This window comes from Podarcis vaucheri (genome assembly GCF_965113315.1).
Source record: "Podarcis vaucheri genome assembly, chromosome: W".
Lineage (NCBI taxonomy): Eukaryota > Metazoa > Chordata > Lepidosauria > Squamata > Lacertidae > Podarcis > Podarcis vaucheri.
The window spans coordinates 5,355,282-5,499,460 of NC_138757.1; the positions used below are offsets into that span (position 1 = coordinate 5,355,282).

Consider the following 144,179-nt stretch of genomic DNA (forward strand, 5'->3'; position numbering starts at 1 on the left):
CCGGCAGGATCCCCTGTTAAACTCCCAGCACTGTTTACGGCGTTTTGTTTCAACCTTACTAGATTTAGCAGGGTTCTGCGTTTTCTTTTCGACGTAGGGACCCACGTGCTCCATCCAGTAGTTCTGGTCCCTCAGGTCCCAGCGGGTGGTCGGCAACAAAGAGACATTTCTACGAAAGTCCTTATCATACGTTAAAGCAGCTGCCTTCCCCCGCCAATTCACGGGCCCTTCTGACATGCGCCATGTAGGCGGCCAGATGCATCCCGCGTTTGGGATAACATGCCGAAACCACTCCCTTGAAGACCTGGAACCCATTAAGCCAGTTCTCAAAGGTGCGCTCCACCCGGGGTGACCTATACCTCTTCTTCCTGTAATACTGCTTCTTCTCCCCTTTTCCTGACATTTGGGCTGGTGGTAGCAATGTAAACATATCTATGTATTCACCATTGAGTATCTTAGCCCTTTTCCTTTTTGACAGGTGGTTACCCAAGATGAAATCGGTAGACAAGTTAGTAGAGATTTTAACATCTTCCACTAGTGCACTGCCCTTCCATTCCAGGGTACCGTTAAAGGTTTTTTGGTGCGAATTGGCCCTTCTCTCGTGTATCCACAGAGGAACCCCAGCAATATCCTCCCCCTCCCCCCAGTAGCTCTCCATGGGGGTGTCGCTATCACAATCAGATGAAGAGGTACCTGATTCATCTTCTGATTCAGACGGCTCACTTCTCTTACTCTTCTTGGAAATGTGTTTCCTCTTAGCCTTTCTCTTTCCTCCCTGGGTACCGCTGCCCTTGGGAGCTGGGTCAATGGGTGCCGGTGTTGACTGCTGAGGGTGTACTTCTTCCTCTGAGGAGGACCCTGACGCACCCTCGGAAGGAATGGGCTGAGATGGTGAATCCTGAAAGACACTGGGTATATCTGTTACCTGCTGGTTAGAATTAGAGCAGCCAGGGCTTGATGATTTGCGGCCTGCCCCCGAAGCGCCAGTTTTTGTAGCGCCGGACTTCAACTTCCGAGAACGAGAAGATTGAGAACGTGTATGAGGCGGATTGCCCGACTGACCACTAGGTTGGACTGAGCTGGAAGCAGAAGTTGAAGGACCTGGGCGGGCCTGCTCACTGGGAAGGGTGTCCGGGATACACTCCTGGGAGGCCGCAACAGGTGTAGAAGTATTGGCAGCCGCTGGCCTGCATTGTAGGTAAAATGTTTCGATAGCGGAAAAGAATTGAGCTATGGCTTGTGGGTTGCAAGGCATGGCAGGAGCTTGAGAACCACCCTGTACTGCGTGGGGTGCCTGGGAATAGCCCCTGTTAGCCATGCCTATAATCGGAAGCAAAACAGATCAAGTGTGAAAGGCGAAAAGTAGTAGCCAATAATTCCACAGAAAGGCCCAGCAACCCTGGGACAAAACCGCCTGAACCTGTGTTCGAATGAGCCCACAAAAAATTAGGCACTACAAATTTAGTGGTATGTAAACCAATAAGCCTAAAGAATTACGCTCCTTAAGTCAGCCGTGTGAGTAAAATTATTGTGGAGTTCCCTTATAAACTATTCACAGTCAGCAAAAACCCCCACTGACTTATAGATCACCTTAAGAATTACTAACTATGAGGAGTCTTCACTTTAAATTAATCCACAAATGAATTATTAGGAATCTGGAATAAGCTTATGAATTCCGTAAACATTATGAATTATAAATTATGAATATACTTATGAATTTAGACTGTAAGGTAATTCCTGAATGACTTATAGCGTACCTCAAGCGCCCCCAATGAATTACGCTGAGCAGATTCTGCCCCAATGCTGTGCCCCCTGAGCCACCAGGATAACTGCTGATGCTAAATTTAAATCACTTTAATAAGTTCCAATGAATTAAAGATGAAGCCTAATGAACTTCATTCAACCCAAATGGATTTCACTGCACAGATGGTGCCCTAATGCTGCTCCCCTGAGCCACCAAGATAACAGCTGATAAATTTAAAAGTACTTTAAAAAGTTCTAATGAATTAAAGATGAAGCCTTATGAACTAGAGCACTAAAGGCAGTCGTTTTTCCCCAAAGCGGTCCCTTTTTTACAGGGCAGCAATACTAAGTAAGCCTCGCCTTATTGCGGCACAGCTAGGAAATGTTCCACAAAGTAACTTCTATTGGAAACAGAGGCTATGAGTGCAAAATGCCAGCGACAATAGAAATAGTAACACCAACGCGTACAAGGTTACCCTAGAGGCGACACAGCGGAACACAATGTAGCCATTTAGGGTAGGGAAACAATCACCAATAGACCGCAGGCAAAGAGGTGCCTCACCCAAAATGGCCGCTGTAGAGCTACCACGTGGCCCGTACAAAATGGCGTCAAGGCAACTGTAGCCGCTTAGCTCCTCCTGCAGCCCAGAGCGGTAGCCACCACTGTAAAATTTTTATAACTAATTGAAACCACCCTCAAATTCCAAATCAGTACCCGGCATGTGTGTTGGCTGGCCCTGGGCTGACGTGGCCCGGGGATTCCCAGGTGGCGCGGGGCTGAAGCCAGCCCCACGCGGATGTTGGGAGCATGAGCCCGCAACCCCCCCTCCTTATGTCGGGAGTGGCTTTGTCTGACTAGTCTAACAACCTCTGCCATTAGACCTCAACCCTTCAGTGAGCACAGGACCCTAAGAATCGGAAGGGACTCAGGGCATCATCCAGACTGCCCCCCCCCACCAACCCACAACATCATTCTGGAACTGGTGCCTTTGGCTGATGATGGGATGGCTTGGCACTGCTACTCTACTGCAAAGGACTCTAAACTGGAGCCTTTGCAAAAGGGCTTGGCCCACAACCTGCACCTGGATGTTATGCCTGGAAAGGAAGGGGGATTCAGAGCACCAAGCCCTCCTCTCCTGTAAGCCAGCCAGCTGCTCAGCATCCTTCTCTTGGAAAAGAGGTGCTGGTCTAAGAACAACCTCCTCCTCCTCTATGTCCCTGGTCTTCCCTTCTTGATCCTTTGTTTTGGCTGGAAAGTTTTCTTCTTCTGACATAGGATTGGTCCTTTATGCTTTGGCAACTCCAGATTAGCAGGACCTAAGCATACAGGCCTATGAGCCCTCTCTGTTAGACAGTGAAACAGACTACCCCCAAAGGTGGTGGACTTTCATTCATTTGAGTTTTTTTAACGAAGTTTGGGTGGACACCTGCATGGGTGTAGCCAGGATTTTTGTGGGGAGGCAGGACTTTTGTTAGGTGGGGGCAGAACCGATGTGATTGGTCAGTTAGTTAAGCATTTCTATTGCTTTATTTGATCTAGAAGGGGGGCACCTGCCCCCCCCCTGTTTATGCCCATGGCCACCTGTCAGGGATTCTTTAGCCAAGATTCCTTCACTGCAGGGGGGTTGGGCTAGATGACCCTTAGGGTACCTCTCAACTCTGCAATTCTAAGGTTCTCTGAAATCTCTTGTAAGCCCCTTTCATGGCTCTCTAAAAATGACTTCATTAGTGGGGAGAATTTTTAGGACTTTTCTTCTTCAAAACAGTGCTGAGGTGGGGCCTGAGAACAGGCTGTCCTTCCATCTCTCCCCACCCCCCATCTAACTTTGGGTGAATCCTACTCCCCCTCCCGGGCTTGGGCCCTTTCCCAAAGAGAAGGAGGGTGAGGCTTTTGTGTCCTGGCTGGGCGGGGATCTGCCAGCCCTCTTTGGGGTGGAGGTTATAAAACATAATGGCTTTTTAGCTGTCAAAACTCATAAAAAACCCACAGATTATAATTCCCTCCTACATTATTCCTCATTTCACCCCAAACGACTTAGGAACAACTTGCCATACGGACAGTTCCTACGTCTTAAAAGGAATTCCTCTCTTGATGATGATTTTCATAAGAATGCTGACCAGTTAGCTGATTCTTTATATGCTAGGGGATATCCTCTCTATGTAGTCAACAAATATAAAATTAAATCATCCGTGAAGGATCGTTCTGTACTTCTCAGCCCTTCTAATATTTCATGCACAAAAAATCGTATTACGGGTTCTTTAGAATTTACATCTTATGCGGACAGAGTTATTAGATTAATACAAAAACACTGGCATGTGCTCTGGGACATACCAGGGTGTTCTGAATTTCCGTTGATAGGCCTCAGGCAGACGAGATCCTTGAAAGATTTATTAGTTCATACTGATATAAACCCTCCCAACATGGTTACCTGCACCCTTGGTTCCCCTGCACCTACAGGGCATCACAGATGTGGCAGATGTTCTTCCTGCCCTTTCGCTTAACAAACTAAGGAAATTTACAATGAAAAAACAAATTTCAGATTTTTCATCAGGCAGTTTAACACTTGCCAGACTAAAGATGTTGTATACTTAATTCGGTGTCCCTGTAACTTGTACATCGGCTTCACCACTCATGCAGTTGAAGTAAGGATAGGGGAACATTGTTCCCGCATCCGAAATACTGTGTTGGAAGCTCCTCTGGTTGAGCATTTTATATCGCAGAATCATTCTGATAGGGATTTATTGTTCACATTACTGTGGGTGGATCAGAAAACCATCAACGAAAGACAAGATTATGAAAGATGGCTACGACAGAAAGAATCTCAATTCATTTTTATGTTTAAGACCATTCACCCTGAAGGACTTAATTCTGAATTGGATTTAAATTGTTTTATTTGATGTTTTTCTATTGCTGTTATATTGCGCTGTACCTTTAAATTGAATTACTGCAATTCAGTCTCCAAGTAATGAGTGCAACCTGGGAATGGTTACTTATGCTTCAGGTATCATGCAACTGGTAGCAGTGGTTACATATCCTCATTACCATGGCTCCATGTGCATTTTTCTAATCTATGGGGTATGTACCTTTGTTCTTCTTATGGTAGTTGTAGCATATGGGTTGTAATGTGTGAAGTTTATATAGTTTTCATGTACACTGGTCATAGTTTCATATTTGAATTCTTTTGTAGTTGTGCTGAAGAAGATTCCAGCGAAACAGTCAGATTATCTGAGATCACTGGCCTACATTGTTATTCACTTACTACTTTGGCACCATGAACGCCTAAAAAAAGTTTTACCACTTGGCCCACAGGATAGCATCTATTACTTTATTTCAACTATAGACTTATTATACTTCTACAGACTTTCAAAGATTGACAGACGTGTGTTCATTTGATTTCAAATATATTAGAGAATTTAGAAGTGGTACACATTTTGTTTCCGTTGTACTAAAGCATGTATATCATGCAATAAGAATTGCAGTGCTATCTAGTATACTGGTCTTCGTGTTGCTTGTATTGTTTGTAGTCCACAGCGGGAGGCAGCAAGGCTTCTGAATTTTAGTTGCTGGAAACTGCAGGAAGAGAGAGTGCTCTTGCGCTCCGGTCCTGCTTGCAGGCTTCCCGCAACAAGAGGCATTGGGTTGGTCACTGTGAGAACAGGGTTGCTGGTCTAGATGGGCCTCCTTTGACCTCTCCTCATGCTCTGATGTGGAGGTCTGGAGGACGGGTAACAACCAAGACAAAGCTTGCCTGCCTTAAAGGTCAACAAACGTTTGCCATCAGCCTCCATAGATTCTAGTCTGCAAACGCTGCAGTTAAGTCATTTCAGGTCTTATTGAGTGGGGTGAGGAGGGGTCTTTTAAGGTGGTTATGTGTATTACCCTATTTTCTTCAAAAATATTTTTATTACATTTATATCCCACCGTTTTTCTCCATGAACCCCAAGGTGGTGTCCATGGTTCTCCCCTTCCTTTTTGAATCCTCACAACAGCTCTGTGAGGTAGGCTAGGCTGAGAAGCAGTGACTGGCCCAGTGGGTCTGCCCTACTTTCCAAAAAGTGGTTTTCTGTCCTTACTTTTTGCATTCATGTCCCACCTTTTCCTCCAAGGAGCTCAAGACTCTCATCCACAAAACAACCCTGCGAGGTAGGTTAGGTTGAGAGGCAGAGGCTGCCCCCCTAGGTGAGCTTCATGGCAGAGCAGGGATTTGAAGCCTGGCCTCCCAGGTCCTTGTCCGACCTGCTAACTGGCTCTCGGAGCCCCTCCTGGTCCCTCTGTGGAGGGGGGCCCTGGCCCTGGATGCGATGCCTGCCCCAGATGCTGACCCACAGAAGCTGGTGTCATAATAAATTTGCCCATTAAAAAAGTTGCAACTGTTAACGGAGAAAGCCGAGGGCTCCCTTGGACAAAAAGCAAGGACACCAACCAGGACAATTGGAGCAAAACAGCAGCCAGTGGGCTTGGTCTTTATTAAGACTGTCATGACAGGACTCCAACTCACTGCAAGACGAAACAAGATGGAAGCCCCGAACAAAAGAAGACCCCCAACTTTTATTAGCTACTAATCCCCCATGCTACACCCCTAAGACTACATCATAACTACATCATGACTACATCATCGATACATCATAAAAAGGAGTGGTTGAGGGAGGAGTTGAGGTGGTAACTTGAGTGTCCTGTCACCTGTCCGGTGCCTCCTTTCCCCCTCCCCATGAGCACATTCCAGAGGACAAAGAGGAGTTCACAGTTTCCTGCTCCCAGAGGGAAGGGTTGGTCACTGTCCTTTGTTTTAGTCCATACTGAATCCACTTCCATATGCAGGTTCTTTGTTAGTGAAATGGTCCACTGTCTGGCACCATCAATGTTAGCATGCCCGCTGGGGTGGGCTCGCTGCGGACGTGTTGGTACGCGTGGGGGATTATGTACTGAGTTGAATAGGATCCAAAATGCAGCAGTCTGATTGGTCCTAGAACAATAGGATCCAAAATGCAGCAGTCTGATTGGTCCCAGAACAATAGGATTCAGAATGCAGCAGTCTGATTGGTCCGCAGGAGCCACCCAATCCAGCTCCAGGTGGAAGTGAATCCGCAACCTGATTGGCCTACAGGGGAATTCCAGGATTAGCCAATCATGTGCAGCCCATTGTGTAAATAATGTATATAAAGCAGATGTTGTGGGGAACTTTCATTTTTTTATATATATAAATATTTTATTAAGTTTTCACAATAAAAGACAAAGAAAACACAAAATCACAAAAAGACAATACAATACAAAAATACAAACGTTAAACACATCAAAAGAAAAAAGAAAAAAGAGATAAAAATACATATAATAACAACAAACAAAAATTCCCTCTTTCTTAATTTCTCATCTTCAATTAGCTTATTTTCCGGACTTCCTCACGTCTCCCGTTCTTGTATCCCTTTTTAAAAATTAATTCAGCAAATTCATATCCTATTAATTTATCTGTTGTTAATCCAATCTTACATTTTACTTTGTTGCTAAAGCCCCTGCGATTCATTTCAATGTCCTTAACATTCATAAATTTTACAGTATTTCTGCAAATAAATTTTAAATTTCTTCCAATCTTTCTCCACCGTCTCCTCTCCCTGGTCTCGGATTCTGCCAGTCATTTCCGCCATCTCCATATAGTCCATTAGTTGCAACTGCCAATCTTCCAAGGTGGGTAGATCTTGTGTTTTCCAATGCTTTGCGATGAGAATTCTTGCTGCTGCTGTAGCATACATAAAAAAAGTTCTATCCTTCTTTAACACCGATTGGTCCACTATGCCCAGGAGGAAGGCCTCTGATTTCTTCGGGAAAGTATATTTAAATACCTTTTTCAGTTCATTATGTATCATTTCCCAGAAGGCCTCGATCCTTGGGCACGTCCACCAAAGGTGAAAGAATGTACCTTCAGTCTCTCTGCATTTCCAACATTTGTTATCGGGCAAATGATATATTTTTGCAAGCTTGACTGGGGTCGTGTACCACCTATACATCATTTTCATAATATTCTCTCTTAAGGCATTACATGCCGTAAATTTAATCCCGGTGGTCCACAACCTCTCCCAGTCAGCGAACATGATGTTATGGCCTATGTCTTGTGCCCATTTTATCATTGCCAATTTTACTGTTTCTTCCTCAGTATTCCATTTCAACAGCAGATTATACATTCTCGAAAGTATCTTTACATTGGGTTCTAAGAGTTCTGTTTCCAACTTTGATTTTTCCACCTGGAAACCATTTTTTTTATCCAAGTTATAAACCTCTCTTATTTGAAAATAGTGTAACCAGTCTCGCACCTTCTCTTTGAGTTTGTCATAACTCTGCAATTTCAATTTATCACCTTCCTGTTCTAAAATTTCCCAGTATTTTGGCCAATTAGCTTCCATGTTGAGTTTTTTCAAGGCCTTCGCCTCCATAGGTGATAGCCACCTTGGAGTTTTACTCTCCAAAAAGTCTTTATACCTTATCCAGACATTTAACAATGCTTTTCTGACAATATGGTTTTTAAATGCCTTATGTGCTTTTATCTTGCCGTACCATAGATATGCATGCCACCCAAATACATTGTCATACCCTTCAAGGTCCAAAACATCAGTGTTCTCAAGAAGCAGCCATTCCTTCAGCCAGCAAAAGGCTGCTGACTCATAATAAAGTTTTAAGTCCGGCAGGGCAAACCCCCCTCTGTCTTTAGCATCAGTAAGAATTTTAAGTTTTTATCAGGGGATGATTAGCTGCTTGTGCTTAAAATAGTGCCCCTTCAGAGTTTGTGCGACCCCACAAACCTCTGTGTGTGACAGAGCTCCTCAGACATGTCTGCTCTAGTCACTTGTAGAGTCCGACAGTGGCTGTCTGCGGAAGCGCTTCCAGCAAAGAAGTTCCTTAACGGAAACGCGTCTCCTGGACTCACGACGTGACAGCTTCCGGCGAAGCATAGGTCTCCCTGCAGTTGCTTCTGACACCTCCCCGCTATTTTCGCTCGAAGTGTCTCTCACCCCTTTCTCTCCCCTGCTGCTTCCTGCCTGGGCTGCTGCGTCTCTCTCAGCATTACTGAGATCCTCCTCCAGAGACCCCGCGCTCCCCCTGCTGGTCCCTGCTTTGGCTGTTGACTCTCTCCCAGTCTCTGGGAGCCCTACCACTTCCCTTTCCTCCGATGTCAGTTCCCTGACATCCACCTCCCCTCCAGGGCCCCCCTCTCCCCCGCCCCTACTCTCTCCTCTGGGCGGTGAGGAGCTGAAACCCCTAAAAGAATCCTCTTCATCTTCCGACGTCTCGAACATTTCCCTCCATCGGTCTTCGTTCCGACTCGCTGAATCCTCCTCCACCTCGGAATCAGCGAACCCCTCCAACTCTTCTTCTTCGTCGGTGGTGGCGAAGTATTCCCTCCGGAACCTCGCCACTGGCTGGGGTTTCCGAGGGAATCTCTGATGAAAAGTTTCAATCAAAACCTCGTCATCTACATCCTCTGCCCTGACCCAGGTGTTTTCCGACTCCGGCTCCCCTTCCCACATTACCAAATACTCTACTTGCTCTCCCCTCCACCTGGAATCGAGAATCTCCGCTACATGGTAGCTGTGTTCTTTTTCCTCCATAGCTGGTCCCCTATTGACCCTCCCCTCTCTGTCCCCTATATACGGTGACAGCAATGATCTGTGGAACACTGGGTGCAACTTCATGTGGTTCGGTAACCGGAGTCTGAAAGCCACTGGGTTGACCTGTTGCGTGACTTCAAATGGGCCCAGCCTTTTGGGTCTTAACTTCTTACAACCTCCTTTAAATGGTAACCCTTGGGTGGACAACCACACCTGGTCCCCCACCCTAATGCTTTCTCCTTCCCTTCTGGTTTTGTCTGCCTGCCTCTTATATTCCTCCTTCGCCCTGTTTAAATTAAGTTGGAGCTGGCGATGGATCGCTTCCATTTCTTCAACGAACTGTTCTGCGGCTGGAACGCTCCAGTTCTCCCCCTCCCCCCCTGGGAAGGCTCGGGGATGACACCCGTGATTGGCCAAAAAAGGGCTCATTCCCGTGGACACGTTCTCCGCATTGTTATAGGCAAATTCTGCCAACGCCAGCTTCTCCACCCAATCATTCTCTCTGTCATTCACATAACACCTCAAATATTGCTGGAGGACACCATTAGCTCTTTCCGCCTGCCCGTTGGTTTCTGGATGGCGGGCAGTGGAAAAATTCACCTCTACATGCAATAAGCTCATGAGCTTCCTCCAGAACCTGGAAGTAAATTGTTTCCCTCGGTCCGAAACCACCCTCAAGGGGGCACCATGCAATCTAAACACATTTTCCACAAACAATTTAGCGGTTTCTTCTGCTGTGACCGCATGTGAGCAGGCTATAAAGTGGGCCATCTTGGTTAACAGGTCTACCACAACCATAATGGCTGTCTTCCCTTTGGACCTGGGCAGATCAGTCATAAAATCTATTGCCACTGCCTCCCATGGTCTTTCCGGCGTGGGTAGTGGTTCTAATAAACCTGCCGGTGCCCGCCTCTCCCCCTTGGCTCGTTGACATCGGTCACACCCTCTCACATACTCCCTCACATCTTCCCTGACCTTGGGCCACCAGAATTCCCTGGTAACCAGCCACATGGTTTTGTGTTGCCCAAAATGCCCTGCTGTGGGGCTATCGTGCAGTTGCTTGAGTACCTTTTCCCTCAATTCTCCTTCAGGTACGTATAACGCTCCCTTGTAGTACAACGCCCCGTTTCTCTCCTCAAAACCCCCGGGTTTGTCTCCCTCCCTCCTGAGACCCCTGAGTTTGTCCTGGGCATATTCATCCTGCACCGTTCCCTCTATCAGTTCCCTTAGCCCCACCAATGCCGCCCCACACACCCAGCGGTCCTCGGGAATGACATGGGTCACTTCGGGTGCACCCTCTCCCTCCAAATATTCAGGTTTGCGTGAGAGAGCGTCCGCCCTAACGTTCTCCGGGCCTGGTACGTAACAAATCTCAAAGTTAAATTTGGAGAACTCCTGGGCCCATCTCAACTGCCGTTGGTTGAGCACTCGCGCAGTTCTCCAATACTCTAGATTCTTATGGTCCGTGCGCACTTGCACCTTCTGTTGTGCACCAATTAGTAGGTGCCTCCATCTCCGGAAGGCCTCATAAATCGCAAGAAGTTCCCGGTCGTACACCGTGTAGTTTCTCTCAGATTTGTTCAGCTTTCGCGAAAAGAAGGCACACGGTCGCCACTCGGACCCCTCCTTCCCCGGCTGCAGAAGAAGCACCGCCCCTATGGCTCTGTCAGAAGCGTCTGTTTCGACCCTCAGCTTTTTTTGTAAATCCACATGTAGAAGTTGTTCGTCAGAGGCGAAGGCCTTTTTCAGTTCCTCAAACGCTCGCTCCGCCTCCCCCGTCCAAACAAACTTCTTTTTGCTGCTGAGACAGTCCGTGATGGGCGCCGTCAGGTGAGCGAAGTTTCGGATGAACTTACGATAAAAGTTTCCAAACCCTAGGAACCTCTGCACATCCTTCTTAGTCTTGGGTGTTTTCCATTCCAGCACCGCTTGAACCTTGCCGGGGTCCATGGCCAACCCCTTGTCTGACAAGCGGTACCCCAGGAATTCCACCTCCTTGGTATGAAACTGACACTTCTCCAGTTTCACCCACAGTCTGTTGGCTTGCAGCCTGCTCAACACTTCTCTGACGTCTCTCACATGTTGCTCCTCATTCTCCGAATACACCAACACGTCATCTAAGAAGGCCACGCAATTCTTGTAGAGCAAAGGCCCCAGTACATGGTTCATAAAGGCTTGAAAACACGCGGAGCCTGCTTGTAATCCAAAAGGCATAACGAGATATTCAAATGCCCCCAAAGGGGTGAACATGGTGGTCTTCCATTCATCCCCTTTCCTTATACGTATCAGGTTGTACGCCCCCCTTAGGTCCAGCTTTGTAAAAATCTTTCCTTTTCGCACCCTGGTCAAAATATCATCAATCCTGGGCATAGGAAAAGCCACCGGCTCTGTCACTGCATTTAGGGCCCGAAAGTCACATACCAGCCTCGGCTTGTCCGTGTTTTTTTTATCCACAAAAAACACTGGGCTACCCCCCGCTGCCTTGGACTCTCTGATGAAGCCTCTCTTCAGGTTCTTGTCAATGAACGCTCGCAACTCCTGCATCTCCCTGTCTGACATGGCATACAACCTGCCTACAGGAAGCTGTGCTCCAGGGAGTAAATTGATCTGGCAATCAAAGGGCCTATGCGGGGGTAGTTGGTCAGCTTCCTTCTCGCTGAACACGTCGCTGAGATCAGCATACTGTGATGGCACCTTCCCCTTCTCCATCACTTCCGTCCCTGCTAGGGTGGCTTGGGCCCCTGCTGACCCCTTTTCCCCCCTGCAGTGTTCTAAGCAATGTGCGGAACCGAAGGAAACCACTCTTTGATGCCAGCCCACCAGCGGATCATGTAGGGCTAGCCAGCTCATTCCCAAAATAATGGGAGCGCCTCCCAAGGTGGCCACATTAAACGCTATCAGTTCTGTGTGCCTTGCCACCCTCATTATCATTGGGATGGTCTGCAAGCTGACCCCTCCTCCCAACAGTTCTCTGCCATCGATCGTGGTCACCTGCAGGGGGTTGCTTAAGGGGATAGTCTGTATCTGGTGTTCAGCAGCAAACTCCTTGCTCATGAAATTGCAGGAGCTGCCTGAGTCCAACAGCGCCTTTATTTTTAGGGGGTGTCCATTTTGCAACTCTAGCGACACTTCAATCACTAGAGCAGGTCGAGGAGCTTCTGGCACTGGCACTTGGGGAAGGGGCACTTTCACTGCTCTTTGGCCTGGCTGCAGTGCCCTGCTGGCAACCAGGCGTTGGCTTTTACCTGCTCCGTTTCTCCCTGCTCTTCCCCCTCAACAGTTCCCACCATCCCTTGCCATTCCTTCCTCTGGGGGCAGACTCTGGCAAAGTGGCCTGGCTGTTGGCAGAGATAGCATTTCCGGGGTCCCTTTCCCTCCTTCTTCGCCCCCTCACTGGGCTTTGAAACTGCGCGCGCGCGGGCTGTTCCGATTTCCATCGGCTCTGCCGGCGGGAAAGCTGGCTCAGGAATGTCTGGAATGCGTAACTCCTTCCAACGTTCCCCTCTCCCTTCCCGCCTCTCCAAGGCTCTTGCCTCCTGGCGCGCTCCAATGGTCAGCGCAGATTTGGTCAGCTGATCCATAGACACCGCCCTGGGGCTCCTGGCCAGCTCGTCTTTCACAGCTGAAGAAAGACCTTCTTCAAATAGCATCTGAATGGGTGCTGCCGATAAATCCCACCCCAATCTGTGAATCAGCATGGTAAATTCAGTCCAGTACTCACGGACAGATCTGCTTCCCTGCTTGCAAGCCATTAGCTGTCTGCGCACTACCCCCTCCTCAATATCGCTGGAGAACATGATATCCATTGCACGAAAGAATTTCATAGTGTCCTTCAGGATATCGTTGTGCGTTGCCATCAGGGGTCGAACCCAATCTCGCGCCCCCTTCTCAAGATGCCCAATTACGAAAGCAACTCGGGATTCCTCATCAGGGAACTCATCAAACTGCACATTCAGGGCATATTGCATTTCAGTCCTAAAGGCATGGTAATCCTTGGGGTCCCCCCCAAACTTCTGCACTAATCCTGGTACCTTTCTGGGGAACTGAGTGGTTCTCCCCTTCTTGTCTGCATCTTGAGCCCTCCTCTCCTCGAGCCTCGCCGTCTGCAGCGCAAGTTGGACCTCCAATGCTCGGCATCTGTCTTCCAAGCTTGGACCAGCTCCACCCCCTGCGGCTCCGGCTCCTGCTGGGTCGCTCATGATGCCTTCTCCTGCACAGGCAGCGTACAGAGACTGTCGGACTGCTATCAGGGGATGATTAGCTGCTTGTGCTTAAAATAGTGCCCCTTCAGAGTTTGTGCGACCCCACAAACCTCTGTGTGTGACAGAGCTCCTCAGACATGTCTGCTCTAGTCACTTGTAGAGTCCGACAGTGGCTGTCTGCGGAAGCGCTTCCAGCAAAGAAGTTCCTTAACGGAAACGCGTCTCCTGGACTCACGACGTGACAGCTTCCGGCGAAGCATAGGTCTCCCTGCAGTTGCTTCTGACACCTCCCCGCTATTTTCGCTCGAAGTGTCTCTCACCCCTTTCTCTCCCCTGCTGCTTCCTGCCTGGGCTGCTGCGTCTCTCTCAGCATTACTGAGATCCTCCTCCAGAGACCCCGCGCTCCCCCTGCTGGTCCCTGCTTTGGCTGTTGACTCTCTCCCAGTCTCTGGGAGCCCTACCACTTCCCTTTCCTCCGATGTCAGTTCCCTGACAGTTTTATTCTGGGCTTTTTGCCCTGCCAGACAAATCTAGATATGTCTCTTTGCCACTTCTTGAAACAGTCCATCTTATCAATAATTTGCAATGATTGGAATAGAAATAACATCCTCGGCAATACATTCATCTTAATAACAGCAATTCGACCCAGCAAGGAAAGCTTCAAGTTCGTCCAAATTTCTAAATCTTTTTTCACCTCTGACCAGCATTTCTCATAGTTGTCTTTAAAAAGATTTACATTCTTAGATGTCATATTCACCCGCAGGTATTTTACCTTCTTTACTATTGTTAGCTCTGTCTCATTCTGAAACCTCTCTCTTTCTATCGGTGACAAATTTTTCTCCAAAACCTTAGTTTTTAACTAATTTAATTTTAAACCTGCCACTTGTCCAAATTCCTGGATTACTTCTAAAGCCCTCTTTGTACTAGGTATTGGCTCCTGTAATGTCATAACAAGATCATCTGCGAAGGCTTTAAGTTTGTATTATTTCTTCATAAAGCTCCAAGAAATATTATCAAAGGCTTTCTCCGCATCCACAAAGATCAAAACTGCTTTTGAATTGATGTTCACCTGCAACTTTTCTAGAATATTAATAATATTCCTCGTGTTGTCCGATAGATGTCTTCCAGGGAGAAAGCCTGCCTGATCTTTATGTATTATTCCTGCCAAAACTTTTTTCAATCTTCTAGCCAAAATATCAGCAAAAATTTTGTAATCCACATTGAGTAGGGATATGGGGCGATAGTTCTTAAGTTGTGTCTTTTCAGACTCAGTTTTCGGTATGAGTGTGATATAAACTTCTTTCCACGTCTCAGGTGCCTTTTCCCCTTCCATAATTTCATTACAAACCTCCTTCAGTGGTTGAATTAAACAGTCTTTCAAAGTTCTATAATACTTGGAGGTTAGTCCATCAGGTCCTGGAGATTTACCTAGTTGCATATTTTGAATTGCGCCTTCCACTTCTTGTTCAGATATTTTATAGTTCAGTAAATCTTTATTTTCTTGAGAAATTTTTTGTAATCCATTGGTATTCAGAAATTTGTCAATTTTCGACTCCATCTGCGGCCCTTGTGTGTAAAGTTCTTTAAAGTATCTCTGGAAGCAGCTTATGATCTCCTGTGGCTTCTGAATGTTTTTTCCATCCATTTCAAGATTGGTAACTGTGTTTAGTTTTTGTCTCTTCTTCAACTGCCATGCTAGCAATTTTCCACATTTGTTAGCTGATTCGAAGGTTTTTTGTCTCATCTGTTTGACTTTCCATTCAATGTCCTGATTTATCATTTTCATGTATTGTACTTGATGTAACTTAATTTCTCTCAAGATCTCTTCGGATTTTGGTTTAACTCTAAGTTTTTTCTCTCCTTCTCTTATTTTCTCCAAAATCTTCTCCTTTTTTCATTTTGGATTTTCCTCTTTATTGCATTTTGTTGTATCAAAAACCCTCTCATCACGGCTTTGCCTGCATCCCAGATTGTTCTTTTTTCCACTGTAGTCTTCAAATTTATCTCAAAAAAGTCCTTTATGGTTTTTTGGGCCTTCTTGATGATTTCTGAATCTCTAAACAAGGCGTCATTCATCCTCCATCTGAAGGATCCAGTCACTGTTGGTTTCATTTCCATCTTTACAGGGTTATGTTTTTGGACAGGTTTCCGTTCTGCGGATCTTAGGAGCTATTCCTCTAGTTATCCAGATTTGGTCAATCCTTGTCCAGGTCTTTTGGGCTTCAGAAAAGAAAGTCCCTTCTTTTCCAAGGGGATTCTTGGTTCTCCATATATCAATTAAATCCATATTGTCTGTCATTTCAAAAAAGGTTTTCGGTAGTCTTCCATCTTTTGTCACCACTTGTCTTTCTGACTTATCCATATTTGTCGATACCACTCCGTTCATGTCTCCAAGCATGATAATGTTTGAGTCTATATAGTCCAACAATGTCTCATGCAGTTTCTTATAAAATTCTGATTTCCCCTCATTTGGTGCATAAATTCCTAATATCAAAAATTTCTCACCTTGAAATTGTATTTCAATAGCTACGTATCTTCCTTGGTCATCTTTAAATACAAATTTAGGTGATAGACTTTCCTTTGCATAAATCACCACTCCTCTCTTTTTAACTTTATCTGATGAAATAAATTCTTGTCCTAATCTTTTGTTAATTAACACTTTTCTATGTGTTCTGGTCACATGGGTTTCTTGCAAACATATCAAGTCCATTTTTTCCTTTCTCAACAAATGAAAGATTTTTTTCCTCTTGTCCGGGGAATTTAGGCCTCTAATATTCCAAGTCAACACTTGCAGAGACATTGTGAAGTTATTCTGCTTCTCCTCCAACTGCTCCCAGTGTTTGTTCTTGATCTGTGGGTGGTATCACTTTTGTTTTATCCTCCAATGTTGGTTTTGTTAGATCCAAAATTCCTGGCTTCGGCCTTGATTCTCTATTATCCACTTCTTTGTATAAGTCTTCCTCGTGAACTTTCAAAAACTTCTCTTTGTCCTCTTCCGATTTTATCTTGACCTTTTTCCCTTTGTAAGTGAATGACAACCCCTGAGGAAATTCCCACCAGAAGAGGATGTTGTTTCTTCTTAGCAGGGTCACCAGGTCTCCGTATTTCACTCTAAGGTCCAATAAATGTTTCGGGATATCTTTGTAGATCTCTATCCTGGATCCCTCTATTTCCAAAGGTTTCTGATAGTGTAGGCCCAATATTTTGTCTCTCTCTTCTTTAGATCCAAGTGTAATCAGGCAATCTCTTACCTTGTTCTTCCTTCCCTCCTTGTTCCCTCTGCCAAGTCTGAAGGCTGTCACTATCTTGAAATCTTTCTCTGGGTCCAGGTCCCAATAGTCCCCTAGTTCCTGCGTAAGAAATTCAGTCAAGTTGCCTTCTTCCGATTCCGGTACAGCTCTGATCCTCAAGTTAGCTTGTTTATCTTTCAATTCCAATAAGGACAGTTGTGCCTTGTGTTCTTCTATTTCCTTGTTGATTGGTTGCAATTTCCCTTCTACCACCAGCACCTTTTCTCTAGCTTCCTCAGCAATTTTCTTTGTCAATTTAGATTCCTGCACCAGCCTGTCAATAGCCTGCGTATTGGAGCTAATGGTCGTGGTATTCAAATCAATTTTAGCTGACAGTTTCTCCAAAGCTCCAAATATTTTGTCTAATGATGCACTTAGATTTTCCTCCGCACCTGTGCTTTTTGCAGCAATTTGTCCAGTATCTTCTTTTTCAACAACAGGCGGTGCTACTACTGATAATCTTCTTTGTTGTATTTGTTGTAGTTTAGTTTTACTTCTTGTTGACTGTAGCTGGGGCTTATCCTGATCCATTGCTTTGTTATTTCAACAATTCAAGGTCACTTGCGCAGTTCAAATTCCTTTCCGATGGGAAGAATTTCCAGACCTTGTAATGGAAAGTCCCCAGCTATATTCCAAACCTCCTCTAGGGGAGTACTTCTGCAACAATGTTACTTTCAAAGCAATTTTCCAAAGGCAGTCCTGTCCTACTTTCACTTTTCAATTAAAGGCAACAATTACAAAGAGTAATGCCTCCTCGCATCCTCAGGTGGTCAATTTTCCTTGCCAGCTACCAGTATGCACTGATTCACCGCCCTCGGAAGGCGATGGGCCACACGGACGCCCTCAGCAGGCTACCACTACCGGAAATAGGCCCTGACCCAGCTCCCGCGCAAGAGGTTATGAGCCTGGAGCTGCTTCCCGACCGCCCCACTCAGGCACAAGAAGTTGCACACCATTCCAAGAAAGATAGGGTCGTCTCCCGGGTCCTGGACTGGGTGTGGAGGGGATGGCCCAGCAGCAGCCCCGGGCCAGAATTCGCCAGCTACACAACCCGCAAACATGAACTGTCGGCCCACAAGGGGTGCCTGTTATGGGGAAGCAGGGTTGTTGTGCTAGGATACTTCCGTTCCACCTTAAAAGGGAGCAGGCTTTGTGATTCACAGAGTCTGCGCATTTCCTGTTCACAGGATGTTTATGTTTCCTATTGCTTTCGTTTCTCTCTGTGTCTGGAGACACTGATGCAGGCCGTCATGTTTTTCTTTGTTCTGACCAACGCTGAATAAACTTGTAAATATGCTCTCCTGCGTGCAACTTCTGCTGTGAATTATCTGCTGATAGAGTGTGCACCAGCTCTGGAATGTCACAAGCTATTTTCTGGAGCTCGTGTCGCTAATTGCTGATACTGTATCTACGGGAGATCGATGGATCGTCCGGAGACGACGTGGGGGCCATGATGGGCTTTATCTCCCTGGCAGTATCCCAACAACAGGTTACGGGCCCAGATTCACGGCACTTATAGGAGAGTAAGACTGCGACGGACTGCTGAGAGGTATGTGGAGGGAAAGCGAAAGTGAGGCTTTTCGTTGCCGCGGCAAAATCTCTTTGATGTCCGGCTGGCCTAATTGGTCTGGGAGCTGCGCCAAGCAAGCTTCGTGATTTATGGGTGCCAAGATAAGAAGTTTCTGAAGTGAATAAGACTCACGGCTCAAGTAAAAAGCTGGAATGGAGTTTTTCCAAGCCTCTGAAGGCACTGAGTGCCCAAAGTTAAATCGGCACAATTATAAGACCTGGGCTGTGTGGTGTGAAAGTTTGCTGCGTCAGTTTGGAGTGTGGCATACTGTGCCTGAAGCCCCTCCAGTTCCTCTGACAGATAGATGGAGGGCCGAAAATTCGAGGGCCATGGACGTAATAGTCTTGTCCGTCTCTCTGGAGGAGATTAAAACGCTTGCTGGCAACACGACTGCACGTAAGATGTGGAATGCTTTGAAAGTAGCCCATCTGCCAGTCATCCCAGCCCAGAGTTTGACTAAATCGGAGGTCCTGGCTGTTTCCCAGAATGTGAGTGAATGCAGGGATGCTGAGGGCACCGGTTGCAAGCTGCAGGGGGAGCTGACTGTGATGTCATCCCAGGCAGCATTCCAGCCTCCAGGGGGAGCCAAGGAGTCGGCAGCTGAGAACTCTGTTTCTCGTGAGAACCAAGGTCATCGCCTTTGCAGAGGCCGGAAGGCTAGAAGTAAACAGAGACAGATGCCTGCAGATGGCCAGAAGCAGAGGGAGGGTGAAGAGCCAACGCCAGTGGAAAACAAGGCTTTGTTTGCTGGCACAGCTTCACCAAAGGCTAAATGCAAGTCTGATGGCCAGGAGCAGGGGGGCAAGCTGCAAAAGCCCACGCCGGTGGAAAACAAGGTTTTGCTTGCTGCAAAAGCTACTCCAAAGGCCAAGGCCAGGTTTATTATTGATTCGGGCTGCACCCGCCATGTGGCAAAAGACCGCCATCTCTTTATCTCCTTCAAACCTCAAGAAGGTGAGATCCACCTGGCTGACGGAAAGACGTTGCGAATTGCAGGAGAAGGGACTGTGAAACTGGCAAGTCCGCACACTACCATCAAAGGTGTACTTTATGTTCCAGGTGCTGCAGACAATTTGCTCAGTGTCCCACAGCTGACTGGGCGTGGTTTTGAGATTTCCTTCAAGAGGAGCGTCTGTGTCATCAGGAAAGGCAAAGAGGACATTTTGCATGCAAAGTTTATAGATGGTTTGTTCAGTATAACTTATGATGACAATGGTGCTGTTGCTGTGTCTAATGCTGATTCTTGTTGTGTTGCACAAACTAACAAAGTTCTTCATGCAGGATGCAATCACGATGCACACAGAAGGTTTTGTCACCTCTCTTGGAAGGCACTGGCCAAGATGCCAGAGATGGTTGAGGGTTTGAACATCAAACCCTGTAAGTTTCACATGAAATGTGTATCTTGTGCAGAGAACAAGGTGAAGGTTGCTCCAAAAGGCAAGGAGTCTAGCAGGCAGGCTTCCAAACCCTACCAGCTAGTCCACGCAGACCTGGTTGGTCCACTTGCCCCCTCTTTGGGAGGAGCAAGGTACTTCGTGGTTCTAATTGATTCTTTTTCCAGGTACATTCATGTGTTTATGCTCGAGCAGAAATCACAAGCGTTTCCTAGGTTCAAGGCATTCTGTGCTTGGTTGGAGAATGTGCACGGTAAACGTATTTCCTGTTTGTTTACTGATCGGGGCGGGGAGTTCACTTCTCAGCAGTTTGAAGCTTTCCTGACTGAGAAGGGAATCCAGCATGACTTGTCAACGCCTAGATCGCCATGGATGAATGGGCTTGCGGAGTGAGCAAATCAAACGTTGCTGCAAGGACTGAAAACCTTGTTGCATGATGCCAATCTCCCTGATAAGTATTGGGGGGGAGGCTCTGTCGAATTTTGTTTACACTTATAATCGCAGATTATCATCACCTATTGGTTGTACTCCCTATGAGAAGATGTTTGGTAAGAAACCTTGCATCAAGCACATGAGAATCTTTGGTTCTGACATGTGGGTACACACCCCACAGAGCAACAAGCTTGGGAAGCGTGGGGCACATGGTTCGTTCATGGGGTACGAAAAAGGTGCTTACAGGGTATGGATGACTAACTCTAAGTCCATTAAGTTCAAAAAGAGTGTTGAGTGCAATCCTAAGTGGGGGGAAAATGTGGGAATTTTCCAGAGTTACCCAGAGGAAGATGAAGGTGATGTGAAAAAGGCAGATGATGTTGAGGAAGCTGAGGATGATGATGATGATCAGAGTTCGGATGCCAGCTCAGTGGGCGGCGCTGCTGCTGATGTCAGTGACAGTGATGACACAGCAGACTACAAAAGCGCAAAGGCCTCAGTCAGACCATCTGATGCGTCTGACAATGAACTGGAAGAACCACTGTTCACCATTGGTCACTTTTCTCCTAAGAAAGAGGAGATGAGTCCAGAAGACTTGCATCTAGTATGCAGATCTGAGAGGACCACGAAGGGCAGACCTCCAAAGAGATTTGCTGATGAGTTTGCTAAGACAGCAACTGCTGTTCTTAGTAGCTCAGAGAAGGTGTGGGAACCTTCAAGCTTCAAAGAGGTTCAGGAGTTAACCTCTAAAGATGCTGAGCCTTGGCTTAATGCCATGAAGGCTGAAGTTGATTCCTTGAATAGGAACCAAACTGGTACCGGTAGTCCCAGGGATGAGACTGGTTGGCAGCAAATGGGTCTTCGAGGCCAAGACAGACCAGAATGGCAAGGTTGTCAGACACAAAGCCAGACTGGTTGCCAGAGGTTTTTCACAGGTACCAGGACAGGATTACCACGAGACCTACTCACCCACCGTCAAATATGAGAGCATTCGACTGGTGCTCAAGATTGCTGCGGAGGAGAAACTGCATGTTTCCCATCATGACATTAATACAGCTTTTTTGTACGGGATTTTGAGGGAGGAGCTGTATATGCTTCCACCTGATGGAATGCAGATACAGAAGGGAATGGTCTGTAAACTGCGGAAATCCTTATATGGTCTCAAGCAGAGTGCCAGGTGTTGGAACACAAAACTCACTGAGACATTGCTTTCTCTAGGTTTTCACCAGGGCAAAGCTGATCCATGTGTGTTTGTCAAAGAGGAGGGGCAAAACAAACTGTATTGTTTATGTTTTGTTGATGATCTTCTGATGTTTTGGAAGAATCAGGCTTTGTACCAAAGCACCCTAGCTCAGCTGAAGGAGCACTTTGACATGAAGGATCTTGGTGAGGCATCCAACTATCTTTCTCTGCAGGTGGAGAGGGACCAAGCAGGTAATTTTCTGGTACACCAAACACAGAAAATTGCTGATGTATTAACCAGGTTGAATTTGGTTGATGCAAACCCAGCAGACACACCGATGGTGACAGGTTACCAGATAGACAGTACTGCTGAAGCGTTTTCTGACACAACGCTGTATAGATGCATTCTAGGCAAGCTGAATTTCATTGCTAGATGTTCAAGACCTGACATAGCTGTAAGCTGTAACCTGCTTAGCAGACATGCCAACAATCCTACTGTTCAGGATTGGAAAGCTCTGAAGCGCATAGCCCGCTATTTGAAAGGGACTATGCACTACAGGCTGAGGTTCACCAGTCAGAAGAATGGAGGTCTTGAAATCTTTGCTTTTGCAAGTTTTGGAAGTGACACCACGGATGGTACAGGCACTTCTGGAGTATGCTACATGTACAACCACTGCCTGTTTGACTGGTTGTGCAAGAAGCAGACGACAGTGAGCCTAAGTTCCTGTGAAGCAGAACTCAATGCTCTGTCATTTTCACTCATGGATTGTGAATGGTTGATGCAACTGTTTAAGGACATCAGAGTTTCTGTGAAATGTCCTATACAAATGTATCAAGACAATAGATCCTGTTTGGCTTTGCTGAACTCGGAGAGTTGCAAGCAAAGAACCAAGTACTTGCAGATTAAGCTACATGGTGCAAGAGAATGTATTCAGAAAGGACTCATTCAGTTGTCCTACATGGCAGGATATGAAATTCCTGCTGATCTGTTGTCTCAGGTTGTTAACAGAGAACAACTTAAGGTTTACGTACGAAGGTTGCAATTGGGTTGAACCACAGGTACTACAGGTTACACGGAAAGGGGGAGGATGTTAGGATACTTCCGTTCCACCTTAAAAGGGAGCAGGCTTTGTGAGTCACAGAGTCTGCGCATTTCCTGTTCACAGGATGTTTGTTTCCTATTGCTTTCGTTTCTCTCTGTGTCTGGAGACACTGATGCACGCAGTCATGTTTTTCTTTGTTCTGACCAACACTGACTAAACTTGTAAATATGCTCTCCTGCGTGCAACTTCTGCTGTGAATTATCTGCTGATAGAGTGTGCACCAGCTCTGGAATGTCACAAGCTATTTTCTGGCTTTATCTCCCTGGCAGTATCCCAACATGTTGTTCCCCAGCCCCTCCGCAAAAGAGTCCTCACAGCCCTACACGAAACACACCCAGGGGTAGTGAGAATGAAGGCCCTTGCCAGGAGTTATGTGTGGTGGCCGGGGATCGACGGAGAGATAGAGGCCTGGGTCAAACACTGCCAGGCCTGCCAAGAATCCCGCCCAGATCCCCCAAGGGCCCCAATCCATTCCTGGAAGTCTGCCCGAGCACCATGGTCACGCCTGCACGTGGACTTTGCTGGCCCCTTTCAGGGGAAAACGTTCTTCATAGTGATGGATTCCTACACCAAATGGCTGGAAGTCGCACTGGTACCGTCCACTTCTACGTCCGCAGCCATCCGGGTACTACGCAGGCTGTTTGCAACCCACGGGCTCCCTGACACTCTCATCTCAGACAACGGAACCACATTTACGTCAGGAGAATTCCAGACCTTCACAGCGCAGAATGCCGTCCGCCACATCTGCTGGGCGCCCTTCCACCCTGCCACCAATGGCCAAGCAGAACGCATGGTGCAGACCACCAAGGACACCCTCCGCTGCATGACGCAAGGGGATTGGGAGTACCGCATTGCCACATTCCTTCTAGCACAGCACCCCCAGCTCAACGACTGGCCGGAGCCCTGCTGAACTACTGATGGGCCGGCGCCTTGCAATCAGATTGGACCACCTTCACCCCGATAGAGCTCAGGATGAGGTAGTGGTGGGGGGAGGCAGGAACCCCCAGACCTTCATGGCTCAGGACCCAGTGTACGCAAAGAATTTTGGGGCAGGCCCGGCATGGGTATCCGCCACAGTCACCAGGGTCACTGGCCCCGTGTCGTACGAGGTGCTAACGGGGGGGGGGGAATGCTGGCGCCGCCACTGCGACCAGCTATGGTGACGATTCCCGGCCGAAAACCAGGAGGAGGACAGGTCAGAGGAGTCCCAAGGGAACAGTGGGGCAGCGAGGCCTGTAGAGCAGGAGGGGCCAGCAGGAGAGGCAGAATCAGTAAATACAGAGAGGACCCGCGAGGCCGAAAGGACACCGGAACCAGAGCCACGACTGAGCGAGCCGGTTGCGCCAGACCAAATGGCCCCATCACAGCCAGCATCCTTGGAACACGAGCCAGAACCTGAACCCTGGACCAGGGAACACCCCAGGCCGCAACGCACACGTAGGCCGCCGGCATACCTTGAGGACTATGAATGCGACCTCCCGGGCAGGACTGAAACTTAGAGGGGAGGGGTGTTATGTACTGAGTTGAATAGGATCCAAAAGGCAGCAGTGAGGCGTTCACAAAGTAAAGGAAGGATTGAACTCTGATTAATAAGAATACACACAGAGGCTTGAACCAAGAAGACTCTGGGAAGGGTGCGTATAATCGTGTCTCTCTTTGCTTGTCTGTGTGCAGCCCCTGGCCCAGGTAGTTTTATTCACAAAATAACTTTTTACAGAGTGTTTGTAAGAACCAATCAGATTTCTTCTGAGCATTTCAACAAACCCACGTGGGGACAAGTTAAACCACCAAAACTAATTAACAGAACTACAAAGGAGTCCATTTGGCAACCCCGGAGGTGATAAACAAGCAATACACATGATAAGATCACCTTCATGTGAGATCTGTTTCCTGGCCCTAAGATTAGCATCCTAAGATTACCATATCAGAAAGCTACATCAAAGAAGCTTGCCCACTACCTTTGATGACCCAGGACACCTGCCTGTCTAAGCAACTGTGCTGTGTACGTGACTTGTGAAGAGAGAGAGATGGAACAGGGATGCAGAGGTGTAGATTGATCAAGAATCATATCAAAATAGTTTAAACCCAGTCAACGCAATGCTTTCATTGCTGACACAGATGACTTACTCTATATTTGTTATAATTCCTCATAGCAATCCCACCTGATCACTATACAGCAGTCTGATTGGTCCTAGAACAATGCAGCAGTATGATTGGTCTGCAGGAGCCACCTAATCCAGTTCCAGGTGGAAGTGAATCCGCAACCTGATGAGCTGAATAAAGAGCATGAAATCCACACTCGACTCCGAGTATATTTCAGCTGCCCTATGTCAAGCCTCCCCCCTTTGATAGTCCTTCTCCCAAGGTGCAGAACAAAAGTGGAACAGTACAGATCCGATGTATGGCTGATTTTCTATGAATTTATAACAGAAACACTACAGAGGTAAAAACACTTTCACTCAAAAGGAAACACTTGGATACATTTTGATTGGATCAGTCACGGTCAATTAAACCCGGATACATTGTTTTAGCAGCTGTCAACAGTCATTGAGAGGTAGATATTGGCCCTGTAGTACCTGCTTGGTCACCACAAGGGGCGCTGTTCAGTTACGCTCATTGGCTGGAGCACAGCAGTTTATTTGCATGGGGAAATTGGTCTACCTGCACTGAAAATAATGAACGGGGTTCCGTGGGGATAGACTTACGATTAAAGTGTTTCCTTATTTACGGAAGGCTTTTCAATAGTTTATTGAAGGAAGCATATGTCATGTGTGTGTCATGCTTGTGCAAACTGAATGGGGGGGGGTTCCTGCGACACAACAAGGGACTGTTTTTGCCACAGCAGATAAAGCCATAAATCTTTTGACGGTTTATCAACCTGTGTCCCCAAGTGCTGTTCAGCCCTGCGGATTGGAGAGCCCTGGCTCTGTCCTGTTCACACAAGCACTTAGCTGAGTGAGGCACTTGCAGGATGTCCTGTGTTCAATTTCCAGAATCATACAAGTCTAGAAGGCGGCTGGCAAAGTTGTGACTTGGAGGAACAATCTGAAAGTCTTGTGGAACCTTAAAGGCCAAGAAATTTATTGCTGCGGACTTCCGGAGGCGGCGCCATCGGCAATGGCGGTCTCCTTCTAGTTCGGAGGGAGAAGCTCCGTGGAAAACCGGGTCTTGCCGCTACGGCGAAGCGGGGACCCTATTGAAATCACAGGCGGATGAAGCCTGTGACCGTGGGACTCGGCGGGCACCAAAAGCGCCCCCCCAACTTGCAAGGGAACCCCGTGAGGGGGTCTGGAGCGGAACGGGGGATGGCGCGGTGCTGAGAGTCGATCGCTACTTCCGTGGAGTGAAGCCGTGCAACTGTTGCCGGAGAGCACTGACCTTTTTTCTTCTGACAATTCGGCTGATAAACAACAACCCGTGAGTAGGTCAAGTTTAAAGACTGAAAACGAAAAGGAAAATAAGGAATAATTTGGCACTGAAGCGGGAAGGTGTAAAGAGGAAGTCCACCTTCCGGTTTGCATAAAGATCAAAGCAAAGACTGTTCAAGCTAAATACTGAGAAAGTAGTGCTAAAAAGACTTAAATTCCAAACGTCAAACCAGAGGAATTCCTCCCCTGAGTTGAAGGAGAGGGAGGGAAGAAGAGAAAGTATTTTCTGCTTATATTAAAAATTTGAAAGGAAAAGGAAAGAGACTTAAGACCACCATTTAATTCCTGGGAACGGACTGTCAAGATTAAATTGAACTGTTGCATTGAGAATTTGCACTTTTTAAAGACAATGTAACTTGTTGCTAGATAACTCTGCAAGTGAGATACTCTGAAACAGCTGAAACTGCTATTTATTTTCCTGAAGGGGGGCTTTTGAAAAGATGACAAGACATTTTGTTGCATTATTATTGACTGTTACTGTGTCCCCCTAGAGGCCTACTGAAATTGCTACAATTGGTTGGGGAATTTTCCATTTACAAACAACCTGTGAAAGTCTTACAGAAAAACAAGTTTGACTGTGGGAGTGACCTTGACTTAGAGATAAAGTGCCATGAATGAGAAGGTAACAAAAGTGGATGAAAAGACAACAAGATCAGGCAAGGTTAGACTCCAACAGACTCGTGCAATACTGCAGCAATGCAGGGCATCTGCATCTGCCCCCCCTGTACCACAAGGGGAAGATTCAACACAAGCCGGGGCAAAGGGGATGACATCAGAAGAAGGATTTACTTCAGTTCTTAGCAAGATTTACGAAACTTTGGATAAATTAAGTAGACAAGTTACTGAAGCAAAAAATAAAATTGACCAGAACACTACAAGTATTAATAATTTGAGCCAGAAGGTGAACTCGAACACAGAATCAATTGAAAAGTTACTGCAGGAATCAGCATCAAATCAAAAGATAGCTCAAGAAGCAAAAGAAAAAGCAGTGGCAGTAGAAGAAAAGATAATTCCGATAAATAAACAGCTTGGGGACCATCAGTCGCAGCTTGGGGCCCACCAGGCACTTTTGTCTATGATTGAATTGAAGGAGAAGCAGACCAACTTAAGGGTCAGGGCGGTACCTGAGCTTGAGAAAGAGAATTTAAGTGACTTTTTGACACAGGAATTTGCAGGATTCTGGAAATTGGATGATAAGCAAGATTTCAAGATACTAAAGGCTTTCAGACTTGGAAGAGAAGGGAGAAAGAACAGGGTGAGAGACTGTTTGATCACCCTTCGATCAAAAGAGGAGAGAGACAAAATATTGAACCTGCATTACCAGAACACCTTGATAATTCAGGACTCAAGAGTGGAGATATTTAAGGATATCCCAAAACAACTTTTGGACCTCAGGTCCAATTATACAGATCTGGTGTCATTGCTGAAAGGAAACAGAACCATTTTTAGGTGGGAATTCCCTCAAGGCCTATCTTTTACCTTTAAAGGTAAAAAGTTTAAAATAAGATCAGTGGAGGAGAAAGAAAAATTTCTGAGAGACCACGAAGAAGACTTGCAAAAAGGAGTGGAAGGAGAGCCAGGAGCCTCACGACTAGCAGCATTAGACAAAGTATTACCACCTTTGGGACTGGACAAACTACAGAAAGTGATACCACCGTCAGAACAAGAGGAGTTATTGGGAGCAGTTGGAGGGAAATAACTTAAATACATCATGTCTCTGCAACTATTAAGCTGGAATATTCATGGACTGAATTCCCCGGAGAAAAGGAAAAAAAAGTCTTTCATTTGTTGAAAAAGGAACATTTGGACCTAATTTGCTTACAGGAAACACATGTGATAAGGCTACACAGGAAAATATTGATCAACAAGAGACTGAGTCAAGAATTTATTTCATCAGATAAAGTTAAAAAGCGAGGAGTAGTTATCTATGCAAAAGAGAGCCTTTCACCGAAATTTGTTTTTAAAGACGACCAAGGCAGATTTGTTGCAATTGAAATTCAAACTCAAGGAGAAGAATTTTTAATAATTGGAGTATATGCACCGAATGAGGGGAAATCTGAATTTTATAAAAAGTTGCATGAGACTTTGTTGGACTATATGGACTACATCATTATTTTGATGGGAGACATGAATGGAGTGGTATCCACAAATATGGACAAGTCGCAGAGACAGGTAGTTACGAAAGATGGTAGACTACCAAAAACTTTTTTCGAAATGACTGACAATATGGATTTGACTGACATTTGGAGAATTAGGAATCCCTTGGCAAGAGAGGGAACCTTCTTTTCTGAAGCCCAAAAGACATGGACAAGAATTGACCAAATCTGGATCACTAGAGGACTAGCATCGAAGACTAGAAAAGTTGAAATCTGCCCTAAAACGTGCTCTGACCATAATGCCGTGAAAATGGAGATGAAATTAACACCAACTGGTTCCTTCAGATGGAAGATGAAAGACACCTTGTTTAGCGATCAAGAGGTAACTAAGAAGGCCCAAAAAACCTTGAGAGATTATTTTGAGATAAATCTGAAAACTAATGTGGAAAAAAGAGTAATCTGGGATGCAAGTAAAGCTGTTATGAGGGGGTTTCTGATCCAACAGAATTCATTAAAGAAGAGAGCCCAAAATGAGAAAAAAGAAAAAAAAATTGGAGAAAAAATAAAAGAGGGCGAGAAGAAATTGAGAGTGAAACCTAATTCACAAGAGATTCTGAGAAAAATAAAGTTACATCAAATCCCAAATGCAATATATGAAAATGATAAATCAGGAAATTGAATGGAAAATTAAACAAATGAAACAAAGGACTTTTGAATCGGCAAATAAATGTGGGAAATTGCTAGCTTGGCAGATGAAGAAAAGACAAAAACTTAATACTATTACTAACTTGGAAGTGGAGGGGAAAAATATTCAGAATCCAGTGGAAATTAGAAAATGCTTCCAGAGTTACTTCAAACAATTATATACTCAAGGACCCCAGAAAGAGTTTGATATAGACCAGTTTTTGAAAACAAATGGACTACAAAAAATCTCTCAAGAAAATAAGATAATGTTGAACCACAAAATTACGGAACAGGAGGTAGAAGGTGCCATCCAGAGTATGCAGTTGGGAAAATCTCCAGGGCCAGATGGATTAACCTCAAAATACTATAGAACTTTGAAAGACTGGGTAATTCAACCATTAAAGGAGGTTTGCAATGAAATTTTGGAGGGGGAAAAGGCGCCAGAGTCGTGGAAAGAAGCATTTATTACACTTATACCGAAAATTAAGTCTGAAAAGACACAACTTAAGAACTACCGACCCATATCCCTGCTAAATGTGGATTATAAAATATTTGCTGATATTTTGGCTAAAAGGCTAAAAAAAGTATTAGGGGAAGTGATTCATAAAGACCAAGCTGGCTTTCTCCCAGGTAGACATTTGTCTGACAATACGAGGAATATAATTAATATTTTGGAGAAATTGCAGGAAGACATTACTACTAAAGGAGTTTTAATTTTTGTGGACGCTGAGAAAGCCTTTGACAATATTTCTTGGAGTTTTATGAAGAAAAATCTTCAGGAGATGGGGGTTGGTCAAGAGTTCGAAAATGGTGTAAGTGCAATTTACTCAGAACAAAAAGCTAAACTAATAGTGAATAACGTGGTGACAGAGGAATTTAAGATAGAGAAAGGGACACGACAAGGCTGCCCAATTTCCCCATTACTTTTTATTTCGGTCCTGGAGGTTCTGTTAAATATGATTAGAAGGGACCGCTTGATTAAAGGCATAACGGTCGGAGCTAAACAATACAAATTGAAAGCCTTTGCAGATGATCTAGTACTGACATTACAGGAGCCAGGGTCTAGTACTAAAAGGGTATTAGAACTGATTCAGGAATTTGGTCATGTGGCAGGATTTAAGCTGAATAAGTCAAAAACTAAAGTCCTTGAGAAAAATTTAACAATGATTGAGAAAGAGAGCTTTCAGATTGAGACAGGTTTAACAGTGGTCAAGAAGGTTAAATATTTGGGGATCAACATGACAGCTAAAAATGGGAACTTGTTTAAAGACAATTATGAAAAATGTTGGACGGAGGTTAAAAAAGATTTAGAAATATGGTCAAACTTGAAGCTTTCCTTGTTGAGTCGAATTGCGGTTATAAAGATGAATGTATTGCCAAGAATGTTATTTTTGTTTCAATCATTACAAATTTTAGACAAGATGGATTGTTTCAAGAGGTGGCAGAGAGACATCTCTAGATTCGTCTGGCAGGGCAAAAAGCCCAGAATAAAATTTAAAATATTAACTGATGTAAAAGAAAGAGGGGGGTTTGCCCTGCCAGACTTTAAACTTTACTATGAATCAGCAGCTTTCTGCTGGTTGAAGGATTAGCTATTTCTTGAGAACACTGACATTTTTGACTTCCGGGGTGGCGCCTCCGATGATGGCGGACTCCCTCTGAACAGGAGGGACAAGCTCCGCATGAAACGGGTCTTTACTGCTGCGGCGTAGCGGGGACCCTTCTGGAAATCACAGGCGGATGAAGCCTGTGACTGTGGGACTCAGCGGGCACCTTTAGCGCCCCCCAACCCACTAAGGAACCCAGGAACGGGCTCCAAAGTGAAGAGGGGGAAGTGGCGCTGTGCTGTGAGTCGATTGCTTTTTCTGCGGAGCGAAGCTGCATAGCTGTCATCGGAGAGCGCTGCCTTCTTCCTGGGACAATTTGGCACTAAAATAAGCAACCGTGAGTACTGGAACGTTAAATATCTGGATTTTAAACAAGAATTGGCGAAGTTAAAGGAATCTGGGCTTTAAAATTTACTCCAATTTGGTACTGAAACGGAAAGAGCTAAACAGGAAGTCGCCTTTCCGTTCCCTTGTGTTATAACAAAGCAAAGACAATGCAAACTAGAGCCTTAAAAATCTCTCTTAAAAGATCGTCCTTCGCCATTTAAAACAGTGGAACCCCCCTTCGGAAGCAGGAGAAGAAGGGGGTCTTTTTATTGACTTGTTAAAACCTGCGGAAATAAAGTGAAAGTAAAGTAAATTTCCACCGTCCTGCCCCTGGAGCGGGGGGTCAGATTTGACGTTTGAAGCTCATTGACCAGAAATAAATACTTTGACAGATAGTTAAAAGGAGGGAAACATTGTGACTCCATTGTTTCTTTTCGCTTTCAAAAAAAAAAGAAAATGGACAGAATATTTTGAGGAAGATACTTTGTTCCTTAGGTAATCGAGGTAAAGAACAATCGGAAGTTTCTCCCCCTAGAGGGGAGCCATGAAACTGTAACCTGGGAACTGCAATTCTTTACTGATTTCGATCGTGGGAAGAGTTCTGTGACCTTGTAAGACAATGACTTCAGAAGCACTGCTGGGTGCTCTCTGCAACATAAGCGCCCTATTGGACCAATTAAGTCAGAAGATGGACTTTATGACAAAAGCTGCCAGTGCTCTTGATCAGGCAGTGGAAAATCATAAGGAGCCCATTCAGGAATTAAAACAGGAGTGTGCTAAGACAGAACAATGAAAAGAAGAGGACTTTGTTGAATCTTGGGAGCCAGAGATGGAGGGACTTTTGGCCCAGCAGGAAAATGAGCCTTTGGATTTGAAAGATAAAGTCTTGATTGGACTAGAAATGGGGGGTTGGACTGAACCCCCCATGTTGGGATGTTTGGACTTTCAGAGCTCGGAAATGGGCCGTCAGAGATTTGGAGTGGTTGGGCTTTTTAAGTTTGGAGGGAATCTGAAACATGCTGTAAAACATTACACGGAGCTTAGTCTGGACTATGTGAAAGGGGCTGATTTGTCGAAAAGGGTCAAAAATATTACAAGGCTGGAGTTCCTGTGACTGAAAGGAACAAAGCGAAAGGGACATGGAAGAGATTTGAGGGCCTCGGATATAAGGGCACCAGGTTAATGCGCTAGACTAATGGGGAAAAAAGACTGCCAACCCCGGGACCAGGGGGAGGGGACGCTGGAAGAAGATTGAATCGAACTTTCTTATAATATTATAACTATTATTAGAAAACTTTTATGAACGTTGGGAAAATGCTGAAATGAAATTAATTGGCTCTGGCTAAAATATTTAAAGAATCTGGTAAAAGGTTTGATTCTGAGAAACTCTTGGGGGAAAAAAATTGAGTTTTAAACTTTAAGTTTGTTTTTAAAAGATAAAATGAGATTAGAGTAAGAAAACATAATGATAAAATATTATGAACTATGGAAAGGATTTGCTGGTACAATTACTAATCAAGAAACAAGAGATGGGAAGGGGAGGAGGTCAGGGAAAGAAGGTAATGAAATTTGGAGAATTTGGAAAAAATGGTTTTATTGTTTCTTATTCCCTTTGTGTTTCTATTTTTCTTTTTCTTTCCTTTTTTGTAACTTTGTCTTTTTTGTGTATTTTTTTAAAAAAATTCCTGTGTTTCAATAAATAAATAAATAAATAAATAAATAAAAATAAAAAGAGAACACTGACATTTTGGATCTGGAAGGTTTTAATAATGTTTTTGGGTGGCATGCATACTTGTGGTACGGCAAGGTTAAAGCGCATAAAGCATTCAAAATAACGAACTGAAAAAGGTATTTAAATATACCTTCCTGAAGAAACCAGAGGCCTTTCTCCTGGGCATGGTCGGCCAATTGGTGCCAAAGAAGGATAGAACTTTCTTTAACAAGAATATGTGAACATGGATTGATAATGGTGGAAAATATATATTTACTATAGGTTAAGATGTTGAGTAAGGATAAATGATAGAGGGTAAGGATTTGCTGAACTAAATATCTGAACTGGAATACAAAAAGGGAGGTGTGAGGAGGTCAAGAAATTAGTGAATGAAGTATAAGATATGAAAATACTAATCTTTTTTCTGTTTTGTTTTTTGGTGTTTTTTTCTTCTTTTTTCTATTCTGTTAACTGTTCTTTATTGTGTATTTCTATGTGTTTTGTTTTGTATTTTCTCATTTTTGCAGTTTTTCTTGGTTTTTGTATTTTATGTTTAAATTTTGAAGCTTTTGATTGTTTATGAAACTTTAATAAATTTAATAAAGGTTGGTGATAATTGACCAAGAAGCCACTGAAGGACACTTTGCTCAGAGGCACTTTATTCAAAGCATTTCCTTCAGCACTTTTATTGCCCATATTGATGAGGGCTAATCTCCTACCCATCCCAAAAAAGGTAGTGCACTGTAATGGTTAGAGTCTTGTACTATCACCTGGGAGACCAAGGTTTGAATCCCCCTGCTCTGCCATGCAGCTCACTTGGGGACCTTGGGCCAGTCACTGCCTCTCAGTCTAACCTCCCTCACAGGGTTGTTGTGGAGATGAACTGAGGAGTGTTGGGTAATATACATTACCTTGAGCTCCTTGGAGGAAAAAGTGGTACAAACATGCAGTAAGTAAGTAAGTAAGTGAATGAATGAATGAATTGCCACTGCTATTCACCCATTCCTTTGCCATGCAGTTTGCTGGCTGATGACTGAGAGGATGGGGAAAAGTCTCCACAAATGTCTCTTTTGCAAGGGGGAGGGGGTGGTACTGATCTTACCTGGGAGAGGCGTGCTCCAAAAAACAGCAGCTGAGTTTCCTTCACAGGTTGGCATTCTCCCGAGAAGCACACTAGCGTTTGCCATACCGGCTGAAAACCGTACTGCAAGGGGTGAGTATCCTGAGTTGTGCTTCTGTGCGTTTATTTGCAGAAGTCAGCATCCAAGTTCCTCACTGGGGCAAGGCAATCTGAGCACGTGACACCAATTCTGGCCCAACCTACCAGTTAGTTTCCAGGGCCCAATTCAAAGGGCTGGGCTTGACCTGTAGGACCAGCTCAGGACCACAATACCTCAAGGGCTGCCTCTCCCCATATGAGCTGACCCAGACCTTGGGATGGACACCTGAGGCCTTTCTCCAGGTGCCACCTCCACGGGAGCTCTGGAGGGTGGCAACAGGAGAACAGGGCCTTTTTGGTGGTGGCTCCCTGTTGGTGGAATGCTCTTCCTTTTTTTTAATGATATTTATTAAGGTTTCAAAAAAGGTTACAAAAATAAGAGAAAGAAAAGAAAAAAAAAGAAAAAATACAAAATACAGAAAAATAAAAACACTTAAAAACAAATCAATCTTTCCATATCTTGTCTTTCATTTACTTGTTTCCCTGACCTCCTCACACCTCCCTTTTTTGTATTCCAGTTCAATTAGTTAATTCAGCAAATCCTTTCCCTCTTTGTTTTTATCCTAATCCTTTAACTTAATATATTGTAATTATGGATTCTCACCTGTTAACAAACCATTTTTACATACTCCTTTGTAACATTGCTGCTAAAACCACTTAACTTCATTCTGACATCATTCTAACATTCATTAATTTTGCAGTATTTCTGTAAATAGTCTTTAAATTTCTTCCAGTCTTCTTCCACCGACTCTTCCCCCTGGTCTCGGATTCTGCCAGTCATTTCCGCCAGTTCCATGTAGTCCATCACCTTCATCTGCCATTCTTCCAGGGTGGGTAGATCTTGTGTCTTCCAGTACTTTGCAATAAGTATTCTTGCTGCTGTTGTAGCATACATAAAGAAAGTTCTATCCTTCTTTGGCACCAATTGGCCAACAATGCCCAGGAGAAAGGCCTCTGGTTTCTTCAGAAAGGTATATTTAAATACCTTTTTCATTTCGTTATAGATCATCTCCCAGAAAGCCTTAATCCTTGGGCACGTCCACCAAAGGTGAAAGAATGTGCCTTCAGTTTCTTTACATTTCCAACATTTATTATCGGGCAAATAATAGGTTTTTGCAAGCTTGACTGGTGTCATGTACCACCTGTAAATCATTTTCATAATATTCTCTCTTAAGGCATTACATGCCGTAAACTTCATACCTGTGGTCCATAACTGTTCCCAGTCAGGCATCATTATGTTATGTCCAACATCTTGTGCCCATTTAATCATAGCGGATTTCACCGTTTCATCCTGAGTATTCCATTTCAACAGCAAGTTATACATCTTTGACAAAATCTTGGTTTTGGGTTCTAACAATTCTGTTTCCAACTTTGATTTTTCCACCTGGAAGCCAATTTTTTATCCAAATTATATACCTCTCTTATTTGGTAATAATGAAGCCAATCTCGCGCTTTATTTTTTAGTTTTTCAAAACTCTGCAATTTCAATCTGTCTCCCTCTTGTTCCAAAATTTCCCAATATTTCAGCCATTTGGCCTCCATATTGAGCTTTTTCTGCGCCTTCGCTTCCATTGGTGACAACCACCTTGGGGTTTTATTTTCAAGTAGGTCCTTGTATCTTATCCAGACATTAAACAATGCTTTCCTGACAATATGATTTTTAAATGCTTTATGTGCTTTGACCTTATCATACCATAAATATGCATGCCATCCAAATACATTATTAAAGCCTTCTAAATCCAAAATGTCTGTGTTTTCAAGAAGCAGCCATTCTTTCAGCCAGCAAAAAGCTGCTGATTCATAATAAAGTTTAAGGTCTGGCCTGGGCAAATCCACCTCTTTCCTTTGCATCCGTTAGTATTTTAAATTTTATTCTAGGCTTCTTGCCCTGCCAGACAAATCTAGAAATATCTCTCTGCCACTTCTTGAAGCAATCCATTTTATCCAAAATTTGCAATGTTTGAAACAGAAATAACATTCTAGGCAATGCATTCATTTTTATCTCAGCAATACGGCCTAGCAGTGAGAGCTTCAAATTTGACCAGATTTCTAGATCTTTTTTCACTTCTGTCCAGCATTTTTCATAATTGTCTTTAAATAAATTCCCATTTTTAGCTGTCATATTAATCCCCAGGTATTTCACTTTCTTAACCACTGTTAAACCTTTCTCATTCTGAAACCTCTCTCTCTCAATCTCTGTTAAATTTTTCTCTAAGACCTTTGTTTTTAACTTATTTAGTTTAAATCCTGCAACCTGACCAAATTCTTGAATCAGTTCCAAAACTCTTTTGGTACTAGATTCTGGCTCCTGTAACGTCAATACTAAGTCATCTGCAAATGCTCTCAATTTGTACTGTTTAGCTCCGACTTGTATACCTTTAACCAATTGGTCCCTTCTAATCATATTCTAATCATATTCAACAGGACCTCCAGGACCGATATAAAAAGCAGTGGGGAGATTGGGCAACCTTGTCGTGTCCCTTTTTCTATCTTAAATTCCTCCGTCACCACGTTATTCACAATTAATTTAGCCTTTTGTTCTGAATAAATTGCACTTATACCATTTCCAAAGCCTTGACCTACCCCCATCCCCTGTAAATTCTTCTTCATAAAACTCCAAGAAATGTTGTCAAAAGCTTTCTCCGCGTCCACAAATATCAAAACTGCCTTGGTATTAATATTCACTTATAATTTTCCTAAAATATTGATTATGTTTCTCATATTATCAGACAAGTGTCTACCCGGGAGAAAGCCTGCTTGATCTTTATGAATCTCTTCCATTAACACTTTTTTTAGTCTTTTAGCCAGAATGTCTGCAAAGATTTTATAATCCACATTAAGCAGTGATATGGGGCGGTAGTTCTTAAACTGCGTCTTTTCAATCTCTGTTTTTGGTATAAGTGTAATATATGCTTCTTTCCACGACTCTGGTGCCCTTTTCCCATCCATTATTTCATTACAGACTTCCTTTAAAGGTTGTACTAACCATTCTCTTAAAGATCTGTAGTATCTAGAAGTCAATCCATCCGGTACTGGAGATTTACCTAATTGCATATTCTGAATGGCACCTTCTACCTCCTGTTCAGTTATTTTATAGTTCAGCATTAATTTACTTTCTTGAGAGATTTTTTGTAATCCATTTATTTTCAAAAATCAGTCTACATCAGTTTCTTTCTGTGGCCCTTGTGTATATAGTTATTTAAAATACCTTTGGAAACAGTTTCTAATCTCAGCTGGGTTCTGTATGTTCTTTCCTTCCACTTCTAAATTTATAATAGTATTTAGTTTCTGTCTTTTTTTCATTTGCCAAGCCAACAATTTCCCACATTTATTAGCCGACTCAAATGTCTTTTGTCTCATTTAATTTTCCATTCTATCTCCTGATTCATCATTTTCATGTATTGTACTTGATATAACTTTATTTCTCTCAAGATCTCTTGCGACTTTGGTTTTGCTCTCAATTTCTTTTCACTTTCCTTTATTTTCTCCAATATTTTATCCTTCTTCTCATTTTGAATTCTCTTCTTTATTGCATTCTGTTGTATCAAGAACCCTCTCATAACAGCTTTGCTTGCGTCCCAGATTACTCTTTTTTCAACATTAGTGTTCATATTTATCTCGAAATAGTCTCTCAAGGTTTTTTGGGCCTTCTTGGTCACTTCTTCATCTCTAAATAAGGTGTCATTCATCCTCCATCTGAAGGAGCCAGTTGGTGTTAGTTTCATCTCCATCTTCACAGCATTATGGTCGGAGCAGGTTTTTGGGCAAATTTCCACTTTTCTTGTCTTTGGTGCCATTCCTCTAGTTACCCATATTTGGTCAATTCTTGTCCATGTCATTTTGGCTTCAGAGAAGAAGGTTTCCTCTCTAGCCAAGGGATTCTTTGTTCTCCAAATATCAACTAAGTGGGACTTCCGGAGGCGGCGCAAAACGGCAATGGCGGTCCTCTTCAGTTGCTGAAGAGGGGCTCCGCGGAAAAGGGTCGTGCACTGCGGCACAGCGACGACCCACTCAGAAAAACCACGGGTAGAGTGAGCCCGTGGCCGTGGGGTTCGGCGGGCACCAGGAGCGACCTCGGAAACGAAGAAGGGACCCCGTAAGGGGCTCCGGAACGTGGAGGGGGTAGCGGTGCTGTGAATCCATCGCTCTTTCCGCGGAAGTGAAGCCGCGCGGCTGCTGCTGATGAGCGCTGACCTTTCTTCTTTGAACATCTGATTTGAAACAACATACTCGTGAGTAAGAAATTCGAGACTTTATTGGAACCTAAATTTGTGAATTTCGGCTGAAAGCGGGAGACGCTAAAAAGGAAGTCAGTCTTCCGGCTCTGTTTAAAGTATTGAGCAAAGACTTATTAAAGCGGAAGCGCTGAAAGGAATTTAAAAGAAGTTGAAATATACCCTGCAAATTCGGATTTGACTGTTTAAAAGTTAAAGAAAAGTTAAAAACTGTATTAAAAGCGGACAGAGACTGTGATTTCTCTTTCTACCCTTTGTGGATTACAAAGTTACGAAACCCAGCTCTCGGGCTGTCTGGATATAAAGTAACATCAGACTGCGGCAACTGTATATAAAAGCATAAAGTCACATCGGGCTACTCTGTAAGTTACAAAAAGGGAACTGTTGCATGCACCTTTATTCTCTGCAGTTAAAAAGTGAATTTAGAGGGTCCCCCCCCCTGCCTTGGACTTTGACTAACTTTTTCTTTGGGAACTTAATGGTGGAAATTTTTCATCCTTCTCCCTAATTTCTGGGGAGCTCCCCCTGCTGGATTGTGGAATTATTAGTCTCTGAGAACTGCTGGTTGTTTTGGAATTTTTATGTTTGGATGTTTATTTTTTGGATTGCCTTTCCCATGGGATTTACAATTTGACCTTGACACTTGGACAGCTGTGGAATGAGTGGTGCAGCAAAAACAAGGGCTGCCAAGAAAGCAAAACAAACTGAACTGTTGCAATCAACTTTGCCTGTGCAGCTACGTAGATCATCTGTTCCAATTGTGACAGGTCTGCAAGAAGGACAACCCAAACAGCCAGCTCTTGGGGATATGGCTGCAGGAGGGCTAGACCCTGTCTCTAAAGAAATATTGGACCAGCTGGCAGCACTAAATAAGAAAGCTGATGAACAAGCGGCTAAATTTGATGAACAAGCAGCTAAATTTGACCAGGTGACAGCTACAATTAATAGACTGACAGACCAAGTCACTCAAAACACACAGGCAATAGGTAACATTGAAAAGACTACAACAGAAAATCGAAAACTATCCGAGAAAGCAAATACAAAAGCAGATGAAAATAAAAAGAGGATAGAGGAACTAAGAGGGGAAGTAAGACCACTGAGCAGACAGGTTACTGAACAGCAAGCGTACCTGTCCATGGCGGAATTGAAAAACAGGGAAAGTAATCTCAGGCTTAGAAATATCCCAGAACTAGAAAAAGAAGATTTGATTGGCTTTCTGACTACAGAAATATCCAAGTTCTGGGGCCTAGCAGAAGAGAAGGATTTTAAAATTGTCACCGCCTTTAGATTGGGAAGAGTGGCCAAGAAAGATAAACCAAGAGACTGCTTGATCATTTTGAGATCCAAGCAAGAAAAAGATAATATACTCGGCCTGCATTTTAAAAATTAATTGGTGATTCAGGGAAAGACAGCAGAAATCTTCAGAGATATACCAAAACAGTTGTTGGATTTAAGAACTACATATAAAGACCTGGCAAGCTTATTGAGAAACAACACAATCCCTTACAGGTGGGAATTTCCTCAAGGACTATCTTTTACTCTGAAAGGGAAGAAGGTAAGAATCAGAACAGCAGAGGAGCAAGAAAAGTTCCTAAACGACTACGGGGAGGACCTTCGGAAAGGAGTAGCAGGTACCTGGCCACCTCCTACGCCTGGTGCAAAACCAGATCCACTTCCAGGCATAGACGACAAGGGAGACAACCCTATTGCTTAACAAATTGGTCCAGGATGTCTCTGCAGCTTTTTAGTTGGAACATTCATGGCGCAAATTCCCCCGAAAAAAGGAAAAGGATTTTTCATATATTGAGAAAGGAACAATTAGACGTCATTTGCCTTCAAGAAACACATGTGACTAGGCTCCACAGGAGAGTCTTAATCAACAAGAGACTAGGCCAAGAGTTTATTTCATCAGACAAGGTCAAAAAAAGAGGAGTAGTGATATATGCAAAGGAGAGAGAGCCTAGCACCAAAGTTTGTGTTTAAGGATGAACAAGGAAGAATCTTGGCGATCGAAATACAATCACAAGGAGAAAAATTTTTGATAGTAGGAATCTATGCACCAAACGAGGGGAAATCGGAATTTTATAAGAAACTGCATGAGATAATGCTGGACCATATTGACTATACTAACATCATTTTGATGGGAGATATGAACGGGGTTGTCTCCACATACATGGATAAGTCACAAAATCAAAACTTGACCTAGGATGGCAGACTACCAAAGACTTTTTTTGAACTTACAGACAATATGGATTTGATTGATATTTGGAGGACAAAGAACCCTCTAGGTAAAGAGGGAACATTCTTTTCTGAGGCCCACCTATCCTGGACAAGAATCGACCAAATCTGGATGTCTAGAGGACTGGCACCTAAGACTAAAAAAATAGAGATCTGCCCTAAAACCTGCTCCGACCATAATGCTTTGAAAATAGATCTGAGACTTACACCAGCTGGATCCTTCAGATGGAGAATGAATGACTATTTGTTTAGAGATCAGGAGATTGTGAAGAAGGCCCAAAAAACGCTAAAAGATTACTTTGAAATAAATTTGAATACTTCGGTGGAAAAGAAAATAATCTGGGACGCGAGTAAAGCTGTTATGAGAGGGTTCCTGATACAGCAGAATACTATTAAGAAAAAACTCTGGAGTGGTAAAAAGGACAAGATTTTGGAAAAGATAAGAGACGGAGAGAAAAAGTTGAGACTAAATCCAAAATCAAAAGAAGTTTTAAGAGAAATAAAATTCCATCAAGCACAATATGCGAAATTGATAAATCAAGAAGTTGAATGGAAAATTAAGCAGATGAAACAAAGATCATTCGAATCGGCAAATAAATGTGGGAAGCTGCTGGCATGGCAGCTAAAGAAGAGACAAAAATTGAACTTTGTTACCAATCTGGAGGTTGAAGGAGAATGTATTCAGAAACCAGAAGAAATTAGAAAGTGTTTCCAGAGATACTTCAAAAAATTGTATACTCAAGGACCCCAAGTAGAGACCGAGATAAACAAATTTTTAAAAAGCCATGGCCTGCAAAAACTAACACAAGATAAACAAACAGCCCTGAATTACAAAATAACACAACAGGAAATTGAAAGTGCCATTCAGAATATGCAATTAGGCAAATCCCCAGGCCCAGATGGACTTACCTCCAAATATTATAAGACATTGAAGGAATATTTGACCCAGCCACTAATGGAGGTATGTAACCAAATTATGGAAGGGAAGGGGGCACCAGAATCATGGAAAGAGGCATTCATCACTTTGATACCAAAATTGGAATCTGAAAAGACTCAACTCAAGAACTACCGTCCCATCTCACTCCTAAACGTGGATTACAAAATTTTTGCTGATATTTTGGCAAATAGACTGAAAAAAGTTTTAAACGAAGTAATTCATAAGGACCAAGCAGGCTTTCTCCCAGGTAGGCATTTGTCTGACAACACCAGGAATATTGTTGATGTTTTGGAGTTACTACAGACAAATTTGAACACGAAAGCAGTTTTGATTTTTATAGACGCTGAGAAGGCTTTTGATAATATATCCTGGAAATTTATGAAGAAAAACTTGGAAGGGATGGGAGTGGGAAGGGCGTTCCAAAATGGTATTGAAGCAATCTATTCAGAACAAAAAGCCAAATTGATAGTAAACAATGTGGTGACAGAGGAGTTCAAAATTGAAAAAGGGACACGACAGGGGTGCCCCCTATCACCCTTGTTATTTATTTCTGTCCTGGAGGTGTTGCTGAACTTGATTAGGAAGGATCAGCAGGTGGAAGGAATACAGGTCGGAGAAAAACAATACAAACTGAAGGCTTTTGCAGATGATTTGGTTTTGACACTACAGGAGCCAGAGTCCAGTACAAAAAGAGCTTTAGAACTAATCTCGGAGTTTGGTCGGGTGGCGGGATTCAAGTTGAACAAACAAAAAACTAAGGTCTTGGCAAAAAACTTGACACTTTCAGAAATAGATGGGTTTCAGAAGGAAACAGAATTAAATGTGGCTACAAAAGTGAAATACCTGGGGGTTAACTTGACTGGGAAAAAATTGAATTTGTTTAAAGATAATTATGAAAAATGTTGGTCCGAAATTAAAAAGGACTTAGAAATCTGGTCAAGATTGAAACTTTCCTTGTTGGGAAGAATTGCAGCAGTTAAGATGAATGTATTGCCAAGAATGTTGTTTCTGTTTCAAACCCTTCAGATCGTGGATAGAGTGGAGTGTTTTGGAAAGTGGCAGAGGGACATTATGAAGTTTGTCTGGCAGGGCAAAAAGCCCCGAATAAAATTCAAAATACTAACAGACGCAAAGGAAAGAGGGGGATTTGCCCTGCCGGACTTAAGGTTGTACTATGAAGCTGCATCCTTCTGCTGGATGAAGGATTGGTTTTTGTTAGAAAACACTGATGTCCTAGATCTGGAAGGGTTTAACAATGCTTTTGGGTGGCATGCATATTTGTGGTACGACAAGGTAAAGTTTCACAAATTGTTCAAAAACCATATTGTCAGGAAAGCTTTATTTGCTGTCTGGACCAAATATAAGGACTTACTTGAAAACAAGACCCCGAGGTGGTTATCACCGACGGAGGCTAAGGCCATAAAACTACGTAACATGGAGAGTGGCTGGGTAAAATATTGTGAGATAATAGAAAGAGTTGGTGATACTTGGAGGCTGCAGAGTTTTGAAAAATTGAAAGGAAAGGTGCGAGACTGGTTTCACTATGCCCAAATTCTAGAGATCTTTAAAAAGGATAAAAAAATTGGTTTCCAGGTGGAAAAATCAAAATTAGAGTCAGAACTACTTGAACCTAAGACGAAAGTGCTTTCAAGAATGTATAACTTGTTGCTTAAATGGAACACTCAAGATGAGACAGTTAAATCAGCCATGATAAAATGGGCACAAGACATTGGGTACAACATTATGTTTGAAGACTGGGAAAGGTTATGGACCACCGGTATGAAATTTACGGCATGTAGTGCCTTAAAAGAAAACATTATGAAAATGATGTACAGGTGGTACATGACCCCAGTCAAACTTGCAAAGATATACCATCTGTCTGATAATAAATGTTGGAAATGTAAGGAGGCTGAAGGAACATTCTTTCACCTCTGGTGGACATGCCCGAGGGTGAAGGCTTTTTGGGAAATGATTTATAACGAGTTGAAAAAGGTATTTAAGTATACCTTTCATAAGAAACCAGAGGCCTTCCTCCTGGGCATTGTAGGCCAGAGAGTGTTAAAGAAAGATAGAACTTTCTTTTTATATGCAACTACAGCAGCAAGAATCCTTATAGCCAAATACTGGAAGGCACAGGAGCTACCCACGCTGGCAGAGTGGCATACGCAACTGATGGACTACATGGAATTAGCCGAAATGACTGGCAGAATCCGGGACCTGGGAGAGGAGGCAGTGGAAGAGGATTGGAAAAAATTTAAGGACTATCTACAAAAACATTATAAGTTATATGAATGTTGAGAATTTGCTAAGTTTTGGGAAAAACATGCTTCAGTATTGAAATCTGAAAATGATGGAAATTAAGTTATGATTGTGAAAAGTTTAAATTTTAGAGTATATAATTAGATGAAAGTACAAAAACACATGAAACAAGGTATCAATTTGCTGTTTATTTTTTATTGTAAAGAAAGCAGGGGATGGAAGATGTGGGGAAGTCCAGTTGACTATGAAAAAAGATTCGGAAAAGTGAATTTTTTTTATTTAATTTCTTCTTTCTTTTTGTAAAATCGCTTTTGCTGTGTCATTGAAGATGTATTCTGACCTTGGAAAAAAAGCAATAAAAAATATTATTAAAAAACAACAACAAATATCAACTAAGTCCAAGTTGTCTGTCATCTCAAAAAAGGTTTTCGGTAGTCTACCATCCTTAGTGACTACCTGTCTTTGTGCCTTGTCCATATATGTAGATCACATGTGTTCCCTGTAGACAAATCAAGTCCAATTGTTCCTTTTTTAATAAATGAAACACACTTTTCCTTTTCTGGGGGGAGTTGAGACCATTACAATTCCAGCTTAATAGTTGCAGAGCCATGATGTAGTTACTTTACTTTTCCTCCAACTGCACCAAGTGCCTGTTCCTGCTCTGTCGGTGGTATCACCTTCTCTGGGCAGTCTTTTAATCCAAAAGGTAGTTTTGCTATGTCTAATATTCCTCTTTCTAGTGCTCTTAACTCTTCTCCTGATTCTTTCTGCAGGTCTTCTCCGTGGTCTTTCAAAAATCTTTCTTTGTCGTCCACTGATCTTATTTTTATCTTTCTTCCTTTGAAGCTAAAAGATAGGCCTTGGGGAAATTCCCACCTAAAGATGATTCTGTTACTTCTCAACAGGGCAACTAAATCTCCATAATTGGACCTAAGGTCCAAAAGATATTTCGGAACGTCTTTAAATATCTCCACTTTTGACTGGTGTATTTCCAAAGTCTTCTGGAAGTGCAGACTCAAGATTTTGTCTCTCTCCTCTTTTGTTCGGAGGGTGATCAAACAGTCTCTCACCCTGTTCTTCTTCCCTCCTCTTCCCAGCCTGAAAGCACTCACTATCTTAAAGTCTTCCTTCTCCAAATCTGGGTTCCAAAAGTCTGCAAATTCCTGCATAAGAAAGCCAGTCAGATTGTCTTTCTCAAGTTCAGGTACAGCCCTGATCCTCAAATTCGTTTGTTTCTCCTTCAATTCAATCATAGACAATATCGACCTGTGGTCTTCAAGTTGCTTATGTATCGGTGGTATCTTCTCTTCTACAGAAACTGCTATTTCCTTTGCTTCTTCAGCTGTCTTTCAGGTCAAAGTAGATTCCTGTAGCAGTTTCTCAATAGTTTCTGTATTAGTATTTACCTTCTGTCCCAAATTGTTGATACTTGTAGTATTTTGATCAATTTTTTATTGATGCTTCAGCTACTTGTTTACTTAGTTTTTCCAGAGATTCATTAATTTTGCCTAATGCTTGAGCTAGAACATCTTCGGATGTCATTTCTTTAGGTTTAGGTTGTACAAATGCAGCCCCTGATGATGCAGAGGGGCCAGATGTTGAAGTTCTTCGCTGCAGCCCAGCATCTGGGCGAAAAGATCTACCAGACCTCATTGTTTTTTCCTGAGGCAAATCTGTCTTTTCTTTTCCATCTGCCATAACACTCTAGTTAAAGCCCAAGGTCAGTCCCACGGCCAGAATTTGTTTTGAAGTGGAAAATTCCCCTGGCCCAGTTGTTATTGTAACAATTTCAAACTTCCTCTAGGGGGACACAGTAGCAGTCAAAAGTTGTTGCCTTAAAATAAATAACCTTTCTTTAGTCCCCCAATTCACAAAATAGACAACAGTTTCAATTTCAATTATTTTCTAGTTACTTTAAAACCAGGAGAAGCCAGCCAGAAACATTGTATCTCACTTGCAGAGTTAGCTGTCAAAAAGTACTCTATTCACTAACAGCACATTTCACAGTACGGCATTCTTGTTGTCCAATGGCAGCCCGTTCCCAGGTTTTAAGCGGTGGATTTTAGCTTCCTTTTCTCTCTTTTTGCAGGGAAATACAGTTCACACCTTTCCCCCCTCCTCTCCTGCAGCAAAGGGGGGAGATCGCTTGTTTTGATGTTAGAATTATAGTCCTTTTCAGGCGTCTTTCAAGGTTTTCGCTTACAAGTTCATTGCTTTGCTCTATTTACAAAGAACGGAAGGCAGACTTCCTGTTTATGCCTCCCTGCTTCGGTATCAAATTACGTCTTTGTTCTCCTTTATTTCCAAAATTAACCTACTCACGGGTAGTTGTTTTTGTAGCCAGACTGTCACAGGAAAAAGGTAGCGCTCTCCGGTAACGGCTGTGCGGCTTCGCTCCACGGAAGAAGCAGTTGACTCTCAGCACCGCGCCGCTTCCCCGCTTCACTCCGGAGCCCGTAATTGGGCTCCTGTGCAGATTGTGGGGGCGCAAAAGGTGCCCGCCGAGTCCCACGGTCACAGGCTTCACCCGCCTGTGATTTTTTCAAGGGTCCCCTCTTCGCCGTAGCGGAACAGACCCGATTCCCGTAGAGCCAGTCCCTCCGGATCAGAGGGAGTCCGCCATTACCGATGGCGCCACCCCGGAAGTTCGGGGGAATGCTCTTCCTGGGGGAGCTCACCTGGTGCCTTCATTTCATATATTTGGTGCCGGACAAAAACACTATCTATGAACATTTAGAATGGGTGGGATGTTTTAATGTATCTCTCACTCTCAGTTTTTATGTACGTAGGTAGGTATTTTTTTCTGGTAAATCACTTCAAATTGCTATGGCAAAAAGATGACTATTGCATTTAAATTTATATATATAAAATTTTGGCCTGGAATCCCCATTGCCTATGCACTGCAGGAAAGTCAGATATTCCTTTTGCCACAAATAATAGACGCATAGTTGTTAATCTGTAAGGGACCCAAAGGGTCACCTACTCTGGCTCCCTGCAATGCCAGCTGCAGGACAGGGCAGAGGAGAAACATCCTCCCTGAGCTGGGTTGTGCCATCAATGAGAGGCAAAACCAAGTCCGGGTTCAAGGCAGTCACCTGCCATTTAATCTCCCACGAATCCTGAGGTACCCTTCGGGTGTTTTGGGGACTGCAGCTTCCATCAGCCCCAGCCAGCATGGCCCCAGGGCATTGTGGGGGATATAAATGCAGCTTCCCAGACCCAGTCACCTGAGTGTAGCAGACCACAGGTTGCCCTCAGTGGGGTTCCCCTCCAGGATTCTGGCATGGGTGCTGGGTGCAGACTTCAGCCCCACTAAACAAGGAGGGTACAGCATTGTAAACTGGAGATGAGCAAGTGGAGCATTTTACTCTGTCCCCCTCAAGGAGTTGGTGGGCTTCATGCCTCTCCCCATCGTAGGCCATCTTGTATGCCATGTAAAACTCACTTCCAGGTTATTTCTCAGGGGCTACCAAAGCCCGCTTTGGTTTGTTTTTAACTGTGAGAAGTCCATTTCCATCCAAGTGGGTCCTTATATTACATTAAGAATTTGGAGTTTGAGTTTTCATCACCCCTTCTCACCCTTTTTTCCTTTTGTGTCACATACATCCGAGGGCAGGGGCTGTACTGTGTTTTTTTCTCTTGATTTGTTGGCCACTCTGGAAGTGTTTTCAGCTGAACAGCAGGGTAAAAGCACTTTGGATAAAATGAATGATAAAATGATGCCAGCCAAGGGACTTCTTGGCAGAGGAAGTTGAACTCACTTCCATCCCAGAATCATAGAATCAGAAGGGACCTGGAGGGTCATTTAGTCCAACCCCTTGCAATGCAGGAATCACAGCAGCTACTTTATCTTTCCCTCCATGTGGTTCCCCTACAGATCCTGGCTCCGTCCCCCTGATCATAGAGATGCTGGGAGACATGTATGAATACGTGCCCATCCTCCAGGACTGGTGGCATGCAGACGGGTACTGCCAGCAGCGCTTCGCTCGGTTGCCATCTGAGCTGGCATCTCTTGGGGAAAAGCTGCAGTCCTACCAAGTCCAGAGCGCAGTCTGGATGGATGACGGAGAGGTGTTCCTGCAGAAGCCGAAGCAGAGGCGTGAGTAGAGATATGCTGCACTATTGAACCTAAGATAAGCCTGCTAGATCAGGTCAATGGCCCACCTGGTCCAGCAACTGGCTCTCACAGTACCATGTGCACCTAGACGCCTGTGGGAAACCAGGGAGCAGAACATGAGACCAGAGCCCTCTCCCTCCCCCCCTGTGGTTTCCAGGAACTGGTATTTAGAAGCATGGCTGCCCCCAAGCGTGGAGGGCAGAGCAAAGCCATACTGGCTAGTAGCCATTGACAGCCCTCTCCTCCTCTTCCTCCTCCTCCTCCTCCTCCTCCTCCGTCTCCTCCGTCTCCTCCTCCTCCTCCAGGAATTGGTCCAATCCTCTTTTAAAGGCATCCATGTTGGTGGCCATCAGAGTTCCATAGCTTAATTCTCTACACTGCAAGAAGAAGGGCTTTCCTTTTATCTGTCCTGAATATTCTATCATTCAGCTTCACTGGATGACCACAAGTTCCAGTGTGATGAGAGGAGATAAAAATTTTTCTCTCACTTTCTCTCAATTTTTATAAAAATCCTATCATGTAACCCTTCCTTGCTTTTTCTCTAAAACTAAAAAGTCCCAAATATGGCAACCTTTATTCATACAGAAATCACTCCATCCCATAGAACACCTGGGTTGCCCTTTTCTGAACTTTTCCCAACTCTACAACGTGCTTTTTGATGTGAGGCAACCAGAACTGTTTTAAATGTTGTGTCCTTGGTCACATCCCCATCTCTCTCCCCCACCCCCAGGAAACATCTCCGCACCAATCCTGGTCTTCAAGAACAAAACAGACACAAAGTTTGTGAAGGTCTTAGCCGACTTCCTAGAGATGCCCGCTGTGAGTGCCTGCGCCCACGTCCAGTGGGACCCTGAGGCTGTGGAGATCTCCACTGTCTTCTCCTACGCGGTCCCGGCTTTCATCAATGAGTTCAAGTTGTGTGGCTTCATCAACGAGGATGGCTTCATCAGTTTTGCCATCATCCTCCATGGGCACCACTCCCCGTGCCTGCCAGTTTTTCATGCCGATGGGCAGTGGCACCACTTCTGTGTCACATGGCAGCATCAGAATCGGGCATGGGCCATCCATGCTGACGGGAAGGAGAAGGCCTCAGCCACAGGGCTTTCAGCCTCCCATGCCGTGGATGGCCACGGGACGTTCATTATTGGGCAAGACCAGGATTCCCTGGGTGGGGCCTTCAAGGAGAAAGAGTCCTTCAGCGGGAACCTCACTGGTTTGCATGTTTGGCAGAGGGTCCTCAGCAGGGAGCAGATGGAGAAAGTGCGCTCCTGCATCCCTATTCAAGAGAGCCTCGTGTTTGCCTGGAGCAGCGACATCCTCGAGGTGGAAGTGAGCATCCAGTAGGCCACAGTGTAGCTAACCTGCCCAGGTAAAGCACTCTCGGGTTGTGACTGCACCAGCTGTCTGAATCTGGTCTGTGATGAGCTGGTTGATTTGCATGTCCCTGTTTTCAGTTGGTGTGGACTGGTTATATGCCTATATTGGATGGGGGCAGGGGAGGAAGCTGCCCCAGGACAGGGGTGGGGATCCCTGTGACCTGCAGACCATGGTCAGTGATGATGGGAGTTGTAGTCCCAACTGAAGGGCCACAGGTTCTCCTTACTTGTTTAGAAGGCATCTTGGGCTGGAAAGGCTTTGAACACTCTTGGGTCTCCATTGCAAAATGGGCTTGTTGAGATAGGTAAGTAGATACCTGCCGGGGTCTTCTTTCTCCAAGGGTTGAAGATGTCCATGGCGATCAGGTTGTGTGACTCAGCTACCTGCAAGTAACACAAATGGCAGAGTGTATTTCGAATAAACTGTGTGGAGCAGGAGCAGATGGCGGGGAGGGGTGATGGCTGCGACCTGACTCCTGACGACTGAGTCAACGGCACTTACCTGGAGGCAGTGGGGGAGGGGTGGGGCGGCAGCAAGATGGGGCAAATGCATCAACGGGAAAGCTGGGTGGAAGTAAGATGCTTTATAAGGACCTAGTAGCAGTGAGTGCCTGGCACTGCCTGGGAGTTTTTAGGGAATAAAAAATTGCAATTTTAAAACTAAAAATAGCGTGATTTGTGATTTTGGACCCATGACACCAAAACTGGGTAAACTCATGCCAAAGTTGCGTTTTGGTCTGACGTCTTGATTCAAAACAGCACCTAGAATCCAAGAGTCTACCAACTCCACCCTCAGGGAACCCCCTGCCGAATTTGGTGATGATGCTTCGAGGGGTGTCCCAAACTATAGAAAACAAACAAACAAACAAACAATTTCCCAAAACATCTAGTAGACGGAGGGTGTTGTTCTTGTTCTCTCCCAGGGCCTGTGGAGGAATGCCATATGTTTCAGGTCATCCAGGGAAGCCTTGCTTATGCCCCCTGCCTGCAGCTGCTGCCTTTTGTCTGCTACTACAAAAAAGGTATGGCAGTTCTGACTGTCCTTATCTCCGGACTCAAACTGTGGCAACTGACATTTTAAGCCCAAGGTCCCCATTCCTTTGTGCCAGCAATCGGTGGGTCAGAGGGAAGTGGGTGGAGCAACAGGTGTGACTCTTATTTTGTTTGGTATGGTCCCATCTGCACAGTACATTAAAAGCATTCCCTCCCAAAAAAATAAGAATAATGGGAACTGTAGTCCACTGAGAGTTCTGAGAGTTGTTAAGAGACCCCTATTCCTCTCACAAAGCTACAATTGCCAGAGTGGTTCACCCCCTCTTCCCGTTAATTAAAACACAAGCCACTTTTTATTAATGGGAATGTTTATTTGATAATTATAATAGAATATTTATTTATTTAAATGCTCATAGTCCTCAATCTCATGCCAAAGTGCCACAAGGCTGGGAGCGAGGGATCAGATTCCACTTCCTCTGGAAGAGAGTTCCGAGGTTTTGGAGCCAGCACTGGAAAGGCCCTGTCATGCCTTGTTCAGCAAGGAAACTGTGCCTCTGAAGCAGGTCTTCATCACTGGGTTGGTTTCCAGGGGAGAAGGGTACTTCTGGTATCCCCAGTTGTTGGATCAGCCTGGATTTGTGATCAGAGTGTCAGACTGGGGCCTAGAGAGACACCTGTACAACTCTCCCCCTTGACCACAAAGTGACTTTTGGGTGACTTTGGGCCAGTTGCTCTCTTTTCACCTTGTCTACCTTGCAGGGCTGTGGAAATAATAATAATAATAATAATAATAATAATAATAATAATAATAATAATAATAATAATAATAATAATAATAATAATTTATTTATTATTATTAAAATTTATATGCCATCCTGACCTGAAGATCACAGGGCAGTTTACAACATGAAAATACAACATAAAAACACAAATTACATAGCATAATAGCAAAACAACAACACCCCTCCCCCACTATCACACTTAAAAGGCCGTAGATGGCTTAATCAGCCAAAGCCCTAGTTGAAGAGGAATGTTTTTGCCTGGCTCCATGATATGGGCAAGGTACTAACTTTGTAAACCACCTTCCACAACCTTCCATTTGCATGTCTGTTGTTTTCCCCTCAGATCTTTATTTGCAGTTGAAGAAAACACAGTCAAAACCTGTCCCACAGCTCATAGCTCAGGTTAATGCATGAGCGAATGCGACAGTGGTGAGTCTAAAGTACTGGCTTCAACCCAGACTCCTGAGGGCTTCCACCTGTGGTCCAGCATCACTGTGTTGCTGGCCAGGCCTCCTGGAGCCTTTTCTCAGTGCCCCTAAGTGTTTCCTGGGTGAGTCTGTGGGGAAATTGATTTCTGGGAGAATTTGGGGTGGTACAGGTTGCAGGGGGTTGGACTTGAAAATCCATGGGGTCCCTTCCAGCTTCACAGTTCTATAATTTCTGTAAGAAGCTGCCAGACCCCTGAGCCATCTAGCTGAGCAGGATTATTTCTGGCAGGGGCCATTCGTAGCTCTACCTGGAGCTGCCGATGGGGAGTGGGATTGAATCTGGAACCTTCCTCACTCAATGCCAGTGATCTTCCACTGAGCCACAGCTCTGGGAACACGTGACAAGTGTCTTGTCTCAGAAGACCCATGGTTGTCAAAGCTTCTTAAAGTCTGGTTGTGGGGCACAGACATCTATTGGCACATCTTCTCATCTCAGCTCTCCACATTGCCCCTCTGTCCACAGCTCTCCACATTGCCCCGGATTTATGGCTTCCCTAAACACTTTCCCCTAAAGTGCCTTCAGCTTGTGTGCTGCTCCCAACCCAAAGTTCCCATATAACAGATTTTGGAACCACTGCTACTAAAAATACTTCAAAAACGGCTTTGTGCAGATCACACACATCTGGGTGGATTTTCCCAAAAGGGGAGGCACACACTCCCTTCACCCACCCTGCCCCCATTTAGTCCCCCTTCTCTAACCTGGGGGTCTTGTTTCTGGCTACAGATTCCTGAGAGTGTCTTCCAGGCAGAAGCCCGAGGCATGGACGTTTCAGTAGTCGCTGGTTACCTAGGGGTGGTGGAGACAGTCCTGACGGACGCTGAGCCAACATCTCTGGATGCAGCTGCTCTACTGGGCATCTTGCAACTGCTGAAGAAGGTCTCAGACATGGATGCCAACAAGCTGGAGGAACTGGCAACGCTGGAGCAGCTGGGGCAGCACTATGTGGCAATTGCCGGGGCAATCCTGGAGGAGCAGAATGCTGAGGAGTGGTCTGAAATAAAGTCGGTAAAATCATGGCTTCCTAGAAATAAGGGGCGGCGGGGGGGGGGCGGGTCTGGTGAGCCCCAATGTTTGAGGCAGGAAATCCAGAAAGCTGAAGCAGTCCTGATAACCCACCATCCCTTTCCGTCCTTGAGAGTATGTGGCCAGACCAGGACCCATGGGAGACCCTAGGGCCATGAAGATGACAGAGGTGACCTTGGAAGGCAATGCAGGCCTCTTAGTCCCACTGACCTCACAGGGCGGTTGTTGGGGAATTAAACACGGAGGGGATACCTTGAGCTCCTTGGAGGTTTTTTTGGCGGGGCGGGGGGAGGTGGGACACAATAAATAAAGAAACACTAGATGGTTGTCTGGCCTCTGCTGGAAGATTTTCAGGAAGGTAGAAATATATAAGGAAATAAATATCCCTGGGTACACACCTTAATTAAATGAGTTGCATCACACCTATGCTCACAGCAGTTAGGCTTCTGGCAAAAATCTAAGTTATCAATCCCACTGTCTGCTGTGGCAGAATTTTACGCAACTAAATATGAACTTTATTACATGATTTACTACATTATTCCACAACATCCATTTCAATGCAAAGGAAACACAATTCGGTTTGGAAGGACAGTTCATAGAATCAAAGGACTGCAGAGTTGGAAGGGATCCTCAGGGTCAACCAGTCCAACCCCCTGCAATGCAGGAATCCCAATTGGTTCCATATCATTGACAGGCTGAACACAACAAAGGTGAATAACAATCATATTCATTGATTTCTGTTCCAGACATTGGGCAAATAAGCAAACTCTGCTTCCGTTTCCATCAGGATTATCTGACGTCTCATACCACCTCCCTCTGTGTGACTGGCTCCATTGTCAAACTCTCCCTACTATCAAGAAACTTCCCTAATCTTTGACCGAAATCTACCCTCCAGTAACTTAAGCAGCAGAGAAGTCATAGATTCATAGAACCTTCGAATTGTACAGTTGGAAGGGACCCCAAGGGCCATTTCGTTCCAACCCCCTGCAATGTATTAAGCAGCCTTTGCTCTCTTCAATGGGGCAGCCCCTCAGAGATGCTATTATGTGCTGCCCCCCCCCAGTCTGCAGGAGGAGGGCCAGGGAAACCCTTGGGCAACGTTGGATGATGATGATGATGATGACGATGATAAGGTTTGGGGAGCTGCTCCTGTGCTCATCAGATCCTTGATGGATCCATGACAGTTGTGGAAAACATGGACAAGATGGTTTCCAGCCTCCATCAGCTCCTGAGTACAGAGAGGCCAAAAGTCACCATCTGGTGTAAGAATGTTGGTGAGTAGCAGCAAAGCTCTGGGGTGCGAGGGGGAGGAAGAGCCTGGGGAATTGTTAAAGCAAATTTGATGCCAGAAATTCAGTAGGAAAGGAATTGAAAGTAAAACTGCAAATATCCTAATGCTGTTACACAAATCTGTGGTGCATCCCCCACAGTACTGTCTAGAGTACTCACCTCAAAAAGGATACTGCAAGGCTGGGAAAAGTTCAGAAAATGCAGCCAAAAATGATCTGGGGGATGGAGGGACTCCCCTATGAATGAAGGCTTGCAAAATTTGGGGCTTTTTAGCTTTGAGGATGTGGGAATGTTGTGGATAGTAGGATAGGATAGATTGATTAAATATTGTCCTCCCTCCTTCACACTGAGTCAGTAGCAGATTCCCCAGTACACAGCAGGAAGCTAGTTGGTAGATTCATTTGAATCTCTTTACTTAAGCAAACCAGGGTTTGATCCTGGTACATTCCCCTTTTATCCCTCTTATCATTACTTTTAAAGAAAACACAACAGTCTTCTTTAAAAGTAATGATAAGAAGTCTACTTACATTCAGTTCACAGGTTTTTAGCTTGGAGACAGGCTTTTAGCTTGGAGTTACAGAAAAGAATGTGGGGATTTGAGCCCATGTGCTGCTGGCTGAGAGGCAGCAAACAGCAAAATACATCAAGAGAACAGCATCAAGAGAAAATGGTCAAGGACTGCTGCAGAGGACAATGGCGGTGTGCTGAGTGTCATCTGCGACACGGAGCTGGCAGAAAGGCTTGGAGGGCAGCGCTAGAGCTCAGCACACCCCCCAACCCCCCCACACACAGGAGAGTGGGGACCTGAGGGCTCCAGTGGAGCGGAAAATCTCCCCCGCGCCGATCGTCTCCCGGCCGCTGTTGTGCCCGCAAGAGGGAAGGGGAAGAGGCTTGAGTTCGCTCTTGGCACCAACGCAGCCTGCTGCTGAAGCTACGATCCATCACCAGAAGCAGCAGATCTTCCAATTAGAGGTAAAAGCCAAATAAAACATTTTGAACTTTGAATTAGAGCTTAAAAATTTAATTTGGCAAAACGGAAGCAAAACAGGAAGTCAGCTTCCAATTTCTGTGGATGAGCTCTGCAAAAGGAACTTTTTTTGTGAATGGGACTCAGACACTGCCTACAGCAAAGGAGAGTTGTAACATTTAACTCTGACTTGGTGGATGGTTATATTCTAATGGATTTATACATTAACTGTATTCAGTTACCTATTGGGATACAAAGTTGAAAAGCTACTGACAGCTGGAGGAATCTGAACAGTCTTTTAAAAATTGGTGGAGCTGAAGAGGAAAAGGGGAAAGAAAAGAAGCCTGCAGGGGACTCTCAGCACATCTGGGGGTAACCCCAGAAAGTGGAAAGAGTCTGGAACAGCTTCCAAAGCATCTTTGATACTACAAAAGACTGAAAGAGCCCACCAAGAAAGATTTGTTAACTGAAACCCCTGCACGTCTGTGAACTGAATAACAAGACAAATGCCATGGGATAACAAATAAGAAATAAAATGGAAATATAACTTCTGGAACTATTGCAAGCCACCACTGTTTGAGATACTTATAAGTAGATAAGTACAAATCAAAGAACAACTCCCCCCCCCCTTTCTTTAAATAAATAAACTTGAAATTGAACTGGCCTAACATTTTTATTTTTTCCTTTCCTCTGCTTCCTGGATTTTTAAATTACTTTATGAATTCTCTTTTTTATTTTTCACCCTTTCAATTGCATATTTTATATTTTCTGATCCATTGGATGGTTTTATTTCTTTTTGCCTTTTTTCTCTTTTTGTTATATAACTGTATGATATATTGTGGTGGGGAGGGAGAAGGCAGACAAAAGGGAAAGGGAAACTAGAAATAATCTGGGAGCGGGGAGTCAGTCTCACGGTTGGATAGACTCAGAACCTGCAGGTGTGACCTTGAACAACTCATACAACACTGGAAACCAACTGATAAGAGATATCGGGCAAAGAGGGAGCAACAACTAGGAATGCAGCAGTTGCTGCTGCTGTGGCGGCTGCTAGACGGGCTAGTGTACAAATTGGGGACATTGGAGATAAAGGAGAGAGAGAGCAGACAGATCTCTTTGCATTGCAACTCTCGGAATTCAGGAAAGAAATGATCCAATCAATGCAAGAATTTACACAACAGGTTCGCAGTGACATGGAAAAATCCAATCAATCACTGATTGAACAAGTGCACAGAGACATTTAAAATTTGAATAGAGTCGTGACTTCCAGCGGAGCCGCAGACATGAAAAGAAGCGCGAGATAGCCCTTCAGGGAGTCTCGAGTGGCGCGGGGGTATTCTGTTTTGTTTTGTTTTTTGTAAATAATTTTTATTAATTTTCCAATATAAATTTATACAAGATTAAACATCCAATTATCACCAACATCTTTTTTTTTGGACTTCCATCAACATGTCTGCTAATTCTCCGTATTATCACTTTCTCCACATTTCTTAATTTAATATTGCACTATATAATTATTTGCTTTATCATATTATTTAATCAATATTTCTACCATACATTTTCACAAAGCTTCTTGAAAACTTACAAACGTTATCTGCTTATCACAAATATTTTTGATATATTCTGTAAATTTATTCCAGTCCTCAGTGAATCTCTTGTCTCGTCGGTTCCGGATCCTCCCTGTTAACTTGTCCAGTTCTGCGTAATCCATTAATTTCATTCTCCATTCTTCAATTGTAGGCACTTCTTCTTGTTTCCACTTCTGGGCCAACAAAATTCTAGCTGCTGTTACTGCGTATAAAAATACCTTCCAATCCTTCTTATTAATTTCATAACCTAATATTCCTAATAGAGATGTTTCTGGTTTTTTAACAAATGTATATTTCAACATTTTCTTTATCTCATTATATATCATTTCCCCAAAACATTTCACTTTTTTACACTCCCACCACATATGATAAAATGTTCCTTCTTTTTCTTTACATTTCCAACATTTATTGCTTACCTTATACATCTTACCTAACTTTACAGGAGTTACATACCATCTATATATCATTTTCATAACATTTTCCTTTATTGTAGTACACGCAGTAAACTTCATCCCTTCCTTCCACAATTTTATCCAATCATCAAATTGTATATTATATCCAAAATCTTTGGCCCACCGAATCATAACCGATTTAACCTCTTCATCCTTTGTATACCACTCTAATAATAATTTATACATTTTGGATAGAATTTTCACTTCATTATTCAATATTTCCTGTTGAAACCTGGATTCCTTCTCAGAAAAACCTCTGGAAATTCCCATTTAAATTCAATTTGATTTTTCTTCAGAGATTGCACCAAATGCTTATACTGTTCTCGTTTTTTCAACAGACGAAGTGGCACGTCTTTAAAAATGATTATATAGTTCCCATCAATATTCAATCTTTTCTCTCTGTTTTTTTTTGTAAAATTAAATTCCTCATCTCTCTATCTTTAAAAATAATCAAACGATCTCCTGGGAACTTCTTCGCTCTAGTTGTCCTCGTTTAAATTCGAAAAGCATTTTGTATTGTTCTAGCAACTTCTTCCACTTGCATGTCTAACCATTGAACAATTTCTGCCATCAACTTTTCTTTAATAATTTTTCCCTGAACCTCAGGCACAGATCTCAATCTCAGATTTGTCTCTCTTTCTCATAGTTCATTCATTGCAATCGCGTCCCATAACTCCTCCTGCGTCTTATTAACGTCTGATACTTCCACCTTGATTTTTTCCTCTTCCCTTTTCACTTCCTTCATTTCTAATTTTGTTCTTTTCATCCCTTCCTCCAGATTCTGGGTTCTCTTGGATATTTCTTTCATTTGTCCGTTTAATTCGTTAACTTTTAAGTCTATTTTTTATCCATCTTTTCTATTTTGGTCTCCATCTGTTCTAATTTGGTCTCTATGTTTTTCTCACTTTTTTAATTTCTGTTTTTAATTCTGCAAACATCTTTATTATATCCCCTTTCCACTCTGATTCTTGCCTTGAACTCTTTCTTTCCCCTGGTGTTGCCCCCTCACTCTTTTTCTGTGAATGCGCCACTCCTAAAGTTCCCTGTTAACTTCTTGCCTCTTGTGTGGCTAATCCAATCTGTAATCCGCAAAACTCAAAAATAAGTTTAATATAATGTTCCAATAATTTCCTTTCCACTTATTTAGTTGTTTACCATAATCCAATAATGAATTTAAAAATTATAATAAAGAGGCCCCAAACTTCCAGAATTATAAAAGTCATAGACTCCAAAAAATAATAATCAGCAAGCAAGGGTCCAACTCAGGGGAAGAAATACCAGCAGTCTTATAATCCACAGAAGAGACCATCCAAAAATCACTCCTAACATCCAAAAGTAATGCCTTCTTCCATCACCCAAATCTTAAAAACAGAAGGAATAAAACTCACAAATCCACCAAATAAAAAGAGACAAAACCAGGAACAATCTTCTTGCCACTTATATGGCTAATTCCAATAATCCATTTGCAAATTCAACAACTTCCTGCCACTTGTATAGCTATTTCCAGTCGTCCAATTGCAAGTTCAAAAAACTAAAACAAAGGAGCCCCCAATTCCATCAGATATAAAAGTCACCAAAGCAGAAAAGACAATAAGCACGAGTCCAGTCCAGAGGCAAAATCAACAAAAGAAAAAAAAACCAAAAATATCCCTCTTAATCCACAGAGAAGGAAAAAGCCCAAAAGTAACTCCTAACATCTACTTACTGATCTTCAAAGAGAAGGGAAGAAGCTCCCCCCCTCAGAGAAACAAGATGGCGTTGTTTGATCCTTTGTATCAAGTTCAAATACAAAAGAGAGAGAGGGGGGTGCGAATTTTAAAGGAGAAAAAAAACCTTCTGATTCCCATAAACCCCCTCTAAACAAAAACCAAAAGTAATGAAAAAGAACAGTATTTTCCCTTATTACTCATTCCATCTGTCCTCCACAAACAGAAAGAGGTATAACAAAGGTTTTAAAGTCACTGATTGTCTGTTGCACAAATCTTTTTTTAAAAACGAAAGTAAAAAATACAGAGATCCTCTCCCCGACGTCCCCAGCGGATTCACTGACAGGGCTGTTAGATTTTTGCTTCTAACAGTTCTCCACCCTTTTTCTGTAGTTATAATCCATTAAAAAGCAGTCAAATAAATTCGCCAAATTAATCCGTTTGAGTTAACTTACGGTTTTGTCCCGTTCTGTGAATTACTCTTGTGTGTAGTTAGAATTCCAGGCAAGGCTGACCTCCTTTTTTCCACCTTACCCACTTTGAATTAGTTCTAATCCAATATTTTAGTCCTTAGAGTTTTCCCAATTCAATTTCTTATTGTTTGAGAGCCAATCGCTTCTGTGCGCAAGCTCGGAGCTTCACTCTTGAGGGATAGAAATGGCTTCCTGCTGCCCGCTTTTCTACCCCGCCGCTCTCGTCGCCTCCAAAAGAGGTTACTTGACTGCCAGGGGAAATGCCAAACGGCCGTGCCAGGATCCTGCCTCCTGGATCTCCTTCCCAGGAGTATTGGGGGGGGGCTGCAGCGCTCTTGCAGCACCCCCTTCCCCCCCAAGAGCTGGATTCTCTCTTCGGAGAGAAATCCCGCTTGCCTTCGCTCCCGTGATCCGCCGGGGTGTGGGGGTATTCTGAGAGGTTCCGCGAAGGCTACGCGGTCCTCGAAACCTCAAGAGGCTATCTTGAGGGACTTGGCACCCTGCGGTGCCCAGAGGTGCTCTCCTGCTCTCCAGGTTTTTACAATAAATCCGGAGACGGGATCGAGCTGCAGGCACGAAGGGGGAGCAACCTTAACCCGCGCTGTGCAGTCTCAAGCTTCTCATGAAAGCAGCGAGCTTCCCAAAAAATTATAACGAATTCGGAGTTATTATTGGCAGAGTGGATCTGACCATCGGCTTAAAATTGAACGAATTAAAATTTGACAAGCTGTGGGGCGCAAAGAGGGAGTCCGTCCCAGCGGCTGGGAGAAGATGGCGTATGGTGGAAGGTTGAAGGAAGGAGAAATGAAAGAAAGTATCTGCTGAGTGAGTGTTTCCTTTTCAGACCTCGATCACAGATTACAAAGTGTTGAAGCGAAGTTACTATTGAAAATAGCTATTTGGAGAGGGAGTTGATGGTTTCTCTTTGTCTGTACTGGCCAGGACTCTGTCTGAGGCATAAAACACGCTGATTCACCACACTCCTCCATTTTAAAGGAGATACTTTTCCGCAGCGGTATTCAGCTACTAAATAAAAAGACTTGGATTATAGATTTAAAGTTAATCCTAGGAATACAAGACTATTGTGTGGAAATCTGGTGAAAGGATTTATGACAGACTCTTGTGGGGTTAAGAACAGTGCTAAAGGAGGAGAGTGGGGAACTTGATAATACTTCTTTCCCCCCCCCATGACTTTGGGAGGAAGAAGAAGCCGGAAATTACGTGCAGCATTGTCTTTGGGACTTGTGGCGTTTTTGAAAGCAATTAATGGATTGAACCGACAAGAGGCAGAAGAAAAGAAAAGAAAAGAAAAAAAGACCATAAGTGGGATTACAAATATCTGTGTCTCTTTGGTTCTCCTTTACTCCCCTTTATTGACAATTTGGGTTCCTGCCTTCCCCTCCCCCCCCCGGGTTTATTGGAAGAGTGCCAGAAGACAAGGTAAGGAAAACGAAAGCAACTGGATTGATTGACGTATAATTGGGTCTATGCCACCATCGTGTGGGCTGAAATAAAATTGCATCATAAAAATAGAAAATTGGAAATTGTGACTTCTGGAGGCCTGTAGGAACATTGCCAAGGCTTATTCTTAACAATATATGTTTATGATGGCGGGGAGAAATGGGAAAAAGGGAATTGGTACTCCAGCAGAAAGGCGCTCATCGAGGCAGAAAAATGGGAAAGAGGGTAAAGAAATTAAAGACTATGAGAGTTTATTGGGAAAGATGAGGAAAGAATTTAAACAGAATGAGCAATATATAGGGGAAAAAACTATTGGAGGTCCAAGAATTACTAGACAGGAAATTAGAGGTAGTAATGGGTGAATTGTCAAGTAAAGTAAAAGACCTGGAAGATATAGAAGAACGACAAGCTGCATCAGGAATTATGGTAGTTAAAAAGGCAAAATATTTGGGAATTTGGCTGATGTCGAAAAATATAAACCTGTTTAAAGATAATTATGAGAGTGTATGGAAAGAAATTAAGAAAGATCTAGATATATGAAGTAGATTGAAACTGTCATTCTTGGGTAGAATGTTGTTGTTTAGTCATTTAGTCATGTCCGACTCTTTGTGACCCCATGGACCAGAGCACGCCAGGCCCTCCTGTCTTTCACTGCCTCCCGCAGTTTGGTCAAACTCATGCTGGTAGCTTCGAGAACACTGTCCAACCATCTCATCCTCTGTCGTCCTCTTCTCCTTGTGCCCTCAATCTCTCCCAACATCAGGGTCTTTTCCAGGGAGTTTTCTCTTCTCATGAGGTAACCAAAGTACTGGAGCTTCAGCTTCACGATCTGTCCTTCCAGTGAGCACTCAGGGCTAATTTCCTTCAGAATGGATATGTTTGATCTTCTTGCAGTCCATGGGACTCTTAAGAGTCTCCCTCCAGCACCATAATTCAAAAGCATCAATTATTCAGCGATCAGCCTTCTTTATGGTCCAGTTCTCACTTCCATACATCACTACTGGGAAAACCATAGCTTTAGAATATCGATGATAAAAATGAATATCTTACCAAGAATGTTATTTTCATTTCAAACCATACCGGTAATTAAAGGGATAGGACAACTGAGAGATTGGAAGAAAACCTTATGAAAATTTGTCTGGCAGGGGAAGAAACCAAGGATAAAGATGAAGATATTAGTAGATAAAAAAGAAAGAGGGCGCTTTGCCTTGCTGGACTTGAACTTATATTATGAGGCTGCTTACTTGGTTTGGTTGACAGAATGGTTGATACTGGAAAACACGGATCTCTTGGACTTAGAGGGTCATGACAATAGGTACAGGTGGCACTCGTACCTATGGTACGATAAAGTGAAGGTACATAAAGGCTTCTTAAATCATGTGTTTAGGAAATCACTATATGAAGTGTGGGATAGAACTAAAAACCTCTTAGAGAGAAAGACACCTTGGTGGGTATCACCAATAGATGTATTGACAATTAAGAAAGTTAACATGGAAGGGAAGAGAGTAACATATGAGGATATGTTGCTGCTTTGTGAGTGCTGGGAAGACCGCTCCCTTTTCTGCCAACTCCATCCGGCCTAGGGGGCGGGGCCTGCACTCATCGCCACAGCATAAGAGGCCTGAGAGAGGCCTCCGGGACACGGCTGCTGCTGCTGCTCGTGTGAGTGTTGGGAAGACCGCTCCCTCTCCTGCCAACTCCATCCGGCCTAGGGGGCGGGGCCTGCACTCATCGCCACAGCATAAGAGGCCTGAGAGAGGCCTCCGGGACACGGCTGCTGTTGCTGCTTTGTTAGTGCTGGGAAGACCACTCCCTCTCCTGCCAACTCCATCCGGCCTAGGGGGCGGGGCCTGCACTCATCGCCACAGCATAAGAGGCCTGAGAGAGGCCTCCGGGACACGGCTGCTGTTGCTGCTTTGTGAGTGCTGGGAAGACTGCTCCCTTTTCTGCCAACTCCATCCGGCCTAGGGGGCGGGGCCTGCACTCACCGCCACAGCATAAGAGGCCTGAGAGAGGCCTCCGGGACACGGCTGCTGTTGCTGCTTTGTGAGTGCTGGGAAGACCGCTCCCTCTCCTGCCAACTCCATCCGGCCTGGGGGGCGGGGCCTGCACTCACTGCCACAGCTTGTGGGCCTCCATCAAGGCCTCCGGGACACGGCTGCTGCTGCTGCTGCTGCTCGCGTGAGTGTTGGGAGGACCGCTCCCTTTTCTGCCAACTCCATCTGGCCTAGGGGGCGGAGCCTGCACTACCACTACAGTTTAGAGGCCTGAGCAGCTACCGGCAGCAATGGACAAAATAGTTTTAAATGTTTTAATTGCTTTTAATTTGCAGCACCTTAAATGGGGGTTGTTGTTTTTCATTATCTGCAGCAAATGTTAAAGATGTTTATATATATTTTAAGTTGTTTTAAATGTGTTTTTATTGTTTACTTTGTTGTAACACCGTGAATGGTGGTTTTTATCTATGTATTTTGTTTGCTCCATCTTGTTTTGTTTTTGGGGTTGGACATTGAGTGGGGTGGGGATTGGTTTTGTTTGGGCATAATTGTTTTGGTTGTTTTGTTTTCTATTTTGTAAATGGAGGTTAGTATGAGGCTTGGGATTGCTACCGTGGAGGGGCGAGGGAGGTATGGTGGTGGGGGCAGATGTTATAGGCGAAGGGGATCGAGATACGGATATGCTCGTACCCCTTCCAATCTGCGCCCCATCCCGAGAGACGAGGGTAGGGTGAGCAAGGATTACTCACCTCCTTCACTGGTGTTGTGCAATGCCAGGTCTATAGGCAACAAAACCGCTACCCTGCGAGATTTCTTTACCTCGCAGGGAGTCGACCTGGCTTGTGTGACGGAGACCTGGGTGCGCGAAGGGGTAACTGTTACCTTACGAGAGATGGCGCCCCCGGGTTTCTCCGTCCTCCACCAGTCACGGACTGTGGGCCGGGGGGGAGGGGTGGCAGTATTAATCCGGGAAGATTGTTCTTTCAGGGCTCTACCATCGCCATCGATCCCCGGCATTGAATGTGTTGGCCTAGTGTGGGGCTCCGAGGAGAGCTTGGCTGTCTGGCTGGTGTACCGGCCACCTAGCGCACCAGCAGCCACCCTGTCAGGCCTGCTGGAGGCGGTGGCCGGCTGGGCCTTGGAGTTCCCTAACCTATTGGTATTGGGAGACTTCAACTTCCACGCTGATGCCACTCCCTCCTCACAGGCTCTGGACCTGGTGTCTTCCATGGCGACACTAGGGTTCTCCCAGTTTGTTTCGGGCCCCACACATCAAGCAGGCCACACGCTGGATTTGATCTTTGGCGCCGGTATAGATGTGATCATGTCTCCTTCGATGAAGGTGCCATGGTCTGATCACTACGCTCTGAAAGCCAGGATTGACTTTCCACCCCCACCCTGCTTAGGTGGCGAGCCGATTTGGGCTCGCCTGCAGAGGCTGATGGACCCGGATAGATTCTGTCAAGCCTTGTGGGACCTTGCTCCCCCTGGCGACTCATTGACTGAGTTTGTTGAGGGCTAGAATACCCAGCTCCTGGCAGCCATCGATGAGATCACACCTAAGCGCCCTCTGCGACCCCGCAGAAACCGGGCTCCCTGGTTTACCGAGGAGCTTCGGAAAATGAAGCGGGACCTCAGACGGCTAGAGCGAGTATGGCGGTGCCCGTGACGGAGCCTCAAGAACATCTTATAGGGTTTTTATGAAAACCTATGAGATGGCAGTGAAGGCCGCTAAGAAGTCTTACTTCTCGGCCTCCATTGCATCCGCTAGCTCTCGCCCGGCGCAATTATTTAGTATAATTCGGTCTTTAACGTCCCTTGAAGGACAGCCAAATTTAAATAACAATCTGACACACAGCTGTGAGGCATTTGCGAGCTTTTTTGCGGAGAAGGTCCTGTTGCTCCGCCATGACCTCCCTGCCAATTTGGATACAATAAAGGAACTGGAGGCCCCTCGACTGTCCTCGGGTCCAGTATTGGACCACTTTGACCGGATATCTCCAGCCGATGTGGACAGATTCCTCCAAGCTGGAAAGCCCACCACCTGTCCTCTTGACCCGTGCCCGTCATGGCTAATTAGAGCGTGTCCAGACGAGGTGCGGGGCCCCCTGGGGGATATCATCAATTTGTCCCTTGGCACCGGGATATTCCCAGGGGAACTGAAGGAGGCGGTGGTGCGTCCGCTCTTAAAGAAAACATCATTAGATCCCTCAGATCTATCCAATTACCGCCTGGTCTCGAATCTTCCATTCCTGGGTAAGGTGATTGAGAGAGCGGTTGCTGAACAGCTTGGTAGGTTTCTGGATGAAACATCTGCTCTGGATCCATTCCAGTCCGGCTTCCGCGCTGGTCATGGGACCGAGACGGCTCTGGTCGCCCTAACAGATGATCTCCGCAGGCAGCTGGATCGAGGCGGGTCGGGGCTGCTGATTCTTCTAGATCTGTCAGCAGCCTTTGACATGGTCGATCACGAACTCCTGGACCACCGCCTTGCCGACGTGGGGATCCAGGGCACAGTCCTTCAATGGCTGCGCTCGTTTCTCTCTAGTCGGGGACAGAGGGTGGCGCTTGGGGGGGAATTGTCATCACGCCACTCCTTGGTGTGTGGAGTGCCTCAGGGTGCAATTCTCTTCCCAATGCTTTTTAACATCTTTATGCGCCCCCTCGCCCAGCTTGTCCGGAGTTTTGGGCTGGGTTGCCATCAGTATGCTGATGACACCCATCTCTATCTGTTGATGGATGGCCATCCTGACTCGGCCCCAGACACACTGACCAGATGTCTGGAAGCTGTGGCTGGATGGTTACGTGGGAGCCGGTTGAAGTTAAATCCTTCGAAGACAGAGGTCCTCTGGCTGGGGCGGGACGATATGGGATCGAGGGGGCAACTCCCATCTCTTGCGGGGGTGCAATTAGTGCCAGCACCGTCCGTTAAGAGTTTGGGTGTAATCTTCGATACCTCCCTCTCTATGGAGGCGCAGATTACTGCTATAACAAAGGCGGCATTTTTTCATCTCCGCCAAGCTAAGCAGTTGGCCCCTTATCTCTCCCGTCCTGACCTAGCCACTGTGATCCATGCGACGGTCACCTCCAGACTGGATTATTGTAACTCGCTCTACGTGGGGCTGCCCTTGAGACTGACCCAGAAACTCCAGCGGGTGCAGAATGCCGCGGCGAGACTCCTTATGGGGTCTTCGCTGCGAGAGCACATTCATCCGGTACTATACCAGCTGCACTGGCTCCTGGTGGAGTACAGGATCAGGTTTAAGGTGCTGGTTTTAACCTTTAAAGCCCTATACGGCCTAGGACCCTCGTACCTACGGGACCGCCTCTCCTGGTATGCCCCACAGAGAAACCTACGGTCTGCAAATAATAACACCCTAAAGATCCCAGGCCTCAGAGAGGTTAGGCTGGCCTCAACTAGAGCCAGGGCCTTCTCGGCTGTGGCTCCAAACTGGTGGAATGCTCTGTCACAAGAGACTAGGGCCCTGCGGGACCTGACATCTTTCCGCAGGGCCTGCAAGACAGAGTTGTTCCGCCAGGCCTTTGGTCAGTGCGCAGCCTGACTCCCTCCTCTGGCAACCTGCACAGAATTTTGCTTAATTGGTTGCCATCAATTTGATTTAATTAATTTTTATAATGGAATATTTTTAGATTATGTGACTATTTGACTGATTATCTGATTGTTGTTAGCCGCCCTGAGCCCGGCTTCGGCTGGGGAGGGCGGGATATAAATAAATTTATTATTATTATTATTATTATTATTATTATTATTATTACCAGGAAAACGGAGAAAGGGGTAAAATTCAAACCATACGACCAAATTGAAACTGAGTTAACAGGATGGTTACAATATCATCAGATAAATAATTTATTAAATGAAGATAAAAGGAGAAATGGGTTTGAGGACAAAAAATCAAAATTCCAAGTTGAGCTAATAGAGTGCAAAAACGTTATCTAGAATACAGATAGGTAGCCGTGTTGGTCTGCCATAGTCAAAATAAAAAAATTCCTTCCAGTAGCACCTTAAAGACCAACTAAGTTAGTTCTTGGTATGAGCTTTCGTGTGCATGCACACTTCTTCAGATACACTGAAACAGAAGTTGCCAGATCCTTCTATATAGTGAGAAGGTGGGGAGGGGTATTACTCAGAAGGGTGGTGGGAATGGGAGATTGGCAGATAGCTGAGATGAGCCTGTTGACGACTCTTAACAACTGTAATAGGTCTTACAGGAAAAGGCAAGGGGTGAGAAGGTGAGAAATGGCTTAGTCATGTATAATGAGATAAGAATCCAATGTCTCTGTTCAGACCAGGTCTCTCCATGGTTTTAAGTTTGGTAATGAGTTGCAATTCAGCAGCTTCTCTTTCCAGTCTATTTCTGAAATTCCTTTGTAGTAAAACAGCTACTTTGAGATCTTGTATAGAATGTCCTGGGAGATTGAAGTGTTCTCCTACTGGTTTCTCTGTTTTGTGATTCTTGATGTCAGATTTATGTCCGTTTATTCTTTGGCGTAAGGTTTGGCCTGTTTGTCCAATATAGAGAGCTGAAGGACACTGTTGGCATTTGATGGCATACACAATGTTAGACGATGAGCAATTGAATAGTCCTGAGATGGTATGTGTGATGTTGTTGGGGCCAGTAATGGTGTTGTCCGGGTGTATGTGGCAGCAAAGTTGGCATCTGGGTTTATTGCAGGCTCTTCAATCTCCCAGGAGTCGTCAACAATCTCCCAGGAGTCATCAACAGAATGTATGATTTATTGCTTGAATGGTAAACAAAAGACGAAGAGGTTAAAGAATCAATGATAAAATGGGTGATAGACATTGGGCATAATATTGAGTTGGAAGAATGGATAAAATTATGGAATAAAGGTTTGAGATTTACTGGATGTATGGCTTTGAAGGAGAATTTATTAAAAATGATGTATAGATGGCATTTAACGCCAACAAAATTGGCTAAAATGTATAGAAAGAGAGATAGAAAATGTTGGAAATGTAAAGAAGTAGATGGGGATTATTTTCATATGTGCTGGGCCTGTGACAAGGTTAAAAGATTCTGGGAATTAATTTATAATGAACTTAAAAAGATATTCAAGTACACTTTCCCCAAAAGACCAGAAGCATTCCTGCTAGGCTTAGTGGGAAGAGAGATTAAAATAAAAGATCAGAATTTGTTTATGTATGCCACAGCCGCCGCAAGAACTCTACTGCCCCAAAAATGGAAAACACAAGACTTACCAACCATTCAGGAGTGGCAGGTGAAGATGACAGATTTTGCGGAACTTGCCAAATTGACAGGGAGGATCTGGGACCAAGAGGACCAGAGATGCAATAACAACTGGAGTAAATTTATTGAATATTTAAAGGAGAACTATAAAAGCTTAAAGACACTAGCAGGACTGGAAGAATACATTCAATGTAAAATAGTAGAGATGTGAGAATAATATACGCGATAAGAATGTGATGTATATACTAGCTGCGGGGAGGGAGGGAAGTCAAGACTTGGCAGAGTCAAAGGGATTATATTGTGATGATATGGATTGTTGGAAAAAGATTATATGAAAAAAATAATAAAAATTTATCGGGGGAGGGGAAGGAAAATTCAAATAGAGTCCTGAAAGAGCAATTTGGGATATTGGGAGATAAGGTCAATAATTTGGAAACAAAAGTAGACAAATTAGAAAAAAATAAAGATGAGGTAGGAGAACAGAGAGGAACAAAAAGGGATGATGGGAACTGTAGAAAGGGTTCAAGGGAAGCAGAATGAATTGGAAGATCAGCTTCTTCTGCTGCAACTAAGGGAAAGAGACAGGACACTACGAATCAGAGGTTTGCCAGAATCTGATTCAGAGCCAAATTTGGAGACATATGTTACACAGACAATTTCAGAATGGATGGGGGAAAGCAAACTGGCTGGATGAGCTAGCAGAGAGCTGTTTTAGAATTAGATCGCACCAAAGTCGAGAACAGAGGCAACCAGGAGATGTTTTATTAACATTAGTAACTAAAAGAGTGAAGGACACAATCCTTCAGAATAGTTTGTAAAAAGATCTTGTGGTTGCCGGGCAGAAAGTAGACATTTTTAGAGAGATCCCACTGAAATTGAGACTCAGAAGAACAAAATATAGGTTTTTAACAACAGCACTCAGGAGAGCTGACATTAGATACAAATGGGAATTTCCAGAGGGTATCTCTTTCACATACAGTGGTACCTCGGGTTAATAATAATAATAATAATAATAATAATAATAATAATAATAATAATAATTTATTCTTTGTACCCCGCCCATCTGGCTGGGTTTCCCCAGCCACTCTGGGCGGCTTCCACAGAAACCAAAAAACACTAAAATATCATACATTAAAAGCTTCCCTGAATAGGGCCGTCTTAAGGTGTCTTCTGAATTTCAGGTAGTTGTCCATCACCTTGACATCCGATGGGAGGGCATTCCACAGGGCGGGCGCCACCACCGAAAATGCCCTCTGCCTGGTTCCCTGTAGCTTTGCTTCTCGCAATGAGGGAACCGCCAGAAGGCCCTCGGCGCTGGACCTCAGTGTCCGGGCAGAATGATGGGGGTGGAGACGCTCCTTCAGGTATACTGGGCTGAAGCCGTTTAGGGCTTTAAAGGTCAACACCAGCACTTTGAATTGTGCTCGGAAACGTACTGGGAGCCAATGTAGGTCTTTCAAGACTGGTGTTATGTGGTCTCGGCGGCCGCCCCCAGTCACCAGTCTAGCTGCCGCATTCTGGATTAGCTGTAGTTTCCGAGTCACCTTCAAAGGTAGCCCCACGTAGAGCGCATTGCAGTAGTCCAAGCGGGAGATAACTAGAGCATGCACCACTCTGGCCAGACAGTCCGCGGGCAGGTAGGGTCTCAGCCTGCGTACCAGGTGGAGTTGGTAGACAGCTGCCCTGGATACAGAATTGACCTGCGCCTCCATGGACAGCTGTGAGTCCACAATGACTCCCAGGCTACGCACCTGGTCCTTCAGGGGCACAGTTACCCTATTCAGGACCAGGGAGTCCTCCACACCAGCCCGCCCCCTGTCCAGTGCTTAATTCATTCCAGAGGTCCATACTTAACCTGAAACTGTTCTTAACCTGAAGCACCACTTTAGCTAATGGGGCCTCCTGCTGCCGCTGCGCCACCAGAGCACGATTTCTGTTCTCATCCTGAAGCAAAGTTCTTAACCTGAAGCACTATTTCTGGGTTAGCGGAGTCTGTAACCTGAAGCGTATGTAACCCGAGGTACCACTGTACATGAAAAGGAGATATAGATTAACATCAGAATTCCAGGCGAGAGAGTTCCTTGAGAAAAATAGGAGAGACTTAGATCCCAAACAAGATACGAAGGATCCCCGAGCTGAACAAAAGGAAGCTTTGGAATGCAGGTTTTGGTGTCTTCGGGTGTCTTCCCGTGTAAGAGTCGGGGTGTCTGTGCGACGTTTCGACGAGGTCTCACTCGTCATCTTCAGGCTGGTGCTTTTGGCTTCTTGTTACTGGAACAGAGCAGAGTCTGGTGTTTGAGTTCCTATAAATACTGTTGAGGGGTGTGGTGTATAGCCTCCAACGTTCTGGGCAAAGAGGAAGTTCCTAGATTAGTGTGCCTTTTCTTCTTTTGTTCCTTAATTACTTGAGGGATATCTTGGGTGATTTCATGAGTGGTATTCAGAATATCACTGGGTGGGTCATTAAGTGTAGATTAGTTGCTAAAGCTTTCGTGTCTTGACCTCTTGAGCTTGTGAAGAGTTTTTCTGAGAAGATGGCTGTGCTGCATTTAGTTGTGCTCTGGCTTGGCTTCGTGTATAGGGGCGAGCTATGGTTTTGTGCCTTGTGCCAGCCAGATCTGTGTAGGGATTGCAGGGGGGTGCAGCATCCGGAGGTGCCACTATAGTTTGGTTACTGGATGGAGTCTGTAATATGTCTGTGGAGAGGGTCTGGGTTTGGGTCTGGTGTGGTTGATTGGTGACGGCGTTCTGTGTGCCTCTGGTTCTGGTGTCGGTTTTTGTGGGGAGGGCTAATTTCCAGATGTCTGGCAGGCGGGACGTGTCGTCACGCTTGTTCATGTTGTGAGGGTGTTTCTCTATCTCGATGGCTTCCATGATTATTCTCTTGTGGTGATGTTCCATGTTAAAGAGCAATTTGGAATCTGCAAAATTAATTTCATGTCCTGTTTCTTTCATGTGTTGGAAAAGAGAGGAAGTTTTTTCTTCTTTTTTGACGGCATTCTTGTGTTCTGCGATACGTGCATTTATTCGTCTGTTTGTTTGTCCAATGTACGTGGCTGGGCAGACTTTGCAGGGTATTTCATAGACCCCTTGGTTTTCCAGCTGGATTTTGTCTTTTGGGTTTCTGAGGATATTGGCTATTTTTTGGTTGGTGCAGAAGGCTGTTTTGATATTGTGTTTATGGAGGATTTTGCTGATTTTGTCTGTAGTGCCCTTGATATAAGGAAGGAGGGCCATGCCATTGTTTTCTTCTGTGTCTTGGTTTTTGGGGGGTGTTTCTTTTTGGATTAGCTTCGTAAGCCATCTTCTCAGAAAAACTCTTCACAAGCTCAAGAGGTCAAGACACGAAAGCTTTAGCAACTAATCTACACTTAATGACCCACCCAGTGATATTCTGAATACCACTCATGAAATCACCCAAGATATCCCTCAAGTAATTAAGGAACAAAAGAAGAAAAGGCACACTAATCTAGGAACTTCCTCTTTGCCCAGAACGTTGGAGGCTATACACCACACCCCTCAACAGTATTTATAGGAACTCAAACACCAGACTCTGCTCTGTTCCAGTAACAAGAAGCCGAAAGCACCAGCCTGAAGATGACGAGTGAGACCTCGTCGAAACGTCGCACAGACACCCCGACTCTTACACGGGAAGACACCCGAAGACACCAAAACCTGCATATATATATATATATATATATATATGATATTTCTTGAAAATTTTTGAATTACAGAGAAAAAACAAAGCAGAAAAAGAACAAACCACATCAAACAATACAAATTCAAAAAACAAAAATACACCACAAACAGACAAAAATAAATCCATCATTCTCAAATCCTCAACTCTCATTACCTTCTTTCTTTGACCTCCTCCTCCTCCCTTTTTTTGTATCCTGGTTAATAATTATCACAGCAAATCCTTTCCATATTTCATAGTATTCTGTCCTTACATTACCTTAATCTATTTTCATCTTATCTTATAGAAAACCTTAAAAACTTAAACCTTAAATCTTATTTTTACCGACTTCTCACAACCATAATATTCTTACCTAATTCTTTAAACATTTTTGCTAGAGCCAAGTAATTTCGTTCCAACATTTTTCTAACATTCATCAATTTTATAAAACAATCCTGGTAATAAAAAGAGAAATAAAAACAATCCAATCTTCATCCAGCGTCCCTTCCTCCTGGTCCCGGGTTTTGTCAGTCCTTTTTGTCCCATCGATCTAGCGCATTAACCTGGTAACCTAATATCCGAGGCCTTTAAATCTCTTCCATGTCCCTTCCGCAGCTCTTCTTCATATTCTCCTTTCACTCGTGGGAACTCCAGCTTGGTGATGTTTTTGACCCTTTTCAACAAATCAGCCCCTTTTTCATAGTCCAGACTCAACTCCATGTGGTATTTAAAAACATGTTTCAGAATCCCTCCAAAATTGAGAGCCCCCACAGCTCCAAACATCTCACGGCCCATTGCCAGACTCGGAAAGTCCAAACATCCCTGCATAGGGGGGTCTATCCAACCCCCCATTTCCAAACCAATCCAAACTTTATCTTTCCAAATCTGGCTTTTTCCAAGTTCATTTGTCAAATCCAAAAGCTCATGTTCCTGCAAGGCTGCAGCTCCCTCCATCTCTGGCGCCCAAGATTCAGCAACATCCTCTTCTCTCATCTGCTCTGTCAGGACACACTCCTGATCTAATTCCTGGGTGGGCTCCACATAGTTTCCCACTGCCTGTTCAAAAATTCTGGCCACATTAGTCATCAAATCCATCTTCTCACTTAACTGTTCCAGTAGGGCACTTGTTTTACAGAGAGCACACAACAGAGCCTCTGAATACATTGTCCTACAAGGTCACCAGTCCATTCCCACGATTGTAATCTGAGACAGCTGCAAGCTCCCTGGAATTAGTTACAGTTTCACAGTCTCCCTCTAGGGGGAGAACTTCTATTTGTTCTTGCAATAAAGTATCCTTTTTGAGATATTTTGTCAATATTTGTTCCTTTAAAGTGCGAAAGGAAACAGTAGAATCACTATGTTTCTCTTCCTTTAACTATCTGTCAAAAACGTTTGTCTCTGGTCAATGAGCTTCAAACGTCAGTCCTGACACCCCGCTCCAGGATCAGGACGGTGGAAAGTTACTTTATTTTAAACTCACTTCTGCAGGTTTAAACAGTCCAAAAAAGATCCCCCTTCTTCTCCTGCTGCCGAAGGGGGGTTCAACAATTATAAATGATGAAAGCCAATCCTTTAGAAGCGATTTTCTGAGCTCTAGTTTACGTTGTCTTTGCTTTATTCTGTCTACAAAGAAACGGAAGGCTGACTTCCTGTTTAGACCTTCCCGTTTCAGTACCAAATTGAAGTAAATTTTTTGGTCCAATTCCTTTCTGCTCGTAAGTCCCTATTTAAAGTCCGATTGTTCAAAGTTTAAGTACTCACGGGTGCTTATTTTAGAAGCCAAATTGTCCCAGGAAAAAGGCAGCGCTCTCCGGCAACGGCTATGCGGCTTCGCTCCACGGAAATAGCAGTTGACTCACAGCACCATGCCACTTCCCCCTCTTCACTTCGGAGCCCATTAGTGGGTTCCTTTGCGGGTTGGGGGGGCGCTAAGGGTGCCCGCCGAGTCCCATGGTCGCAGGCTTCATCCGCCTGTGATTTTTAGCAGGGTCCCCGCTTCGCCGTAGCGGAAAAGACCCGTTTCACGCAGAGCTAGTCCCTCCAGTTCAGAGGGAGTCCGCCATTGCCGATGGCGCCACCCCGGAAGTCCCCAGAAAAAAACAGATATTGTAACTGACTCTGACAATGGCCAATCTTAAAATACTGAGTTGGAATGTGAATGGTTTAAATTGTAAAGCCAAACGTTATCGGATTGAGCATGTAATAGCAAAATAGAAATTAGACATAATCTGCCTCCAAGAGACACACATTGTAAAAAAAAAACATAAAAGGGTCTTAATCAGGTATGGACTTCATCTCATCAGATAAAACAAAAAAGAGAGGAGTTGTTTTTTACATAAATCCTGCACTTGAACCCAAATTGATTCAGAAGGATGAAAAAGGTAGAATCTTAATAATACAAGTCAAAATCCAGGGAGAGAAAGTGATACTGGTTGGCATCTACGCACCTAATGAAAAAAACCAATCTTCTTCAAAAAATTAGAAACAGAACTACTTGAATTTGCAGATCAAAAAATGATCTTAATGGGAGACTTAAATGGAGTTCCATCTTTAGATAAAGATAGATCAGCCAGGAAAAAAGAGACTAAGGAAGGCAAATTACCAAACACTTTTTTTGATATGACTCAAAATCTAAATCTGATAGATATATGGAGAATAAGACATATGTTTGACAAAGAGTTCACTTATTACAGCCATGTACATGATAGCAGCTCGAGAATAGATTCTTTGTGTATTTCCAAAGAAGTGGAAATAAGAGTAAAAAAAAATTAATCCCAGAACCTTTTCTGATCATAATTCCTTGATTATAGAACTAAATAAAAAAAGTCAAATCTCTTTCAGATGGAGATTAAATGATGATTTATTAGATGATCAAAAATTTATAGATGTTGGGTTGAAATAAACGACAGACAAATGGCAAGTGTCATATGGGAGGCATCTACCGAGCATGTCTCGGGGAGTCCCTTTTATTGAATATTACAGCATTGCCACGTATGTGCTTGTTGCCGATTGGTTAACACAAATACATTGCAAGGGTTGCATATAAGACATTAATCATCAATAGATTAAACGGTGGGAAAAGGAACACAGAGTTGGACAGGCGTGAAGACCTCATAATTAAACAATTACTAATGATTGATATAGCAAGACTTAAACTATAACTAGTGATTGATATAGCAAAACTTAACAGGGCATAACTATTGTATTCCATAGATGTGGTCAACCATGCTTTAAGAACAGGTCAGGGTATGTTTCATGAACTCAATGTGAACTGAACATTCTAGGAGGGAATGTTTCAGCTCAGAGCAGTTTGCCAGACTCATGTGCAGAAGCAAATGTGCAGAAGCAAAACTTCCCATCATATAGAAAAAACAAAAAAGGTCCTGACTGATTATTTTGAAATAAACAATCAAGGACAAACAAAATTACAGACGGTCTGGGACGCAAGTAAGGCTATAATGAGAGGACTCTTTATACAACAAAACTCATTTAAAAGGAAACTGAGAGAGAAAAGGAAAAAAGAAATTTTGGAGGAAATCACTGAAAAGGAGAAACAGCTGTCAAATAAGGCAAACAAAGAAGCTGTGAAGCAGATAATAAAAACTTTACAAACCCAATATTCAATGATAATTAATGAGGAAATTAGTTGGAAAATAAAAAGAGTAAAACAAAAATACTTTGAGCATGCAAACAAACCAGGAAAATTGTTTGCCTGGCAGCTAAAAGAAAGTGAACAAAGGAACTCCATAAATAAAATTAATTTTAATGGAAAGATCACAGATAAGTTGAAGGAAATAAGAGAAGGATTTGTTAAATATTTATCAGAGTTGTATAGACAAGGGAAAGAAAAAACATTCAAGATAAAAGAGTACATCAGAAGTAGTAATATGCCATATATGGAAGAGGAACAAAGGAACATTCTTAACTCCCAAATAACAGTGCAAGAATTGTTAGAGGTAATAAAAGGCTCTAAAAATGGCAAGTCACAAGGCCCGGATGGTCTTATGGCAAAATATTATAAAAAACTAAGTGAACAGTTAGTGAACCCATTGAAAGATATCATGAATGAAATACTGAATACAAGTGAAATTACAGAAACATGGAAAGAGGCCTATATTACAGTAATTCCAAAACAAGACGCTGATTTCTGTTATTAACTATTAGTTTAGCCTTTTGTTCTGAATAAATTGCACTTATACCATTTTCAAACCCTTGACCGACCCCCATCCCCTGAAGATTTTTCTTCATAAAACTCCAAGAAATATTATCAAAGGCTTTCTCGGCATCCACAAAAATTAAAACTGCTTTAGTATTGATGTCCTCTTGCAACTTCTCCAAAATATTAATTATATTCCTCGTATTGTCAGACAAATGACTGCCTGGAAGAAAGCCTGCTTGGTCCTTGTGTATCTCTTCTTTTAATACTTTTTTTAACCTCTTGGCCAAAATGTCAGCAAAAATTTTGTAATCCACATTTAGCAGGGATCTGGGTCAGTAATTCTTCAGTTGTGTCTTTTCAGACTCAATTTTCGGTATGAGTGTAATATATGGTTCTTTCCACGACTCTGGTGCTTTCCCCCCCTCCAAAACTTCGTTGCAAACCTCCTTTAATGGTTGAATTATCCTGTCCTTCAAAGTTCTATAGTATTTTGAGGTTAAGCCATCCGGCCCTGGAGATTTTCCCAACTGCATATTCTGAATGGCACCTTCCACCTCCTGTTCTGTAATTTTATAATTCAGCATTATCTTATTTTCTTGCGAGATTTTTTGTAATCCATTTGTTTTCAAAAACTGGTCTATATCAAACTCTTTCTGAGGCCCTTGTGTATATAGTTGTTTAAAATACCTCTGAAAGCATTTTCTAATTTCCACTGGGTTCTGAATGTTTTTACCTTCAACTTCCAAATTGGTAATGGTATTAATTTTTTGTCTTTTCTTCATCTGCCAAGCTAGCAGTTTCCCACATTTATTTGCCGATTCAAAAGTCCTTTGTCTCATTTGTTTAATTTTCCATTCAATTTCCTGATTCATCATCTTCATATATTGCACTTGATATAACTTTATTTCTCTCAGAATCTCCTGTGAGTTGGGTTTCAATCTCAGTTTTTTCTCGCCCTCTTTTATTTTATCCAATTTTGTTTCTTTTTTCGCGTTTTGAGCTCTCTTCTTTAAAGAATTCTGTTGGATCAGAAACCCCCTCATAACTGCTTTACTTGCATCCCAAATTATTCTTTTTTCCACAGTGGTATTCAAATTTATCTCGAAATAGTCTCTCAGGGTTTTTTGGGCCTTCTTGGTCACCTCTTGATCTCTGAACAGGGTGTCTTTCATCCTCCATCTGAAGGAACCGGTTGGTGTTAGTCTCATCTCCATTCTCACGGCATTATGGTCGGAGCACGTCTTAGGGCAGATCTCTACCTTCCTGATCTTGGGTGCCAGTCCTCTAGTTATCCAGATTTGGTCAATTCTTGTCCATGTCTTTTGGGCTTCAGAAAAGAAGGTTCCCTCTCTACCCAAGGGATTCCTGGTTCTCCAAATGTCAATCAAGTCCATATTGTCAGTCAGTTCAAAAAAGGTTTTTGGTAGTCTACCATCTTTAGTAACTACCTGTCTCTGCAACTTGTCCATATTTGTAGATACCACCCCGTTCATATGTCCCATCAATACAATGTTATAATCCATATAGTCCAATAGAGTCTCATGCAACTTCTTATAAAATATAGATTTCCCCTCATTCGGTGCATATACACCTACTATCAGGAATTTTTCTCCTTGTGTTTGGATTTCAATTGCAATATATCTTCCTTGATCGTCTTTAAAAACGAATTTCGGAGACAGGCTCTCTTTTGCATAGATGACCACTCCTCGCTTTTTGACTTTGTCCGATAAAATAAATTCTTGGCCCAACCTCTTGTTGATCAGTATTTTCCTGTGTAGCCTTGTCACATGTGTTTCCTGTAAACAAATTAGATCCAATTGTTCCTTTTTAAGTATGTGAAAGACTTTTTTCCTTTTCTCCGGGGAATTAAATCCGTGAATATTCCAGCTTAATAGTTGCAGAGACATGATGTACTTAAATTTACTCTCCTCCAACTGCTCCCAATAGTTACTCTTCTTCTGACGGTGGTATCACATTCTTTGTCTTATCCACTCCCAAGAGTGGTGGTCCTTTGTCTGGTAATCCTGGTAATAGGGCTCCTCGTTCTCCTTCCACTCCTTTTTGCAGGTCTTCTTCGTGGTCTCTCAAAATTTTTTCCTTCTCCTCCGCTGATCTTATTTTAAATTTCCTACCTTTCAAGCTGAAAGATAGGCCTTGAGGGAATTCCCACCTGAAAATAATTCTGTTTCCTCTCAGCAAAGTCACCAGGTCTCCGTAATTGGACCTGAGTTCCAGACGATGTTTCGGGATGTCCTTAAATATTTCTACTCTTGACTCTTGTATTATCAAGGTATTCTGGTAGTGCAGACTCAATATTTTATCTCGCTCCTCTTTAGATCGAAGGGTAATCAAACAGTCTCTCACTCTGTTCTTTCTCCCTCCTTTTCCAAGTCTAAAAGCGTTTATTATTTTAAAATCTTGCTTGTCCTCCAATTTCCAAAAGTCTGCAAATTCCTGTGTCAAGAAGTCGATCAGGCTATCTTTCTCCAGTTCAGGTACCGCCCTGACCCTCAAATTGGTCTGTTTTTCCTTCAACTCAATCATAGACAAAAGTTCCTGATGGGCCCCAAGCCGTACCTGATGGTCCCCAAGCTGCTTACTTATCGGCGTTATCTTTTCTTCTACAGCAGCTACTTTTTCTTTTGCTTCCTGGGCCGTCTTTTGATTTAATTCTGACTGTTGCAATAATTTTTCGATTGAATCTGTGTTAGAATTCACCTTCTGACCCAAATTGTTAATACTTGTAGTATTCTGGTCAATTTTATTTGTTGCTACAGCAACTTGATTACTTAATTTGTCCAAAGTTTCATAAATCTTATTTAAAACAGAAGTAAATCCTTCTTCTGTCATCCCTTTTGACCCAGCTTGCACTGGGTCTTCTCCTTGTGGCACAGGAGGGCCTGAGGCGGAAGCCCTGCGCTGCTGCTGTATTGCACTGGTCTGTTGATGTCTTACTTTGCCTGATCTTGTTACCTTTTCATCCGATTTTATTTGCTTTTCATCCATGGCACTTATCTGGAAGTCAAGGTCACTCCCACAGTCAGGCTTGTTTTGCTGTGAGACTTTCCCAGGCTGGTACTAGATGGAAAATTCCCCGGCCAGTTGTAACTTTTTCACTAAACCTCTAGGGGGACACAATAACAATCAGAAATGATGCAACAAAGTGTCTTAATAAACTTTCAAAGGCCCCCTTCAGCAATTCCCTTCAGCAGGAGAGTTAACAGTTTTAACAGTTTCAAAATGTCAATTTTGCAGAGTTATTATTCAGCAAGTTACATTGTTCATAAAGAGTGCTGTTCTCAGTGTAGCCAGTCTATTCAATCTTGGCAGTCTGTTCCCAGGGATTAAGAGGTGGTTTTATGTCCCTCCTTTCTCTCTTGTATTTTAAATGAGCACAAGAAATACTGTCCCTTCTTCCCTCCCTTTCTTTCAATTCAGGGAGGGAATTCCTTAATTTGACGTTTAAGATTTAGATCCTTTTAACGCTCCTCGCCGGTACTTGGCTTAGACGGTCTTTGCTTTGATCTTTATACAAACCGGAAGGTGGACTTCCTCTTTGCACCTTCCCGCTTCAGTCCAAATTTTACTTTATTTTCCCTTAAATTTTCGGTCTTAGTACTTGACCTACTCATGGGTTGTTGTTTTGACAGCCGAATTGTCAGAGGAAAAAAGGTCAGCGCTCTCTGGCAACAGCTGCGCGGCTTCACTCCACAGAAGTAGTGATCGACTCACAGTGCCGCGCCACCCCCGTTCTGCTCCGGAACCCCTCACGGGGTCCCTTTGCCACTTGGGGGGGCACTTCTGGCACCCGCCGAGTCCCACGGCCGCAGGCTTCCCCCGCCTGCAGTTTTTGAAAGGGTCTCCGCTGCGAGGTAGCGAGCAGACCCAATTCCTGCAGAGCTTCTCCCTCCGAGTCAGAAGAAGACCGCCATTGCCATTGGCGCCGCCTCCGGAAGTTTGCATCAAACAAATTCAACCTGGTTAATACACCAGCAATTTTCTGTGTTTGGTGTACCAGAAAATTACCTGCTTGGTCCCTCTCCACCTGCAGAGAAAGATAGTTGGATACCTCACCAAGATCCTTCATGTCAAAGTGCTCCTTCAGCTGAGCTAGGGTGCTTTGGTACAAAGCCTGATTCTTCCAAAACATCAGAAGATCATCAACAAGACATAAACAATACAGTTTGTTTTGCCCCTCCTCTTTGACAAACACACATGGATCAGCTTTGCCTTGGTGAAAACCAAGAGAAAGCAATGTCTCAGTTAGTTTTGTGTTCCAACACCTGACACTCTGCTTGAGACCATATAAGGACTTCCGAAGTTTACATACCATTCCCTTCTGTATCTGCATCCCGTCAGGTGGAAGCATATACAGCTCCTCCCCCAAAACCCTGTACAAAAAAGCTGTATTAACGTCGTGATGGGAAACGTGCAGTTTCTCCTCTGCAGCAATCTTGAGCATTAGCCGAATGCTGTCATACTTGACGGTGGGTGAGTAGGTCTCATGGTAATCCTGTCCTGCTACCTGTGAAAAACCTCTGGCAACCAATCTAGCTTTGTGCCTGACAACCTTGCCATTCTGGTCTGTCTTAGCCTTGAAGACCCATTTGCTGCCAACCAGTCTCATTCCTGGGACTACCGGTACCAGCTCCCGAGTTTGGTTCCTATCCAAGGAATCAACTTAAGCCTTCATAGCATTTAGCCATGGCTCAGCATTTTTAGAGGTTAACTCCTGAACCTCTTTGAAGTTTGAAGGTTCCCACACCTTCTCTGAGGTACTAAGAACAGCAGTTGCTGTCTTAGCAAACTCATCAGCAAACTTCTTTGGAGGTTTGCCTTTTGTGGCCCTTTCAGATCTGCGTACTAGACGCAAGTCTTCTTCACTCATCTCCTCCTTCTTAGGAGAAAAGCGACCAATGGTGAACAGTGGTTCTTCCAGTTCATTGTCAGACGCATCAGATGGTCTGAATGAGGCCTTTGCGCTCTTGTAGTCTGCTGTGTCATCACTGTCACTGACACCAGCAGCAGCCCACTGAGCTGGAATCCGAACTCTGATCATCATTCTCATCATCCTTATCTTCCTCTTCTACCTCAACATCAGCTGCTTTTTTTCACATCATCTTCATCTTCCTCTGAGTGACTCTGGAAAATTCCCACACCACCACCCCCCACTTAGGATTGTACTCAACACTCTTTGTGAACCTAATGGACTTCGAGTCAGTCATCCATACCCTGTATGCACCTTTTTCGTACCCCATGAACAAACCATGTGCCCCACGCTTTCCAAGCTTGCTGCTCTGTGTGGTGTGGACCCACATGTCAGAACCAAAGATTCTCATGTGCTTGACGTAAGGTTTCTTACCAAACATCTTCTCATAGGGAGTACAACCAATAGGTGATGACAATCTGCGATTATAAGTGTAAACAAACGTGGACAGAGACTCCCCCCAAAACTTCTCAGGGAGATTGGCATCATGCAACAAGATTTTTAGGCCTTGAAGCAAAGTCTGGCTTGCTCGCTCAACAAGTCCGTTCATCCATGGAGATCTAGGCGTTTAGAGGTCGTGCTGGATTCCCTTCTCAGTCAGGAAAGCTTCAAACTGCTGAGAAGTGAATTCACCGCCTCGATCAGTAAACAGACAGCCGATACATTTACTGTGAGCATTCTCCAACCATGCACAGAACGCCTTGAACCTAGGAAATGCTTCCGACTTCTGCTGGAGCACAAACACATGAATGTACCTGGAAAAAGAATCAATTAGAACCATGAAGTACCTTGCTCCACCCAAAGAGAGCATAAGTGGACCAACCAGGTCTGCGTGGACTAGCTGGCAGGGTTTGGAAGCCTGCCTGCTAGACTCCTTGCCTTTTGGAGCAACCTTCACCTTGTTCTCTGCACAAGATACACATTTCATGTGATACTTACAGGGCTTGATGTTCAAACCCTGAACCAACCCAGGCATCTTGGCCAGTGCCTGCCAAGACATGTGACCAAATCTTTGGTGTGCCTCATGAATACATCCTGCATGAAGATCTTTGTTAGTTTGTGCAACACAACAAGATTCAACGTTAGACACAGCAACACCATTGTCATCATAAGTTATACCGAACAAGCCATCCATATTTTTTTAATATGATATTTATTGAAATTTTTTTAGAATTACAAAAGAAAACAAAGCAAAAAAAGAAAAAGAAAAAACAAGAAAAAACAAACCACATCAAACAATACAAGTTCAAAAAACAAAAATACACCACAAACACTCAAAAACAAATCCATCATTCTCAAATCCTCAACTGTCATTACCTTCTTTCTTTGACCTCCTCCTCCTCCCTTTTTTTGTATCCTGGTTATTAATTGTCGCAGCAAATCCTTTCCATATTTCATAATATTCTGTCATTACATTACCTTAATCTATTTTAATTTTATCTTACTATAAAAAACCTTAAAGCTTAAAACTTAAGTCTTATTTTTACCAACTTCTCATAACCATAATATTCTTACATAATTCTTTAAACATTTTTGCTAAAGCCAAGTAATTTCGTTCCAACATTTTTCTAACATTCATCAATTTTATAAGACAATGCTAGTAATAAAAAGAAAATAAAAACAATCCAATCTTCATCCAACGTCTCTTCCTCCTGGTCCCGGGTTTTGTCAGTCCTTTTTATCCCATCAATCTAGCACATTAACCTGGCAATCTTGTATCCGAGGCCCTTAAATCTCTTCCATGTCCCTTCCGCGGCTCTTCTTCATATTTATAGCTGTATTTTCCTTTGTCTCCTGCTCCTTTCACTCGTGGGAACTCCAGCTTAACAATGTTTTTGACCCTTCTCGACAAATCAGCCCCTTTTCCATAGTCCACACTAAACTCCACATGGTATTTAAGAACATGTTTCAAAGTCCCTCCAAAATGAAGAGCCCCCACAACCCCAAACATCTCACGGCCCATTGCCAGACTTGAAAAGTCCAAACATCCCTGGGCTGTCCAACCCCCCATTTCCAAACCAGGCCAAACTTTATCTTTCCAAATCTGGCTTTTTCCAAGTTTCAACATTAGACACAGCATCAACATTAGACACAGCAACACCATTGTCATCATAAGTTATACCGAACAAGCCATCCATAAACTTTGCATGCAAAATGTCCTCTTTGCCTTTCCTGATGACACAGACGCTCTTCTTGAAGGAAATCTCAAAGCCACGCCCAGTCAGCTGTGGGACACTGAGCAAACTGTCTGCAGAATCTGGAACATAAAGTACGTCTTTGATGGTTGTATGCAGACTTGCCAGTTTCACTGTCCCAACTGCTGTGATTTGCAGCGTCTTTCCATCAGCCTGGTGGATCCCTCCATCTTGAGGCGTGAAGGAGATAAACAGATGTTTATCCTTCAATAAATGCCTTGTGGCTCCAGAATCAACAACAAACTTTCCTTTGGCTTTTGGAGAAGCAGTGGCAGCAAACAGAACCTTGTTTTCCACTGGCTTGGGCTGCAGCTTGCCCCCCTGCTCCTGGCCATCAAATTTGCCTTTGGCCTTTAGTGAAGCAGTGCCAGCAAACAAAGCCTTGTTGTTCCCTGGCCTGGGCTTTCCACCCCCCTTCTGCTTCGGGCCATCTGCAGGCTTCTGTCTCTGTTTACTTCTGGCCTTCCGGTATCTGTGAGGATGACCTTGGCTCTCATGGGAAACAAAAGCTATATACAAAAACAGAAACTTCCTGTGAGCCGGAAGTACGCAGACTTTGTGACTCACAACAGCCTGCTCCCTTTTTAAGGAGGAACGGAAATATCCTAACAGTGCCGTGGGCCCACACCTCCATAGGCTTAGGACAAGGTCACACCCCTCGGAATCCTTTATCGGACTACCCTTTTGCTTTGGGGGAAGGTGATGGCGCTTCCTCCCCCCCTCATCTGCATAATAATAGAACAATGCCCCTACCAATGCCTAACCGCCATTCGAGCCCAGGCTCGCCGCCAATACCCTCAAGCCTGTAACCAATCCCTAATCCCTGACATAATATCTTTCAACCAACCATCGTTTCCAGCATACGAAAGATGCACACCATCATCCCTGTAGAGGGCCACCTTTGCAAACTGGATATTGGGGTGGTCGATTACCCGTCCCCCAGTGCCGCCACTCTACGCGCCACAGTACGTTGCAAAACCTTTCTGGCTCTGTTCAATGCGATAGGGCAGTGAGAATCCCTCCAGATCCGCCTTTCCAGCAGTGATGACCACAAAATGTTAAGTCTAGGATAGGAGGTAAATAGCTCATCAAAATCCCTAAACATGTTCCATTGTAAGTCTATGGCTTTACAGTAAGCTAAGTCGTTTTCCCCCAGCTGGATAATTAAGGCATCTGGTGGGCCTTCGATTGCAACTCTGGTCCTCACGACCGGCATCAACTCGGCCCAGCGCATCCCCCTCTTAGCAATCCATGTCACGTGCACATCTGAGGGTAAGTTCAGCCCTCGTCCTAAGCCAGCCGTGACAGCCCGCTTCGCTGCCCAGTGAACGATACTGTGGCCCACGATCCAAATGCGAATTCTCGCGTCTCCTGGAAGGGAAATGAAATGACAAGAAATGATCAGGAATAGCGCTTTTGGTTATTGGTTCTTTCTAACACAAGCTTTGTATGCGTCCGATTTCCGCCGCCCCATGTCCTTAATCCTTTCTGCCGAGAGGCCCATGTGTACCGCAGTGGTGGCCACCCCAATCCGGAAGGAGTGAGCAGCCAACTCTGCTGCAGGGAGGCCGTAAGCCACAATTGCTATCCGCATCACCCGTGTGAATTGGTGCCTGGACAGAAGGGAGCCATCACTATGAATTAGAAGGGGGCCGGATAGGTTAGGTCTCAAGTATAGGAAACGCCTAGTGTCTTTTACCGGGCAAGGCCCCGCCCTCTTTGTTGCTAACAATCGAATCAGGGCACCTTTTCCTTTTTGGTCGGTCTTAGAACTGCGCACATGCAAAACCAGATCGATGCGGGAAAGGGTCAGCTCATTTAGCAGAATACCCCGCTGAGCATTGTTCGGACCACCTTCTCATACCACTTCCCCGATCCGAAGTGCGGCAAAGAATGCAATGGAGTAAGCTGCTGAGAATAGGCGGGCCTCGTATTTTGACCAGCATATAGTTCTCAATTTTTTTGTGAATTTGGCAAAGAATGTCAAATGTTATAGGTTTCCTTTTGTCGTTGCTAGGGGGCTGTAGCCTACGCCATCCTTCCAGAGCCTTGCGCACAACAAAGTCTGCGCAAGGGTCTGTGGAATATGCCGCCTTGCAAAAGAAGGATATCGCGGCGGATTGGATGTTTAGGGTCTTCACAGCTCTACCTAAACCCTTCAAGTGCACTAAATATTTTAAGACTTTGGCTTTTGAGGGAGGGAATGTAACGCTAGCGTTACATGTCCTATCTCGAAACTTTAGGAAGTCTGACCACGCCTTTTTATATGATCTCAGTGTGGATGGTGCCACCGAGGCCAATACTCCCTTCATAACTTCATGTTCCCAAGGCTCCAAAGGTGCTCCGGGAAAGCTTGCGGCAATTGTTCCGCCTCTGACGCTAACGAGTGGAAGCGGTCTATCTGAAAACAAGACAGAGCATCCGCGATGGCGTTATTAACGCCCGGCACAAACTTGGCAGAAAAATAGATGTTGCGTTCAAGGCACAAGAGGACAAAGGAACGGAGGAGATTGCCAACCCTTGGGGAGCGTGATGACTGAGTTGAAAGAACAGATACCACCGCCTGATTGTCGGTCCAAAAGCACACCCTGTGCTTACAAATGCCTCACCCCATAAATGAACAGCCACCACAATGGGGAAGAATTCTAAGAAGGTAAGATCCCGCATGATGGGCTTTCCCTGCCAAGCCGGGGGCCAGTGCTGTGCGCACCACTGCCCTCTGAAATAGACCCCGAACCCTAAGGAACCTGTTGGAAACTGGCCCCCTCGGGAAAGGCTGACTCCTCTTCCCAGGCGCTGGGGCCTGTTGCCGGTGATCTTCCCTGGCTGGTCTTCGGTCAGACCAGGGAGATCTTCAATGAGCGACACCTCCCTCTTAAGAGATGCACACTTCCTTCCCCCTTGCATGCCAGCAGGAGAAAGAAAACAGTCTGAAAAGTAGTCTATTTGATGTCTACTTTATTCCTGGACTGTACACTGCATAAGAGCTTGCACAAAGCATGTCTGCTCTCTCAGAAAGCTCCGATCATCTCACAAACTCCTCCTTTGCAAGAACAACAGGAAGGTCTCATGGTGCACTGAGAACACATTCCTGAGAAGAGAGTTGAACATCCTGTCCCACGCTCAGAAACATCAGACAATTCATGTGATGTAAACAATGAGCTGCTACTTCACAGCTGCTGAGCACTCATATTACAACATCCTCCCCCATATGAGTTGAAGCGAGTTGCAAAAACAAAAGCAGCATCTAGAGAAGAAAACAAACAGTTGTTATACACATAACAATCCCCTGTTGTTTCAGTTCCACCTTTGGAACTACCTGTCACTGGTTCCACCAGTGTAAACCTCTGGTTGCCTGTTTTCCAAGGAATTAGAGCTTCTGCTCTACCTTGGCTAGGGGGAATTGCGTTGCTTCTTGCAACTTTCAGGAGTGACTTTGTCTCTGTCTTGGGCAAACCTTGAACCTGGTTTGAGTTGTTAACTACAGCAACACATGCAACAGCTGAGTTAGCAAACTCCTGAGAGTACCTTTTGGGTGGTATTCCCTTTGTGACTCTCTCAGATCTGTGAATGTGGTGCAGATCCTCCTTGCTGACTGGTTCATCCTTGGGACTTTTGGGAGCAGCACGCCCAACAGTAAACAGTGGTTCTGTCAATTCCCGTTCAGCCTTAACCTGTGAAGGCCTAGACATTGTGTATGAACCCTTCTCAATGACTGTGTCAGCAGAACTCTCTGAGCTCTCTGTGTCACTCTCCGTATCAGAATACTCATCTGTGTTGACATCTGTGGGAAATGTGTGGAGAACCTCTCTCTCCTGTCTTGCAGTGCTCGCTACAAACTTTGTGAGAATCACTTGATCAGACACAGGCAATACTACTCTGTAGAAACCCTTTTCATAACCCACAAAAATGCCCTTGGCACCCTTAATTCCCTGTGGTGTATCCACACGCACATGAGATCCGAAGACCCTAAAGTGTTTAACTGAAGGTTTTCTGTGGAACAGCCTCTCAAATGGAGAACTTTCCATATCTGCTGAAACCTGTCTTACCCACGTGTAAGAATATGCGCTCAGCAATTCGGCCCAGAACTCTTGGGGCAAATGTGAACTAAGCAGTTGGGCTTCCATGCCTTTCTGCAATTCTGTGTTCACCTTCACACACACACTCTTGTTCCATGAAGCTTCAGAGACAGCAATCTTATGATCTATCTCACGTTTCTCAAGGAAATCTTGAAAATCCTGTGAAACAAAAATTGGCTTTTCATTTGTGAAAAGACTTTCAACATTAGCATCATGAACAAATTTAACCTTATCACAAAACTCTCTGAACTTTGCTAAGGTTTCCTGTGGTTTCTCCAGTACGTGAATCCACACATACTGAGAATAATGATCAACAATTACAAGATAGAATTTTTCTTTGCCTCTAGAGGGCGGTAGAGGAGAAAGATACAGCTTTCCGTCCTTGAAGATCCTGCATTTCTTCTCATCCTAGGATATCACCAAATCTTTCTTTGTCATCTGAGATACGCTCAGCAAGTTGAATTTTAAACCTGGGACAAAGTAAACGTTGTTTATAGTCAAATTCAGATTCTCCAGATATACAGTTGCTTCCATCTCCTGACCATTGGCCTGTTTCACAGTGAAGCGTTGATCCTGAAATGTAGAGAATAATTCTCGCCGTGCCGCTAGGTGCTCTGTAGCTCCTGCGTCTATTACAAACGCATTCTCAACCGATGATGAAGCCTTGGGCGACATCAAAGCCTTTGCTGGTCTCGCCTGTGACTTGGCACGACCCTTGCTTGTAGCCTCTGGCTTTGCTGAGCTCCCCTTGGCTCCTTTGGAAACACGGCTCTCTTTACAGTTCTTCTGTAAATGGCCAGCCTGACCACAATTGTAGCATCAAATGACGTTTAGGGCTACAGCCTGCTCCTCTTGAGCAACAACAGTGGTGGGGGAAGTACTGGCAGATGCAGCTTCACTCACCCCATCAGCAACAGCTATTGCAGCCAGTCTGTCATTCTCATTAAGCAAAACGGCACAAATGCGCTGCACCGTCAGATCTGCAGCAGGGAGCGAACCCAGTTGACTCGCAACCATCTTGAATCTCTGATCCAAGCTGTTTATGATCATGAAACAAAAGATTGACTCATCAAGTGGAAAATTCCTCTGCGCCATCTGCTGGCAAAGATATTGCATCTGTGTCAGATGCACCTGGATATCCCCATCCAGCTTAAGTCTCAAGTTTGTGAGCTTCTCAAAATGCAACAGCGCAGTCCCAGCTGCTTCGCGCATATGAATACGTCGTAGAGCAAGCCAAATGTCTCTTGCGAATTCAAAACCTGAAATATGCACCAGCTGATCGTCCCCTACACACAAGACGATTGCAGACCTTTCCTGCATGTTAGAGTCATTCCAGGCCCTTGTTGGTGCAGCAGGAATGGGATTTCGAATTACTCCAAATATTCTCTGTCTCTCAAGCAGGGCTTGCATTTTCAGAGACCAGGAGGAATAATTGCCATCTGATAATGGCGGAGGGTAGGGCAGCCCTGCCCCTGGTTTGGCATCCATCTTGATCCCAATTAACAGCTATCCACCACTAGCTGTAAATCCTCGGCAGCAAGCAAGCTGTAAATTCCAAAAGCCTTTGAGCCTTAACTGCTCAACTCCGGCTTGCGTCCTTTGCCTTTGATGCTTAACGAGCCCATAAATCAGCACTGAGTACTCACAGTTCCTTGGCGGTTACCGGCAGGGTAAACAGCTCTCCCCCGGAATGCAGGAACTTGACTTTCGCTGTGTTTTAATCCAAAAAACAAACAGCAGGAAAACAGCTGAACTTCGATGAACCGGAGAATCCTTGGATCCACGTTCACCAGGCAGCCATCCATCAGGAACTGGCAGACGTCGTTGGAAGCGGCACAACCAGCAACTCTGCTACCACTTGTTGGAAACTGGCCCCCTCGGGAAAGGCTGACTCCTCTTCCCAGGCATTGGGGCCTGTTGCCAGTGATCTTCCCTGGCTGGTCTTCGGTCAGACCAGGGAGATCTACAATGAGCGACACCTCCCTCTTGAGAGATGCACACTCCCTTCCCCCTTGCATGCCAGCAAGAGAAAGAAAATAGACTTAAAATAGACTACTTTTCAGACTGCCGCATCTGATTGGACCTGAAAATCAGCATGGAGCAGCATGGTGTCCTGCCACAAAGAAATGCCATTATACTTGTCTAGGAACTGCAGCCATACTTCAAGGTCGGATTTAACCGCCTTGGAAAGACGAACTCTGTGTTGGGGTGCCCGAAGGCCCGCCGACAGTCTAGCCAGACAGGTACAGAAAGGGCAGCCCGGGGATACTACTCGGCATGCGAAATTTAGATGGCCTAATAAAGACTGGATTTGCCTAAGAGTAACCTTTTTTAATGGGAGGAGCTGTTGGATTAAGTCCTTAAGCACCACTAGTTTTTCCCTTGGTAACCTGGAGGACTGGGCGATTGTGTCTAATTCAATGCCTAGATAAACCATGGTTGTGGCTGGGCCCTCGGTTTTGTCTGCCGCCAACGGAACACCAAGTTCCTCTGCTAAGGATATGAATGCCTTCAACAAATTGGTGCACTCCTTTCTGTGGCACCAACGAGAATAAAGTAATCGAGGTAATGCAACACCCCGGTGGAACCTGTTTTGAATTGGAGCGCCCAGTCCAGAAATGTACTAAAGGATTCAAAGGCCGCACATGAAACTGAGCAACCCACTGGCATTGCTTTGTCGATAAAGTAAGATCCTTCGAACCTGAAACCCAACCAGCGAAAATCTTCGGGATGTACTGGCAGGAGACGAAAGGCCGAATCTATATCATGTTTTGCCACCAGCGCCCCTTTTCCAAATCTGTGTGTCAGTTTTACGGCATGGTCAAAAGAAGCGTATTTTACCGAACAAAGCTCTTGTGGTATGGCATCGTTAACCGAGCCACCCCTTGGGTAGGAAAGATTATGGATCATGCAGAATTCCCCGGGGGCTTTTTCAGGGACTATGCCCAGCGGGGAAATGTGCAAACCATCGATAGGTGGCACTTTGTATTTAATAGCCAGGCTAAAACAGCAATGAAAAGAAACCAGAGGCCTTTCTCCTGGGCATAGTCGGCCAATTGGTGCCAAAGAAGGATAGAACTTTTTTCATGTATGCTACAGCAGCAGCAAGAATACTTATTGCAAAGCATTGGAAGACGCAAGATCTACCCACCTTGGAAGAGTGGCAGACGCAAGTGATAGACTATATGGAACTGGCAGAGATGACCGGCAGAATCCGAGATCAAGGAGAGGAGCAGATGGAAGAGGACTGGAAGAAGTTTAAAGTTTATCTACAAAAATATTGTAAAATTTATGAATGTTGAAGGCTCTGAAAATGAAATGAAGGGGTTCTAGCGGCTAAGACAAATAAGACTGAAAAGGGAGGGACAAAGGTTTAAAATGAATAATGAACGATCTTGCTGAACAAACTTTTAAAGTAGAATACAAGAAGGGAAGGCGGGTGGAAGTAAAGAGAATAAGGTTTTGAAAGTTATTAATATAAAAAAGTGGGTTTTTTAATGCTATTTTTTTCTCTTTGTATATATATTTTGTTGTTGTTGTTGTTTCTTTGTTTGGATGTTTGTTGTTTGTTTTTTCTGATTTCTGTTTATTTTTGTTGATGTTAACTTTTTGAAAAACTCTAATAAAATATTATTATAAAAAAATAAAAAATAAAACAGCAATGAAACCACTTGAATTGCGACGGGGCTACAGAGGCTACGGGGAGGTCCAAGATTAAGCTAGAGAAGGGCGCAGACCCGGCTGCGGCGGAGGCTTGCCTCACCCAAAATGGCCGCTGTTGGGATCCGCAGCTGAGAGCCACGTGGGTGCTACTAATGGCGATGCACGCGGTCACTAAGGTAACGAGAGTGTGATCCGTCAGTTCAACAAACGGAGCCGAAATGTGCCCCAATCTCTATGCCCCCGCCCCAATAAGCTTACTGAATTAGGTAACAATCGCGACAAACACGGGAACTAGGCAAAGAATAGGACAATCTACCCAAACAGAAAAAAGACTGAAAAACTAGAGGCAGGGGATGCCTCTCCTAAGATGGCCTACAACCTACAACCAAAATGGTGTGTGTGTGTGTGTAAGAGAAGACAGGGAGTCTTTTCAGCATAGCCATAACACAAATACGGGTAGCCTAACAGTTGCAGGCAGAGCCGTATCATTTCACACACTACTTCGGCTGCAGGACATCGTATCAACAAGGAAAGGAGCATTTGGTGTTGTTGCATCTCCTCGGGTATTTGTTGATTTGTCACCACAAGGGGTTGTAGTTGTGGAGGTATAGTTTGACGAGGTTTCTGGTTATTTGTACCCTAGGTGCCCACTCACACAGAAAAACAAATCTCACTGCAGCCAACCAAAGACCACCAACCACACCCTAGGTCACCCCCAACCTCTCTCACCACTAGACAAATGCAACAAGGGAATAGTAAGTGAACCCACACAAGTGATGCTGACACAAAACCCCACACATACACTAAGTAGAAGAGAAGCATTGCCGCCCGACCCCACCCCACCCTCCCCTTCTTTCCCCCTCTGTTCTTCCTAACCTAACACTGCATGCAACACTAATGTCTCACAACAAATGAAACTGATCTGTAGAAAACACAACTTGAAAAAAGACAACAAGGAAAGGAGCAGGAAGGCGTTATACAAGATGATCATGGCCTTGGAGAGAAAGCAGATAGAGGGAAAGCTTTGAATCAACTAATTTTAGAATGCTGGTGGGAACTTTTTCACATCATGTTTAATCAGTTTCTGAAATTTGCAGGCACACGATGCTACAAGGACAAGTAGCCTGCAGGGCTGGGAAGCAGATTACACCAATTGTTGGAGGAGAAAAACAGCAACTCTTACTATTACTGAACATAGCTATAGAGAGCTTACAGGAACAGAGGCACTCTACCTCTGAAGCCAACTGCTAGAGGACAAGCAACAGGAGTGGGCTACTGCTTGTGAGTTTGGACTAGATGGGCTTTTCCTCTGATCCAGCAATAGGGCTCTTTTCGTTTCTTTATGCACCCACAGACCCCAAACGGCTCTTCACAGGAACACAGTGGTGCATCTCATGTTTGTGTGCGGGGGGGGGGGGTAATTCCAACACTCCCCCCCCCACTACTGGCAAAGCAAAGATAAGGGGAGCATTTCCAGCATTTAAAAGAGCCCTCAGCATAATGCTTTTAGGACAGCAGCCCTGCCTGGAGAGCGAAGGGGGCTGCTAGGAAGGTCATCAAATCATCAAGGCATAGATGAGCCGAAGAATGCAATGAAAACTCTCTTAGAGCCAGAGTGACTGACAGGAAGACTGACAGAACGCCTGTCTGTTGCAGTTGATGGCTGAAGAGTTGAGAAACTGAGAAGGGGTAGAGAGAGAGGGTGTGTGTGTATAGTGGTTAGAATTCTGGACTAGGAGGACCTGGGAGATCCGAGTGCAAATCCCCACTCAGTCATGAAGTGCACTGTTTGATGTTGGGTCCAGTCACTCTCATCCTAGCTTGTCTAACAGGTTTGCTGTGGGGGGAAACAGGGGGAAAGGTAAGCCATAAATGCCACCTTGAACTGCTTGGATGAAAAGTGGGCTAAGAATGTAATAAAAAGCATCCAAAAAATAATAATCATGGAAGATACCCTGGGGATCATCTAGTCCAACCCCCTGCAATGCAGGAATATGCAGCTGTACCTTATGGGAATCGGACCTCTGTTCTGAAACCATATGCCATCAGTGCTCCCAGCTATGTACGTGACACCACAGATTTTCTGAGGAAAATACAATCTTTAAATAATCTTCCCAACAATACTATAATAGCTACTATGGATGTGGAATCTCTGTATACCAACATCCCACACAACGATGGTTTACAAGCTATAAGGAACACCATTTCAGATAAAACCACAGCGGACCTTGCCACCAAACTCTGCCAATTTGTCCTTACCCACAACAACTTCAAATTCGGTGATGACCTGTTCCTTCAGATCAGCGGCACAGCAATGGGCACCCGCATGGCCCCACAGTATGCCAACATCTTCATGGCAGATTTAGAACAACGTTTCCTGAACTCCTACCCACTCAAACCTCTCTTGTACCTGCGATACATTGACGATATTTTTATCATCTGGACACATGGTCAACAGACCCTGGACACCTTTCACCAGAAATTTAATGATTTTCACCCCACAATCAACCTTACAATGAATCAATCTATGCAAGAAATACATTTTTTGGACACTACTATAAAAATACAGGATGGGCGCATAGACACCACCTTATACCGTAAACCAACTGACCGACAAACATATCTACATGCCTCTAGCTACCATCCCAAACATACCAAACAGTCCATTGTATATAGCCAGGCACTACGTTACAGCCGCATCTGTTCCAATCCTACAGACAGAGACTCTCACCTAAGAGATCTACAGCAAACCTTTTCAGAACTAAAATACCCAGCAGATGAAGTTAGACAACAGATCAACAGAGCCAGACTGATACCCAGAGAGCACTTGCTGCAAGACAGACCCAAAAAAGAAAATAGCAGAACACCTCTAGTCATCACATACAGCTCCCAAGTTAAAACAGTACAACGCATCATCAGAGATCTACAACCTCTCCTGGACAATGACAGTTCTCTTTCTCAAGCTCTGGGAGGAAGACCTTTCATTGCCTACAGACAGCCACCCAATCTTAAGCAACTCCTAACCCACAATAATACTACAACCAGACTTAACACGGACACTGGCACCAGAGCCTGCAATAAACCCAGATGCCAACTTTGCTGCCACATACACCCGGACAACACCATTACTGGCCCCAACAACATCACACATACCATCTCGGGACTATTCAATTGCTCATCGTCTAACATTGTGTATGCCATCAAATGCCAACAGTGTCCTTCAGCTCTCTATATTGGACAAACAGGCCAAACCTTATGCCAAAGAATAAATGGACATAAATCTGACATCAAGAATCACAAAACACAGAAACCAGTAGGAGAACACTTCAATCTCCCAGGACATTCTATACAAGATCTCAAAGTAGCTGTTTTACTACAAAGGAATTTCAGAAATAGACTGGAAAGAGAAGCTGCAGAATTGCAACTCATTACCAAACTTAAAACCATGGAGAGACCTGGTTTGAACAAAGACATTGGATTCTTATCCCATTATACATGACTGTCAGGGGTTCAGGGGCAGAGGCACATGGGAGGCAGGAGAGGGAGGACCATTGGGCAGAGTCCGAGGACAGCGAGGAGGAGGAGGACTGTGGCCCAAGGGACTCCATGAGCTTTTCCAGCGAATCAGGGGATTCCCAGGAGGGGGCGCCTGTAGCCAGGGGGAGAGGAGCCCCAGGGGGGACTCATCAGGGGGAAAGAGCCAACAGGGAATCCCGAAGCAGCAGCTGGAGATCAAAGCCGGCTTCCCCTCCAGAGCGTAGCGAAGGGGGGGGGGAGTTCCAGTGTGTCAGGAGAAGCACCTCCGTTGGCTGGAACGGAGGAGAGGTCAGAACAAGCCACTCTTCCGGAAGGGGAGGGGAGCAGTGAGAGGAGTGACGTTACCATCAGGAGAAGGGTTGGAAATTGGGCGCACGCGCCAAGTTCAAATGTGCAAGCGCGCGGGGAAACGGAGAGCCCGGGGGAGGAGCCAGGTCCCAAAGCCCGCAGGAGGGAGGGAGAGCCATCGGGAGATTCAGCGTCAGAGGAATCTAGGAGGGGCGGAACTCCAGCGGGCAGAAAGACCCTGCGGAAAAGGAAAGACAGGAGGAGGTGGAGCAAAGCCAGCATCTTAAGCTGGTGTGGGGGGGGCACCGACTCAGAAGGGACTTCAACGGTCTAAGCTAACAGACGTACGGCTGCGCGCCGCTACTGTGGAACAACTAATGGAGTTCAATAAAGACCTTTGTATATAAAGAGAAACTGGCGTTGGTCCTTTGTGAGCTGGGACCTGAGGCAGCCATGACAATGACTAAGCCATTTCTCACCTTTTCACCCCTTGCCTTTTCCTGTAAGACCTATTACAGTCGTTAAGAGTCGTCAACAGGCTCATCTCAGCTATCTGCCTATCTCATATTCCCACCACCCTTCTGAGTAATACCCCTCCCCACCTTCTCACTACATAGAAGGATCTGGCAACTTCTGTTTCAGTGTATCTGAAGAAGTGTGCATGCACACGAAAGCTCATACCAAGAACTAACTTAGTTGGTCTTTAAGGTGCTACTGGAAGGAATTTTTTTATTTTGACTATGGCAAACCAACACGGCTACCTATCTGTAACTGGGAGAACAAGATCAGCCAAAGCTAAAACACAACAAACGACCATAATCTCACAGCTGCGTAGATCATCTGTCCCTATTCTTTCTGTGGCACAAGAGGAAGAAATTGAGCAAGCCAGGCCGGAAGGAATGGCTGCAGGAGGGGAATCTCCTTCAGTATTAGATAAAATTTTTGAAAAATTGGAAGGCCTGAGTAAGCAAGTGGCTGAACAATCATCTAAAATCGACCAAAATACAGCCAGCGTTAACAATCTGACCCAACAAGTTGCTTTCAAATCAAATCAAATCTTTATTACGGTCATAGACCAGCATAAGTAGGGTGGAGCACAATCATTTAGAATCTATAAAACATTTTGGAAAGTTAAACAGTATTAAAACAGAGGGTATATCTAAAGAACTATAAAAATCGAAAAGAAACTAAAATAATTTGGTACTGGTATCAGGACAGAGTTCTGCTTCATGAAAACCATGCTGTCCTTTTCAAGTTTCAAGTTTTATTGCGGCCAAAGCCAGTGACACTAAACCCCACAAGATCAGACAAGAAGAAATCAACAACAACCTCAGAAAAGGAAAATGGTTACGCAAGGGAACTTCGCAGTGTGCCATTCAACAGAAGAGATTTACGCTTCCTAATTACTAAAGTGCAAAATTTAGCCACCTCATATGATATTGAGCTTGAGGAATCTTCCAGGAGGTATTTTCGGAGAATTTCAGGGCAGGATTCCAAATAATATTGAAGGGGTATAAATTTTGATAGAAGCGGTAAAATAAGTTGAACTCGTTCTTCACTATAAAATTCGCAGAATAGAAGAGTGTGTGTGACAGATTCTACCTTATTAGACATACAAGGGCAGAGACGCGCATGCATTGGAACCCGCGTGAATTTGCCGTACAGCACTGCTGAGGGCATTGTCTCAAAGCGGGCTCTAGAGAAAGCCCATCTATAGGCTTCGTTAGTGATGTTGGTTAAGTAAGGGGCAGCTGCAAAATTAGGCCAAGCTTTTAAACATCTATACGTCTCCGGGAAAGTGAGGGCCGGCGCGCGCCGGCCGGCCCGGGGTCCGCGGCGATGTCGGCCACCCCCCCGACCCGTCTTGAAACACGGACCAAGGAGTCTAACACAAGTTGCTTTAAATGCACAATCAATTGGGAAACTATTTGAAGCCACCACAGAAAACCGTAAAATAGCTGAGAAGGCCAAACAGAAAGCAGAGGCTGTGCAAGAGGAAGTAAAACCTATGCGTAAACAGATTGATGAACATCAGGCTTATCTGTCTATGATAGAACTAAGAAGTAAGGAAAATAATTTGAGATTGAGGTCAGTTCCAGAACTTAAAAAAGGGGATTTAACTGAATATTTGACAAGAGAATTTACAAAATTTTGGCCTTTGGAAGAAGATAAAGACTTTAAAATTGTAAGTGCATTCAGACTTGGAAAAGTAGTGAGAAAGGGCAAGTCTAGAGACTGCTTGATTTCTCTGAGAACAAAGGAAGAAAGAGACAAGATTCTGAGTGCACATTTTCAAAAGACACTTGAAATTCAGGATTTGAGAGTGGAAATTTACAAAGATATCTCGAAACATTTATTGGAACTTAGATCTTGTTACGGGGATCTGGTGAAACTGTTGAGAAGTAACACAATTGCCTTTAGGTGGGAATTCTCCCAGGGACTATCTTTTACCTTCAAAGGGAAGAAAGTGAAAATTAAAACAGCTGAAGACAAGGAAAAGTTTTTGAGTGACTACGGAGAAGACCTTCAGAAAGGGATTGTAGAAGAACTAGGAGCCTCGGGATCCGGGCCATTAAGACCTATGTCTACACCTCTGGGGCCTGAAGACCAGGAGAGAGAGACACCACCATTACCAAAGGGAGAATAGTTTGTTCGGGATGTCTCTGCAGCTTTTAAGTTGGAATATTAATGGCTGTAATTCCCCGGAAAAAAGGAGGAGGGTTTTTCATTTACTAAAAAAAGAACAATTAGATATCATTTGTTTGCAGGAAACACATGTGACCAGGCTCCACAGAAAAGTGCTAATTAATAAGAGATTAGGCCAAGAATTTATTTCATCGGACCGAGTGAAGAAGAGAGGAGTTGTGATATATACAAAAGAGAGCCTGTCACCAAAATTTCTTTTTAAAGATGAGCAAGGAAGAATTTTGGCAATTGAAATTCAAACACAAGGGGAAAAATTCCTGATTTTGGGGATTTACGCACCAAATGAGGGGAAATCGGAATTTTACAAGAAGCTGCATGAGACAATGTTGGACTATATGGACTACAATAACATCATTATGATGGGTGATATGAATGGGGTGGTATCTACGAATATGGACAAAGCGCAAAGTCAAAGTATGACAAAAGACGGCAGACTGCCAAAAACCTTTTTTGAACTAACTGACAATATGGACTTGATTGATATCTGGAGGACGAAGAACCCCTTGGGAAGAGAGGGGACATTCTTCTCTGAAGCCAAAATGACATGGACAAGAATCGACCAAATCTGGATAACTAGAGGACTGGCACCTAAGACTAGAAAGGTGGAAATCTGCCCAAAAACTTGCTCCGACCATAACGCAGTAAAGATGGAAATGAAACTAACTCCAACTGGTTCCTTTAGATGGAAGATGAATGACACCTTACTAAGAGATCAGGAGCTTGTTAAGAAGGCCCAAAAGACTTTGAGTGATTATTTTGAAATAAATTTGAAAACTACAGTTGAAAAAAGAGTAATCTGGGATGCAAGTAAAGCGGTTATGAGGGGGTTTCTGATACAACAGAATGTGATAAAGAAAAGAGCTCAGAATGAGAAAAAAGATAAGATCTTGAAGAAAATAAAAGAAGGAGAGAAAAAATTAAGACTGAAACCAAAGTCACAGGAGATTCTGAGAGAAATTAAACTTTATCAAGCACAATATACAAAATTGATAAACCAGGAAGTTGAATGGAAAATCAAACAAATGAAACAAAGGACTTTTGAATCGGCAAATAAATGCGGAAAACTGCTAGCATGGCAGTTGAAAAAGAGACAAAAATTGAATACGGTCACCAACTTAGAGATTGAAGGGAGAAATATTCAGAACCCTGTGGAGATCAGAAAATGTCTCCAGAGATACTTTAAACAACTTTATACCCAAGGGCCGCAAAAAGAGACTGAGATAGACCAATTTTTAGGAAACAACGGATTACCAAAACTATCTCAAGAAAATAAGACAATACTGAACTATAAAATAACAGAACAAGAGATTGAAGGTGCCATTCAGAATATGCAATTGGGCAAATCTCCAGGGCCGGATGGGCTTACCTCCAAGTATTATAAGACCTTGAAAGACTATCTGATTCAACCATTGAAGGAGGTCTGTAATGAGATTATGGAGGGGAAGAAGCTTTCATCACACTTATACCTAAATCTGAAACTGAAAAGACACAATTTAAGAACTACCGTCCCATCTCCCTTCTAAATGTGGATTACAAATTTTTTGCAGATATTTTAGCAAATAGACTAAAAAGAGTGTTAAATGAAGTGATTCACAAAGACCAGGCAGGCTTTCTCCTAGGTAGACATTTGTCTGATAATACAAGGAACATTATTGACATTTTGGAACTTTTGCAAATGAATACTAATACAAAAGCAGTGCTGATCTTTATTGATGCAGAGAAGGCCTTTGACAATATCTCATGGAATTTTATGAAGAAAAACCTTAAAGGGATGGGAGTGGGACGGGGGTTTGAAAATGGTATAGATGCAATTTATTCAGAACAAAAGGCAAAATTGATAGTCAATAATGTGGTGACAGAAGAGTTTAAGATTGAGAAAGGAACACGACAGGGCTGCCCTATTTCCCCACTGCTATTTATTTTGGTCCTGGAGGTGCTCCTGAACATGATCAGAGGGGACCGGTTGGTTGAAGGAATCCAGGTCAGAGCCAAACAGTATAAACTTAAGGCTTTTGCAGATGACTTGGTTCTGACATTACAGGAGCCAGAATCTAGTACGAAAAGGGTGTTAGAATTGATTCAAGAATTTGGTTGGGTGGCAGGATTTAAATTAAACACGCAAAAAACTAAGGTTTTGGGGAAAAAAACTTGACAATTTTGGAAAAAGAAAGGTTTCAGAAGGAGACAGAGTTAAATGTGGTTAAAAAGGTGAAATATCTAGGGGTTAATATGACGGCTAAAAATCTGAATTTATTTAAAGATAACTATGAAAAATGTTGGTCAGAAATCAAAAAGGATTTAGAAATTTGGTCAAAACTGAAGCTTTCCTTGTTGGGTCGAATTGCTGCTATAAAGATGAATATATTGCCAAAAATGTTGTTTTTGTTTCAGACCTTGCAGCAAGATGGAATGTTTCAAGAGGTGGCAGAGAGATATCTCTAGGTTTGTCTGGCAGGGCAAAAAGCCCAGAATAAAATTTAAAATATTAACTGATGCTAAAGAAAGAGGGGGGTTTGCCCTGCCAGACATGAAACTGTATTATGAATCAGCAGCTTTCTGCTGGTTGAAAGATTGGCTACTTCTAGAGAACACTGATATTTTGGATTTGGAAGGGTTCAACAATGTATTTGGGTGGCATGCATATTTGTGGTACGACAAGGTTAAAGCTCACAAAGCTTTTAAGAACCATATTGTCAGGAAGGCAGTGTTTAATGTCTGGACAAGATACAAAGATTTATTAGAAAGTAAGACCCCAAGGTGGTTGTCACCAATGGAAGCTAAGGCTCAGAAAAGACTCAATATGGAGGCCAACTGGCCAAAATATTGGGAGATTCTAGAGCAAGAAGGAGACAAATTGAAATTGCAGAGTTTTGAGAAATTGAAGGATAAAGTGCGGGATTGGTTACACTATGGTCAGATTAGGGAGGTTTTCAATAAGGACAAAAAAACAGGCTTCCAGGTGGAAAAATCGAAACTAGAAACAGAACTGTTAGAACCAAAAACTAAGGTACTTTCAAGAATGTATAACTTGCTGTTAAAATGGAATACTCAGGATGAAACGGTTAAATCAGCTATGATAAAATGGGTGCAAGACATTGGCTACAACATTATGTTTGCTGACTGGGAACGGTTATGGACCACCGGTGTGAAATTCACGGCATGTAATGCCTTGAAAGAAAATATTATGAAAATGATTTACAGGTGGTACATGACCCCAGTCAAGCTTGCAAAGATATATCATTTGCCAGACAATAAGTGTTGGAAATGTAAGGAAACTGAAGGAACATTCTTTCACCTTTGGTGGACGTACCTAAAGGTTAAGGCCTTCTGGGAAATGATCTATAATGAACTAAAAAAGGTATTTAAATATACCTTCCTTAAGAAACCAGAGGCCTTCCTCTTGGGCATTGTCGGCCAAATGGTGCCAAAGAAGGACAGAACTTTCTTTATGTATGCGACAACAGCTGCAAGAATACTCATCGCAAAGTACTGGAAGACAGAAGATTTGCCCACTCTGGAAGAATGGCAGATGCAACTGATAGACTACATGGAACTGGCAGAAATGACTGGCAGAATCCGAGACCTGGGAGAAGAGATAGTGGAAGAGGACTGGAAGAAATTTAAAGACTATTTGCAAAAGTATTGTAAACTGTATGAATGTTAGAATGATGCAGGATATGAAGATAACATGGCATTAGTGACATATTTGAGAGGAGTATGCAAAATTGGTTTATAAGAACAAATTGAAATCTGAACAATATTATGTCAAGCTCAAATAATTGATAATAAAGGGGGAAAATTGGAGACATAATAGTTGAAATGTATAATATAAAATAAGATTTGAAAGAAGGTGAAGTTTTGCTGAATAAGATCTTGTAAATGAGAACACAGAAAAGGTAGATGTGAGGGAGTCAATAAAGAGGGTTATGGAAATAATACTTAAGAAATTGAATCTTTTTTTCTTTTTTATGTCTTTTTATGCTTTTTCTCTGTTTTTTTTGTATGCTTTGTATGTTTTTTTTGTATTGACTGTGATGGTGTTTTTTTCCCTTTGGCTGTGAATGCGAAGTTGGTTATATTGTTTAAAACCTTTAATAAATATTTTATATAAAAAAAAAACCAGCAGAAACCATTTTATTATTTTTATGTGAGTACAGAAATCCTGAATATGAAAGGAAGGAAACTTCCTGCCTCTGCAATAAAGGCAGCTACACTGCTAGGTGAGCTGTCCCGATGCCAACTGAAACAGACCCTCCAAAGATTCTAAGGTGAAAAGGGAATTTTGAGCATCTGAGCACAACTGGGCTGTCTTCTGCGTTAACGTGAAGTGCAGGAAGTTGCAGGACCAGGCATCGGACTTCCCGTTTCAAAGGTGAAAAGGGAATTTTGAGCATCTGAGCACAACTGAGCCATCTTCTGCATTAACGTGAAGTGCAGGAAGTTGCAGGACCAGGCATCGGACTTCCCGTTTCAAAGGTGAAAAGGGAATTTTGAGCATCTGAGCACAACTGGGCCGTCTTCTGAGTTAACGTGAAGTGCAGAAAGTTATTGCCTTGAGCAGGGGTAGGCAACCTAAGGCCCGGGGGCCGGATACGGCCCAATTGTCTTCTCAATCTGGCCCACGGACGGTCCCGGAATCAGAGTGTTTTTACATGAGTAGAATGTGTCCTTTTATTTAAAATGCATCTCTAGGTTATTTGTGGGGCATAGGAATGCGTTCATTCCCCCCAATCAATCCTTTATTTGTTATAATTGTGATGTTTATGGCATACAGCTGATGAAAACCCCAAGTTAACAATCTCAGAAAATTAGAATATTAAATGAAATCAGCAAAACGAGGACTGCAAATAGAGCAATATTGGACCTCTGAGAAGGAGAAGCATGCACATGTACTCAGTAGTTGGTTTGGGCCCCTTTTGCATCAATTACTGCCTCAATGCGGCGTGGCATGGATGCTATCAGCCTGTGGCACTGCTGAGGTGTTATGGAAGACCAGGAAGCTTCAATATCAGCCTTCAGCTCTTCTGCATTGCTAGGTCTCATGTCTCTCATCTTTCTCTTGGCAATGCCCCATAGATTCTCTATGGGGTTCAGGTCAGACGGGTTTGCTGGCTAATCAAGCACAGTAATCCCATGGGCATTGAACCAGGTTTGGGTACTTTTGGCAGTGTGGGCAGGTGCCAAAGTCCTGCTGGAAAATGAAATCAGCATCCCCATAAAGCAAAGGGCAAGATGGCGGCTAGGGAGCAGCAGCCCCACGCTGCTCTCTGATGTTGCAGACAGCTACAGCTTAATATTGCTCGTTCCAAATGCCCTTGCTGTGCTTTTTAGAGTTTTTTAGAGATAGTAGTTTTAGAGCTAGTAGTTTTATTGCCTGTTAAGCTTTAGCTAACACCGACTTCGACTCCAGCCTGAGTGATTTATTACCTCCTTATCTTATTGGCATTTGGCTGCTGGAGGTTTGCCTACCACAACGAAACATCTCTCCAAGTGCAACTATAATAGAGGAGAGAGGAAGAGAGAGGAAGAGAGGAAGAGAGAGTACTGAGCTTTACTTACACTTCGGAATTCCACGCAGCTGGCGGGGTACAGCGGGGGCAGTAAATTAATGTTAACATCACTGGAGGGCTTTCAATGCCATCGGGAAGTATCACTACATAGTCTCTTCAGCAAGTAAGATGGCGGTTCAAGCCAGATAGGATTTCATCGCCCTCCTCCCCTCAACGTTTCATCTGCCACGGTCGTTGTAAGTAATGCCGCTGCAAAAATCTATTTCATCTATCCCCCTCTATCTCTGACCGCTAGATCGTGAACTGTCGGAAAGTCTGGCATGCAGTGGACCACAGCCATTTCTAATTAATTAACTAGGCGTGGAGCTTCTGGGGAGAGCGTTATTTAACGAGAGGAGTGCTAATTCCAGCTTGTCTAACTGGGACTAAGCGGTGCTATCTTCACATCCACATATCCCACATAGCTCCATATACTCTACGGAGATGGTGCTCACCAGACAGAAATGTAAAGTTCTGGGGATCTCCCCAACGCAGAGGGTTGAATCACCATCAGTAACCTCGCAGACGAAAATTTTTCATTATTTTAAGCCTAAAACAAAAACGCCCATATGCTCCGCGTCCCCACTTCTCCACGATTGGTCTATTGACCGAACATGGTATGGGAAGGAACCTGATATTGGGGAGGAGAGAGAGGGGATCAGTCTGGCAATGGAGATGGCTCAGATAGTCTCCCAATCTAGTGCTACCGACACTCTCGTAGAACATGATCAAGAACAAAATTTGAAACGCCTGGAAGTCACACTAGATGGATCAGTCAATGCAGCCAGCCCCAGCGAAAAGGCTAGGATGGAATCCTCAAGTGCGACGAGAACAGAGGAAAATCCAAGTCAGCTAAAAGGAGCCTGCTGGGACACAGATAGCGTTATCTGTATCCTGATTGGGCTTTTCAATGAAATGATGAAAGAATGCCAAATGCACATAAGTAAAGAATTAGGACCAATTAGGAACTTTCTTACGGAATGCGTGGGCTTGCTAGTAAGCCTGACAGAGCTCATCAGGAAGGGAGCAATCTTACACCCCCCCACTCCAGCAGCTGAAATTCCAACAGAGCCCAGTATCTCAGAGAAGGTCCCAAAGAGAGCCACTCCCATGTCTACCAACAGTCGAGTCACACACCCCTCACTTAAAAAGAAGCATCGCCACCAAAGAATACACCCACTTCACAAGAAGACGTCTAAAATCATAAAAGTGGGAAGGCGAGCTAAGAGTCATACACGAACTAAGAAATTGAATTTTTCTAAGTTATTCAAGCTCCTGGAGAATCCCACAATAAAGGAATCAAATACAAAGAATACTAAACCCGTGGGGAGGAGGAAAATGGCGCCGAGGTAAGACGCGCCTACCGGGGCTCCTCGGATTTCTTTTAATCTTCCTTTAATCCTTTATATATTTTATCTTAACTGACCCAGTCAGCCTTTGAAGCATTTTATAATTGCTGCAACTATATGCCATGGCAACCTTCTGAGAGATTTGGCCCTGCTCCAGATTGCTGCAGACTGCTCCTTGTTTCTCTCTTATCAGCGGGCCAGCCTCGGCCGCTAAAAGAGAAGAGAACGCCATTATCTTAATTGGAGAGAGGGCTTAAGAGGAAGATGCCGTGTGGTGTTTAAATCCTGAATAAGTTATCGTTTGTGCCCAGGCTGCTGTCATAGAGGGCTGAGAGAGGCCAGTGGAGCCAGGACACTTGGCACCCTACCCCCTAGACATTTTGAGGCTGTCACATTTCAATACTTCCTCTTGTGAGAAGCTGCAAACTGGGTCCGAGACGCCCACGGAAGACTGAGGTTGTAAGTGGATTTTACCGCAGTGGAGAGGAAAACTTCACTATTAGTATCCATCCAAGGAGCTTACATCCACGGTGCCATCTTCTGGTGGTCTTAACTATCTTATTTGTGTGTTAAATGTTATGTTAACTTAAGAATCGTATAATCCTCGGCCTGAGGAAGTATGGGTCAGAACAAACGCTTGAGAGACTTTGACGAGCCCCTATCATCCCCTAAACCAAAACTATCAAGGTTGGTGCCACACCGGAATAGAAGAGGGAGTGACAATGCCAAGCATTGCCTTGCGGTGGAAACTCAAAATCGCTTCCTACCTCTAATTGATTTAGAAGACACTTCAACTCTGACGACTCAAAATTTTTCAAAAGTAAAGCTGGTAAAGGAGAATATGAAAGAAAAACTCTCATCACAGGATGATGGTTTAACATCTGATAGGGGGGACTTCCCCAGTTGTGAGCAGTTACACTTAGTAATTAAGACCCTTCACTGTATCTTTAAAAGGCTGGATGAGGTATCTTCACAATTATCCAATATCCTGCTGAAAGTCGAAAAACTTGAATCAACAACACAATCTTCAGTTTGTGAGGTCAAAAACTTATTGCCTCACCCCAATTCAGATAAAAGAAAGGAGACTAAAATTAAATATATTTTAAATTCCCAATTGAATAATCAGATATTAACTCTGCAACCCAAGAAAAGTTGCCTTTCTGTCAGGTCGGAAATAGGAAGATGGTCATCACTAGAAGGGGCTAAAGACTGTTTAAGCAAACTGTCAGGGTTACTTCCAGATCCTAGCTCACAGAGGATCACGCTAGCCAGCGGTTGTTGATTAAAAGTCTTTATTGAGTTACAGTCTCCATTCTTGAGCTGCTGCGTGCAACCCTACGCCTTATGCTTAGGTCGGCGAAGCTCCTTCTGAGTCTCCGCCCCTTGCGCACCAACTTAATATCCTAGCCCTGCTCCACCTTTTCCGCCTGACAGTTCTCCTCTGGGTCCCTCTGCCCCCCTGGGTCTCTCCCTTCCGGGATTCTTCTGACGCTGACCCCCCTGACTCCCCTGTCTCCTTGCGCCGGGCTTTAGGACCTGGCTCTCTTTCCGGGCTGCCTACTGCGCCACCTTCCTGTGCATTTGAACTTGGCGCACGCGCCCAACCTTCCACTTTCCGTCTAACCGTCACTTCGCTCCCCGATGAAGGTGTGGCCACTCCTGACTCGTGCCCTCCCTCCTGTTGTGAGCTGCCAGCGCTAGTTCCCAGGCGCTCTTCCTCTTCCCTACTCTCTGGCGGTGACGTAGGTCCCGATCTCCAACTGCTCCCCTCTGAGTCCCCTCTGGCTCTTTCTTCCTGGGGTGTCCCCCTAGTCTCCCCCCTTGCCCTTGCCACTGGTGCTCCTCTTTGTGAATCTTCTGATTCACTGGACAGACTCGGAGATCTCGGGTCGTCGTCGTCACTCATCCTTTCTTCTGCCTCCTCCCCCTCGCTCTCTGTTTCCTCCCTTGCCCTCGCCTCTGCTCCTGAACCCCTGACATCCATCCCCCCCTCAAAGCCCCCCCTTCCCCCCTCCCCTCCCTCCGGTGCGGGAACTGGGTGCTGCAGTGTCAAAGGGACGAATGTCGGGTACAGTTCGCTTCCCGTGGCCGGCCTCCATCCGCAGACTCCCGGTTCTTCCTCCCTGCTCTCGTCAACGACGGTCACCTCTGCTTCCATCTCCGTGCCGCCGTGCTCGAGACCCTGGTTGTCCCCGAAAAAGTCCATGTCGGTCTCTCCCTCGCTTCCTTCTGTAGGCGTAGCTCGTCCTGGACCCTCCAGCCACTTCCTGCGCCACTGCTCCTCTGGTCGATCATCCCACCAATACGAGGGTTCTGAGGCAGATCCCGAGGGTGACCCCTCCGGGGAACGGGCGTCTCGTGTCGGTTCCTCATCCGAGTCAAACCCCCGGAACGTGCTGGCTGAAAGCGTGGGCGTGAAAAGCCAGTCGTCGAAAAAGTCCGCCGGCATTGGCCTATGGGGAAAGAGGGCATGAAACTCTTCCTTGAGCAGAGGTTCATCTAGAGCGTAGCCCGGCACCCAGCTGTTGGCATTGGCCGGGGTGCCCTCCTTAGCGAGAAGGTATTCTACCCCCTCTTCCCCCCATCTGGAGTCCAAAATCTCCGTGACTTCGTTGAGGCGCACCTCCTGTGCCACTCCCCGTTGCCTGGTTCCCTCTCGGAGCGGACTCGGCGCCGTGCCGGGTTCCTGAAACCTGTGCGGTGCCTTGTAGGGAGTGAGCACCGATCTGTGGAACACCGGATGCATTCTGGAACCCTCCGGAAGCGCCAGCCTGAAAGCCACCGGGTTGACCTGCTCTTCGACTTGGTAGGGCCCCAGTTGCTTATGCCCTAGTTTCTTCTTGGCCAACGACCTGGCCGGCACTGCGTGGGCTGCTAACCAGACCCAGTCTCCCACCTGGATCTTTTCGCCAACCCTTCTGTGTTTGTCTGCCTGCACCTTGTATGCGTGTTTGGCCAGCTCCAGGTGCCGCCGCAGCTGATCGTGAACCTCTTGCAACTCCGACGCGAACGCATCTGCTGTCTGCGGCTCCCCCTCCACCAGTCTTTCCAGTCCCGGGAAGGTTCTGGGGTGCCTCCCGTTGTTGGCGAAGAACGGCGTGACCCCCGTGGACACGTGCTTCGTGTTGTTGTAGGCGAACTCGGCGAGCGGCAGGTAATCCACCCACGTCGCAGGCTGTTGATTCGCATAGCATCTCAGGTACTGCTGCATGATGGCATTGACCCGCTCCGCTTGCCCGTTGGTCTGCGGGTGTCTCGCCGACGCCAGGTTGATCTTGACGTTTAGGAAGCCCATCAGCTTCTGCCAGAAGTTCGAGATGAACTGCCGCCCGCGGTCGGACAGAATAGACCGTGGCAGACCGTGAACCTTGAACACGTGGTCTATGAACAGTTTGGCGGTTTGTTCCGCCGTGGCCACCTTCGCACACGGGATGAAATGCGCCATCTTGGAGAACAAGTCCACCACCACCAGCACGGCCGTCTTGCCCCTCGAGCTGGGCAGATCCGTGACGAAGTCCAGGGCGACTCTCTCCCATGGCTCGACCGGAGTTTGCAGCGGTTCCAACAGTCCGGCCGGCGGTCTGTGCACTGGTTTGGCCCTCTGGCAGGTGTCGCACCTCGCCACGTAGTCCGCGACCTCCCCTCTCATTCCGGGCCACCAGAAATCCCTGGCGACTAATTCCACCGTCTTCTCCTTGCCAAAGTGCCCGGCAGTGGGCGCGTCGTGCAGCTGATGCAGTACCTTGGCGCGAAGTTCGTCTCCCGGCACGTAGATGGCCCCTTTGCGGATGAGCAATCCATCTCTCAGCTGGAACCCGTTGGTCGCTGCCGTGCCCCTTCGCATCTCAGCCATCTTTGCTTGCGCGAAAGAGTCATTCTGCAACGCTTGTCGCACCGCCTCCAGGTCCACTGTCGCCGCAGCGCACGCCCACACTGTTGGCGCGAAGATGTGCATGGCGGCCGCTGGCGTGGCGTCCTCCAGATACTGTGGCTTACGGGATAGCGCGTCCGCCATGATGTTGGTGTCCCCCGGGACATACTCTATTCGGAAGTCGAAATTCGCAAAGAACTCAGCCCAACGTATCTGCCTCTGGTTCAGGAACTGTGCCGTGCGCCAGTGCTCCAGATTCTTGTGGTCCGTGCAGACCTGCACCGTGTGCTTGGCTCCAATCAGGAAGTGCCTCCATGCTTTGAACGCTGCATGAATAGCCAGCAACTCCCTGTCCCAGATGGTGTAATTCTGTTCGGACTTGCTGAGCTTCCTGGAGTAAAACGCTCCGGGCCTCCAAACCCCCTGCGGGTCCTTCTGCAGCAGGACTGCTCCGACGGCCCTGTCCGAGGCGTCTGTTTCAACTCTCATCGGCCTGCTAGGATCGACATGAAGCAGCTGTTCCTCCGAGGCGAAAAGACGCTTGAGTGCCTGAAAGGACTGCTCCGCCTGCGCTGTCCAGATGAACTTCTTTTTCTTGGAACTGAGCGTGTCTGTAATGGCTGCAGTCTGCATAGCGAAGCCTTTGATGAACTTGCGATAGAAGTTCGCGAAGCCGACAAATCGTTGGACCTCCTTCCGGTTGCGTGGGCTTTTCCAATCCAACACCGCTCGAACCTTGGCGCTGTCCATGGCGAGCCCCTTGTCAGACAACCTGTATCCCAGGAAATCCACCTCCGTCACGTCGAATTGGCACTTCTCCAGCTTGGCGTAAAGCCTATGTTGCTGGAGCCTGCTCAGCACTTCCCTGACGTGTCTGTCATGCTCCTGCTGCGATTCCGAAAAGATCAGGATGTCATCCAAGAAACAGACGCACGTCTTGTAGAGGAGCCCCGCCAACACGTGATGCATGAAAGCTTGAAAAACGTGGGAGCCATTTTGCAATCCAAAAGGCATAACTCTATATTCGTAGGTGCCCAGGGGTGTGAACATGGCTGTCTTCCACTCATCTCCTTCCCGCATGCGAATCAGGTTGTACGCCCCTCGCAGGTCCAACTTGGTGAACACGCTGCCCTTGCGTACTTTCGCGAGGAGGTCGTCGATTCGGGGCATGGGGAAGTCCGACGGCTTGGTGACACTGTTCAAAATGCGGTAGTCCACCACGAGCCTTTTCTGGGGCGTGTCTCGCTTCTTCACAAAGAATACAGGACTGCCCCCCGCTGCCTGGGACTCTCGGATGAAACCGCGTTTCAAATTATGATCAATGAACTCCTTGAGTTCCTGCAGTTCGTCTTCAGACATGGAATACAGCTTCCCTTTGGGCAGCGCCGCCCCCGGCAGCAGGTCAATCTTGCAGTCATATGGTCTGTGGGGGGGTAGCTTGTCTGCCTCCTTCTCGCAGAAAACCTCCAAAAATTCTGCGTACTTGTGGGGAATCGCTTGCAGCGTGCCGAGCAGCAGCTGTGACTCCTCTTGCTCCCCTTCTTGCTGGGGCATGATGCAGTGTTCAGCACAAAAGGAAGAACCGAAGGTCAGCTGCCTCTGGTACCAAGCCAGCGTCGGGCTGTGCCTGTCCAGCCAACTCATGCCCAATACGATAGGCGTGTCTGAGAGTTGAGTGACGTTGAAGCTGATAATCTCCTTGTGATTTCCAAGCCGCAGCACCATAGGTGGCGTCTGCTTCACCACTTGCCCCCCTAACAGCTCCCTGCCATCCACCGTGACAACCTGCAGTGGCAGCGCGGCAGGCAGCAACTGTATAGCGTGCCGGTCGACAAAGTCCTGCCCTATGAAGTCTGCATTGCTTCCCGAGTCGACGGTGATTGGCACGTCCTTGGTGATCCCATTGGGTAGCTGGAGCGATGCGGTGAGCCTCACTACTGGCTTGGGCGGGAGGGGGTCCATGGGCGGTAAAATCTCTGGGGACTGCTTCACTGACACGTCTGGCTGGGCCCCAGTGCCTCCTCTTCCAGCCAGACATCGTCGTTTCCCTGCTGTGGTTCTCCTTGCTGCGTTGCTGCAGTCACCATTGCTGAGGCTGCAGTGTGCTTGTGGAGCCTCCGGGGACACTCTTTCGCCAAATGGCCTGGATCCTCGCAGATGTAACACTTCCTGTTCCCTCTAGGAGGCTTCGCTTTCACTGCTGCCGGTGCTAGGGCTCTGGCTGCTGACTGAGCCCTTGCACTCCCAACCTCCATCGGTTCCACCCCTCCCCCTGTTGGGGGCGTGGATTGCGCACGCGCTGCTTCTCTGGGAAGGAAGGAGGAGCCCCTGGCTGGTTCGCGCCCGCTGCGCCCTTCGTCCCTGCTCCACGGACGTTCTTCCAGCCGCACTCCCACCGCCAGCGCCCTCTGAACGATCTTCTGCGTGGTCCGGGGTCTCTCCCCCCTCGCAATCTCATCTTTCACCGAGCTGTTCAAGCCCTCCCAAAAAAGGTCTCTGACGGGAGCCGAATCTCTGTCCCATTCCAGGGCACTGACCAAAGCGAAAAAGCGGGCATGATATTGCCGTACGCTGGCCCTCCCTTGTCTTAGTCCGTGCACCTCCCTTCGGGCAAGATCCACGTCAATGCTTGATAAAAAACAGCCATCCATCGCTTTAATAAAGGCGTCCGCATTTTGGAGCGCAGGATCCTTATCCCTCCACAAATTGCGCAGCCATGCTTTAGCGTCTCCATGCAAATGGGACATGATGAACCCCACTTTCTCTTGTTCATCTCTAAAGTCTTTGTGCAGTAGTTGTAGTGCACACATTACGTCTGCTCTAAAATTGGGGTACTGTTGCAAATTCCCATCGAAGTGCGAGACCAGACTGCCTGTGCGTCTCCCCAACCCAATCCCCTCTGATTTGGGTGTCTGTTGCCCCTGCTTCGTAAGCACGTCCAACCTGACCTGGAGATCCCTGTAGGCGGCCGCTGTGTCCTCCTCTCTCTTCCTGGACGCCACCGCCTCGGCAGTCAGTCGTGAAACCGCGTCTCTGAGTTCCGTTATTTGCTGTTCGGCCGTCATATTGTCTACCGTTCGTGAGCTTTCTTGTAGGCACCCGCTTTCCCTCCTCTCCGCGAGGTCGTGGATGTCCACAATTTGAAGAGAAGGAGCTTACTGTCAGGGTTACTTCCAGATCCTAGCTCACAGAGGATCACGCTAGCCAGCGGTTGTTGATTAAAAGTCTTTATTGAGTTACAGTCTCCATTCTTGAGCTGCTGCGTGCAACCCTACGCCTTATGCTTAGGTCGGCGAAGCTCCTTCTGAGTCTCCGCCCCTTGCGCACCAACTTAATATCCTAGCCCTGCTCCACCTTTTCCGCCTGACAGTTCTCCTCTGGGTCCCTCTGCCCCCCTGGGTCTCTCCCTTCCGGGATTCTTCTGACGCTGACCCCCCTGACTCCCCTGTCTCCTTGCGCCGGGCTTTAGGACCTGGCTCTCTTTCCGGGCTGCCTACTGCGCCACCTTCCTGTGCATTTGAACTTGGCGCGCGCGCCCAACCTTCCACTTTCCGTCTAACCGTCACTTCGCTCCCCGATGAAGGTGTGGCCACTCCTGACTCGTGCCCTCCCTCCTGTTGTGAGCTGCCAGCGCTAGTTCCCAGGCGCTCTTCCTCTTCCCTACTCTCTGGCGGTGACGTAGGTCCCGATCTCCAACTGCTCCCCTCTGAGTCCCCTCTGGCTCTTTCTTCCTGGGGTGTCCCCCTAGTCTCCCCCCTTGCCCTTGCCACTGGTGCTCCTCTTTGTGAATCTTCTGATTCACTGGACAGACTCGGAGATCTCGGGTCGTCGTCGTCACTCATCCTTTCTTCTGCCTCCTCCCCCTCGCTCTCTGTTTCCTCCCTTGCCCTCGCCTCTGCTCCTGAACCCCTGACACAAACTTTTAAAAATTAAGAAACACCAGATTGACCTATATGCGGTGATGCCCCTGTTCCGACAGACCACCTTCTTGAAGGTGATACTTGCGTTTCACTCTGAAAAGATACCATCTATTATTGCCAGGCGGAAAACGCTTTTGTCCATGGCCGACATTGTAGCAACGAGGGTTTTTGCAGACAGCAAGATCAAACCCCTTCTAAATAGGTGCCCAGGCGGTGAGGACATTAGGACAAGTGACTCTGCTTTACTTCAAAATACTGCCAGATCCTCCTGCGATGATTCTGCAGTGTGTCATTTCCGACCAGTTTCGATACCCTCTCAAACAGCCATACAAGAGGACGGAAACCTGCAGACTGTCCTTGATGAAAGGGAACTTATTGATTCGTTCAGAGCCCTCCCTCCGAAAGAACAGTCGGTGATGATGCAAAGATTTGACACGCTTAAATCTCAGCTTTTGCAAGTCCAACACAGAGAGGAAGATACTAACGATGCTTCAAACAATCCCACTTGGGCTCACCGGACAGAAGTGGTAGGCCCTCTTCAGCTCAGCCCCACTTTGAAAACAAAAACCATCTTGCAAGACTCAAATCTTCAAGTTGTTAATGCCCCCAGTGCTATTCCACGAGATGACCAGGCTATGCCATCCTCTCTTAACCTTCATCTATATCCATCGACCAACACACCTAAGGATGAAACTCTGATTTCCCTGCCTGACTCAAATCCCTCTTTAACTTACTCATCTATGCCAGAGCTAGAATCTTCTCCAGTTTCGACCAGTTATAGAGGTAGTTCACAAGTGATGCCCCCGAGAGAGTCTTTCGTAATTACCGCCCCCAATGTCCCCTCAACTGTGAATGTTACACTTCGGGACCCGTCTGTCAGGGAACTGCCATCGCAGTCAGGAGTGGAGGAAGGGCACTCGAGCGATGCCGGAGAAGGTCCCAGCAGGAAAGGAGGGGACTCAGTGACCGGGGAAGGAAATCAGCGTTACACCAGGGAGAAAGGCGGGCTTCGGAGGGATGGCTCCAGGACTCTTCGCCAGAGACCAGCGGGGAGAGCATTGGTCCTCCACTGCCCACACCCACCCTGCGCAGAAGACTGCCGCGCAGGGAGGCTAGGCGGAGTCTATCCGTCAAGGAACTTTTATGTTGGAAGAAGTTCAGGAAACGCCCACTGACGGATTCTGCCAGTGACTGAGACAGACGCAGAATCAGGACTGTCCAGCCAGGGAAAGGTTTTTCCAGGCAACCTCGCCGAGAGTGGCGGCAACTTACACACAAGCAACCCCTAATTCCCATTACAGCAATCTGTCAGTCCTTGACGTTGCTTGTGCACAACGGCAAGAAAGGCAGCACCATGAGTCAAACCGGTGGAGCAGGCGCCCAGAGCCAAGTCTGGAGGAGAGAAATCAAGACTTGGAACGGCAGGTTGCTCTGTTGGCGACGCGGCTAGACGAAAGGAGGACTAAGGATGCCCAGGGCAAGCCCACCCCCATCGCAAGGAAGGTACCAGGGCTGGTGCACAAGTTTGGGGGGAACCCTCGCGACTACAATGCATTCAGAACGGAGGTACAGTACGCCTTGGAACTCCAGTATGATGACTTTGAGGACGATGGAGAGCAGGTGGCTTATGTTGTGGGGCATCTTCAGGATGCGGCCAGGGAATGGATCAGGCCCTTAATGGCAACGCAGAACGTTGCCTTAAAAGACCTTAGGAAATTTTTTGGTGCCATGGATACTATGTTTTCCAGCCAGGCGGAGCAAAGTGTGACTCGCCGAGAACTGATGGCTTGCAAGCAGGGGAGCCAAACAGTTAAGGAGTACTGGTCACGTTTTGCGATGATTATCCACAGACTGGGGTGGGATCTGAGCTCGGAACCTGTGCAAATGTTATTTGAGGAAGGATTAGCCCCATCGGTGAAGGACGAACTTTCCCGCGCGCCCTGCCCGCAGTCGATGGATCAGCTCACCAAGGCTGTGCTTCCGATAGGAGTACGCCAGGAAGCGCGGGCACAAGAGAAGCGGGAGGGGAGAGGAGAGCATTGGCATGACAACCGCATTCCTGAAATGCCGAGGCAGGCTTCCCAGCCAGTGGAGCCAATGGAAATCGATGGCGCGCGCGCAAGGGGTTTCAAACTCCAACGAAATGCGGAAGAAAGAGGGGAAGACAGCCAAGAGGTGTTTCCTCTGCCAACAGCCAGGACATTTTGCCAGGGTCTGCCCTCAAAGGAAGGCGTGGCAAGGAATGGTGGGGGCAGCTGGTGGTGAGGAGGAGGGAAACAAGGAGCAGGAGCAGGGAAACGCCAATGCTTGGCTGCCAATCATCGGGCACAGCAGCCAGGCCAGCAACCACTAAAGGTGCCCCAGCCAGACCCCCCCAAGGCAGCTATAGCCATAGAGGTGGAACTAGAACTCCCAAACGGACACCCAGTTAAAGTGAAGGCGCTGCTGGACTCAGGCAGTTCTTGCAATTTCTTCAGCAAGGACTTCGCGCTAGAGCACCAGCTCCACCTACTGCCCCTAGATTTTCCCCTGCAGGTGACCACTATCGATGGAAGAGAACTGCTGGGGGGGGGGAGTGACGCACCAGACGCCACCTATGCGAATGAAGGTTTCCAGACACACAGAAACCATTGCTTTTCATGTAGCCACACTGGCAGGACCCCAAATCATATTAGGAATGAGCTGGCTGGCGCTACATGATCCAGTAGTGGCATGGCATCAGCGGACAGTCACCTTTGGGTCAGCACGGTGTTTAGAACACTGCCTGGGGGGGGGGACCCCGAGAATGGCAGTGGCCAGGTGGCTGGGATGGCTGTGGAGCGGAAGGGGGAGGTACCACCTCAATACGCTGATCTGCAGGAGGTCTTCAGTGAGAAGGAAGCGGATAAGCTACCCCCCCATAGGCCCTTTGACTGCCAAATTAACTTGATCCCAGGGGCTCAGCTGCCGGTGGGTAAGCTGTACGCCATGTCGGACCGGGAAATGCTGGAGTTAAGGAATTTTATTGACAAAAACCTGAAAAGAGGTTTCATAAGAGAACCAAAGGCAGTGGGGGGCAGCCCTGTGTTCTTTGTGGACAAAAAGGACACTAATCAGCCCAGATTGGTCGTGGATTACAGGGCCCTAAACTTGGTGTCAGAACCCGTGACCTTTCCAATGCCCAGGATTGACGACATTTTAACACAAGTAAGGCAGGGAAAGATTTTTACCAAGCTGGACCTTCGGGGAGCGTACAATTTGATTTGGATGAGGGAGGGGGATGAATGGAAGACCACCATGTTCACACCTTTGGGGGCCTTTGAGTACTTAGTTATGCCTTTTGGATTGCAATCAGGCTCCACCTGTTTTCAAGCTTTCATGCACCACGTGTTGGGGCCGCTGCTGTACAAAAATTGCGTAGCCTTTTTGGACGATGTGTTAATCTATTCGTACGACGAGGAGCAACATGTCAGAGACGTCCAGGAAGTGCTAAAGAGGCTACAGAAGCACCAGTTGTGGGTCAAGTTGGAGAAGTGCCAATTCCACGCCAGAGAGGTCGAGTTCCTGGGGTACAGGTTGTCAGACAAGGGCCTAGCTATGGACCCCGGCAAGGTGCAGGCGGTGCTGGAATGGAAGACCCCCAAAACCCGGAAGGACGTGCAGAGGTTCCTAGGGTTCATCAAGAACTTCGCCCACTTAACCGCGCCCATCACAGATTGTCTCAGTAGCAAAAGGAAGTTCGTCTGGATGGAAGATGCACAGCAGTCCTTTGAACAGCTAAAGAAGGCCTTCGCTGTGGAAGAGCAGCTCCTGCACGTAGATCTGCAGAAGCCAATGAGGCTGGGGACAGATACGTCAGACCGAGCCATCGGAGCGGTACTGCTCCAGCGGGGGAACCAGTCCAGCTGGAGGCCGTGCACCTTCTTCTCAAGGAAGCTGAGCAAATCGGAGCAAAACTACACGGTGTATGACCGTGAACTGCTTGCTATTTATGCAGCATTTCGACGCTGGAGACATTTGTTAATAGGAGCACAGCATAAGATCCAGGTGTGTACGGACCATAAGAACCTGGAATACTGGAGGACAGCGCGGGTGCTCAACCAGAGACAGGTGCGGTGGGCACAAGAATTTTCCAAGTTTTTCTTCGAGATTCGGTACGTGCCGGAAGAGGAAAACATAAGAGCAGATGCTCTCTCCCGGAAGCCGGAGTACATGGAAGGAGAGGGACCACCAGAAGTCAGGCACGTGATCCCCGAGGACCGATGGGTGTGTGGGGGAGTGTTGGTCGGGGAACGAGAACTAGCCGAACTTACGAGAGACGACGAGTTCGCTCAAAACAAAATCAGATAACTCAGAGAAGCAGGGGAAAACCATGGGGGTTTTGAGGCGAAGGAAGGGGTGCTGTATTACAAGGGAGCATTGTATGTACCTGGGGAGAACTTGAGGGGTAGGGTTCTCAAACAACTCCACAACAATCCGACGGCGGGTGTCAGGGCTGCCTCAGGTCTCAGCTCACAAAAGACCAACGCCAAGTTCTTCTTATATACAAGGATGTTTATTTCAGTTCATTATTGGTTCCACAACCGAGGCGCGCAGCCCCTTGTCTGTTAGCCTTAGACCGTTGAAGTCCCTTCTGAGTCGGTCCCCCCCCTACACCAGCTTAAGATGCTGGCTTTGCTCCACCTCCTCCTGTCTTTCCTTTTCCGCAGAGTCTTTCTGCCCGCTGGAGTTCCACCCCTCCTAGATTCCTCTGACGCTGAATCTCCCGATGGCTCTCCCTCCCTCCTGCGGGCTTTGGGACCTGGCTCCTCCCCCGGGCTCTCCGTTTCCCCGCGCGCTTGCACATTTGAACTGGGCGCGCGCGCCCAGTTCCCAACCCTTCTCCTGACGGTAACGTCACTCCTCTCACTGCTCCCCTCCCCTTCCGGAAGAGTGGCTTGTTCTGACCTCTCCTCCGTTCCAGCCAATGGAGCTGCTTCTCCTGACACACTGGAACTCCCCCCCCTTCGCTACGCTCTGGAGGGGAAACCGGCTTTGATCTCCAGCTGCTGCTTCGGGATTCCCTGTTGGCTCTTTCCCCCTGATGAGTCCCCCCTGGGGCTCCTCTCCCCCTGGCTACAGGCGCCCCCTCCTGGGAATCCCCTGATTCGCTGGAAAAGCTCATGGAGTCCCTTGGGCCACAGTCCTCCTCCTCCTCGCTGTCCTCGGACTCTGCCCAATGGTCCTCCCTCTCCTGCCTCCCATGTGCCTCTGCCCCTGAACCCCTGACAGCGGGGCATTTTGGTCAACACAAAACCATGTTGCTAGTCACCAGGCAGTTCTGGTGGCCTAGAGTGAGGGAAGATGTACGGGAAGATGTACGGGGGTGCGACCGCTGCCAGCGGGCAAAGGGGGAGAGGGCTGCACCCACAGGGTTCCTGGAACCCTTACCCACGCCGGAAAGACCATGGGAGGGGGTGTCCATAGATTTCATGACCGATTTACCCAAGTCAAGGGGGAAAACGGCAGTCATGGTGGTAGTCGATCTACTGACAAAAATGTGCCATTTCATAGCCTGCTCACATGCGGTGACGGCGGAGGAAACAGCCAGGTTGTTTGTGGATCACATATTCCGGCTGCATGGCGCCCCCTTGAGGGTTTTATCTGACCGCGGGAAACAATTTACTTCCCGGTTCTGGAGGAAGCTCATGAGCCTGCTGCAAGTCGAGGTGAGCTTCTCCACGGCGAGACACCTGTAGACCAACGGGCAAGCGGAAAGAGCGAACAGTATACTCCAACAGTACCTACGCTGTTACGTCAGCAAGAGGCAGAACGATTGGGTGGAGAAACTAGCGCTGGCCGAATTTGCGTACAACAACGCTGAACATGTGTCCACGGGAATGAGCCCGTTCATGGCTAATTATGGGTGTCACCCCAGGGCATTCCCAGGGAGAGGGGAGGAAGGGTGGAGCATACCAGCGGCAGAGCAGTTTGTGGAAGAAATGGAGGCCCTACACCAGCAACTTCAGATGAACTTGGAACGGGCCAAGGAAACTTACAAGAGGCAGGCAGACAAGCACCGCAGGGAAGGGGAAACCATACGGGTTGGGGATCGGGTGTGGTTGTCAACCCAAGGGTTACCCTTTAAGGGAGGGTGCAAGAAGTTAAGGCCAAGGCGACTAGGACCTTTTGAGGTAACCCAGCAGGTGAACCCCGTGGCATTTAAGCTCAAGCTGCCGACCAGCATGAAACTACACCCAGTGTTCCATAGGTCTCTCCTCTCACCATACAGGGAGGGGCGGGAATTTCCAGGGCGAGAGGGAGAAGTCCCCATACACCCACAGGTGGAGGAGAGGGAATTTAGCAGTCAAGCCACGGAAATACTCGACTCAAGATGGCGAGGGCGCCAGGTGGAGTACCTGGTGGCCTGGGAGGGCGAACCCGAGTCAGAAAACACGTGGGTTCCCGCGGAGGCCATCAGGGATGAGTATCTTAGGGAGGAGTTTCACAGCAGGTTCCCAAGGAAACCCAAACCACTAACGAGATTCTGGGAGGAGCATTTTGGAGTCACAGAAGATGAAGAAGATTTTGTGGGGTTTACGGGCTCTGAAGGGGATGGAGGAGAGGTGTCAGCTGGAGAGGATTCGGACTGGGAAGGTTACCCCGCGGGAGGAGACAGGAGGAGGTGGGAAGTAGAGTTTGAATCATCAGAGGATGGGGGCAGTTCCTTCAGGGGATTCCCCGCATCGTCGGCCGAGGAAAGGGACGAGATTGGGTCAAAGGAGCGGGCAGGAGGTGGAGGGGGTCCTGGGGGGGAGGTGGATGTCAGGGAACTGCCATCGCAGTCAGGAGTGGAGGAAGGGCACCTGAGCGATGCCAGAGAAGGTCCCAGCAGGAAAGGAGGGGACTCAGTGACCGGGGAAGGAAATCAGCGTTACACCAGGGAGAAAGGCGGGCGGAGGCGGGCTTCGGAGGGATGGCTCCAGGACTCTTCACCAGAGACCAGCGGGGAGAGCATTGGTCCTCCACTGCCCACACCCACCCTGCGCAGAAGACTGCCGCGCAGGGAGGCTAGGCGGAGACTATCCGTCAATGAACTTTTATGTTGGAAGAAGTTCAGGAAACGCCCACTGACGGATTCTGCCAGTGACTGAGACAGACGCAGAATCAGGACTGTCCAGCCAGGGAAAGGTTTTTCCAGGCAACCTCGCCGAGAGTGGCGGCAACTTACGCACAAGCAACCCCTAATTCCCATTACACCGTCGTTGGAAACGATTGAAGACCCGATGGGACGCATCAATAAAATCATCCTAATGCCTGATGATAAATCTGCTAGAGGGTTTCCTCCGACGGACTCAACTTCTCCCTCTCTGGGTATTTCTCTGTCAAGTTGTACAAAGAATTTTGAAATGAAGAGACTTCCTGTTCAGGGATCTACTTCTAGTAGATCAACCTCGATGTTCCAACAGTCGAACCAAATTGTTAAAAATTTTAATTCGGAGGGCTCCTCTCAGTTACCATCTTCCCAATGTAAAATAACTGATTTTTTTGTTACATCTTCTGTCTCTTCCAGAGAATCTGTCCCTCCTTCACTTTGACTGTTAAAAGAACAACACAGAAGTACCCAGCTAGCAGTCCTAAGTTGGAATATTGCTGGCTGGAAAAGCAAAAGATTAGATCCTGAATTTTTGTCCTATATAAACTCTTTTCAGATAATTCTTTTGCAAGAAACATGGGAAGAAGATAAAATAGATATAAATGGCTTCGAACTGATATCACTTCCAGCTATCCCCTCCCAGAAAGGTGGCCGGTCCAGAGGTGGTCTTGCAATCGCCATATCGCTTAAAATGAACGCTAAACTCTCGCTAGTTCAGACTTTTCCTCCTTTTGCCTTTACAGGTCTGATTTCAAGCGAAAAATTCTCCCTATTAATCACCAATGTTTATGTTCCTCCAAGTGGTCTTGTATCGGACCTCCATTATAGATGGGATTCACTGGAAGATCATTTATTGGCATGTTATGCTATGTACCCTAATATACCATCGATAATGGGTGGTGACTTTAATGCACGTACAGCCGCCAATTGGGATGGGATAATTAAGGCCAAGTGGTGGGTACCCCCTATCCAAAATCTGATTTAATTTCCTTTATATCAAGAAGATCTAAGGACATCAGAGTGAATGAGGCGGGGGTCCTTCTATATCAATTGGCCATTCGTATGAATTTGAACATTTTGAATGGCAATTGCCCTCCGGACGTGCCAGGAGAATTCACTCATTTGGGCATAACATCAAATAGTGTCCTAGACTATCTTCTTCTTTCAGTGCAATCCAGTGACCACCTACCTCTAGCGGCCAAGCTAACGCTTGACTGGCACCCGGTTAGCGGCTCACACCCAATTCATGTAGGTTTAAATGCTGCAGCTCAAGTAAGAAGCATTAAATGGTCTATGAAACAGGCCCCAAAATACGCAGAATTCTTCCAGAGGAATATCTCTGAATCCTTTATTACCTCAGTGGCGGAGTTGTCTGAACCAAATAGGATATTGGAGTGGTTCTCCCACCTCTCCGTAGCTTTAACTAGCTTCTTTACGATGCCGACTCACCTGGTTAACCGAGATCAACCCAGGTTCGGTGCTCCTTGGTTTGATTCCAAATGTAAGCAAGCTAGGCTCTCTCTCTGTTGTATTTACAACAGATATAAATCTTCTGGAGCTGAAAAATATTTATTACAAATTTTTAAACAAAAAATCACCAAACATATAGAATACCATCACCAAGATATAACAAACACAAGCAAACAGAAAATAACAGAAAATAAACATACATTAGAAAAAATACAACATAACAACTGTCTGTAAATCCTATTTCCATAATCTTTGGACTTCCTCACATCTCCCTTTCCTGCGTTCTCAATAATAAAATTAAAAGCAGCAATTTATTGCCTTATTTCAATTCTTATTTTGTGATTCTCAAATACTATGTCTCATATTTTAAATATCTTTCTCAAATACTGAACTGCTTAATTTAAACATAATATTGCTTCAGGACTTCCGGAGGCGGCGCGAAACGGCAATGGCGGTCCTCTTTACGCTGTGAAGAGGGGCTCCGCGGAAAAGGGTCGTCCGCTGCAGCAGAGCGGAGACCCGCTAAGAAAAACCACAGGTAGAGTGAGCCTGTGGTCGTGGGACTCGGCGGGCACCAAGAGCGACCTCGGAAACGAAGAAGGGACCCCGTAAGGGGCTCCGGAACGTGGAGGGGGTAGCGGTGCTGTGAGTTCATCGCTCTTTCCGCGGAAGTGAAGCCGCGCGGCTGCTGCTGATGAGCGCTGACCTTTCTTCTTTGAACATTCGACTCCAAACAACATACCCGTGAGTAAGAACCTCAAGACTTTTGAATTTAAATTTGTGGAATTTGGCTGAAAGCGGGAGACGTTAAAAAAGGAAGTCCGTCTTCCGGCTCTGCTTAAAGTCTCAAGCAAAGACTTATAAAAGTTGAAGCGCTGAGAGGGGTTTCTTTAAAGAAGTTGGAATTCACTCTGCAAATTCGGACTTGGTTGTTTAGAAGCAAAAATCGTGTTTGTGCAAATGGACTGAACATTTATCGGGATTTCTCCCCCTTTTGGTGGATTACAAAGTTTTGAGAACCCAGTTCCCGGACTTCCTGGATACAAAAGAACCATCAAATTGCGGTAACTGTATTTAATGCTAAAATGATACATTGGGGCTATGCTGTGAGATACAAATAAGGAACTGTTGCATGCACCATTGTTAAGAACTTTCAATTTGACTTGGGTAAATTTCTGCAAGTTTAAAGTGAACTTTGAAAGTTTTCTCCCCTTTTTTCTTCTTTTTATTTTTTCTTGGGAACTTAATGGCGGAAGTTTTTTACTTTGTTCTCTAACCTTTGGGGAGCTCCCCCTACAGGATTGTGGAATATCTAGTCTCTGAGAACTGCTGATTATTTTGCAAATCTTCTGCTTGGGTGTTTATGTCTTGGACTGCTTTTCCCATGGGATTTACAATTTGACCTTGATACATGGACAGCTGTGGAATGAGTGGCGCTGCAAAAACAAGGGCTGCCAAAAAAGCAAAACAAACTGAACTGTTGCAATCAACTTTGACTGTGCAGCCACGCAGATCATCTGTGTGGGAATGTTCTGGGGTGCAGGAGAGGATATATTGACTAATTATATCCTTATCCAACTTGTGCTAACAAGTTCCCAAAATATCAGCAGAGTTTATAAACATTCCCCTTTAAGTTCGCAACGGTAACGTGTGCACAGGTTCGCTAGAACCTCTATAATAATTACTCTGGTAATTTCCCCTTTGTTCCCTCTTAAAATACAAGACACAACACAGTCTTTATAAAAGTATAAAAGAGTTTACTCACGATCTGTTCACAATATGATCCCAGACGGCAGACAGGCTTAAAAAGTTACATATACTTAGAATCTATCTTGTAGCAAGATAGTCCTTATCTCCTCTCTTGGCTGGAGCCAAGAGAGCATCCTTAGATGTTTCCTCATCGAAGAAAAATGGCAGAGAGAGAGAGATGGCTGCCTGCCCTGTGCTTTTGTCATTACCTGCACAGGTGAGGCCACACCCACCTCTGGTCACATGCGGAGGAAGTCCGTCCCCAGGAAGTTTACCTGCTTGCTGGACAGACATCCCTCCCCATGTTGTAACATGTACACTCTAGGAATGTTGTCATTGACTGCTCCTGTGTTTACATCCCACAATCTGTCCCAATTGTTACAGGCCTGCAAGAGGGAGAAGCTAAACAGCCAGCTTCAGGGGATATGGCTTCAGGAGGGCTGGACCCAGTTTCTAAAGAAATATTGGACCAGCTGGCAGCTTTAAACAAGAAAGCGGATGAACAGGCGACTAAACTTGATCAAGTGACAGCTACTATTAATAAATTGACTGACCAAGTTTCTCAAAATACACAGGCAATAGGGAATATTCAAACAACAACGGCAGAAAATCGCAAACTGGCCGAAGAAGCAAAATTAAAAGCAGAACAAGCCAATAAGAAGATTGAAGAAGTAAGAGGGGAAGTAAGGCCTCTGAGTAGACAGATCAACGAACAGCAAGCTTTTCTGTCCATGCAGGAATTGAAAAATAGAGAAAGCAATCTTAGGCTGAGAAATATACCAGAATTTGAAAAAGAAGACCTGACTGGCTTCCTGACAGCAGAAATATCAAAGACCTGGAGTTTAGCAGAAGACAAGGACTTCAAAATTGTCACCGCTTTCAGATTGGGAAGAGTGGCGAGGAAGGATAAACCGAGAGATTGCCTGATCATTTTGAGATCTAGGCAAGAAAAAGATAACATACTCGGCCTACATTTTAAAAATTCATTGGTGATCCAGGGTAAGACAGCAGAAATCTACAGAGACATACCGAAACAACTTTTGGATTTAAGAACCACATATAAAGACCTCGCAGGACTATTGAGAAACAACACAATTCCCTACAGGTGGGAACGAACATGGGGAGGACCTTCGGAAAGGAGTGGCAGGAGCTTGGCCACCACCTCCGCCTGGCTCAACACCTGTTCCACCTCCAGATTTGGACGACAAGGGAGGCGCATCCCTATTGGGCTGACAAATTGATTCAGGATGTCTCTGCAGCTACTTAGTTGGAACATTCATGGCGCAAATTCCCCTGAGAAAAGGAAAAAGATCTTTCATATATTGAGGAAAGAACAATTGGACATTATTTGCTTGCAAGAAACGCATGTGACCAGGCTCCATAGGAGAGTTTTAATTAATAAAAGATTAGGACAAGAATTTATTTCATCAGATAAGGTTAAGAAAAGAGGGGTAGTGATCTATGCAAAGGAGAACCTGTCACCAAAATAGTCCTTAAACTTTTTCCAGTCCTCTTCCACTGTCTCTTCTCCCAGATCTCGGATTCTGCCAGTCATTTCTGCCAATTCCATGTAGTCTATCAGTTGTGTCTGCCATTCTTCCAAGGTGGGTAAATCTTGGGTCTTCCAATGTTTTGCAATAAGTATTCTTGCTGCTGTTGTTGCATACATAAAGAAAGTTCGGTCCTTCTTTAACACCCTCTGGCCGACAATGCCTAAAAGGAAGGCCTCTGGTTTCTTAGGGAAGGTATACTTAAATACCTTTTTTAACTCATTATAGATCATTTCCCAGAAGGCCTTAACTCTCGGGCAAGTCCACCAAAGGTGAAAAAATGTTCCTTCAGTCTCCTTACATTTCCAACATTTATTATCATGGAGCTGAAACTCTTCCCCCAGAGTACTTGCAGGCCAAAATTGCTTACAAACAGGCACAGAAGTCAGCCAAGCAGGAATGGCACCTAAGACGTTGGCAAGCGCTGATTGCTGCCTCCAAACTTCGCAGCTCTCGTGGTTTCTGGAATTTAATCAACAAAAGATCGAGGAAATACCCATTGACGGTTATACCAGCCCCGACATGGGAACAATTTCTAAGAAAATATTTCTCCCAGACAGCTATCTCTAACATTCATCCTGACACTCTTTCATGTCACTTGCCCATATGGCCAGATACTGACCCGGAGGAAATAGTAGATTTAATTGCTAAATTGAAAACTGATAAAGCCCCAGGGCCCGATTTGATCCCGGCGGAAGCTATTAAACAACACCCAGTATGGTGGGCCAAAATCCTTGCAAAAATCTTTGATGCAATTAATGCCACGGGCCAGATACCTAGATCATGGAAGGAGTCCATCATAATTCCTATATATAAAAAAGGACCACCAGAGGACCCAGGAAACTATCGTAATATCAGTTTATTATCAATCATTGGAAAAATCTATACTCGCTTCCTGCTAACCAAACTAACCCAATGGGCCGAAGATTCCAATCTGATAGGCCACGAACAGGTCGGGTTTAGACCAAATCGTGCTTCTATTGACCATGCACTAATTTTATATCATTTGGCGCGAAAGTATTCTTTCCCCACTCATGGTCTTCTATGTGCCGCTTTTATAGATCTGAAGGCGGCTTTTGACAGTATCTCTAGAGAGCTGCTATGGGAAAAATTGGCAAAGTGGGGCATAGAGAAAAGGCTGTTGTGGCTTATGATCAAATTACATGAAGGGACGGCCACTAGGGTGAGGTTAACACCCGAGGGCGATCTCACAAACTCTGTACCAATAAATAAGGGGGTACGACAAGGGTGCATCCTTGCCCCCTATCTCTTTAATCTTTATATTAGTGACATGAGAACTCCCCTAGTTGAGGCCCATACCTCCATTCATGCACCCAGGCTTGCAGACTATCGCTGCCCCTTATTATTGTACGCTGACGATACAGTGATCCTCTCTTATTCCCGAATCGGTTTGAGGAGGGCTTTTAAGATCTTCGCGTTATATTGCCAGTCAAATTTACTTACCATTAACCATTCCAAATCTAAAGTTCTAATTTTTTCCAGGAGTCGTAAAATGTATAGATGGGAACTCGAGGGGAAGCCAATTGAACAAGTCTACAAATTTCAATATCTAGGAATTTACTTCCAGCATAATATGGGATGGCAAGCGCATATCACATACTTACAAAATAAGGGCAAAGCCCTTATCTACGCTCTATTACGCTTTTTCTTTACAGAGGGGGCTATGCATGTCCCATCTGCCTTAAAAGTTTATAGTGCAAAAGTGGTTGCAACTATGGCCTATGCGGTCCCTCTATGGGGCGCTTTTGTAAACCTCATGCCTCTGGTGACATTGCAAAAAAAAATTCTCAGACGCCTTTTGAAACTACCCTCCTGTGTAAGCAACTCTGCCATTCGCTTAGAACCTAAGACCCCCTCCTTAGAGATCCTGATGTGGAGACATGCCTTTAATTACTGGCTGTCTCTCTGGCATAAATTGCCCAATTACCATCTTATTCAGTGCCTTTGGAGAGATGAATTCACCAGCCCATGGGCAACAAAAATCCATTCCAAACTGTTGACTTATGGAATCTCTCCTTCCGATATACAAAACTTAGATCTAATTACAGCAAAAAAAGTAATCAAACAAAGATTGGAGGAGGTTGACTTGCAGCAAAATCTTACTACAGGTGGTGGTACATGTTCCCCGATAAACCAGGGCATTACATTTATGTCCCAGATACCTCGATATCTGTCTACCTTATCGGTTGCGTCGCATAGATTCGCTTTTGTTAGAGCCAGATTTAATGTGTTCCCCTCAAATGTGCTGAACAATAGATTTTCTAATGGTAAAACCTCTGTTTTATGCGCATGTGACAACAAATCAATAGAATCCCTTCATCATATCTTGTTTAATTGTCCTTTATATATTGTTCCCCGATCAAGGATTCTTTTTTTTAAAAAAAATATTTTTATTGCTTTTTTCAGGTACAGATATAAAGTATGAAAGAAATAACAGAAGAAAGAAAAGGAAAGAAAGAAATCCATCTTTCCAAGACATTTTTTCATAACCAACCGGACTTCCCCACATCTCCCTCACCCTGCATTCTTTACAATAAAAAATATCAGCAAATTGTTACCTTGTTTCATGCATTCCTTTGTACTTTCAAATAATTATGTTTTAGGTTTAAAATACTTGTTGTCAATTTACTTTAACCTTAAAATAAATATAATATTACTTTAAACTTTATTCCTTTCATAATTGTAACTTAATTTCCCATATCACCGAATCTTATTGCTGAAGCTAGATTTTCCCAATCATGCAAATTCTTAACATTCATATAACTTATAATATTTTTGTAAATAGTCCTTAAATTTTTTCCAGTCCTCTTCCATTGTTTCTTCTCCCAAATCTCGGATTCTGCCAGTCATTTCAGCCAGTTCCATATAGTCCATCAATTGCGTCTGCCACTCTTCCAGTGTGGGCAAATCTTGTGTCTTCCAATGTTTTGCAATAAGTATTCTTGCTGCTGTGGTTGCATACATAAAAAAAGTTCTGTCCTTCTTTAATACATTTTGGCCAACAATGCCCAAAAGAAAGGCCTCTGGTTTCTTGGGGAAAGTATACTTAAATACCTTTTTTAATTCATTATATATCATTTCCCAGAAGGCCTTCACTTTTGGACAAGTCCACCAAAGGTGAAAGAATGTCCCTTCAGCCTCCTTACATTTCCAACATTTGTTATCAGACAGGTGATATATTTTTGCAAGCTTGACTGGGGTCATGTACCACCTATATATCATTTTCATAATATTTTCTTTCAAGGCATTACATGCCGTGAATTTCATTCCGGTGGTCCATAACCTTTCCCAGTCCTCAAACATAATGTTATACCCAATATCCTGTGCCCATTTTATCATGGCTGATTTGACTGTCTCATCCTGAGTATTCCATTTAAGCAGCAAATTATACATTCTTGAAAGAACTTTAGTCCTTGGTTCAAGCAGTTCTGTCTCTAACTTCGATTTTTCCACCTGGAATCCTATTTTTTTGTCCATTTTAAAAACCTCTTGAATTTGAGCATAATGTAACCAATCTCGCACCTTATTCTTTAATTTGTCCAGGCTCTGCAACCTCCAATTGTCTCCAATTTTTTCTATTATCTCCCAATATTTCGGCCAACCGGCCTCCATATTGAGTCTTTTTCTGGCCTTAGCCTCTATTGGTGATAACCACCTCGGGGTCTTATTTTCTAACAAGTCCTTGTATTTAGTCCAGACAATAAATAATGCTTTTCTGACAATATGGTTTTTGAACAGTTTGTGAACCTTTACCTTGTCGTACCACAGATATGCATGCCATCCAAAAGCATTATTGAACCCTTCCAGATCTAGGACATCAGCGTTTTCTAAGAGAAACCAATCTTTCATCCAGCAGAAAGCTGCAGCTTCATAATATAACCTTAAGTCCGGCAGGGCAAATCCCCCTCTTTCTTTTGCGTCAGTTAATATCTTAAATTTTATCCTGGGCTTTTTGCCCTGCCAGACAAACTTAGAGATATCTTTCTGCCACTTTCCGAAACATTCCACTCTGTCCACAATCTGTAGGGTTTGAAACAAAACAACATCTTTGGCAATACATTCCTTTTTACAGCTGCAATTCGACCCAACAAGGAAAGTTTTAATCTTGACCAAATTTCTAAATCCTTTTTGATTTCTGACCAGCATTTTTCATAATTGTCTTTGAATAAATTCAAATTTTTAGCAGACAAATTAACCCCTAGGTATTTCACTTTTTTAACCACATTTAACTCTGTCTCCTTCTGAAACCCCTCTGTTTCTAAAGGTGTCAATTTTCCCCAAAAAACCTTGGTTTTTTGCTTATTCAACTTAAATCCCGCCACCTGACCAAACTCATAAATCAGTTCTAAAACTCTTTTTGTACTAGATTCTGGCTCCTGTAATGTTAAAACCAAGTCATCTGCAAAAGCTTTCAATTTATATTGTTTCACTCCGACCTGTATTCCTTGCACCAACCGGTCCTCCCTAATCGTATTCAAAAGAACCTCCAGGACTGAGATAAATAACAGAGGGGATAGGGGGCACCCCTGTCGTGTTCCTTTTTCAATTTTGAACTCTTCTGTCACCACATTGTTCACTATCAGTTTAGCTTTTTGCTCTGAATAGATTGCTTCTACACTATTTTGAAACCCCCGTCCCACTCCCATCCCTTCCAAATTTTTCTTCATAAACTTCCAAGAAATGTTGTCAAAGGCCTTCTCTGCATCAATAAAGATTAACACTGCTTTCGTGTTGATATTGGTTTGCAAAAGCTCCAAAATGTCAATGATATTCCTAGTATTATCAAACAGATGTCTACCTGGGAGAAAGCCTGCCTGGTCCTTATGAATTATTTCATTTAGCACTTTTTTAAGTCTACTTGCCAAAATGTCTGCAAAAATTTTGTAATCCACATTAAGGAGTGAGATGGGATGGTAGTTCTTGAGTTGAGTGTTTTCAGATTCCAGTTTAGGTATCAATGTGATGAAAGCTTCTTTCCACGATTCCGGTGCCTTCTTTCCCTCCATAATCTGGTTACATACCTCCAATAGTGGTTGTATCAGAAAGTCTTTCAGTATCTTGTAGTACTTGGAGGTGAGTCCATCTAGGCCTGGAGATTTACCTAGTTGCATATTCTGAATGGCACCCTTGATTTCTTGTTGTGTTATTCTATAGTTCAGGATTGTTCTCTTCTCCTGAGATAGTTTTGGTAGTCCATTAACTTTTAAAAATTGGTCTATCTCAGTCTCTTCCTGCGGCCCTTGCGTAAAAAGTTTTTTGAAATATCTCTGGAAACACTTTCTAATTTCTTTTGGTTTCTGAATGTTTCTCCCTTCAACTTCCAGATTGGTAACAAAGTTCAATTTTTGTCTCTTTTTCAACTGCCATGCTAGCAGTTTTCCACACTTGTTCGCCGATTCAAATGATCTTTGTTTCATTTGTTTAATTTTCCATTCGACTTCTTGATTTATCAATTTTGCATATTGTGCTTGATGGAATTTAATTTCTCTCAGAATTTCTATTGATTTTGGTTTTAGTCTCAATTTTTCCCTCCATCTCTTATCTTCTCTAATATCTTGTCCTTTTTACCATTCCAGAGTTTTTTCTTAATCGTGTTCTGTTGTATCAGAAACCCTCTCATGACTGCTTTACTTGCGTCCCAGATTGTTCTCTTTTCCACCGAGGTGTTCAGATTTATTTCAAAATAGTCTTTTAAAGTTTTTTGGGCCCTCTTCACAATCTCCTGATCTCTTAGTAGGGTGTCATTCATTTTCCATCTGAAGGAACCGATTGGAGTGAGTCTCAATTCCACTTTCATGGCGTTATGGTCGGAACAAGTTTTTGGGCAGATTTCCACTTTTCTAGTCTTAGGTGCCAGCCCTCTAGTTGTCCATATTTGGTCGATTCTTGTCCATGACAAGTGAGCCTCAGAGAAGAATGTTCCTTCTTTACCTAAGGGGGTTCTTTGTCCTCCAAATGTCAATCAAATCCATACTGTCAGTTAGTTCAAAAAAAGTTTTGGGTAGTCTGCCATCTTTTGTTAAATTTTGATTTTGTGACTTATCCATGTGTGTAGAGACCACCCCATTCATGTCTCCCATCATAATGATGTTGGTATAGTCCAGATAGTCCAGCATTATCTCATGCAGCTTCTTATAAAATTCTGATTTCCCCTCATTTGGTGCGTAAATTCCTAATATCAAAAATTTTTCTCCTTGTGTCTGTATTTCAATTGCCAAAATTCTTCCTTGCTCATCTTTAAATAGAAATTTCGGTGACAGGTTCTCCTTTGCATAAATGAAATAAATTCTTGGCCTAGTCTTTTGTTAATTAACACTTTCCTATGGAGCCTAGTCACGTGCGTTTCCTGCAAGCAAATAATGTCCAGTTGTTCTTTTTTCAATATATGAAAGATTCTTCTTCTTTTTTCCGGAGAATTTCCGCCATTAATATTCCAACTAAAGAGCTGCAGAGACATCCTGGATCAATCTGTTAGTCCTATAGTGGTGTCTCTTCCTTTTCCTCTGAACCCAGGGGTGCTGGTGTTGGTACAGGTGCAGGCAGAGGTGGTGGCCAAGATGCTGCTGCTCCCTTTTGAAGGTCCTCTTCATGGTCTTTCAAAAACTCTTGTTGATCTTCTGCTGTTCTGATTTTAACTTTCTTTCCTTTGAAATTAAAGGATAGTCCTTGGGGGAACTCCCACCTGTAAGGAACTGAGTTGCCTCTTAATAGTCTTGCGAGTTCTGTATATGTAGCTCTAAGGTCCAAAAGTTGTTTCGGTATGTCTCTGTAGATTTCTGCTCTTTTGCCTTGAATTTCCAATGATTTTCCAAAATGTAGGCCTAGTATTTTGTCTCTTTCTTGTTTGGATCTCAGGATGATCAAGCAGTCTCTAGATCTGTCCTTCCTAACCACTCTTCCCAGTCTAAAAGCGGTGACAATTTTAAAGTCCTTGTCTTCTTCTAAACCCCAGAACTTTGATAGTTCTGATGTCAGATAACCAATCAGATCTCCTTGTTCAAGTTCTGGGATGGCTCTTAATCTAAGGTTATTTTCCCGATTCCTCAATTCCACCATAGACAGATAAGCCTGCTGTTCATTAATCTGCTTATGCAGTGGCCTTACCTCCCCTTTTATTGCTTCAGCCTTCTGATTAGCTTGTTCTGCTTTTTGATTGGCTTCCTCAGCCAACTTACGATTTTCTGCAGTTGTTGCCTGAAGATTCCCAATTACTTGTGTGTGTTGAGTGACTTGCTCAGTCAATTTACTGATAGTGGCTGTGGCTTGATCAATTTTAATCGACTGTTCATCAGCCTTTTTGTTTAAAATTGCCAGTTGTTCCAAAATTTGTTGTGAGACTGGGTCAAGTCCTCCTGAAGCCATATCCTCTGATGCTGTCTGCTCAACTTCCCCTTCTTGCAATCCTAAAACAGTTGGGACAGATGATCTACGCGACTGAGAAGTCAAAGTTGTTTGTAATAATTGTACAGATTGTTTTGCTTTCGTTTTGGCCGACCTTGTTTTCCCTGTGCCACTCATTCCACACCTGTCTATGCGCCAAGGTCAAACTGTAAGCAATTCCATGGGAAAGACAGCCCAAAGTATAAACAGCAAGACAAAAGATAGTCAAAATAATATGCAGTTCCCAGAGACTTATAAATCCCAAATCCTCTAGGGGGAGCACCCCTGTAATTCAGAAGAAAGAAAGAACTTTTTCCGCCATTAAAATCCCAGCAGTCCGAAATAAATTACAAAGGCACCTTCAATGTCCCTTTAGGCATGCAGAGCTTTCCCCAGATTGAAATAAAGTTTCAGAAATGGTGCAAGTAACAGTTTCCCTATTTGTATCCAACAGTAACGCTCACAAGTAGCACTTTCAGTATTAAATACAGTTTCCGCAGTTTGACAGTTCTCTTGTATCCTGACAGTCCGCAACTTTGGTTTCTTAGTCTTTTATAATCCACAAAGAGGAGGAAAATTCCAATCCAAATCCAATCAATTTAAACAAAACTGTTCCTTATAGTTTCTCATAGGCAAGTTCAGACATTGCACAATAATCCAAACTTTTTTTGTAATCCCTTTTAAAGCGCTTCCCGCTTGTCTGAGTCTTTGCTTTGATCTCTAAGCACAGTCGGAAGACGGACTTCCTGTTTGCGTCTCCCGTTTTCAGCCGAATTAATATCTTTAGTCCCGAAAATTTTATAATCCTTACTCACGGGTATGAAGTTTAAAGTCTGATGTTTCAGGAAGAAAGGTCAGCGCTCATCAGCAGCAGCCGCGCGGCTTCGCTTCCGCAGAAAGAGCGATGAACTCACAGCACCGCTCCCCCTTCCACGTTCCGGAGCCCCTTACGGGGTTCCTTCTTCGTTTCTGGGGGGGCTTCTGGTGCCCGCCGAGTCCCACGGCCACAGGCTCACTCTGCCTGTGGTTTTTCTTGATGGGTCTCCGCTCCCCGATCAAGGATTCTGAGTTCAATCATTTTGGAAACTGTTGCTAAACCACCTGATTTACATCTAGCCTATCTACTCCAGGATATTGATTGTGGTTCGAGGACCCGACCCCCGCGATGCGGAATGAATACACAAGGACACATGATATAAGGTTAATGGGCATGGAAAGGCCACAACTTTATTGATTACAGCAGTGGAAAAGGTATTGGCTTAGGCATTGGATCTCTAAAGCAAGTGGGTTTGTTCACCAGTAGGTGGAGCCTGTTGATGCTCATCCAACTATAGACTCCCCCCTGATGTCACCGAGGGTCGTGCTATGGCCTCCCGCCAAGCAGGCATCGGACAGAACACACGACCGCCAGATTCCTTTAACGGAATACCCAAAAATTGAAGGCATAGGCGATGGCCACAACTAGCCCTTCGACACACCACAACACATTATTCCAATGCCTAACCGCCACCCGAGCCTAAAGGCTCGCCGCCAATACCTTCACAGCTGCAACCAATCCCAGATGCTATTGCTGACACTATCTAACCAAATATCGTTCCCCAGATCTGATAGATGCACCTCGTCATTCCGGTATAAGGCTTGGTCGCTGATCCGGATACGGTCATGATAAATGACACGGCCATACATGAAGCGCACCCAACGGGTTACTGCCCGATTTACGAGTTTTCTGGTTTTTTCAATGGCCATACAGCTCTGCGCACCGCGCCAAAATATTCTCTTCAGGAGGGAGGACCAGAACACCGTCGTTCTCGGACATAAGGCAGCAAACGCATTCAAGTCTCTTTTTATGTTTGACAACAAGTCCACGCTCCTTCTGTTAGCAAGGTCGTTCTCCCCCAATTGAATGACAAGGATGTCGGGAGGGCCAAACGTGGCTACTTTCTCCCACAGCAATGGCATAAGCTCTTCCCAACGCATGCCTCTTCTCGAGAACCAGGAAACTCGAACTCTGGGTGGAAAACCAAGATTAGGCGCGAGGCCGCGGCTGGCCGCCCGTAAACGGGCCCAATGGACTATACTGTGGCCGCAAATCCACACACTTCTCCTGAGCACAGCTGAGGATAAAAGGACAGAAAGAGCAGGTAAGTAGGGTAAAGTAGCAGAGCACGTTCTAGCGAATATAACTCTTATAAGTGTTGGGATACTGCCAGGGAGATAAAGTCCATCATGGCCCCCAAGCCGGCTGCCGGACGATCCATCGACCTCTGGTAGTCACGCAGTATGAGCTATTAGTGACACAAGTTTCCTGGAAATACCTTGCCACATTCCAGGGCTCATGCACACTCTTATCAGCAGATAATGCACAGCAAAAGTCGCAGCCAGGAGAGCATTATTTACAAGCTTTTATTCAGCGTTGATCAGAACAAAGAAAGACATGACTGTTCTGCATCAGTGTCTTCGACAGAGAGAGACGAAAGCAATAGCAAACATAAACATCCTGTGAACAGGACATGCGCAGACTCTGTGACTCACAAAGCCTGCTCCCTTTTAAGGTGGAACGGAAATATCCCAACATCTTCCCCCTTTCCGTGTAACCTGTAGTACCTGTGGTTCAACCCAATTGCAACCTCTGTACATAAACCTTAAGTTGTTCTCTGTTAACAACCTTAGACAACAGATCAGCAGGGATTTCATTTCCTGGCATGTAGGACACCTGAATGAGTCCTTTCTGAATACACTCTCTTGCACGATGTAGTTTAATCTGCAAGAACTTGGTTCTTTGCTTGCAACTCTCTGAGTTCAGCAAAGCCAAACACGATCTATTGTCTTGATACACTTGTACAGGACATTTCACAGACACTCTGATGTCCTTAAACAGTTGCATCAACCATTCACAATCCATGAGTGAAAATGACAGAGCATTGAGTTCTGCTTCACAGGAACTTAGGCTCACTGTCGTCTGCTTCTTGCACAACCAGTCAAACAGGCAGTGGTTGTACATGTAGCATACTCCAGAAGTGCTCGTACCATCCGTGGTGTCACTTCCAAAACTAGCATCTGCAAAGATTTCAAAACCTCCAGTCTTCTGACTGGTGAACCTCAGCCTGTAGTGCAAAGTCCCTTTCAAATAGCGGGCTATGCACTTCAGAGCTTTCCAATCCTGAACAGTAGAATTGTTGGCATGTCTGCTAAGCAGGTTAGAGCTTACAGCTATGTCAGGTCTTGAGCATCTAGCAATGAAATTCAACTTGCCTAGAATGCATCTGTACAGCGTTGTGTCAGAAAACGCTTCAGCAGTACTGTCTACCTGGTAACCTGTCACCATCAGTGTGTCTGCTGGGTTTGCATCAACCAAATTCAACCTGGTTAATACATCAGCAATTTTCTGTGTTTGGTGTACCAGAAAATTACCTGCTTGGTCCCTCTCCACCTGCAGAGAAAGATAGTTGGATACCTCACCAAGATCCTTCATGTTTGTAGGGCAGCAGTTGAAGAAGGAGCAAAAAGGGTTTTCTTGTGTGTGTGTGTTTCTTGGTGGCTGATTAGCTGTTTTCCTGTGTAAAGGTCAGAGGGGGCAGGGTTTCTGTTGAGGCAGGGGATTAGCTGTGGGAGGAGCTTATCAGAGTTTGTAGGGCAGCAGTTGAAGAAGGAGCAAAAAGGGTTTTCTTGTGTGTGTGTGTTTCTTGGTGGCTGATTAGCTGTTTTCCCTGTGTAAAGGTCAGAGGGGGCAGGGTTTCTGTTGAGGCAGGGGATTAGCTGTGGGAGGAGCTTATCAGAGTTTGTAGGGCAGCAGTTGAAGAAGGAGCAAAAAGGGTTTTCTTGTGTGTGTGTGTTTCTTGGTGGCTGATTAGCTGTTTTCCCTGTGTAAAGGTCAGAGGGGGCAGGGTTTCTGTTGAGGCAGGGGATTAGCTGTGGGAGGAGCTTATCAGAGTTTGTAGGGCAGCGGCGCGCGCAGTTATACCCATCTTTTAGATTTAGGGGAGCTAGTCTCAAACGTTTGTTGGGGGAGACCTAGGGGTTTTTTTTGTGGGGGAAGTTATTTGTCCTGTCTTCAAGCTTTTTATGATGGAGGACCTCTGTAGCCACCCCCAACAACACGATCTCATGATGGAAGGGGAGGGAACAGCTGCAGTCGCCTGCGATTCCTGCGCAATGTTTGCCATCTTGCCAAAGGTTGCAGGCAGCTTTACCTGCAGCAATTGCATGTTGATTGCCCTATTAAAAGACAAAGTCCAGCAACTGGAGGAACGTGTAGCTACGCTCCAAAGAATTAGAGAGCTGGAGCTCTTCTTGGAAGCAACAGAGCACACCGTCCCCACCAAGGAGGAGACAGGGGACTCCCCTGAGAAGGAGGCTTGTTCACCAACACAGGAGCCAGATATATGGAGAAACGTGACTCAAAGAAGTAGGAGGCCCAGGGTCCACTCTGATTGTCTAGAAATACACAATCGCTTTGAGGTCCTCTCCCCTAGCATGGAAGACGAAGAGCAGACTCCATTTGAGGATCTCTCCCTCATTACAGTCGATCAGGTATATGAAGACGAGCAGCAAAGTCAGTCCTCAGGGAATGTGCAGGTGACCTTGGAACGGACAGCTCACGGAAGAACCCCAACCAAACCCAGGAGGAGGCGTGTAGTGGTGATAGGGGATTCCCTACTGAGGGGAACAGAAGCAGTGATCTGTGGGCCTGACAAGATGTCTCGGGAAGTGTGCTGTCTCCCCGGGGCTAAGATCCAAGATGTAACTGAACGACTGCAAGGAATCATAAAACCCACTGACGAATACCCCTTCCTCTTGGTTCATGTGGGAACCAATGACACTGCAAGCAATAGCCTCCAGAAGATCAAAAGAGACTACGAGGCTCTCGGCAGGAAATTGAAGCAACTAAATGCACAAATTGTCATCTCGTCTGTCCTCCCAGTTGAACGACGTGGCCCAGGGAGAGAGGGGAAAATAGTGGAAGTGAACAGCTGGCTTCGCAAATGGTGTAAACAGGAACGGTTTGGATTCTTAGATCACGGACTGCAGTTTCTTGAAGATGGACTTCTGGCAAGCGATGGGCTGCACCTCACAACGGTTGGGAGAAATGTTTTTGCCAAAAATCTCAGAAACCTCATCAGGAGGGCTTTAAACTGACTAATGTGGGGGAGGGAGACAATGCTCCTGAAGGTAGGAGTCTATCAATTAATGAAGATGATCATCCAAATGTCATAGACCAAATGGAGCAAACAGCACGCGGACCTAGTGGTGGGAGGAAAAAATCCTTAAATAAGAGACACGGGGGAATGATTAATGGACTTCAATGTCTGTACACTAATGCGCAAAGCATGGGAAATAAACAAGATGAGCTTGAGCTCTTGGTACAGCAAACTAAATATGACATAATAGGCATCACTGAAACCTGGTGGGATAAGTCCCACGATTGGAATGTAATAATGGGGGGATACAATCTATTTCAGAGAAACAGACCAGACAAGAAAGGAGGAGGAGTGGCGTTATATGTCAGGGATGTGTATACCTGTGAAGAGATCCAAGATTTAGAACCTCAAAGCCAAAGTGAGAGCATTTGGGTCAAAATTAAGGGAGAGAAGAATAACAGAGACCTCATTGTGGGAGTTTACTATAGATCCCCAAGCCAAACGGAGGACATAGATGATGCCTTCCTGGAACAGATGGCCAAGCATGCAGAAGGAAGGGAGATAGTAGTAATGGGGGACTTCAATTACCCGGATATTTGTTGGACGTCAAACTCAGCCAAGAGCATAAGGTCAAACAGATTCCTCACTGGCCTTGCAGACAACTTCATTGTCCAGAAAGTGGGAGAAGCAACAAGAGGAACAGCCATTTTAGATCTGGTCCTAACCAATGTTGATGACCTGGTTAGTGGGGTAGATGTGGAAGGATCATTAGGCGCGAGTGATCATGCTCTTCTGAAGTTTACTATACAGCGGAAAGGAGCAGCCAAGCATACTAGGACTCAATTTCTTGACTTTAAGAAAGCCGACTTCATAAAACTTAGGGAAGTGCTGGGTGAGATCCCATGGACAGCAATACTTAAAGGAAAGGGAGTTCATGATGGCTGGGAGTTTGTTAAGAGGGAGATAGTAAAAGCACAACGACAGGCAATACCAATGAGACGGAAACATGGAAGGTGCCTAAAGAAGCCAGGGTGGCTATCTAAAGAACTTTTAACTGAATTAAGATTAAAAAAGGATGTGTACAAAAAATGGAAAAGGGGGGAAACCACCAAAGAGGAATTCAAACAAATAACCAGCACGTGTAGACACAAAGTCAGAAAAGCTAAAGCACAGAATGAACTCAGGCTTGCTAGAGAGGTTAAAAGCAACAAAAAAGGCTTTTATGGGTATGTTCGTAGCAAAAGGAAGAACAAAGAAACTGTGGGGTCACTCAGTGGAGAAGATGGTGAAATGCAAACAGGGGACACAGAAAGGGCTGAACTACTCAATGCCTTCTTTGCCTCAGTCTTCTCCGATAAAGAAAACAATGCCCGACCTGAAGAATTTGGAGCAAATGATTCAGCAAAGGAAACACAGCCCAGAATAACTAAGGAGATAGTACAAGAATATTTGGCTAGTTTAGATGTATTCAAGTCTCCAGGGCCAGATGAACTGCATCCAAGAGTATTAAAAGAACTGGCAGATGTGATCTCAGAACCACTGGCAGTCATCTTTGAGAATTCCTGGAGAACAGGCGAAGTCCCGGCAGACTGGAGGAGGGCAAATGTTGTCCCTATTTTCAAAAAGGGGAAAAGAGAGGACCCAAATAATTACCGCCCAGTCAGTCTGACATCAATACCAGGGAAGATTCTGGAGCAGATCATTAAGCAAACAGTCTGTGAGCACCTAGAAAGGAATGCTGTGATCACCAATAGTCAGCATGGATTTCTGAAAAATAAGTCATGTCAGACTAACCTGATCTCGTTTTTTGACAGAATTACAAGCCTGGTAGATGAAGGGAACGCAGTGGATGTAGCCTACCTTGATTTCAGCAAGGCATTTGACAAGGTGCCCCATGATATTCTTGTAAAGAAGCTGGTAAAATGCGGTCTTGACTATGCTACCACTCAGTGGATTTGTAACTGGCTGACTGACCGAACCCAAAGGGTGCTCATCAATGGTTCCTCTTCATCCTGGAGAAGAGTGACTAATGGGGTGCCACAGGGTTCTGTCTTGGGCCCGGTCTTATTCAACATCTTTATCAACGACTTGGATGATGGACTCAAGGGCATCCTGATCAAATTTGCAGATGACACCAAACTGGGAGGGGTGGCTAACACCCCAGAGGACAGGATCACACTTCAAAACGACCTTGACAGATTAGAGAACTGGGCAAAAACAAACAAGATGAATTTTAACAGGGAGAAATGTAAAGTATTGCACTTGGGCAAAAAAAATGAGAGGCACAAATACAAGATGGGTGACACCTGGCTTGAGAGCAGTACATGTGAAAAGGATCTAGGAGTCTTGGTTGACCACAAACTTGACATGAGCCAACAGTGTGACGCGGCAGCTAAAAAAGCCAATGCAATTCTGGGCTGCATCAATAGGAGTATAGCATCTAGATCAAGGGAAGTAATAGTGCCACTGTATTCTGCTCTGGTCAGACCACACCTGGAGTACTGTGTCCAGTTCTGGGCACCACAATTCAAGAGGGACACTGACAAACTGGAACGTGTCCAGAGGAGGGCAACCAAAATGGTCAAAGGCCTGGAAACGATGCCTTATGAGGAACGGCTAAGGGAGCTGGGCATGTTTAGCCTGCAGAAGAGGAGGTTAAGGGGTGATATGATAGCCATGTTCAAATATATAAAAGGATGTCACATAGAGGAGGGAGAAAGGTTGTTTTCTGCTGCTCCAGAGAAGCGGACACGGAGCAATGGATCCAAACTACAAGAAAGAAGATTCCACCTAAACATTAGGAAGAACTTCCTGACAGTAAGAGCTGTTCGACAGTGGAATTTGCTGCCAAGGAGTGTGGTGGAGTCTCCTTCTTTAGAGGTCTTTAAGCAGAGGCTTGACAACCATATGTCAGGAGTGCTCTGATGGTGTTTCCTGCTTGGCAGGGGGTTGGACTCGATGGCCCTTGTGGTCTCTTCCAACTCTATGATTCTATGATTCTATGATTCTATGATTCTATGTCAAAGTGCTCCTTCAGCTGAGCTAGGGTGCTTTGGTACAAAGCCTGACTCTTCCAAAACATCAGAAGATCATCAACAAAACATAAACAATACAGTTTGTTTTGCCCCTCCTCCTTGACAAACTCACATGGATCAGCTTTGCCCTGGTGAAAACCTAGAGAAAGCAACGTCTCAGTGAGTTTTGTGTTCCAACACCTGGCACTCTGCTTGAGACCATATAAGGATTTCCACAGTTTACAGACCATTCCCTTCTGTATCTGCATCCCGTCAGGTGGAAGCATGTACAGCTCCTCCCCCAAAATCCCGTACAAAAAAGCTGTATTAATGTCATGATGGGAAACATGCAGTTTCTCCTCCGCAGCGATCTTGAGCATCAGCCGAATGCTTTCATATTTGACTGTGGGGGAGTAGGTCTCGTGGTAATCCTGTCCTGGTACCTGTGAAAAACCTCTGGCTTTGTGTCTGACTACCTTGCCATTCTGGTCTGTCTTGGCCTTGAAGACCCATTTGCTGGCAACCAGTCTCATCCCTGGGACTACCGGTACCAGTTCCCAAGTTTGGTTCCTGTTCAAGGAATCAACTTCAGCCTTCATGGCATTAAGCCAAGGCTCAGCATCTTTAGAGGTTAACTCCTGAACCCCTTTGAAGCTTGAAGGTTCCCATACCTTCTCTGAGCTACTAAGAACAGCAGTTGCTGTCTTAGCAAACTCATCAGCATACCTCTTTGGAGGTCTGCCCTTCGTGGCTCTCTCAGATCTGCGTACTAGACGCAAGTCTTCTGGACTCATCTCCTCTCTCTTAGGAGAAATGTGACCAATGGTGAACAGTGGTTCTTCCAGTTCATTGTCAGACGCATCAGATGGTCTGACTGAGGCCTTTGCGCTCTTGTAGTCTGCTGTGTCATCACTGTCACTGACACCAGCAGCAGCGCCGCCCACTGAACTGGAATCCAAACTCTGATCATCATCCTCATCCTCAGCAGCTTCCTCAGCTTTAGCTGCTTGCTTGACATCACCTTCATCCTCCTCTGGGTAACTCTGGAAAATTCCCACATTTTCCCCCCACTTAGGATTGTACTCAACACTCCTTGTGAACTTAATGGACTTAGAGTTAGTCATCCATACCCTGTGATAAACTGCATTATTTTTGTACTTAAACGTTGTATCCAAACTTACCATTACTTTAAAACTATCGTACTTACACGTTGTGTTTAAATTTACTACTAGCTTCAAACTGTTATTCTTAGCAGAATACACACGTTTTTCATTTCAACTCTTGAGTAGGAATTATTCCTTATATTGAAACTTTTGGCCAGAGTTCTTGATATATCCTTTTCAGTGCAGTTTCAACCGGAACGGGTTCTGACAGTGGCTGAGCCCTGGGAGCTAATGCTCGGAAGCGAGGCACTGGAGGACGAATGATTGGAGAAGGCACAACACCCTCTTGGAACGCGATGACTGTTTAGCCAGTATGTTGACCACTGCCTGGTTATCAGTTCTGAAGCACACCCGGCGATTCTGAAACTCCTCAGTCCAAATGTAAGCCACAACTAAGGGGAAAAAACTCCAGAAAAGTGAGATCCCACTTGATAGCCTCGCCTTGCTACTCTGCTGGCCATTGTTGAGCACACCAGCGTCCCCTAAAGAATAAACTGAAGCCCAAGGACCCAGCGGCATCAGTGAACCTGGAAATCTGAGGACAGGTTGAGGATTTCCTGCCATAAGGAGACTCCATTGTAGCGTTCCAGAAACGTGATCCAGATCTCAAGGTCTGTCTTAACCGATTTTGGGAGTCTTACCCTGTGGTGCGGTTTGTTTGTTTGTTTGTTATTTTAATTTATTTTATTTTTAAGGTTAGGTATGCACATAGGCCCCAAGACTCATTTTGTATCATGACTTTTAAACTTCTGATTTGTTTCTGAGTCACTTGGTGCTCTCTGTGCTGAATCTGAAGGGGGCTGGCACACAAACTAACTGAATGTGGATGTTCATTATGCACTGTATCATAGTATAGTACAGTGATTATAAAAATATCTGCTTGAGTATACGTTTCCATCATGTGTAAAACTCATAAGGAATAAACAAATAGTTCTATATTGTGATCAAGTAACTCCTAGAACAAAATTGTAAGTTTTAGCTTCAGAAAACCAGTTGCTTCTAGCCAACATCCTGTTGCCAATGTAGCTAAAATTTTAGCACTTTTGATTGTTAGTTGATAACACGATTGTTAGTATGACAAGAGATTGGTGGGATGCTCTCCTACAGATTTCCAAAACTGTTGTACTACAGACACAGCCAGGACATTCCAGACACAGCCAGGACCCCAATTAGCTGTATGCCATAGTGTGACTCCAGAGGCGGAGCTAGCTGCTCTGGCACCCTGAGTGGCACACATAGTGTGCACCCAGGGGTAGGGCTAGCTACCCGTTGGGTGAGGCGAGCGTCCTTTCCCTTACTGACTTCTGATTAGGAGAGTCCCTCGCGGTTAAGGAGCCAACTACTGGGATTCAGAAACCCTCTGAGAAACCCTTCCAAAGATAGGATGCTGCACTTCCGTCCGGATGGATAGACAAGAGGTTGAGGAGAGGAGAAAGCTGAATTGGAGAAAATGCTAGACCCAGAAGGACTTTATCGATGGTTCCCTGCTGCGGGGGCTTGTCTGGAACTAGAGTGGTGGAAGCCCCGACCTCCCCAAAAGGGCCGCTTCCCTTTGTAACACACTGTGGCTGGGTGAGCCCCTGCACATCTCTCACACTCGTGCGGGTACTTACAAGACTGCCTTTGGCGTTGCCCTTTATTGAATTACCAGCACACCTTACATTTTAAATCCTTTCTAAGGCCCAGCTTTCCAGTGCGATACACCTCTGATGGCTTCTTCTCGACATACGGGCTAACTGCCAGATGCTAATAGCGGCGGCCTCCCCAGAAAGGGCGTAAGCCATTCTGACTCATCATCACCGGCTGATGAGGTGCCTGATTCTGGAAGCTGGACCCTGGGCTGCTTATTCTGCAAAGAACTAGAAGAACTGGAAGCAACCGGGTTATTGATACGGGCCGGCAGCCTCCACGTAGGCGCCCCGGTGCGGTTCTGAAAGTCGGCAAACAAGCCTGAGACCTAGTTTGCACAGCTGCCGTTCCTGTCTGAGGGCTTGGGCCTGCACCTGGGTAGTTTAAAGGCTGGCCACTGGTTTGCGAAACAAGGAAGAAACGCAAGGCAAATAGAACTAAAGAATAGCTAAGAGATAGCACTGTTCATAGTCAACAATGAATGATCTGAAGGCATTGAGGAACTGCGAAATGGGTTTGGGTTTATTATTACGACGGTTACCAGCTGCAGTGTGTGCTGGTACTGCACCCATGCGCTTCCTCTTGGGTGCCATGAGCTGCTCTGTGCACTAGTAAAATGCGCCTACTATTTATTTCGTCACTAATTATTTTATTTTAAATTTAATTTTCATTCATTTATTTATTTATATTTTAATATTAATTATTATTATTATTTTATTTTTACTTTTATTTTTATTATTTATAATTATAATTATTTGTAATTATTATTTATTTATTTTTCAAATTTATTTTATTTTATCATTTTCTTTTATTATTTTATAATTGCTGCTGTTATTTTTAATTAGTATTAATATCACCAATCAATTAATAACTTGACTGTAATTAAATGTTAGTATACAATTATTGTGCATCAATAAAGTTCGGAGCACTGTTGATGAATTAATTATTAATCGATAGTATCTCAATTAATAGCCAATGGATTTATAGCTATGAGTAGGAATGACTATTATCAATTGCTCCGCATAACTGCTGACAAAATGAACAAGCTATACGTCACTTAACTGTACCGCTTGTATTTATTTATATTTATTAAATCACAACCCAGCAAGAGTTCAAGCAGCAGCGCTCAGCTACATATTAGCACCTGGCTCCAAGGAACAATCCCATACACAAAGCAACCCCAACTGCAGTCAGACAGAATTAGAAGATAATTGCCTACAATAAAAGTTGCCCCTTTTAAATGATAGGCAAATCTAGGCACAAAGCATTGCCAAGTAATCAAACAGAATTGAAAATAACTGCTTACAAGGACAGATAGGTAGCCGTGTTGGTCTGCCATAGTCAAAATAAAAAACACTGTGTATCTGAAGAAGTGTGCATGCACACGAAAGCTCATACCAAGAACTAACTTAGTTGGTCTTTAAGGTGCTACTGGAAGGAATTTTTTTATTTTGCTTACAAGGAGATGCTCAGAAGCTGCAGCCAAATAAAGAGAAAAGGAAATCAATAAGATTCCAGGCCCACACCAGCGGCCCTCTGAAAAGGAGGGGTGAGGTTGCTCTTAAGGGAAATATCTCACTGCTGGGGAAACTTCTAGCAAACAAAGGAAACTTTGCCAAACAAAGAAAACTAAATCTTTGCCCACAAGGTCGGCTCAATACCAGTTGATTGAAATAAGGGTGCTTAAACAGACAAAAGACTGCCATTGGTCAAACTGCTGGTTAGTTAAACTGACAATGCAACTAGAGCTGCTGAACTGCCAGGTGCTTATAGACAATGCCTCACAAACTGCCGGTCACTCAGAGCGCAATCAAGCAGTTGAAAAACCTGTCTGGTAACTGTGATGACTCAGGCAAGAAGCAAAGGGAACTCCAAAGACCAATGTATCTCCTGAAAGGGTGGGGGTGGAGGGAGGGAGGACGGCTGGGGGGAGGAGAAGGAAAGCGTGGGGGGGAGTTGGGAGGGAGGAGGGGTGGGGGGAGTAAAATGAACATGCCGGGCAAGGAAAAGTTTTTGAAGAAAATGAAAATAGCTGTCCTTTACCGTGGGTTAACCTGGACTTTTCAGTAAGGTACTATAAGCCAAAACCTTTTTTGTTGTTGTTGTTTAAAAGTGGTTTTCTTTAGGGAGCCTGTACTGGCAAGTGAAGCCAATGACAAGAACCAGGCAAAGGCACACCTTCAAAGGTTCTAAACGTATAAACGTGCAGTGCTGAGGAATGGTTCCCTGATCAGAAACCCTGAATTGTCCACCCCAAGCCCTGCCTTATTTCTTCCCCCAAACATCAAGCGAAGGGGGGGGGGTGGCTTAGAGAAACCAAGAGGGGTGAGGTTTAAGCGCACAGTCTATTCCAAGCCTCGGCAGCCTTTAAAATTCTACAGGGGGCTCCCGATTTAAGTGGTACCAATGGAAGGGATGTAGATTTATTAGTGCGTGACTTGCTAATTGATTTACGGTCCAATTAGCTCTTTACAGCGGTCCGGCACGCTTCCCACTCAGCGGCGCATTCTGCTTCGCTCCGTCACGCCTAGCAGAGTAAAACACAGCGGCAAGCTGTCACGTAGCTTCCGACAAATACACAGAGCACCAGATTGTCCATTTACAGCTCTTTATTGCATCATTTCTCAGAGAACTCCAGGACTTCTCGCAGCCATGACAAACTGCGTCCTTCTCTCTCAAAGACCGAGAGGAACAGAACAGAAAACTCCTCCCAGCTTCCAAAGCTGACGTCAGAATGCTGAGGCATCATGGGAACAACTTAACCTCTTAAGTTCCGACTCCC

General features: G+C 45.0%; 1 pseudogene across 1 annotated transcript; it reads left to right on the forward strand.

Annotated features, from left to right (window-relative positions):
* Window positions 1-33,406: 33,406 nt before the first annotated feature.
* On the forward strand, window positions 33,407-119,032 carry LOC309523251 (adhesion G protein-coupled receptor D2-like; annotated as a pseudogene). Its single transcript has 10 exons — window positions 33,407-33,578; window positions 47,131-47,352; window positions 48,101-48,739; window positions 49,670-49,768; window positions 50,865-50,950; window positions 51,734-52,015; window positions 53,196-53,307; window positions 114,504-114,672; window positions 114,877-115,195; window positions 119,027-119,032. The product of its transcript is annotated as an adhesion G protein-coupled receptor D2-like (transcript).
* The last annotated feature ends 25,147 nt before the right edge of the window (window positions 119,033-144,179 follow it).